Below are 106,834 nucleotides of genomic sequence, written 5' to 3'. Positions count from 1 at the left end.
AATTTTATGTCAACCATGTGCGGTGTGTCCCGTCTTCTCACTAGTGTGAAGAGTGAAAGGTCTTGAGTTCGAATTCTCTCGATTAAGAAAGTTTTTACTAATTCGATAAGTCAAGTCTTTACTGTGTAACTCATCGTGCTATTTCAACCCGCAAACCATTATCTAGTAGAGTCCTTTATTGATTTTTTAGCGGTGTGTTCCATCATGTGTCCTTATTACAATACCATATTACCACTTCAGAAAATTAGATCTCTCTCAGAAAATAATGTTAGGATCATATATAGTAAATAATTTTTGGACCTAATATAAATTATTACAACACAAAATTTGGTACCTTATATTCCAATAATAGTTAGAACCAAACAATAAAGAATGACCACATCAACTATTGTGATAGGAATATTCAAGTTTTGGGTGGGTTGAAATCTATCATATATGGCATATGCACTAAGATAAAAAACAAACAAACCTACGTAAAGGGTACACTACAAATGATATACCCATGTGAGGTAGTTAGAGAGAAAGAGACAATGGCTTTTGCTTGACGAATGTGGAACACTTTAGAAATTGGGAGGAGAAATTAAGTGGCGGCCATGTGATAAAAGATGAAGGTGGAGTGGAGATATAATCTAATCAAATGCAAGTTGAGACTCGGAAACACTATCTCCTTTTTGTTTTTTAGAAATATCTTTACATTGTGATATAATCATGGATATCTTATTTTAATAAATTTAGTTCGTAAAATTATAGTTTTTATTTTAATTTATTAGATATTTTTTTTCACAGAAAATAGTATTCTCATAATTCTCCATTTCACTTTAGCTGGATTATAACCTGAGATCTACTAACAATGATTTCAAATTTTTACATTTTATTTTATTTTTATCAATATATGTTATTTGTTTCTGCTTTTTTGAAATGGAAAATAAACATTAATTTAAAAAAAACTAACAGTGTAAATCCATAGATAAATGACATACTGTCAAGCAAGGATCATTCTCCATGTGATGAATCCACTTAAAAGAAGGAAATGATTGCACTAAGCTAATTTTCAGCTCTCAGCCATTCCAAAAAGGGTTTGAATTCTACTTATTATAAAAAATTAAGGTGCACAATTTTCCTTGAAAAATGTTTTTTTTTTAGGTGTTCAGATTTGGTTAATAGAATTTTTTTTTTTTTCACTTCCACCCTTTTGGGGCTAATGGGGAATGAGATATTTTGAATCCACTTTCATATAATAGATGTGATTGTAGATCATTTTTATTATTATATTTTATTTTATTTCATAAATAGGAGATATATGAAATATAATACGTTCAATTACTAATAATTGTTCTTATGCGTACAATAAAGCATAACCTAGTGGTAAGTGCATATATGAACTGGTAATAAACTCAGATTCAAATCCCTCCTTCAATACTCAAAAAAAAAAAAAAAAAAAATTGTTCCTATGCATTCTCTTATTTTTTAAGAATTTCCAATGAATGGACAAAAAAAAAAAAAAAAAAAATCAATCTTGATGGTTTAAAATATATATAGAGGTATATTTGCTATGACAAACTAAATTGCTATTTTGACTTCTAAATCAAACGTTTTTATGCACAAAAAGATAATTTATAAACAAAAAGATAATAATAAAGAAAATAAAGGCCACCTTTATGTACTAAATAAACAAAATTAAAAATTACTTTGAACAGAGATGGAATGACAAGGAAAATACAATTAAAAATTAAAGTGCTTCGATGAAAATTTGCAAGGTTTGAGAAAATAAAGATAATATTGTAAATTTGGTCCGATTCTGTCTTTCTCTTATATTAGTTAGATCCTCATTTTCTCCATATCTCTCCACTTTGAACGTTCTATACATATATATATATGCTTTATAGGACTTCACTAACTTTCCTACATTTATCCATTTTAGGCATAATTAAATAATTAAGTTATGAGCTTAAATACTTGATGGGTCATTGATTCAAAATAAAGCCTAATGAATTATACAAGTCACTGAAAATAATTGACTAATGCCAATTCCACTAATGCAATGAGAAAAGATTGACAATAGACATTGATCGAATGCATAGCTTATATTTTTAGGAGATTAAGGGTCTGTTCCGCAAAATTAGATATTTTGGTATTTGTCATTAATTTCGACCAATCAAAACCTTTCAAAGCTATTACCTAATACAGCCTACGAGTTCAAACCCTAAGACCATGTTTGATATAATGTAATTAATCTTAGTTGATTATAGTACTTAGTAGACCTTTTTTTTTTTTTTTTTAAATCTGTAATGTAATTAAGACTCTATATGTAATCTTTATTAATTAATTGATATTCAAAAACGTATATATAACTGATTAAATTCCTTAAAGAGTCCATATTCATTTATTCCCAACATAATAGGTCTCCTACTTTCTTGAGGCTTATCTTTTGAAGCTCCTCCTGCATATCAGCAACAGAAAGTTACAATCAAGAGCATAAGAGCATACAATTAAGAATATCCATATCTAAAAACCAAAGAAAAAAGATATTACTTGAACTTCGACAAACATGAACAGCAATAACACAATCTCCAGGTTCAGTAACCTTAACAAGAGTCCAATTTAGTAGTTCTCTACTATGGCTATCCCAACTAAAACACACACACACACATCCTCCTTGTTAAGGAATGTACTTTTCTCTATTGATTAATTTCCTAGTATCTCAATTGTAATAATCTTCTAATTTATAATTTTTCCTTTTCATAGATGTTGACTTGTATATTAGGAAAGTCATCCATTTCCTTTAGGGTTCCCTAGGCTTGGGTTCTCCCAATATATAACTATAGAGGTAGTGACGGAGCCAAGAATTAAAGTTAGAGACGGCAAAAAAAACTTCAAGAGTTTAAGGGGATAAAGTTGAAAAAATTTAGTATTTTAAAGGATAAAATAAAAAATTTAATATATTATAAGTTAATTTTTTTTTGAAAAAATCCTGCCCTCCTCTCCCTCCATCAATAAATATAGGTGTTTGTACAATTCAAATTAATACGAAAGCACAAATTATTCATTCCTTCATCAATTCTAACATAGTAGTATCAGAGTTCTAGTTTTTTTTTTTCTCGTCCACTATTCCTCCTGCTAATGCCATTTCTACTGCCCATGCCTTCAGTATCAAACTGACTAGTCTTTCGAACAGATAAGACCCTCTCCTTTTTACGTACTCTTCCTTATCTCTTTTCTTTTTTATCTACAAAAGAAAAGAAAAAAAAAAAAAAAACTTTTACGTTAATATGTTTGCTGCCCTCCTTATCTTCTTTTCAACTAACAAAAACTTATGTTAGGGTTTATTCTTTTTTGGGGCTAACACCTAGTGTTGGGCTTTAAATAAAATTCTAATCCAAAAATTCAATTCTCCAACATAGCCCAATTTATCTATTGAAAGCCCGGTATTTGCCTTCTATTATATTTTTACCTAGAAAAATTACCAAAGTTAATTAATTAAAAAATCAAATGATTTCACCATCGAACATAAGAAGTAAACATCGAATATTAACATGATTATTAAAGATTTTACAGAGGAAAAAATGATTACTGATATCCTTTTTTTTTTTACTCGTTAGTTATTTGTTAACAAATGCTGAAACTGCAAATCTTTGCAAACAAGTGATGAACCAACGCCAACGAGGTATTTTTTTTATTCTTTATTTGACATGTCATTAGCAAAATGACATCTTTTTTTTATTTTATTTGACACATCAGCTTACATAAGTTTCTGTTCTATCGTGACATTTAAGAAAATAGTGTGTTCTAAAATACTTATCATATTTATAATTTTAAAGCGTAATAAATAATGTCTTTCATATTTAACTTTTGTGTATAACCAATAAAATACTTATTACGTTTGAGAAAATAGTTTGTTTCAAAGTACTTGTCACATTTTGGTTTCAACAAGTAATAAATATTTTTTTTCATGTTTACCTTTTGTATATGATCAATAATTATTACTCAAATTTAATAGTTTTCTTAGAGATTAATATTAAATTAAGAGTAATATAGTCAATTTATTCAATAATTTATTATAATTTAAATAAATTTATTAGTTTTCTTAAGAGATGTGAAATTCTAAATTTGACAAATATTATAGAACAAAGCTAATAATTGATATTGAAATACACAATTTCAAGGACACTATGAGTTTTCAAAAACTTAAAAGTGACATAAAGTTAAAAGTGTTAACTTTTGTGCTTTAAGCGGTCATATAATGACCTCTTAAATGAGACATTTAAGCACCATCCTTCGACCGAGTGAAATCGTGAAAATAAAATGTAAAAAATATGCGATATATAGTTTTTACTTCCTTTATTTTAAAATATAAATTGTTTTTGAGTGATTATTTGGTCTCGGAATATATGTCATTTTAGTATTTTAATAAACAATATTTTTTCAATAGTAGCCTTATTTATATTAAATATAATAAATACTTAACAAATAACTATATATTAATTTTTAGATAAAAGATAATTTATTCAATTTATCTTTTGATTTTATTATAATCTTAAAAAATTAATTGTTTCTTTAATTCTTATGCAAACTTCTAAAAAAAAAATCATCGCGTAAAAAACTTTAACAATTTATATTTTGAAATAGATGTAGTAATTTTTAACTTTTGCCAATATTGTTTTTTCTCCATTTGTCATTTTATTAGTCATAGAAAATTCTGAAGCATTGATATGCGATGCACGTGTTAGTACTTGGACTATTCAGTGGCGTAGAATTGTTGGCAATGACTAATGACTATTCATGCGAAGCACAAAAACGAGAAATCAGCTGCTACCGGTGTTCTTAAGTTGTCTGATATGATGACCGACTACAATAAATCCTCAATTCATTCAATTATTCTGCACTTTAAATTCTTCTCTAAATCAAATTATTCAAATTTTGTCAGCTTTTATCTATAATTTCTTTCATAAAATTAATTTTAAAATTAATTTTATATGGCAGACGCTGCATGAAAATTTTCAAAATTTTACATTTTCTACACACAATGGTGAAACCATTTCATTGAATTGATAAATGAAAATGGTCAAATTGATTAACCAAGAATCAAATTCAACCTTGAAATTGGTTTGAATTCTAATTATATTTTCTAAAAATATTTGAAACCAACCATTCAATTTTTAAGTGATGTTAGAATTAACAAATTTATCATGAGAAGAATAAGAAGAATTTCTTTCTTCAATTTAGATAACTTTTTAATACTAAAACCAACGACTTTATGAGGAAAAAATTTAGAATCTCTATTGATTAATTTTTCCTAGTATCTCAATTGTAATAATCTTCCTTTTGCTGTGTTTGTGTGTGTTTGTGTGCTTCCTCTGCCTCTATTTATAGGCAGGTTAACGTGTAGGAATGCCGTGTACAACTCCATTGCCTTCCATTTTTGACTTCTTTTTTCTTTCTTTTAAATTTGTCGTGGCTTCCATTTTTGACTTTCTTTTCAAATATGTGTGGGTCCCACTTGAGTGGGCACCGACACAATAAATCTTACTCTGCACACTCAAGTGGGGACGTTTGCCATCACCACCCATACACCTAACCGACAGTATTCGAACTTCTCTTTTGAAAGAATCTTCGTCAACATGACTGATTCATTTTCTTCTGTATGGATCTTCTCAAGCTGTAACAGCTTCATCTCCAACACATCCCTAATATCAATGTGTTTTGATTTTGAATGGAAGGAGGAATTCTTTCCAAGGTGAATTGCGCTTTGACTGTCACAAAATATCTGATATCATTCTTGATGAATTTCGAGTTAATTCAATAATTTCTTCATCCACAGCAACTCCTTGCATGCTTCAGTAATCTTGACTGCCACAACATGGCTCCCCCTGCAAATGTGATTAGATATCCTGAAAATCCATTTCACTGCAGTTCAATGTTCCTTTTTAGGATTTGAACGAAACTGACTCACTACTCCAACTGAGTGAGCAATATCTGGTCGTGTACAAACCATGGCATTCATCATGTTTCCAACTGCTAAAGCATATGAAATCTTTTCATTTCTTCCTTCTCTCCATCCGTAGAAGGGCACTGTTTAGAACTCAATTTAAAGTGATTAGTAAGAGGACAACTAATCGTTTTGGTGTTTTACATTCTAAACTTTTGAAGTACTTTCTCAATGTACTTCTCCTGTGACAACCATAATTTCTTAGCTCTTCGATCTTCATGCCAAGAGTTTGTTTTGTTGGTCCCAAGCCTTTCATGGCAAAAGACTTACTTAGGTGTTTCTTCAAGCTAGAATTCTGACCAACAATCAACATATCAACCACATAGAGCAAAAACACTGTAGTCATCATCAGAGAATAGAAACGCAGTGTCTGAAGTAGTCTTTCTGTAGCCTTGCTCCCCCATAACAGACTCAAACTTCTTGTACCACTATCTCAGAGCCTGCTTCAAGCCGTACAAGCTCTTCCTCAATTTGCAAACATAATCCTCTTTTTCTACAAAACCCTCTGACTGCTCCATGTATATTTCTTCTTGCAAATCTCCATGTCGGAAGGTAGTCTTTCCATCCATTTGCTTGATTTCTAGATCAAAACTGGCGGCCATTCCGAGCACTGTCCGAATGGATGTCATTTTCACAACTGGCGAAAAGATCAAAATCAATACACTTTCTTTGATTAAATCCTTTCACAACCAGTCTAGCTTTGAATCGTGGTTGAGAGTTGTGTTCTTCCTGCTTGATCCTGAACACCCACTTGTTCTTCAAAGCTTTCTTGCCTTTAGGCAACTTCACCAACTCAAATGTTTCATCCTCATGCAAGGACTTCATTTCATCTTGCATGGCTTCAATCCAGTTCCTCTTGTGTTCATTTTCCATAGCTTCTTCAAAGCTTTCAGGTTCTCCACCGTCAGTCATCAGTAAATACTTATTGACTGGATATCTAGTAGATGGTTGTCAGACTCTACTAGATCTTCTTAATGTTTGAGAACCTTCCAGTGCTGGCGGTTGAACATGAACACCATAATCTTCATCTGGTTCATTCTGATTAGGAATGTCTGGATTTTCCAACTCTAGCACTTGTTCTTGTGGAACATTTTCTTCATCTCCAATTTGTCTGCGTTCTATTGGAGGGACTCTCTGTATGTCTATTGAGTCTTCATCATATCTATTGGCACTCTGCTTCAATATCTTCAATAGTCTGATCTTCAACAAATACAAAATCACGATTTCTTATAATCGTCTTCTGGATTGGGTCATAAAACCTATAGCCACATTGGTCTTGGCCATAGCCAATGAATACACATCATCTAGTCTTGACATCAGGCTTAGACCGTTCATCCTTCTGGATATGCATGAAGGTTTTGCAACCAAACACTCGCAAATGATCATAGGAAACATCCTTTCCTAACCATACTCTCTCTGGAGTGTCATATTGTAGAGGGAAATAGAGTGAAAGGCAAACTACTGTGAGTCATGCTTCACCCCAAGTCTTTTAGACAACTTTTCATGTGAGAGTAGATATCTGTCTCTCTCCATCAAAGTTCTTTTCATCCTCTCAGCCAAAACTATTTAGTTGCGGCGTCTTAGGAAGTGTCATTTGATGTCGAATGCCATGCTCTTTATAGAAAGCATCAAATGGCCCAGTGTATTCTCCATCATTATCTGTCCTGATACACTTCTGCTTCTTGCTTGTCTGTCTCTCAACTAGATTTAGAAGACTTCAATGTGTTTACCCAGGTCTTACTAGAATGGTCATCGATAAATATCACAAAATATTGATTTCCACCATATGACATTGTCAATGGTCCACACAAATCTGAATGAGTCAGATTTAATACATTCTTTATTCTAGAAGGAGGGGTAATCTTGAAAGCTAAACAGAGTAGCTTTCCCGCCATACAATTCAAATTAATACGAAAGCACAAATTATTCATTCCTTCATCAATTCTAACATAGTAGTATCAGAGTTCTAGTTTTTTTTTTTTTCTCGTCCACTATTCCTCCTGCCAATGCCGTTTCTACTGCCCATGCCTTCAGTATCAAACTGACTAGTCTTTCGAACAGATAAGACCCTCTCCTTTTTACGTACTCTTCCTTATCTCTTTTCTTTTTTATCTACAAAAGAAAAAAAAAAAAAAAAAAAAAACTTTTACGTTAATATGTTTGCTGCCCTCCTTATCTTCTTTTCAACTAACAAAAACTTATGTTAGGGTTTATTCTTTTTTTGGGCTAACACCTAGTGTTGGGCTTTAAATAAAATTCTAATCCAAAAATTCAATTCTCCAACATAGCCCAATTTATCTATTGAAAGCCCGGTATTTGCCTTTTATTATATTTTTACCTAGAAAAATTACCAAAGTTAATTAATTAAAAAATCAAATGATTTCACCATCGAACATAAGAAGTAAACATCGAATATTAACATGATTATTAAAGATTTTACAGAGGAAAAAATGATTACTAATATCCTTTTTTTTTTTTTTACTTGTTAGTTATTTGTTAACAAATGCTGAAACTGCAAATCTTTGCAAACCAGTGATGAACCAACACCAACGGGGTATTTTTTTTATTCTTTATTTGACATGTCATTAGCAAAATGACATCTTTTTTTCTTTTATTTGACACATCAGCTTACATATTTTTACTCTCTTTTTTGTGTTTGGCAAGGTGTATACTACCTCCTTCCTCTCGTGACATTTAAGAAAATAATGTGTTTCAAAATACTTGTTATATTTATAATTTCAAAGAGTAATAAATAATGTTTTTCATATTTACCTTTTGTGTATAACTAATAAAATATTTGTCACATTTGAGAAAATAGTTTGTTTCAAAGTATTTGTCATATTTTGGTTTCTACGAGTAATAAATATTTTTTTCCATGTTTACCCTTTGTATATAATCAATAATTATTACTCAAATTTAATGGTTTTCTTAGAGATTAATATTAAATTAAGGGTAATATAGTCAATTTACTTAATAATTTATTATAATTTAAATAAATTTGATGGTTGTCTTAAGAGATGTGAAATTCCAAATGTGACAAGTATTATGGAACAGAGATAGTAATTGATATTGAAATACACAAGTTCAAGGACACTATGAGTTTTCAAAAACTTAAAAGTGCATAAAGTTAAAAGTGTTAACTTTAATGACAAATTTTATGCTTTAAGCGTTCATATAATGACCTCTTAAATGAGACATTTATGTACCATCCTTCAACCGACTGAAATCGTGAAAATAAAATGTGAAAAATACGCGATATATGATTTTTATTTCCTTTATTTTAAAATAGAAGATGTTTTTTTGTGATTATTTGATCATAGAATATATGTCGTTTTTAGTATTTTAATAAATAATATTTTTTTAATATTAGCCTTATTTACATTAAATATAATAAATATTTAACGAGTAACTATAGATTAATTTTTAGATAAAAGATAATTTACTCAATTTACCTTTGGTTTTATTATAATCTTAAAGAATTAATTGTTTCTTTAATTTTTGTGCAAACTTCTAAAAAAAAATCATCGTGCAAAAAACGTTAACAATTTATATTTTAAAGTAGATGGAGTAATTTTTAACTTTTACCAATATTGTTTTTTCTCCATTTGTCATTTTGTTAGTCATAGAAAATTCTAAAGCATTGATATGCGATGCACGTGTTACTACTTGGACTATTTAGTGGCGTAGAATTGTTGGCAACGACTATTCATCAAAGCCCAAAAAGAGAAATCAGCTGCTATCGGTGTTCTTAAGTTGTCTGATATGATGACCGACTACAATAAATCCTCAATTCATTCAATTATTCTGCACTTTAAATTCTTCTCTAAATCAAATTATTCAAATTTAGTCTGCTTTTATCTATAATTTCTTACATAAAATTAATTTTAAAATTAATTTTATATGGCAGACGCTGCATGGAAATTTTCAAAATTTGACATTTTCTACACACAATGGTGAAACCATTTCATTGAATTGATAAATGAAAATGGTCCAATTGATTAACCAAGAATCAAATTCAACCTTGAAATTGGTTTGAATTCTAATTATATTTTCTAAAAATATTTGAAACCAACCATTCAATTTTTAAGTGATGTTAGAATTAACAAATTTATCATGAGAAGAAAAATAAGAATTTTTTTCTTCAATTTAGATAACTTTTTAATACTAAAACCAACGACTTTATGAGGAAAAAAAATTTTTATAATCAATTTTAGAAATTTTGAATTCCGATAAAAAAATATATTTATTATTTGTCAATAAAGGGTCCTCTATATTCAATGACATCACTTTCAAATACATATGCAGTAGAAAATGATTTTGCAGATGAATAAGTTTCAACAATTATTTTGCAGAATAATGCAATACAATCTATTTATATTAAAAGAAGCTGAAATCATTGCAAGAAAGGTATTAGAGCTGAATCTCTCTCTCTCTCTCTCTATGTAAATGACAATAGTATTTTTGAGTAACAACGGCATTAAATTCTTATTGCCAGATCAAGATATTTTATTAATAATATAATAATTTCCTTTTTTTTCTCTATTTTCATTAATAATTTTTTTGCCTTTTTAATATAGAGCCAAAATTTCATCAAAATTAAAATTAATCAAATTACATAAACATTTTGTTGTCTTTATTTTTTCTATTAATACTTTGCTATCTTCATTCTTAAAAAGGAAACAGAAAATATTTCAAAAAAAAAAAAAAAAAAAAAAGGGAAACAGAAAAGATCCATTAAACTAACACTCTAACAATAATATCACCAATTCAATAAAAATCCGGGTTTTGTTTTTAGATTTTTCATTGAAAATGAAATTCTTTTTAAAACTTTAAAATAAAAAAATTTTTTTTAATGTGTCAAATATTATAAAAAAGATGCAGTAATAACTTTTAGGAAATGGATGAAATAATTCAGCATTTAGGAGAAGCAGAGCAGCTTTACTTGCAATAATGCTGGAGCCAGTCCGTAGTCACACTTTTCGACCTATCAACTTGTCAAGTGGCAATCCAAGTGCCCGGTCCCGTATGGGACCAGTAAAATATACTCCTTTTGAGAAAGATTCAGGGCTTTGAACAACTATTGTTATTGGTTTATTTTGTGATGTTTGCTCTTTTTATTGTAAAGCTTTGAGTTGTTTTAAGTTTGTGAATTCATTTAGAAATTTCACATATTTTGATAGAATTTGATTTAATTATATTTAAATATATAGAATTAAATTTATCAAATTAATTTTTTTTATTTTTTCCATACTAAACATAAAAATTTGAATTTATAAATAAATTTTATAAAATTTTATGGAATTCATTTATTCTAAATAAGGGATGAATGTTTTTATTTTGGACATGGATTTAGGCTATGTTCAGCAATAGCTTTTCAACGAGTCAAAATGCTGAACACTATTCCAAACTCATCGTTTTGGTTTAACCCTAATTTTCCATTCTCTCTTCTCCATCCTACATCGCATTTGGGGGTGTAAAACAAAAAGAAATTAAAAAACAAATAATATTTTTTAAAAAAGAAAATATTTACAATAGAAAGAGCAGAGATAGGGAATCCAGTAAAGAAATAAAAAAGATACAAAAAGAAGAAAAGAATACAGGAAAACAACAAAACCCCATCACCCAACCGAACCTCAAAAATGAAACAGTAAAAAAGAAACCTAAAACACCAAAATTGCTTATGTACAGGAAAAGGATGAAAATTTGACGGAATAATTAAAAGTTAAGCTATTGCTATAAGTATTTCACAAACAAGAAAGCAAAGTTCCAAAGAAATAGAGAAGCGCAGATTAAAATAACAAAAAGTGGGGGCTAGAGGACTCAAATGGTTTGATCATCAAAACGGTGAGTTTGGATGGTTTGGGTTAATTAAAACGGTGAGTTTTGAGACTTGGGTTAAATTAACCCAAGCTGGAGGTGGGACCCACTTTAATAGTAAAAAATTAAAAAGTCCTAACTGATTTTTCAATTAAGGGGACAATATACCTAAGTTAGTGAGTCATGATGCTCAAAGGACAAAGGTGGATTTTAAGTGATATTGCAATAGGTCGTAAAGGTGGGTTATTTTTATCGCTTATGCCTGTCTTATTTTAAGGGAGATTCTCTAGTTTTCCTTTATATATATATATATATATATAGAAAATTTATTGCTATGTCTCTGTATATATTGAAATACAAAAAGTCAGTCCCTACATTTCTAAAAATGATGTTTGGAGTTTTTATATTTTAATTCTGTTTAACATCCAGTCCTTTCGTCTGATTCCATGTGTTTTAACGTTTTAAGTCAAAACAAAAGGTGAATGCCATATGAGAGAGTAAAATTTCATGCCTAAAATATCCTTGAGAGTTGAGACTCACAAGAACTCGTCAACCCAGCAAGAACTTGAATTTGCTAATAAAAAAATCTACGTCCATTAACACGAAACATTAATTACATTTCATTTTCATGAATAATTTATGGGCATCTTTATAGAAAACAACAAAGCAAGGAAACAACAAATGCAAGTGCATTGCTAGTGACAATTCCATCCACACCACGCAAACAAACCCATCAAGACAAGGGTTTTCATCAGTTAAATGATGCACTAACCCAATTCTGCAGATTACTCTCGTGCCAAAAAAAATCTTGATCAACAGCTTGAATCCATAAACAAATTATGGGTAGCTTTTTATCCACATAAAATATTAATTTGATTAAAAATATTTTAAATTTTAAAAATAAAACAATATATATATATATATCCTGAAGAAAAAAAAAATCTATGAAACTGACCTGACATTCTGTTCTTTGAGTTTTCCTTTTTATCTTCTTTTTTATATAAATTTTCTGATTTTTTTAATAACTTTTTGAATATTTTCTTTTTTCTTTAACAAATTTAATCTAATATAATATTTAGTAAGCAAATAAAATCTAAGTTAACTCAATTTTAAAACTTAAGTTAAATTCAATTTTGAAATCTAATCTTATCCCTTATTATCAATCAACTATTTTCCTTTTCATTTTTGTTTCTTCTATATGAAGAGTGACATTTTATTAGAAATTTATAGACTATGTATGTTTTATTCTCTGTATTCAGGTGCTCGTTGTAACACCCCTTCCCGGTCCACCCGTTAACCCGAATGAACCGAGCCGAGACGCTACAATCTGGTTGCACTTATATCTTGTCATGCTGATAGCATACTGTGTGCAAAATATGAATACAAACACTCCCAATTATACTCTAAACTTCCAACATCTCCAAGAATCATCATAACATAATAACCCTTTATATAAATATCTTTACATAATTATATAAATCCTCAAAAGCATTTAATATCTAGCAATTAATTTCATTCAGAATCTATATCAAGTTTTCATGACCTAATCATATCAACTATAGTAAACTATTTCATCTTCAATCATTTCATAAATATTATTCTTATCTCCAACTACTTACACCAAAATAATTACATGTTTCACTTATCTTTACAATCACAAGCTCTAACAATAAAAGAATTATACATGCCATAAATCTTAATACATGCCATAATTCTTAATTATACATCTCTCAATCTATTATGACCAAATTAAGCACTTCTGCTTTGATAGGACTCCTCAAGTCTTCAAGTAGCAATCACGATCTTCAACCTGCGCGTGATGAAAATCGACGCGCTGAGTATAAAACTCAGTGGTTCTTATACGTCACATACTAAACAAAGTGCGATGGCAACTAACTTCAAATACCAATTTCATAAAGCATTGATACTCATAGAATAAGTAAATTTTAACATGAATGTCTCTTTGTAGCAACGAATAAACTTCTAACTCATAAACATAATTAATCTACTTCTCTCATAACTCCTTTACATAAACCTTATATTACACCTTATGATACTATCATGGTCTTACCTGCTGTTCATTGTGTTGTCTGCATGAAATCAATAAATATGTATGAATACATAACATTATATTTCCATTTTCTTACTTGCTGTTCATTCTGTTGTATGACTGATGCACTTTAGTCACAGCATATAAGGTATGATTAACAACATTGCATAACTGTATGGCTCATTAAGAATTAAATAAATAAATTTGTAAGCATATATAACATGATACTTTCATAATCTTACCTGATGTTCTTTATGTTGTATGAACTCTGCAACTTTGATTAAACTCAGTGAATATCACAATGAATGAAGAAACATATAAGCACATACATATGTAGAACTAAACATTTACTTACATATGGAATGTAAGCACACATATCATGATACTTTCATTTTCCCTTAATGATCTTTCTTGCTGTTTAGTATACTGTATGATTATGCAATTTGTAGTCGATATAACTGTATAGCTCCATAAGGTTATAGTGAAACCTAAGTGATAAGATAAACTGTATGAATACTGTAGGCTATAGGCCCCGAACCGGATTCGCCTATGCCACTGTATGATCTAGTGAGATACTGTCCGCTTTGGTGCCCCTAACCGGATTTGCACCGCACGGTTTAATCATATTCACTCAACGGCCTGTAGCTGGAGTTCCAAACTGTATGGGGCGCAGATATGCTATTCTATGTCGCGACATAGCCTTATCTACATGGTTTCTCCCTAACCTCAATGGAGCTTATTATGTACATGTCAATAATATAACATCATAATACATAAATGGTTGCATAACTTCATAGTCCATCATGTTGATTTGATTTCACATCATATGAATGCTTACATGTTGTTTTAATCCATGTTCTTATGTTGTATTTTTGTTGTAAAATGATTGGATGCATGCATGTTGAGCAAAGGAATGTAATTACATAGCAAATGAAAGGCAAAAGAGTGTCACAGCATCAGTCGCGAGCGCGACATTCCAAGTCGCGAGCGCGAGATGCTTCCCAGAGAGAAGTCGCGAACGCGTCTTCAAACCTCGCGAGCGCGAGAAATGCATTTGAGAGTCAGAGGGTTTTCTGGCTCAAGTCGCGACCGCGTATGTGGAAGTCGCGAGCGCGACTTGTGCATCCTGAGAGTCAGTGTGTTTCTGGCTGAAGTCGCGACCGCGCAGCACAAGTCGCGAGCGCGAGATGAAGTCGCGAGCGCGCTTGTGTGATTCGCGAGCGCGAGATGCGCACACTGAGAGTCAGAGAGCTTCTGGCCAAAGTCGCGACCGCGCATGTGAAAGTCGCGAGCGCGACTTGCTTTCCAGACCGCACAAGCGCGCGACGTGTTTCCAGATTGTGCAGTCTGTGTTCTTTTGGCCATAACTCTCAATATACAACTCCAAATTGAATGATTCAAAAGGCCACGTAAAGATAACACATAGAGGAACAAATAACTCTTCTATGCCAATTCCTAGTTCCATCATTAAATGGGGTGAAAATCAAGATAAAGTTGCTGGTAAAATTTCCAGCAAACTCTGGTTCAGCATAAACTCATTCCATCCCCTATTTTCTCACCATTACCAGTCCTCCCACTCAACGTGAAGCAATATTATCTCATTAACAACACACCACACAATTTCTCATGCAAAGATATTGATAAAACTAAAAGAGATAGCACACCTTTACGCCAATAAGCTTAAGCTATTCTTTTAGCTTCCTTCTACCTTTGGCTCACCTCTCCTATACAATAAAGTTCTTATAAATTATCTAACAGGATCACCAAATGAGTCAAGTATGAAATTCAAGAAGATTTACTTACTTGGATAGAATAGAAGTTGAATTAATGCTTAGCTCCCATTAAAATCTTCCCCACCATTAAACGTGATGGAGAAAAGAAAGTATAAGAGGAAAGTAGAGGAAGAAGATGAAGATAAGGATGAAGAAATGAAAATGAAATGGAATCCACGGGTAGTCTCTAGAATGTCATTGATTTATATATGAAAATTACCAAATGGTACCTCAAGTGTCAAAATGATACAACTCAATACCTCAACTTTACACTTTAGTGAAATCAAGTCCTAATCCTTATATTTTGATCTTTTTGTTTCCTTCAAGTAGGTCCACTTCTTTTCCTTATTTCAATTACATCCCATTTTAGTCCACTCTAGAATCTAATGGATCGAACCGGGTTTTGGATCAGCCCGACTCGACTCTAAGCAACGACCCGATTCAATAGAAAAATGGGACGTTACACTCGTGCTCTTCTACTTCTTTCTTACTTCTTTCTGTATTTAGGTGCTCTTTTACTTCTTTCTTGCTCCTTTTTTTTTTTTTTATTGAGGATTCAATTTATCTTATTATTATAACATAAGTCATTCATAAATCAACTAAATCTGCACAAAGTTTCACGAGGAAAATTCAACTTTTGAATGAATGTTTAATCCAAGTGGTGTTTTAAAAATCATTGTATCAAGATCTCATACAAGAAGGGACTCCATATTGATCAACAACCATTGGAGTGTTATTTTTTTTATCTCTTATAATATTTATTTATCCAATTGATAGAATTATTGTTGAATTGTATATTTTATTTTTTAGACACTATTTTTGATTTTTTATTTTTTCTCTTATGATATTTATTTCTACAATTGATAGAATTATTATTGGATTGTATATTTTATTTTTTAGACACAATTTTCTTTTACTGTAGAATAAAATTTAAAATTTTTCCGTTATATGATATATTATCCATATCAATACCTAATACCTAATAGGATAGTTAAATCCTAACATAAATTCTGGCGATAACAATCATATAAAACTAACTAATAAAATATAACATTTGTACATTTAATTCTTAGAATTATCATTGAAATTCAAATAACTACTTTAATTTATTGATATTTTAATATTTAAAGTTAATAAACTTTTTAAACGCGGAATTAAATTGAAATTTTTGTAATTGAAAACATTAATTCTTAAAGTTACGTAGATTATAAAATAATATAAAGTATTAAAAATCATTTATAAATTATAAAATATAATGTATAACAACAAAATAATCCGCATAATGCACGGAATTCGTCTAGTTATAAACTAATTACCAACAAGATGATAAAAAGATGAGCGTCATCGCATGCTTGACAAGCTCGAAACTTCTATGATTATGAAGAAGTCCGAAAGGAGCAACAGAGCCATAAGAGCTCCTTCACCATTGTGCATCCTTTACCTCCCAAGGTGGACTGGGTAAACTGTGAAAATCTGAGAGTCTGGCAAAAAGGTAAGTAAGGCCCACTGGTTGAATCTGATGTGCCACCCCCACCGTCGATTTAGGTGAGAACGTAAGAACAAGAATAGATGAGGTAGAGTTTGTACTTTGTAGGTAGAGATTATGGCCAAAAAGGTTCCAGTGATTAATAGAGGGGACCCATCTTGTAACAGCTGACCAAATAATGAATGATATTCAATTTATTATCATATCTGATTGAAAAGTTGAAATGACGAACTTACTGGAGAATCAATGATTTAGGTGAAGGGATTAGAGGAGAGAGAGCAAAAATAGATGAAAAGTAGGAGACGAATTTGGTAAGGTTATTTACGTTATTTTATATTGATTTCACGGCCAAATTAGCTATAATCGAAATATAAGGACTTTAAAAAATATTTTTAAAACAATATATAGACCGACTTATTATATCTCCATATATATATATATATATATATAAAAAGACGTAATACTAGTAATTTTTTCTTTTTTAATCAAATTCTAAGCATTAAATTTTTTAGGTGTACGGGAGAAAGTTTGCTGATTGGATTTAATTTCACTCAGTTTGATAAGTCTTTTCGCCTTGTTCTTATTGATCTCTAATAAAATTGACTTGATCGCTAATAAAAAAAAAATAGCAGAAAACGAGATATCAAGAGTCAATAAATTGACCAAGGACTAAATCATAATAAAAAAATGGAAAAGGTCAACTACAATATTGATATAATAAAAGCCAATTTGACTTATCAACTTTGTTTAGAAAGATTAACAAGTCAAATTTGAACTTGTGGTCAAATTTAATATCTGAACTTATTCCGAAGGATTAAAAATATCACATTTTAATTTTTAATCGATTTAGCCCTAAACTTGTCTGCATTTTTGTAAATTAATGAATTAATTCAATTTAATAAAATTAAATTATCATTTTTTATTATATACTTCCTCTGCATCATTTTGTTTGTATGGTTTTATCAATAAATATAAGTTATGTTTTATGTATAAAAAAAAATAAACATATCAGATTATTACACATATTAATAATAAATTATCCTCATACGAATTAATTTTTTTTTAGGTAAAATCAAGTGTCCAGTAGTTTTATCCTTTCAATAAAATTTAATTAATTAACAAGCGGTACATGGAAGATCTCAAAGTCATAATATTAGAACCAGTTTTAGTGACGAAGAAGGGCTGACTTCTGTATTGAATTGAAGTTTACCAATCTCCACAAACAATTAAATGATACACAATTTATTCCAATCGTCTTTGTCATCAATATCATATAGTATATAAATATATAATACTAAGATAGTAACAATAATATAATAGCACAAAAGATATAAGGAGTGAAAAATCTCGAGTTCGAGTTTTTTCCACTATAAAAGTTATCATCAATTTAGTAAATATTATTCAAAGAAATGGCTACCTTACTGTGTAATCCAAAATATTATGATGGTCTATTCGACCTCAGTATATAGGAAAAAAAAAAAACATAATAGTTTTTGCCAACTTAATCCTCATGTTTTGTAAAGAAAAAAAAATTTAATTTATAAGTTTCGGGATATTAAGGATAAATTGTAATTCATATCTAATTACAAATTTACCTAAATTATTAAGTATTGATTTATGTTAAAAATTTATTAAGATAAATTTTAGATTAAATAAATTTAATATTTTAATTATGATTTATTTATTTAAATAGTTAAATAAATAAATATAATTGATTAAATTGAAAATCTTATTAGTATATGTATTATGATTTATTTATTTAAATTGTTTACATAAATAAATATACTAATTTAGTTATAATTTATTTATTTAAAAGGTTTAAATAAATAATTATAATTTATTTATTTATTTATAACCTAGGGTTTTCATATATAAGGTTTAAGAGACAGTTTAAAGATGGTTGTTGCTCATAGCCACAAAACTAAATATAGAGTTTAAGATGGCTAGCACCGTCATACTCTTCATTCTCCGAACCCTCTAAAATAGTTTTAGAGTTTTTCGATTATCTATTCATATAGATACTGCTATTTGATTATATATTCATGTAGATACTACTAGAGACCAGACAATTGGATGACTTGAGGTTTGCAACAACCTAACCGAGTTTTTCGATTATCTATTTATGTGTATACTATTAAAGGCCAGACAATTGGATGACTTGTGGTTTGCGATAATCTAGCCGCATAGATCTTAAAATTATCTTCTTTTTTTTTTTTTAAAGAATAATTTGAAATGTTGTTTAATCATTTTAAATCTTTATTATTGAAACGTGTAAACTTCGAATCAAAACAAACATAAAACAGAATTAAATCACAATGTGTCCATAATGGTTCTAAGAAATTAACATCTCCTAGTTCTTAAAATTAAAATTAAAAAAAAAAAAAGAAAAAAAAATGCCAACGGAATAGGTCTAAGTAGAAACCCCTTAGATATTTTATACAAGAATCGAGGGTGCCATCCATGCAAATGGAGAAAGGTTTTTTTAGGAGTGCTTTTATCAACAGCTACTCAAAAAATATCTCCTTTAATAGCCTCCATGCGTAACGTTATCGACTTGAACGGATATTTTATATTAAGATTTTGTTTTTTTATTTTTTGCATAATTAATAGTTATTTTCTGTTAATGAAATATCTAATTTTGATTTCTCCTAAAAAAATAATTTCAAACAAACCTATAAAAATCTACTTGCAAACTTTTTCTTTTATTTTCAATAAAATTTAAGTCAAGTGATAATTTTGTATTTCGTATTTCATCTTAGAGGAAGAGAAATCTCATGTACACTAATAGCAAGCTGAGACTTATTCCAAGTTGCTGTCTTGTTGCTGTCCAACAACCAAGCAATTATTCAAAATTTGCAGCTTCATGCTCTTGCCCGGCGCTTGTCAAGATCAAGACTCAGCAGTTACGGTCTATGATGCACGGGACATTTTAAAAGGTCTAGTGTATCTGTCGTTCGACACTCTTTAAATATTTCACTCTTTAAATATTTCAATCACATGTCAAACATTTTTAAAACGTGTCCGATTATTTTTTTAATTTTATTAATTTTCACACTTCTAGAACACTTTAAGAACACTTTTAGGACACTTTAAGGATACTTGTAAAAATTTTATAAAACTTTTAGATAAAGTTTATTAACAAAAATTTTAAATTGAGGTCATAAATATAAATTAGATAAATATATATACTTAAAATAAAAAATTACAATATATATAAGAAGAAAAAAAACCCCTAAATCATTATCTAGGGTTTATAATTTTATTACCAAATTTAAAAACTAGTTTTTGTTCATAGTAACCTTGGACTTTTATCAAGAAGAAGCTCGTAATATTATATTAAATGAATAAAAATGTGAGACATTGCTGGAGATCAATTTGACTCTTTTGAAGATGTTAACATTCTTGAAATTGCCAATTTATCCTTAGATGAGGCAGAGATGGAAGCGATGATCTTTAATGATAATATTATTATTGAGGATTTAACTAATGATGTTGAAGTAGAAAATTAACTATTTTTTATTTTATAATTATGACATATTATGGATAGTTATTTACATATTTAATTTCGTAATAAATTATATTTTTTAAGTATAACGTGTCCTAAATGTCTTCCGTACTATTTTTTTTTTAAATTGCCGTGTCTTATGTCCATGTCATGCCGTGTTCCGTGCCCGAGTCCATGCAACGTGTAAGTACCTATAAGTTATGGTTGCACGATCACAATTTGATTAAACTACAGACTCTTCAAAATCCAAAGCGAGAAATCGATTTGCCAATTCTTTTGATTTATTGATGTAACTATTGAATTTTTAGCCCAATTTAGCAACATTAACTGTTAGTTATCTTAAAAATTGTTGGTAGTTTTATTATAATGCATTTCGTCAAATGGTAAAGACAATAGATCATTCATTGTCTTAAACTTTAAATATTAATATGAACATTATTACTATAAATAATAAGTATAGCATTTTGATCGAGTCAAAACAATAAATGCTATACGAAAATTATTGCCTAACAGGGCCACTACTATTAATAATTTAATAGAAACATTAAAGTAGCTAATTGGATACTTAATGAGTAATTTTCTGAATTCAAATCCTATGGTTATGCACGTTCACTTAATGAGTTAAATGGGTATGGTCCAAGCCAAAATGTTGGAAAACAAGACAAAATTAGGGAAATCCTGAAAAAACAAAATTATCTGAAATGTGACATGTTCCTACCTATTTGCCCATATAGCCATAAAAGACTTCCATTATTGAAGAAAAGGCAGTAGTTTTTCAAAATGGATCCAGTCTTTCTCCACGATAATCAAATCAAAGAGTTCTATCAATGATGATGAGAGCAATATGCAATTAAAAAATTAATGATAATAAAGGGAAAGAGTTTTGACATGTACTATAGTATTTTAAAAATGAACATGAGAGCTTAATTAAAATTTATTACACCGAATAAATTAATGAATCAACAAATTAAATTGTTGGTCAAAATATTGGTGTAATGCATTCAAAAGTTTTAGGAGAAAAAATGAATTATTATATTCAAACTCTTGGTTTATTGCTTGAAGACATAAACATTTAAATAATGAATTGTTAATCTAATGAATCAATATCTTTTTCAAATGCTTTTTTTTAGTAATTAAATTGATTTAATTATTCGCCTAATGTATAAATCTGATATTATATTTTCAGCGATTATCTTTGTAACTTTCTAAATTTTATAGGGATCCATTATGACTATTCACATTCACATAATAATTATGTCTCTGGTCGACAAAATGAAATATAAAATGCAAGTTTATAATTAAATCACTATAAAATTATTTTATTATGACGAAAAATATAGTTAATAATGAATGTGAAAGTGTATGGTTATGATTCAACCTCTACAAAAATTTATGGGCACAAAAGAATCCATCAAAGTTTAAATATTAAGCCTTTAATTATTATTAGCATAAAAAAAATAAGAAAATCCTAAATAATTGAATTTAATGAAGGGACAGGATATCATTTCATTCAATATCTTTTCCTACTACTTATGTTTAGAGGGTATTCATTAAATTAATCTGTTGGACTTAGATTTGAAAATTTCATATATATATATATAGAGAGAGAGAGAGAGAGAGAGAGAGAGATGATGTCAGGATGACAAGAAATTGAAGTAAGAACTTCCATGCACATGTATATCTAGCCATGTGGATAGCTTTGACCCTATAACACGTAAGCATTATATACTATTTTTTAATTGTTCTTTTTACTAATTCAAAGACTTTATGCTTCCTTTCTTTTCTTTTTTTTTTTTTTTTAATTTCTTTAATAACTTAAATAGGTTTCTTGCACCTGGATCATATATTAAATAATTTATTGCTTATCGTACCCAATCAATAAGATTAGATCGACGCAAGTTGCAATTGCAATATGATTGAGAAAATATTATCAGCTACACTTTCTGTAATTACTAATTGATGTTAATGGACTACCAAACATTAATACCTTCATTACGTACCTCATGAACAAAAATAATTAATATGCAAAGGAAGAATCAACAGTAAAACATTTATATACTCCTATCATTTTTTTTTTTTTTTAAATAGGGGAGAAGCAAGATAGTTGTTTATTTTATTTGTAATATTAATATAATAGTACAATTTAGGACAAATTCCTAATTAGAATATGATTAGATTTATAATATTAATATAATAAAAATAATATCATAATTAGAATGGGACTAAACTCCTAATTAGAATGTGGTTAAATTTATAATATTAATATAATATATTTCTTTTTGTCAATATTTTTGTCAATAATATTAACCAATAATATTATACTACATAAATAAATGTCCCATAGATATATATTGGTATTATAAATTGATAAACGTCCATAGCTAAATTAGTGAAAATTGTTGACGTTTATTAACAATTAAATTGTTGACATTTATTAAAATTTTAAATAATAATAATATATTTTATCTTTTAGCTAAATAATAATAATAATAATACTAATAATTTCCTATTTAGAATTAAGTTAAACTTCCTAATAGAATTTAGATTAAAATAGGAAATTAACATAACCAGTCAAAATTAAACTATCTTTTATTTTCATAGAAAATTAAAAATTTACTAATTAGAATAAGACTAAATTATCTCTAATGATATTTTTAATCAATCATTAAAATTAAAAATCTATAAGGGCGTTTTAGAGAGCCAATATCCCCCCTCATTTATACTTTTATATATTTTTTTTTTTCCAATGTGCGTTGCACGTTATTTGTACTCATTGGAAGAAAATATAACTTAATTTATATATAATTTCTTAATTTTTTCAGTAGAATTTAGATTTAAATAAAAAAATCAATATATATCTTTATTATTATTGGCACATCTTATTAAAGCATCCATATCCATTATTTCTTTTATGGTACAAAGTCTAAAATCTAAATCTCTTTTTTCTTTCCTTATGTTTGAATTTAATTTAGTAGTTGACCTTTTAATTGTTTTTGTTAAGTTATTGTAAATGTATGTTATATATTATTTATATTTTTTAATACTTAATTGATTGAATTTTTAATATATATGCACAACAAAGCATAACTTAGTAGTAAATATACATATGACTTAGATCTAGGTTAAATCTCTCGTTCCCCAATACTCAACATATATATATATATATATAATTTTTTTATATATTTTAAGGTTATCAGAAAAAGTATTCTATAACATTAAGAGTGTTTGAAGGATATATTTTATTAATTTATTTAAAAGTACAAAGTAATAAAATAAATAAACATTGAAAGTAAAAATACTCTAAATAAATATAAAATAAAATATCACGTGAGAAAATTTTCTAGGATTAGTTTGACTTGGCTTATTATTTTGAATATATATTATAGATAGATAATCATTATCGTTTGTAATTTTGGTTTTTTCTTTTTATTTTTTTTTAAAGTCTATGAGTATATAATTAATTTTATGGTTGTTTTTTTTTATAATTTTAATGTGTGATATAGTTTGCTAATGTAATATTTTATATCATAATTTTATATTTTATATTTTATTTATATTTATAGTGAATTTTATTTTCTATTTTATATTAAACAATAAATCTTATAATATATTTCTATAAATAATTTCATCTATTTTGTTGCCTCAAAAATAATATAGAAAATCATATCATATATTAAATATTATAAGAATATACAAATTTAATTTAATTTATTTTTTAATATTTATTTAATTAAATAATCTAAATTTTTGTTCAAACTAAAATAGACTACTTTAAATAACCGAAACCCATTAGGAAAATATATAAAATTACATTAGTTAGCCCGGAAACCAAATTGAAATCTCATAAATTCGATAGTTCATAATTAAGCCAAACACTCGAAAAGATCATAATTTAAACTTGAATTTACAAAACTAAAAAACTATGTAATTTAGTATTATATGTGTTAATTTAATACGTGATTAACAAATTAATTTTTATGCAATGTGATTACACTTACTAAAAGAAGAAGAAATGATTGAAAGATTAACTTGATATAATAATTCTTGATAATAAAAAACAATTAAAACTATATATATACACGGTATAATAGGACAACTTCCTACTAATTTGAATGGGACAAAAGACAATTTTTCTATTTAGAATTAAATTAAACTTCTTAATATAATTTAGATTTAAATAGAAATTACAATAACCAATAAATATATTAATTAATAAATAATTAAAAGAGATATATCAATATGGGAGATTAATTGTTAGTAATAATGATTGCTTATAGTAAAAAATAATGATAACAAAGTAATTATGTAATTATTATAAAGTATAGAATCTATGTCGAGGACAATTAATTGTCAAATAATATTACAACTATCAATTAACTTGAATTTCTTGTTAATTTGTACTTGCATAATTTATAATACAATACATAAAATTTTTATTATTTTTACGAAATAATAAAAATAAATGTGATTAATTCACTGAAATTAGTAATTTATATTTTTAAAATATTTTCATATTATTATAGGCCAACGCATTGATTAAAAATCATACCTTACATCAAATCTTTTGTTGTAATTATAATATCTTAATTGCTATTCAATATGTTATATATATATATAAAATAATAATAAAATAGATCAAATAATAATATATAAAATATATATTGAGAGATCCTAGACTTTTAAATAAACTCTAACTAACAGATAATATAGGATTCTTACAATCCTTATCTAATAAAGTTTATCTTGACTCCAATATATATTCCAAATTTACTTCAAGCAGGAAACAATTCACAATTCAATCAATCATCAATTTCTGATGGTTAACAAAATATATATTTTGGTAATTTTCTATTTAAAATTAGATTAAAGTTTCTAATAAAATTATATTAAAATAGGAAATAAATATAATTAAATCAAAAATCAAGAAAATAATGGAAACAATTAAAAGAAATATGGATGAGAACTTTGACTTTAACATACACTTATGATATATATTAGACTTTAATATATATTATATTAAAGTTAATAATAAAAATAATAAATTAATATCATGATAAAATTAAAAGTTTATTAATTAGAATAGAAATAAATTAGCTTTATTGCCAATAAAATATCAATAAAATTAAAATTTTTCTAGTTATAATAAGACTAAATAATCCTTAATAATATTTTTAATCAATTAGAGTATGTAGGAGTGTTTTAGAAACTAAATGTTCCCTCATTCATACTTTTGTATATACTATTTTTTTTATAACGTGCGAGACACATTGACTATGTTCATTAGATGCTCATTCTTTATACGCGTTTAATTTTTTATTTATATAATATTAAAGTATAAATTCTTGTTTAGATTGAATTGGTTAAATTAATTATACTTTATAAATACAATAAATATTTTTTTATATCAACGTACTGATTCATACAGTTTCTATTATACGTTAGTTGCTTTCATTTTCTTTTTTTAAAGAAAAACTAAATTGATTTATAGAACTCATCGTATAGCTTCTACTATAAGTTTTATAATTAATTTACATGTTTTGTTAATAAATTTCACTATAATCTCTTGTAATAAATAAATATACTTTAACAATAAAATAAGAAACCAATCAAATAAATTAAATTAAATATTTCTAAATAATAATAAATTTTTATTTTTATTTTTATTTTTTTAGTCAAATAAAATCATGAAAGCATTTAAAATTATTAATAAAATTATATTCTTTAATAGATATATGATTTGAATTATATAAGATATCAAAATAACTATTAAAATTTGAGATTTTTAAAAATAATAATTTTTTATCTTAATTATTGACCAACCAAATTAGAATGCAATTTGTAATTAAAAAAAAAAATAATCATACTCTTTTTAAATCAAAATTTGAATCATTTGAATATATTTATTTAAAATAAATTCAAAAAAATGTAAAAGTTTTCAAGTGCCTCACATTTACATATATTATTTAAAATAATAATGTTGAAGCTAAATTATAAATTATAATAATAATAAATTATTAAATAATTATTAATAATTTACATAATAATATAATGAAATAAAATATAATTAGATAATAAGATAATAATAGTAAAATTTAATATTTTGAAATGCTTAATTATCTATATATAGTTATCTATTAAAAAAGGCCAAAAAAAATCCAATCAAATATTATATATTTTTTTATATTAAACTTTTTTTAATTAATTAAGAATAAGGTTATTTTAGGATATCTTAAATTTCACAAGGACAATATCGGCAATTCCATTATCTCACTCATTTCCACTTTTATATATAGTATAGAACATTTAGATTATAGATTGGGCCATGTTCAGCAGCAGCATTCCAAGTAGTCTTTAGTATTTTGATAAGATTAAAACACTATATTAATTAATTATAGCGTTTAGTAATACAATATCTATTATAGCGTTTAGAGTTTGAGATAGTGTTTTATGAAACGTTATCTTCATTAACGTTTAACGTTTTACAATTTTTTTATGATATCTATATTCATAACTTGTCTTTACCTTGTTCCTCTCTTGCATATCGTTTTTTGTTGTTTTATATTAAGCAGTTAATCAAACAGCTATTTATATCGAACTTTTTTATTCTAAACCGTTATATAATCAATTAACAACTAATAGCTAATATTTAGTAACTAAGAACTAGTAAAACAACTGACAGCTTTAAAACAACTAACAGCTACTCGAACAGCTTAAAATTACCGAACAAACCCTTGGATACCGTGAATGTTTAATTTGTTGTTGATTTAGTAAGGTAGGGTCTGAAAGAGAAAGAAGCTTGGTGTTTAAGCGTAAGTAAACATCTTAAATTTTGAGCAAATAAAATTTGGATAAAGAGAAAAAAAAAACCATTAGTAGATCAAAAAACACATATATTCATAAGACTTTATGATATTAATTATTAATTATTTAATTAATTGTTTGGATTTGATTCTCGTAGAATTTGGAATAGGAGAAATAATCCTGAAAGTAGTTTTTAGGGATAATTATTATTTTATTTCCATATTTTGCTATCATTAAATAGATGATTTTTATTTTTATTGTTTGATTCCGTTCAACTGTATTATCCTTCCGTTTATTTTTGGTCCTTACATATTGTTATTTTTTTCTCATATTCACAAGGATAATTATTATTTTATTCTTATATTTATCTCATATTTTTAGGCATAAAATAGTTAATTTCAACAAACTAAAGCGATAAAATAGTAAATACCTAAGGCTTTAAAAAAAAAAAAAAATAAGAAAAAATTAAACGATATAAATGAGCTGAATTGACCTGCGAACTCTTCAAACTTAAAAGTTTGGCTCAAATTAAACTCAATTTCCAAACTTGTCAAGTTTGGACGTTACTAGTTGAAAAATAAATATTATTTAATTTTGATTCTTTGTATTAATTACCTATTCAAATTTAAATTCTCTTCGACTATATCAATTTCTCATTTAAATCTAGATTCTATTGGATAAAAAAATTTACATATATGATAATTTTATAACTTTCTATTTTCAATAAATTATATAACTACCTATAATTTACATATACTATTGTATATAACTTAGAATCATCGTTATTTATAAGAATTTTATTTGAATATCTTTTTTGTCTAAACATAAAATTACAAGGAAAAAAAAAAAAAGAAAGAAAGAGGACGGAGAAGGTTATTAGACAGTTTTTGTTTTTATTTTGTTTGGTTTGAAAAGCATCAACTTTTTTTGCATAAGATAAGGACATGAAGTATTGATTGTAATAAGATAAAGAGAAATCTCAAGTTGTTTTTGTACAATTTATTCTTTCCTTCTCAGGAATGTATATTTTAGGAACAGAGCTATATCTTTTATTTCATGTAACTATGGTCATTTTCAATTTCCAACGCTACTTATTTTGGTGAAGCAAAACTTTTAGTTTACCATATTATTTTTATCAATTTTTAAATATCCAAAATTGCCCCTTCATATTTTTTTCAATTATTCTTTTCTTCTTCCTTCATAGTTTAAGAAAATATAATTTAATAATTATGAATTAATCTTTCATTAAAAATTTTATTCTAATTAATTTATATATTTAAAATAAAACTTTCATGAGAATGATATTTTCATAGGACCTAATGTATTAGAAAATCCCGAACTTCATATGTTTTACAATTTCACTTTATTTTGACCTTTTTATCAATTTTTATACTTTTTTGTAATTTATGATTTTTTTTATCTATTAATAACAAATAAAACTTGTTTTATGCTTTTATTGGTTTGTTGATTTGCTTATTAATGATCATTTATATACTATATTGCCCTTGAATAATAGTTAAAAGAGAGTTGCACTCTGTTTGGTTGGAGGTGAAGGAGGGATACATAAGGGGAATGAGAGGTATCTAAGATACTTATCTTCATTTGGAAAAATGTGAGTTAAGAAAAGACGATAGTAAATAAGAGTAAGTTTTACCCTCGTTTAAATCTCGAGTCTCAAATTTAAGTTTTACCCTCATTTAGCTCTCAAATCTCAAATTTTGCTACACCCCAATATGGGGTGTAAGCAAGGAGAGGAAGAGGCTATTAAGTATTTTTGTACTACTTTTAATTATTTACTCCTTTCTTCTCATCTTTCCAAAAATAAATAATATGCATTATCTTTTTTTACCTTTCCACTAATTCACCCTTTTTCAAATATTAATATTATTTTATTATTGCTCTCCCTGCCCTTCCCCTCCTTATCCTCCCTTACCTTTCCATTAATTACCCTTCTCTCAACCCATCCAAACAGAGTGTTAGAGGTGAATTATTAGAAAGGTGATATATTTTCTTTATGTTTGGGAAGAGGTGAAAGAAGGGATGTGAGACTTATTTTTAAATGTAAATTAATTTAAAATTTTCACCCTTTCTCCTGACACTAGACATGATTACGGTTTCAGAATTGTCAGTTTCGATTTCAAAACTACTGGTTCCAGTTATAAAAAAGGTAGAACCAGAACCGAATCATTTTTAAGCAGTTTCTAAGACGGTTTTGAAATCGCTGATTTCGATTTTATTTCTGTTTTGAATAGAAATTAAATAATGTATTTTAAACTTTTTAAAATGCTTTTTTAAGATTTGTAGCTTGCGTGAATAATAAAAGTAAATACTACTCTTGAAAAAAAACTAAACCAATTTAATAAAAATTCTTAAAAGTTACTTTCAAAAACTGTAATAAAATAAAAAAATATGTTGAGAGTTTCTTTTAAAATATGTTTATAACGATTTCGAACTAAAACCACCGATTTTGATTTCAAAAAATGAATAATTAAAACTGAATCTTAAATTCATAGTTTTAATTGTAGTTTAGAACCAAAATCATTGATTACGGTTTAGTGCTGATTTTGACCGATTCGAACCATGGTCATCCCTCTACTTTACATCCCAATTTAGGATATAAGAAAAATTGAAATTTGAGGGATAAGAAAGGGTAAGGCTTACCCTGATTTACCCTTGCCCCTCTTGAATTCACTTCTTTCCAAACAAGTGTACATAAATTGTTTATCCCTCCTCCACCTTAATCTAAACATATTAGAGTTGGACATCAATAGAGAAAAATAATTACAAGTGCATTTCATATATATATACATGCTTGATCAGTCTATGTGTCAGTAATAAGGCCGGAGCTACCTTATGTTTGGAGTATACATATGCATACCTTCAAATGAAAAATAAAATTATAAGGTTAAATTTATAATTTTAAAAAATATCCATACTAAATTTTTAATATTTTAAAATACATAAACCTTAATTGAATATTTCTTTTTCTTATCTGAACACACTCCCTATTTACCTAAGTACATCTTTATGCTTCCACCCTCCAATAAGGGTCATACCATATTCTTTTTTTTCTCATAATATTTTTCTTCTCAACTTAGCCTTCATCTTTTATCTCTCTTTCATTGTGAGTTTATCAATTGTTCCCTTTCGTTTCAATTCATACATTAAGCATATCAATATAATTTTTTTATTATTTTTTAATGATTATCTTTTAATTAGTCATTATATAGAATGATCAATAATGAAAAATTCATATAGGCATCAATAATGATCAACTTGTCACAAGAAATTAATACGTATGTGCAACTTATTATAAAAATAAAGGCTACTTATGACATGATTTTGGTACCTCCATTGAGAAAATGAAAGTTTCATCATAATAATTCTTGGTTTCAGCTTGGAATAATAAACTGTTGGAACAAACATATTTTTTATTTTTACTCATTTGGAGGCTTAACGTGGTAAAAGAATATTATGGACTACATACAGTGACGTACTGACGGGCTTTTATTAATATCTTAATAAGTTAAAAGTAAAAAATGGCAAAATAACTTTTATTGACTAAATTCTTAATGCGTATTTTGTCAAACAATGCAAATAAAATGAGACGGATGGAGTATCATTTTTTATTAACAAAGAACTACAAAAGATTGATTTTATTTTATGATCTAACATATATTTATTTGAATATATATATTTAATTTTCTTACATAATTAGCAATTTGCATATATGCCCTTTAATTAGTAAAAGATTTTGATAATGAAAGGGAAATAAAATTGAATTTGCTATTATCATATATAGTACCTAATACTCTCACACGTCCAACATAATGTTAAATTAATGTAAAATTCTCACTAATTAGAAAAAAATCTCCTATATTTACAAACTAGATTAATTTCATTACGTATCGTACTTGTATTACGAACACTATCACTCTTATTTCTACGTTTGTAAAATTATTTAGAATTTAATAGTAATAAATAGTTTTGAAATGGATACAATTTAAGAATAATTTGTCATTTTAAGTTTAGGTTGAGTAATATCCAACATTTGCTACCTTATCCCAATGATATAACCCAATGACATAAATTATTAATTAAGTTTAGAAATAAGTATTTTCATCGTATTTATTAATAAGCTTTTATTCTAAAAAATTTTAAAAGTACACTAAAAAAAAAAGCTTTTAAAATTTTTATCTATTAAGTTTATTTATTTAAAAAAATTTATTTTATTAATTATTGTTAAGGTTTTATTAAAAATAAGAGATAGCGTATTTTAATAATTATATATATATATATATATATATGTGTGTGTGTGTGTGCGCGCGGTCACTCCATATATAACCCGATAATATATTACAGTTCAAATATTATTCTTTACTTAAAAAAAAAAAAAAAAAAAACAAACAAAGACTTATATTGGTACGAATGAAAGATTAAGAGTTCTTTGCATTTACTAAAATAAGGAATAAATCAAGTGTTAACAATATATATAAATATAAAAGTAATTTCTGACATGTTTAATAATTTCATAGATGTCTTGAATTAGTAAAAGTTTTTGATACTGAAATGGAAATCATAGATTGCCAAAGCACGTACATGTAAACACATATATATAAAATGTGAATTGTTGACCAAATAATTTCATACTAAATATTGTCTGGTAAATCAAAATTTTTTAAAGAGAAATAAATAGTTAAAAATTTAAAAAATAATGAGAAAAGAATTACTAAATTATTAGCCTAAACATTTTTGTATATTAAAAAATAATGAGAAAAGCCTTTTTCTCTGCATAATTTATTTATCCTTTAATTTCTATTTTCGAAAGGTGCATAATTTTATTTTTAATTTGATTGTTTTTGGAAAGGTTTATGTTTACAATTTTTTGGAATTAATTTTTCTGATATATTTATGTACATTTATCTAAATTTAAAAAATTATATATTAATCCGGAAAAAATTTTTCTACATCCGTCACACGATCTGTGTATTTTGATCGAATGGATTAACATGCTTAATTACATTTGAAAGCAATAAAATGTTCAAAAACCATTTATTGCATAATTGAATATTGAACTCATTTACTATTATTGAGCTTACTGAAAGATTTAATTCAATTTATTTATCAACCGCGATTAATAAGTAAGCTCGATTTTTATTGAATAACTTTGTTTAAAGTCAAATTAGAGCGTTAATAATAGGGATGATCACCGTGCGATTCTAATTGGAAACGAACCAATACTGAACTGGTTACAACCGATACTAAATCGTGGTCAACGGTTCTAGTTTTAAAACCGTAACTGAAATCGTGAATTTAAGATTCAGTTTCGGTTCTTTTTTTTTTTTAAACTAAACCAGCGGTTCCGATTTGAAATCAAGAAAAATATATTTTTAAAAGAACTCTCAACTTATTTTTTTTTTATTTTATTATAGTTTTTTAAAATAATTTTAAAGAATTTTTATTCAATTGATTTAATTTTTCAATATTATTATTATTATTATTATTATTTATTCAAACTACAAATTAAAAAAATATATATTAAAAATTTTAAAATATATTATTCAATTTCAAAACCAGAAAAAATCGAAACTGATAATTTTAAAACTGTCTAAAAATTATTTTTAGCGAAGATTTTAAAATTGAACTGATAATTCTAAAACTGTCGTCGTGCCTACTTAATATCTCACAATGAGATCCATGCGAGTGATAATTCTAAAACTGTCGTCACGCCTACTTAATATCTCACAGTGAGATCCGTGCGAGTTGGACTTAACAGGGCCTACACCTCTTTGTCGAAGGAACAAAACAAATCAAAACGACAACCAATTTGCTTTGACTTCTAATTGTGGTTTGAAAGTTTGAATTCGTCCCTTTTTACAACCGTCAGCCTTTTCGGCCGCCCCAATCCTTTGGAGGTTATATGGTGACGTTAATGTATTATCCCAATTATAAACGCTCCACAATTTTTCTTCTCGCTTTTTGCTATTTTCTTTTAAGTGTCTATTCAACGGTGCTAGTTGTTGTAATAGATGTTATCTAATATAATAATTTTTAATTGTTTTAGTAATTATTTATTGTTAGCTATTTATACAGTGATTTAAAATGAAGTATTTAGTAAAAATAGATGTTTGGTTAGCTCTTAGAATTAAAATGATAAAAAAAGGATATTAGAACGTCGACTTAAAATTTTAAATTATGACCATAAAACTGAAAATGGACTAATTAATAAAAATAAGATGATAATATATATATATATATATATATATATATATATATATATAATGTCAAATTATTATAATTAAATAAAGAAGTAAAATTAGTTATAAAAATATAAACAAATAAAAAATTAAAAAAAAAAACATAGAAGTAAAAGTAGTTATCAACAAAGAAAGGAAAGGGAGATGAAAATTGAGAATTTGGAAGTGAGGAAACAGAGGGACTGAGAGAGAAAGAGGGAAAGGGGTGTTTTTGTCTTTTCAATGGAGAGCTTTTAATTGGTTATCTTAAATAGAGGGAGGAGGTAATTAATTTGACAAAACTAAAGGAACTAAATAGTTTTTTCCCTTAATGATTAACCGTGGAAACGCCGCTTTTTTGGACGGAGGGACTTTTTAGTTGGACGGAACCAAAATATAGGGACCTTTTAATTGGTTCTTTAAAATACAGGGAAGAGGTAGTTAATTTAACAAAACTAAAAGGACTAAATAGTACTTTTTCAATTAAAAATTATGAAATTAAATATTTATATAATCCTATAAGAAAATGGAGGAAAAAAAATGGTAGGGAGCTAATTGTTTTGGAGGCAAAAGATGAAACGATTGGATCTTCCAGTAACCAATTGTTTTAAGTTGCTTTGTCTCCTGATTAATATTCCCTTAATTCTATTTATATAGAAAAAGTTAAAATTTCTCCAGAATTAAGGAGATAGTCTTTTATGAATTTTTTCTAATATACCCTTGAAAAGACAATTAAGTAGTCACAAATTTTAATAAAATGATGATAAATGATGAGAGAGAAAATATGGTAAAGGATGAGAGAGACGATGAGCTACTTAAATGAATAGTTTTATTTGCTTAAACTTCCAACAAAACAAAAAGGTGAGCTCCACTACTCATTATGTTCACTGGTTCTTAATTTATGTTGCACATATTTTTCATATATGTGCATTGTCATGTAAAAATGTCTACATATTTTTACTATAAGTGTGAACTAAAAATTTTATGTATATTTGCAATTTTTTAAGTTGTTTATAGGGTAAAGTTACTTATGGGAATCAAATTGCAAGTGTATACAACTATAAGTGAAATATAAATGAGTACAATAATTTTGATTTAAACATTATCGTTTGGAGGGAAATTTCTTTCATTATGGAGTTATTAAGTTGTGTATAAATCTCACTATACGTGCACACTTAGTTATTAAGCATAGGCATAAATTGTGTTTATCATGCAGAATATGCTTGCAACTCCAAAAATATAATTTTTGTGCACATAATGTGAAGAAGTTCTCATTTTCTTAATGCACAGTTCAATCTATTTTGGAATATGAAATGCCGAATCACAATAATGTCTGTAACTTTCTTGAAATTCTTTTAAAGTCAATGTTTAAACTAAAAACCAAAACAAAGGCATATTAAACTTTTTGCTTTGACATTAGTTCCAAAGTTACCATTTTAAGTGATTTTCTCTGTATAAGTAGAAGGCCATAGAATGAAATTTTCTCTATATAAATAGAACAGAGGGAGTAATTTTTTAGCATCTCTAAGATATTTGTTGTTTATTAGTCATAGTTATTAATTTTTTAAATATATTATATTAATTAAAATGAATGATCATATTATTTTGATTATTTTAGATAAATCATATTAATTAAATTAATTAATTGAAATGCATAGTGATATTAATTTGAACCTTTAGATAATCCAAATTAATAAATTAATAGATTAGCTAATTATTTTAATTTAATATTTAGATAAATCAAATTTCAAATTTTATAATTAATAAAATATTATTTATATTTTAAATTAAAATATTTTAACTGACCATGTCTAAGGATATTGTATGATTTATTATTTCTCTAAGGATAATTTAAGAAATCTCATTGTTCCCCTTTCATTCCCACATTTATACATGATATAAATCATTTATTTTTTAATTTTTGTACCTGGCTTGTTATTTTATTTATCATTATGTTTTTATAATTATCATTACTCCCTCTGTTGTGTTATTTTAGAGAAAACAAAAAAGTACAAGAATTAAGGAAGTGGTTAATCAGAAATTTTTGTCTATTCTTTACAATACCCCTAATTAGTCTTAAATATACAACTAATAATGAGGAAGCCAGTTCCCTAATTGAGATACATTTATTAACCAAAATTTTTGAGGATTGCATGCAAGAGTCTCCTCAACTTCAAATTGAAATATTTCAGTACATTACATCATTTTCAAAAATAGGGCACTGGTAAGAAGAAAATATAGCCTCAAACATCACAAACTCACCTTAGTCCAGAAAAATGGTACTCAATTTGTTCGCTAAAACAAAAATCAGTGCCTATATTAGAAAGATGTACTCTCGATTTAAAGCGATTTTTAAAAAGTATGGTGTAATGATACAAATTTGTGACCGTATTTTGAAAACTTTCCAAGAAAATAAAAATTTGTTTGCATTCTAGTAAGGTTTAGTCTCGACTTAAATGCAAGTTTGAAAAAGTACAGTGCAACAATACAAGTTCGTAATCGTACTATGAAAACTTTTCAAAAAAAATAGTCATATTCGTACTCACATGTGTAAAGTTGAACACATTTCTATGGATATAGTTCACAAAAAAATTTCTATAATAACTTTTCAATTTATGACCAGTTTAATGAGGTATAATATTGACACAAAGACTTTTTTTATAAAGGTACAACAATTGAAAATGTGTGGCATATTACTAAGGGTTAATATTCGAATAAAAGGCAATTCTTTAAAAGTAATACAAACTTGTGACTATTTTATGCTGGCCTCCATTAAAAACAGTCATATGCATATTTTATGCATAAATTAATGCACCTTCTTAGAAACTGATAAAAGTTTAGCCAACAAAGTATTATAATTAAGTTTGTTCGAAAAAATTTAAATTTTTACTCAAATTAAAAGTGTAATATAGATGTAAAGATTTTTTGTTTATGAGTAGGGTGTAAGAATTGAAATGTGTGGTCATATTATTAAATTTGGCCAGTGTATGTATTCTTATTTGTGCTCAAATCCGTAAAGTTGAGCAATCTTTACCAACCCGCTTATAAACATAGTCGTTACTCATACTTTAGAAACAGAAGATCGTTAATAGCCCAACCTACTTTATGCCTGCCATTATACTCGTTAATTAAGAAAAAAAAAATAATAGAGGTTATTCAAAGGTAATTTAGACTTTCTCTTTTGGCATCATTTCTAAAATTTACATTTAGAATAAAATTCTCTTTGTGAAATAAGTACCCTAAATAGAAATTTTCTCTAAAGTATGAGTTTTTTTTATTTTTTATTTTGGTACAAAAAGGTAACAAAACTCGTAAACTACAAATAGCACCACAATAAAACCATGTAACAATTTTAAAGTCTTAGTAGGATGATCCAAAATATGTGTGTCAAATGGGGAAAACTAGCAAGGTTAGTTAAATAATGTGTATTGAAATTTACTTCATGATAAATATACTCTGCCTAAGCATTTCCAACTCAGAGCTAAATTATTAACATTGAAGGCGATATATTTAATCTTTAAGATTAAGATTTATAAAAATATACTTAATCTTTAAGATTAAGATTTATAAAAATATTATAATCCTTGCATTATATTATAATCTATACAATATACCTTAATTTAATATAATTAATTGAGGTATTATGAGTCTATTCGGCAATTTTAGTGGTTCTAGTAGATGTTAGCTGTTGTAGTAGCTGTCAGCTGTTTTACTAGTTGTTAGCGGTTAAATATTAGCTGTTAGTAGTTGGTTGTTGATATAACAGTTTAAAATAGAAGTGTCCAGTAAAAATAAATGTTTGATTAGTTGTTTAATATAAAAAGATAAAAAGGGTAAGGTCATAGAAAATAAGACAAATACAAGTGATGACATTATAAAAAATTTATAAAACGCTAAACGTTAGGATAAATATGACGTTACCGAAAATAATTAATTAAAATAGTGTTTTAACCAATCAAAACACTGAACATTACATCAAACACTCTTGCCGAACAGAGCCTATATGTAATATGTTGTAAAACGTAAATGTTTAAAAGTCAAATTACTCCATATTCTAATTTTCTCCATAAGGTTTGTACATAGATAATTATATGTTAGTTTGACATTATGGTTAGGGTACTTTGCAATATTTTAGATTTAGCAAATCATAGTTTGAAAAAAGTTTTATTTTTAATATTTCTTGTAGAAAATAGTTCAATTTTTTAAACGAGTAAAAAAAATAAAATAAAAAGAAGTTCTTAAAGTACCTCCCTACTCAATCTTAAATAAATAAAGCTTAGGTAAATTCTTTTGGATAGCTTGAAAATTAATGGCTTTTAATTTGAACTTTCAGTTCTTTTGCCCTAACTTGTGACATCCTACTGAGTCGAGTCTTAGCATAGAGTTGAGTAGTCGAGTTGAGTCGAGTTGAACCAAACCCGGTTGGGGTAGAATGGGTTATTAAGTGGAGTTACTTGAGTGAGAGAAAAAGATCAAGCATGTGGGTGAGGACTTATTTGCATTAAAAGATTGAGCTTGGGTATTAAGTTGTAGCCTGTTTACAATTGAGGTACCAGTTAGGAAGTTTTACATAAAATCCCTTGATTTTTGATGGCCTACCCGTAATACTCATTTTCACTTTCCCATTTGTCATCTTTATCTTCATCTTCTTCATTTTCTTCCTTTCCTATTCCACCTTCCTTTCAATTTTCATGGTAGTTAAGCCTTAACTTCAATTTTTCTTCTATCCAAGTAAGTAAACCTTCTTGAAGTTCATAATTGAATCATTTGGTGCTATTATTTTAGAATTCATAAGAATTCTTATTTATAGGTGAAGGGAGTTCAAAGAGTGTAGAGAAAAGAAGCTAAAGAGGAGCTCAAGCTTTTGGAGTAAAGGTTTGATATCTCTTGTTATTTTTCATTTTCTTTGTATGAGATTTGTGTGGTGTGTTGCTAGTGAGACTATATTGCTTCATGTTGAGTGGGAGGACTGGTAATGGTGAGAAACAGGGGAGAACAGGGGAGGTATTGAATAAATGAAGTGAATATTGAGTTTATGTTGAAACAGGTTTTGCTGAAAATTTTACCAGTAACTTCATCTTGATTTTGACCCCATTTAATGATGGAATTAGGAAGTGTCATAGAAGAGTTATTTGTTCCTCTATGTGTTAGCTTTACATGGGTTTTTGAATCATTCAAATTGGAGTTGTATATTGAGAGATATGACCAAAAGAGTACAGACAGTGCAGGTTGGAAGCGCACGCGCGAATTGCATGACGAGTTCGCGTTGCCTTCTCGCGCTCGCGAATTTGAACTACGCGCTCGCGACTTTCACCTGAAACTCTCTAACTCTCATTTGGCACATCTCGCGCTCGCGACTTTGAAGTGCGCGCTCGCATACTTGGCCCTTGGCCTGTAAGCGCTCGCGACCTTCATCGCGCGATCGCGAAATTGGCCTGGGAACTCACTGTCTCTCATTTGGCACTTCTCGCACTCGCGACTTTCAAGTACGCGCTCGCGACTTGTGCCCGATAACTCACTGTCTCTCATCTAGTGCATTACGCGCTCGCGACCTTGCAAGGCACGCTCGCGACTTGTGTTTTCATGCATTTTTGGACTTCTTTTTCAATGCAATTGTATTGCTTTGCTTCACTTATATGCCTCCAATCATTTTAACATCAAATACAACATTAAAACATGTATCAAAACAACATTCAAGCATGCAAATGATGTGAAATCAAATATACATTATGAATTATGAAGTTATGAACTATGAATATGATGTTGTGTTATATTATTGACATACCAACATTATGCTCCATTGAGGTTAGGTAGAAACCATGTAGATAAGGCTATGTCGAGACATAGGATAGCAGATCTGCACCTCATACAGTTTGATACTCCGGCTACAGGCCGTTGAGTGGATATGATTATATATGGGCCATAGCAGCCAAGCATACAGTATTCATCCAGTTTCATACAGTTTTTCTTATCACTTCGGTTTCACTATAACCTTATGGAGCCATACAGATATCTTGACATAACATTTCATGAATTATACAGTATATTATAAACAGTACAAAAGATAATTAAGGTATCATGAATCATGATGTGTGTGCTTATATGCGCCATATGTGTTTACATGGTTCTTTCTATATATGTATGTGCTTAATTGTTTCTTTATATGTTGAGATATCCACTGAGCTTTATTTGCTCAGCGAGTTATCTGTTTAACTCGCAGGTTTTGAGATTGGACCGTAGAGAGTCAGCTTACAACTGCTGCAGTTCATCTGTAGAAGACTCAGTCTTCAGGGTAGCTACTCATTTTAATATGTATCTTTGTCTACCCTTTTTATGGCATGTACAGGGCACTCAGTTGGGCCCATTTCATCTTGTAAACTAGTATCATGTTTTGTAAATAGAAATTACATTATTTTTGTATACAACATCAGCATGCTATTATATTCAATATACATTATGACTTCAGCATGTCAGACCATACAGTCAACCAGTTTATAGCGTCTTGGTCCGGTTCATTCGGGTTTACGGGTGGACCGGGAAGGGGTTTTACATAACTAACGATGTTTGGCATCACCATTTGGAATTAGACATCATAACTTTAACGTTTTTCCTTTATAGATGATAAAATATGGATGATGATTATGGAGATAAAATTGGGACTATCACATAACAATTACGAAAAATAAGAAAAAAAGAAGTTGAATAAGCAGCAGTATTTGAATCTTCTTTTTCATCATTTAAAGTTATGAAAATACCAACTACCAGACCAATCAACAGGCGGTTGGATCAATAGAAATGGACTGTATCTCCAAATTTTACTTATAAGATTAAGGATTTAAAACTTAAAATCACCGTATTAAGAGGGTATGCTAGCCGATAAAGCAAAGTGCATTTTAAAAATAAGAAGATGAAAATTATAATTTTAGTGATATTTTAATATACTTGAATGCAACCGCCGAGTTTCGATTTTTTAAACCTTAAAATTTTTTTTTTCTTCGGTCCTCCTTAATTGTTGAAAAAAATTTTCATTCCCCTTTCCAAAATTTAAACCCTAGTTCTGCCATAGCTTGGATGCACTTTCAATGGAGGTGATATTTATAGTTTGTATAACAAATTTCATGTGCATGAAACGTAGCTAGCCATTAAATATGGTCAAGATACTTAAAGCACACATTTTAAATGGGTCTATTAAATTTTAGTTTGCTTCAACTTCATGTATTTTGTTTTCTAATCTATTTATTTTAAACTTAATGATTTGATAATTTGGTTTTACCAACCCTCTAATTTGTCCTAATTAATATCTAAATGATAAATCAAGAAATTTAAAAGGATTTTGATATGTGAACAAAAAATAGGTTGGTCATTGAATTAGAAAGATTTTTGCACCACATGTATCATGTATTAGACAATTTTCATTGTCCCATTCATCTAGAAGTTGGAATAACTTTGTCCCTTTCTTCTATAATGTCCCATTACCCTTTTATAAGTAATTATTTTTTTTACTTTATATTGCAATATTTTACTATTTGCATTGTCTATGAAATCTCGTGGCCATTATATCTTTACATATTCAAAGTATCACATTATATTGTATATTATTTCTTTACAATTTTTCTTTGTATTATAGTGTTATAATTAGAATTTGGACAATGTTAAAGTCTAATGTTATGTTTAATTAACAATAATAAAATATAATATAATATAATTAAAATTTTCTTTTATAAACGGGAGGCCCAATGGAACGTTGTGTCCTATACAACAGGAGTAGTCCTCCCCTTTGAATAATATTCACCAAAGAGATGATAAAATTTGTGGTGGAGAAGGGTCGAATCCAAGACCTCTCACTCCCTATATTTTCTATAAGAAGTAGAAAAATCAACCATACCAGACCTGATTGATATATAATTAAATTTATTTATAATGTAAAATCAATATCATTGATTACATCACGTAAAAAAAAAAAAAAAATCATTGATTACATATTATATCATGTTTTATTGGAGTTCATCATATGTAACCTAAGTATCAAAGTTTGAGAAATTAATAGATTATAAAAAAGTCTTAGAGTTTTTATCAATAAGTAGTTTAATTAACAAACGTAAATTGTTTGACCATATGAACTTTGTTTAGGAATCCAAATTTAACATGACCGCTATTGAGAGTATTTTTCCTTAATATCATTTTCGGTTTGAACGTAGAAACACCTCTACCAAAAGAAAAAACAGTCTCTTAAATCTTTTCGCTCTCATGTAAAATAAAAAGGCTTTAGGTTCCGTTTATTTTTATAAATAACTTGCAGAAAAATATTTTTCACAATTTTCAGTCATTTGAAGCATTCAGAAAAATAAGTCAACGGAAAATATTTTTTTGTCAAATGAAAATTAAATACTTTTAAGAAAAATGACTTCCTATTTTTAAGAGAATAAAACATTTTTCTTATATTGACAAATTTATTATAACTCTATAAATCAATATTTTTTTCAATTTGCGGTAGTCACTGCCATCCAGTCACCATTTATTACTAGTCACCACCATTGATTATTGGTAACTTTCATAATTTACCTTTTTTTTTTTTTTTGCATTCTTCTCATATTTTTAAAATATTAAATTTCTATTATTTTAATATTTTCATAGTTTTATGAGTTAAAAATTTTAATATTTTTAACTAATTTTTAATATTACAACTAAATAATGACAAATAAATCATTTAAAAAATATTTTATAAAAATATTTTTTTAAAAGTAATTTATTTTTCAGAAACAAAGAAGTTTTTTTTTTTTTTATGAAAAACTATTCATAAAAATGGATTTCACATCAACATTTTAATTAGCAATCAAAAAGGCAAAAATTGTATCATTCAAAAGAAAAAGTAAGATTGACAAAACGCAGTTGAAAAGGAGGAATTTTTTTAGTTGAAAATTTTGACTGCAACCAACCTGATTATTGTGTACTTCACTTAATTATAGACTGTGGACAAATTCTATTTTAGTTCCATTTTTTCTTCTATTTCATACCTCAAATTGAAATTCTCTCACTCTCTTTAACACCGACAATGATTGATCCATTAGAGCCACGATCAGCTTCTGACATGACGTGGCAACTTCTAAGCAGTTCAATAGCTCATGTGGTCCAATAAGTTTTCAGTTCTTATCTTTTTGTTTTTCCTGTTTTTAACAATTGTTTAAGCAACTTCGTTTCCTCATCATGATATTTTGGTTTGTTTTTGCATATTTCATGGAATTTAGTTGTTTATGTAATCAAGTTTAAGTACTTTAATGCAATCAAGTTTGATATCATAACCTTATTTAGAGGTTATAATTATAATTTGTTCCGGGATTTGCATAAATAATATCAATCCAACCGAAAAAAGTGATCCGTAATAACTTATAGAGTTCAATTTTAAATTAACTTAAAAATTACTATAAAATTCGAAATACATCACTTGCAAACCTATTTCATTGAATCCAAATTAAAACCTTCATAATCTAAACTTGAATTGAGTTTATTTAATAAAAGTTCATTTTATGTTTTTTTTTTATTCTTCTTTAGTTGGCGGGTTTTTTTTTTTTTTTTTTTTTTGTCTATGTCTACCGTTTTCTTTATTTTATTTATTTATTTTAATAATTTTTAAACATTTGGAACAAAATTTTATTTTAATTTGTTAAATATATAAAATAGTTGATAGATCTTGAGTGTTTTTGATACTCTTTTAGTAGGGTTATTAATTTCTCTCATTTCATGGTGTTATTCCTCATTATTGAGAAGTTTTTTATATGGATCTTTTATTTCTTTAGCAGTTTGAAATACAAGACGGATTGTTGGTTGTTTGTGGTTACAGACTTTAGATTTTGAATTATTAAGTTTTGAAAAAAAAAATCATTTTATATAGATTTTTTTTTTTTGAAAAAATGAAACCAACAATTTTTAATAGCCCAATGAATCTCCAAAAATTAGAATGAGAAAGCATTTATGGAAGTAATTTTCACAATTTAATTATTGAATGTAACGCTATAAAGGAGACTTCCACAGTGAACTATATGTGTAGGCAAACTTAAGGTAAGTTGTTCGATGTTTAGAATTGTTAGTGAAAGGACTTTACTTAAATATTACCATTACTCAAATGTAGAAATATGTGTATAAATAATAATAATAATAATAATAATAATAATAAGAGATGATCTAACGGGTTGTGGCTTAGTTAGCAACGCAAGCTGAGTATATAAGAAAAGCTCTCGGATTCGATCTCCACTAAATATATCTGAAGGGAGGGGCGAAAGATTTTAACTGTGATTACGAACCGGTTTAGACGGTCTTCAGTCTTTGATAATAAATCTAGATACCAGTGGTCTAGATAAAAAAAGATAAAAAGAGATGAAAATATCAAGAAAAAGCAAGAGACAAAAACATAATAATTATTATATGTAATAAGAAACAGCTTGGAAAACTAGCAATCTAATAATGACGTTATAGTGATGCTAAAGCACGCTATCTTGATAGAGATGGCAAATTGACTCCATTCGCAAACTGTCTTGATTTCATTCATTCATATTTGATTCGTAATTGGCCAGAATTTACAAATACAACTTAACGAGAGTTAGATATTCTTTTTTAATTTAAAAATCAAATCCAACCAAACTGTGTGATTCAATTTGATCTAATCTAGTTTAATACTGCAAATAATACATTTCATATGTTAATTTAATTTCTAAATTTATTAACTTCACGTTATATATTTATGTTGTTCTACCAAGAAAACTATTCATATGAAAACTTTATGTTTAGAACATTTTTTTTTTCTTTGAAATACTTGTCTTTAAACTTATAATCTCTGACACAAACTTAATCCAAAATCATGTTGCAAGATATTGTCTGCTTTTAATCAAGTTCAATTCCACTTCGTCCTTATGCGTACGATTTTATTTTTAAAAGTGATGATTCTTCACCTTCAAAAAACCTTTACAAATTTAAAATGTGTTAACTCACCTCATCCCTTATCCATCTCTTCTCTTGAACTTATCTATTGTGGGATTCACCTAAAAGGAAGCTAACATCTCAAGCTAACAACTCATCTCATGCGGATGTTACAAAAATTATCAGACATAACTCCAGTTGATCCAAACCTTAAATAATTTGAATCTAAAGTGACCAAACATAAATCTATCTAACTTAATTCATATGCAACTTCTAGATCTTGATAATCTTTTATTGTTTACTTTTATCTTTCTAAATTTTAAGAAAATTAAAAAATTTATATCATGAAAATTAAGTATAAATTGAACTTAGTTCAATTTCTTATGTTTAATGACAAATATAACACTACATATAGACATAATCTGATAATAAATATAAACATCATTTGAATATAAATTCAGATTCGATTTCCCGCTTACTTAATAAACAATAATAAATCTAATTATTTGAAGTGCACACAAAATTATTATGCCAGGGAAAGATGATGAAAAATATATTATATTGGATGAATGAAGAATTATGATCTAATTAGGTAAATATTAAAATGGATGAAGGTGGAATGAAACCTTCAATGGTTCCAATGTCTAACCACAGACAGTGACTGGGGATAAGAATAAGGTCACGCATCAAAATCTCTCACTTTTCAATCCTCTTAAACCATTACTAATTTTACACTTTATTCAAAATATAATAAGTGTACTGCCAGATCTAATGCGTTAATTAAAGCAAAATTAATAAAATAGAAAATATAATATTAAATGGTCTAGGGTTAAATTTAAAAAAATTTCAAATTAAAACCACTGAACCAATTGCTTGAAAAAATGGCAAAAACGGAATTAATGGTTATCCTTTCAATTTTTTTTTTTTTATATACATGGAAGGTCCAATAAACCAGAATAATATTGCAAGCTATACAACAGAGAGTATACCTCCATTTTGAATAACATTTGCTAAATGATAATAATTTTTATAATGCAGAAGATTCAAATTCGAGATTTCTCACTATCTACATTTTCTATAAAATATAAGAATATCAACTAAATCACTCATGATTGTCATCTTTTTGAATATTTTAATATTTTTATTGGATAATGTACGGTTCATGCACATTTGTTTCTTAACTTACAAAGAGATCACATGGGGCTAAACAGTGTAACTATAAGCAACATATCGGAGTACTGTACTTTTATATATAATTCTCAGCGTATTGGTATATTAATTAAGCTCCCGGAAGATTGAAATGTTAAGCTCCCGGCAGATTGAAATGTGAAGTAATATATTTTAGACTTAGAGAAGAAGCTTCAAGTTAGGGCATTTAATGCAAATTAATTTATCTCTTGAATCTAGATTATTTAATAATTTAACTCTAATTCCCTTGTCAAGTTGGAATAAATCCAAATTGCAACTTATTGAATCTTAAAATCTCAGCTTCAATCATTAGATTAAAGTGTACTTTACAAATAATTTTATTTTAAAAAAGCATCTTTTTTTGCATTTTTTTTAATATATTGCCAATGAAATACTTCATCTTTGCTTTTTTTTTTTTTTAAAAAAAAAAAAAAAAACAAAAACAGTTTAATTACATGTTTTGTAGAAACAAATGTCTGTTTCAAATTCTTTGGCTTGTTTCTGAATTTAATTATTACAAACTCAACCTTATATTTTAAAACGAGTTCATGAATAATAATTGCACAGTATATTAATAAAAATTTTAAAATATAACTATTAATAATTCTCGTGGTCATTCAACAGTTGAAAATAAATAAAAAATCTCTGAATTACTATCTAAAAAATCAAAGCTATTTTCTTTATTTATTTTTCTTTTTTGTATTACTACTATGAATATCCCTTTTTTTTTTTTTTACAACCCTCCCATGAATATTTTTCTATAAATCGAACTTCTGATCTCGCAGAAATCATCTAGTCCACTAAATTTAAATTTGTTACTCATAAATAAATTCTTTTCTTTATTACTGGAAGGATAAGGAAAAGGAAATTGAGTAAAGAAGCATTCTCATTTTTCATATAAAACGTATAATCCAAGAAGAATACATGCATCTTGACTTTATTATTTTAATAATTATTGTTAATTGAAAAATAGTAAAATTTACCAAATAAATGGGAAACCTAATTGTATAGATGTATTGATAAGTCGCATATATATAGCGTGGACTTCTTGTCATTTTATGAGGATTGAGTGTGAATAGTAACTATTTGAAAACAAACCAATCTTGAACTCCTTATAAAGATCTTTACATTTCCATTTGAAATTAGAGAAACTATAACACATCAAATTAATGCTCACCTTGAAATTTAAGACCAAAATGTGTTTACTATATATATATATATATATATATATATATGGGTGAGCAAACTTTGAGAAAAACCAAAAACCGAACCGAACCTAATTCTCTCGGTTTCTGATTCGGTTATCCGGTTTAAAACCTTTGATAACTTTCATTTTTTGGTTTTTGGATCGATTATTTCAAAATATTTATTTTCTGAGTAAAACTGAACCGTTTGATTGAATTAATATCTATCAAACTGAACCGACCAATTTGGTTCGATTTCAAATAAAATGCATTTTCGATTTTCAATTTCTACGGTTCAATTTGAAACTGAACTGCCCATTTGCACATCCCTAATTGATTTAGTCATAGGCTTCATTTGAAAAAGTCTTATAAGTCTGTTTTAAATTTAGATTACTTCTTAGTTAATATCAATGATCTAATTAGATTATGAATGCTACAATAACTTCGATCCATCAAGTTAGGATTTGAATTAATAGCTAGCTAATAATATGTTTCTTCCCTTTCTTATACGGTGATTATGCGATTTATTTATCTTATAATACAAGTGATTGAAAATCAATTACTTGATAAATTATTTGATTTTGACAATAATTTCATTAGTATTAATATTAAATCAAAACTCGATATCTCATATACTTAAAATTGTTTTCAAAAAATAAATATACTTAAAATTAAATATTGTTTCTGAGGATTGACTTATTCAATATACAATTCAATTGGACATGTCCTCTCTAAAGACTCGTTTATGTTGCAAATTTAGGAAATGGCCCCCGCCCGACAATAATTATATGCGAATGGTCAGGTCAACTTCAAATTGAATGATTTCTATAATTATGAATTTAAAAAAAAAAAAAAATTTCTTTAACCTTTTTATTTTTTAGGCTGGTTCTGTCCTCACAATTGCATGAGCTTATAGCTTAAATTTCAACTCATATTACTAAAAAACAAAAGAAAAAAAGAAAAAAAATGTAATGATAAAACCGTGTATTTTTCTTTAAAATTTTTCTTTAAAAAAAAAAAGGAAAAATAAAACTAAAACTTATAAAATAATTTAGCGTGACCAAATTGAAAAAGGAAGAGAGACATGGTACAGCTGTATCTCTATTTGCCTACAAAATCTTGCATCCAAATAAAGATTTAAATAAAAACAAAAATAAAAACTTTATATAAACCCCCCATAATATCTTCCCCAACCTAGCAACATTTCAAGTTGCAGTCTTTCTACACTTAAACACAGAAGGCAAAAAAAAAAAAAAAAAAAAAAAGAAGAGAAGAGAAACGCCATGGATACTGTTATCCACTCTCTAAAAGACCCATTAGCCTTAGCTCTTCTCTTAGTAATTCCTTCTCTATTACTACTACGTCTAATTTCTCGGCTTCGCCGGCGATTACCATATCCACCGGGCCCAAAAGGGTTACCAATTATAGGCAACATGCTTATGATGGATCAGTTAACCCACCGTGGCTTAGCTAAACTAGCTAAACAATACGGCGGTCTTTTCCACCTTCGCATGGGTAACATACATATGATGGCTGTTTCGTCGCCGGAAATAGCCCGGCAAGTATTACAAGTACAAGACAATATATTTTCAAATAGACCAGCCACCATAGCTATTAGCTATCTTACGTACAACCGCGCTGACATGGCTTTTGCTCACTACGGACCGTTTTGGCGGCAAATGAGAAAGCTTTGTGTAATGAAACTTTTTAGTAGAAAACGAGCAGAGTCCTGGGAATCCGTTAAAGATGAAGTTGATTGTATGATAAAAAAGGTTGTTGAGAATAAAGGGAGAGTACTTAACGTTGGAGAGTTAATATTTACCTTAACTATGAATATCATTTACAGGGCAGCGTTTGGTTCTAAAATTGAAGGGAAAGATGAGTTCATAATGATTTTACAGGAGTTTTCAAAGTTGTTTGGTGCTTTTAATATTGCAGATTTTATACCTTGGTTAGGTTGGATTGATCCACAGGGTCTTACTTCTAGACTTGGCAAGGCTCGTAAAGCACTTGATAGATTTATAGATTTGATAATTGATCAACATATGGTTAAAAGATCTCAAGGCATTGTTCCTGATGAAGATGGGGATATGGTTGATGATTTGCTTGCTTTCTATAGCGATGAAGCTCAAGTTAATGAATCTGATGATTTGCAGAACTCCATTAAACTCGCTCGGGATAACATCAAAGCTATCATCATGGTAAGTTTAAGCTTTCTCTTCTGTTGGTAATTAGGTTTGGTTTTCCAGTTTTAGTGATAACATCGATAAATGGGTTTTGTTCATTGGGGACCACTCGTTGGGTCCTCAACTTTTTAGAAATTTAATTCTTTTTTTAATTTCTTTTATATTTTAAAAGATATTGATATTAGTTTTTCATGTTTAAAATTTGCAAATTTTTTTTGTTAGTTGGATCCTACTTGAATTCCAACTAGTAAGTTATATCTATACTTCAATATCACTAAAGCGTAGTTTATCATTAGTCTTACCAACCATGACTACAATTAGAGTTATTGTCACAACTCTATTTAACTTGAAATGGGTTGTTTTTTTTTTTTTTTTGAAAAGTACTTGAAATGTGTATTTAAATCATTACTAATAAATTTATCTCAAATTGGTATTTGAATCATTATTATATGAGATTACGTATCTAAACTATCTGTAGAGTCTAATTGATTAAAAAGAGGTAAAATTTTGAATAAAAACTCTAAAAAATTACATATTTCTCTTACAAATACCATAATTTTCAACATCAATATGTCATAATTTGACCATCAAACTAGTCACTATCTTCTAATTCGATTTGCAGATTTAAATACCATATTATATTATTTTGAATCAAAGACGTTTGCTACACATTATCTCATTTTACATCTTAAACAAGTAATTGGATTTAATTGCATGAACTTTACTTGCTGAGCTAAAAAGTTTTAATTTAAATTTGAGTACCACGTGTTGGTATGTTCATTGCATGGCAGGATGTGATGTTTGGTGGGACAGAGACGGTGGCGTCGGCCATAGAGTGGGCTTTGACGGAGCTGATGAAAAGCCCAGAAGATATGAAAAAGGTCCAGCAAGAACTTGCAGAGGTGGTCGGTCTAGAGCGGCGCGTGGAGGAGAGTGACTTTGAAAAGTTGACGTTTTTAAAATGTACACTTAAAGAAACTCTTAGAATTCACCCACCAATTCCACTTCTCTTGCACGAAACATCCGCCGACGCAGAAGTCGCCGGATATTATATTCCGGCGAAGTCTCGGGTCATGATTAATGCATGGGCTATCGGAAGGGATAAGAATTCATGGGAGGACCCTGATACGTTTCGGCCTTCGAGGTTTATGAAACCAGGAGTTCCTGATTTTAAAGGGAGCAATTTTGAGTTTATTCCATTCGGGTCGGGTCGGAGATCCTGCCCTGGTATGCAACTCGGACTTTATGCTCTTGATTTGGCTGTGGCTCATCTTCTACATTGTTTTACATGGGAATTGCCAGACGGGATGAAACCTAGTGAAATTGATACCAATGATGTTTTCGGACTCACCGCTCCTCGAGCGACCCGACTCATTGCGGTTCCTAACCCACGTCTATTGTGTTCTATTTAAAAAGAAAAAAAAAATTAAAATTTATACACCTGGAGATAAAGGAAAGGAACAAAATGAAATGAAATTTGGAGTTCATACAAGTATTTAAAAAATTGGTGAAACAAACAATTTTTTTGTTTATATTATATATATATATATATAATATATATTGGAGAAAAGGAAAGAGACGAGAATAATGGTTGAAGAGTTAAGAAAATGTGGAAGGATTTGAATTTCTCTTTCTTCTTCATAAGACTTTCATTATGATATTTTTATGTGAAAAATGTGTCTTCTTATTTCATCTCTCCTTTCTCTTCTTTTTTTCTATTTTCTTTTTTCTATGGCACTCAATAAAGTTTGTATGTTCATGTTCATGAAGCAAAGCAAATTAAACACTTCCCAAGTGAGAAAGTGTCTGTTTTTATGTTTTCTTTCATGTCTTTTTCTTTATTCATTATATTTTTAAATTAGTTACATGCTAACATTAGGATTAATTCAACTACCTAGAAAATGATTTTCCTTTCTATTACCAGAAAGCTATAATTCTACATGGCGATGACAATTTTACTCGACTTGGCAAGTACTTGATCTGATCTGATCCAATTTTAACGGGTTTGGATAGTAATAAATGGATTTCGGATGGATTCGGACAGTATTTTTATTATCTGTTATTGTGTAGCATGTAATTTCGGCTTATTAGACCTCCAATAAATTAAAAAAAAAATATCCATCCTCACAATTAAAAAAATTACAATTATATATATTTTTTTACAAAGAAATTATTTGCCTAACTTGAAAAGGAAAAAGTAAAGGAATTATTGTTGAGATTTGATGTTAAGATAGGTAGCTACTTGCTTGAATCATATGGGGAAAAGCTTCACATCAAAAGTGGTTTTAAAATCGAAATCATCTGAAGCTGCATTTAATCTTAATATAAAAAAAAAATAATTGAGATAAAAAGACAGAATTAAAATCAAAACCAAAATCAATAGATCCTGTACATATCAATTTGTCATATTTAAAATTTTAATACAGTATATGGTCAAATCACTAAATCAATAATGATAAATACAACAAAATATTTTCAAACCCAAATTAAAAAGTGTTTAATGTCGTAAAACCTAAAGATGTCGGATTAGAACTTAACCCATCAATCTTTAACGAATTCTCTTTCAATTGCAATTGTACTTATCATATACAATATTATAAAATATACTTTATAACATAATTTGTATTGTAACAACCCTAACAACACTTGGTAGGTGAAAGCCTTCAACAAAAACAATTTAGAAATACTAATAAACGTGAAAACTAGCAATTGATGTCCTATCAAACTTGGATTCTTTTGGAGTGGGCAGTGAAAGCGAAGTGAGGCCTTTCTTTGATCTTCTTTCCACACGGTATGATAGGAAAGTAATACCAATATTTGTCAAAACATATTGGCTTGTAAATTTTAGATTTCACATTTCATTTCATCATAACGTCCCATTAACTTTATCTTCAATCTTCAACAACATTTGATTTGGACTTGAACACCATCCATTTTGATATATTGTTTCCTCCCCTTCACCCAAAAGGGGTCCCATCAATTTCTATGCTCTCTCTTTCTCAATCTTTCTACATTTATGTCTATCTCCAAAGTCGAGTAAGCTCTCTTAATAACACCACCGACTTGTAAAAATCAGAGTGACTAATAAATATTGGAAGATGGAGTATTGTGTTTATGGATAACATCATCACTGTATTTATACTTTCTCTGTTTTAAAATATAAATCGTTTAAAGTTTTTATATATAGATTAAAGAAGCAATTAATTCTCTTAAATACTAATAAAATCATAAGTAACTTGACCAAATTACTATTTATCTCAAAATTAAGAATAATTTATGAAGATAATTATTGTATCTAACACAAATAAGAGTAATATTAAAAAAAATATCATTTATTATTCTTGAAAATATTCAAAACGATCTATATCTTTAGATAAAATAATCATCCAAAAATAAGTTATATTTTGAAATGGAAATAATATTCACCGATAGGTTTCCATATCCACTGCCGTGCTCATCTCCATTTCTATTATTTGCACCCACTTTTAGCAGCATGTCAATAGATTTTTTTAAAAGAAATGAAGAAGCTGCCGTCCCCTTAGGTCGTTGACTAACTCTGTGAAAACGGATTCTCTTATGTGCAGAAGTTAGTTATGGTTGGGTGCAAAAAATCTGTGGACATATGGTCCCAATGCCTAGCTAGCTAATTAAGAATTGTCGTTTTGATCCAATCAATACCAAATGTAGTGTACACTTAGACATAACTTTTTATAAAATTTGAATCTCTTGCCAATAAATTCATATGGAGATCTCTCTCTTCGATTGTGAAAAGACAAATATTATATTAATTTTACAAATTGTTTCCTAGTTGCTATAAGCATAGAACACCTATTACTAAAATAAGAAAAAAAAAAATCAATTTTAGATAATGCATAAAAAAGTACTCATGAAAATTTCTTGACTATTTTGGAGTATTACTATTATTATTGTAAACTGAATCAAATTGACATTGTCGTATTAAAAAAAAGATGTATAAAGTATTTCCTGTGAGTTGTAGCTCAGTTATCAACGGCAGACTAGGCGTCAAAAGAGCTCTCGGATTCGCTCTCCATTAAATATACCTGCGGGCGAAAAATCTTAACTGTGACTAAGCTTCAAGTCAGATTAAGCGAATCATTGTAATAAGGTTTGGATACCGGTGTAAAGAGATTTATCTAGAACCGATTATTCGAGTACTAAGAATTGCATGAGAAAAAAATGAGCATAAATTTTAATTTTTTTATTCTATTTTCCCATAGAAGAAAGACAGCTAAAGGTTGCGTAAGTTTTACAACTTCAAATGGTTAGTGTTTCTTCTTTTTTTTAAAAAAAACAAAAAATTCCATCACAAATAGTTCCAAGGTGAACTTATAATGTGGAAAGAATGTAATGTTGTTGGTGGAAGCTTATTGTCAAATTTGCCAGCTTCTGCATTTTCCATATGATCAGTTATTTATGCTTAGATCATGCTTTGCTTGTATCCCAACCACATCCCCTACACTATTAAGAATTGGAGTTTAGTTATCTAATTTTATAGTATAATATTAGTTGCTAGCAAGTGAACAAAAAACTATTTAGCGCTGAGCATGTTTCGGTTACATCAATCGAACTGAAGTAGTTTCTTTCTATCTTTAATACATATAATTTTATTTCAATTTTTATAAAAAAAAAAAATAAATCAAAAATTTTTCTGGTAAAGTTGAGATAGAACGGTGAAAAGGAGTGAGAAAATCGCTATTCCAACTCATAAATTCTGTAAATTTTATAAATTATTTCTCGAGATTACATTATCCTTGTGCAAAACAATATCTATGAAATTCTCGTTTTCATATTCAATATAAAAAAAAAATATATAAACTCATTTTTGATATTTACAAATAAATATTATATTCGTCAATCAAGTGGTGGTCTAGTTGGCTTTTTCACTTATGTGAGGATTTAGAGGTCTCAAGTTTGAGTTCTCTCGACTATTATTCCAATGAATTAAAAAAATAAATTTTATATTACAAATCCATATAATATATACATACACACAGTTTTTCATTTATTTTTAAATTAAAAAAAAAAAAGATAAGTATGGAAAGTAAAGAAGTTTGAACTCAATGTTACTAAGACCACCATTGTTTGGTTGCAATCGGATATTACAAGTAAAAGAAAATTAATCCAACCTACCAACAAACCAATCAATTAATTAAATTAAATACACAACCACTTCACTTTAAATCATAGTAGTCCCATCACATCACATACCATATATGTAATGTAGCAAAGCATAATCGGTAGAAATTGGCAACTTACAGCAACAATTCCTGCTAAACCCTAATTAAGACTCGAGCAACCAAGTCAAAACGCTTTCTGAACTCATAAATAACTCCTAATTAGGTAAGATAGTTACGTTTTTGGTGGGACACTTGAAATTTATGTGATTTATTTTGTCACACTCTCCAATTTACAGAAGACCTGTTATGACTCTCCACTCGTCAAAATGAAATAATTTTACAACGATTCAATCATAACTCTGTACTTTTACATTTTATTTTGACGAGAGACATTACTAAAATGTGAAAGTAGGATCATGATATGTCCTCTACAAATTTGAGGGTGCCACAAGACAAATTGTATAAGCTTTAAGGGCAAATTTATGCATTTTACTGTTTTTGATGACATATGTGATTGGGATTGAGGATATCTTGGGAAAACTGATTCAATCCGAAATGAAATTGAATCGACTCAATTTGATTTGATTTCAATTAAAAACCGAAGCCACTGTGATGGACCAAGTCGATTTGATTCTGTACATTTATCAATTCAATTTTTATCTTAAAATTAATTTACTCAGTTTATATTGGTCCAACTTGATTTGAATTAAATCAGTCGAATGCTTTCATCTATATATAACCTTATTCTTAAAATAAATCTTCTCAAATAAACTTTTAACGAAAATTACAAAAAAAATGATCCAATATGGTTAATTTAGTTGGTGATAGAGGAATTCTCCTATCTCATGATGCTCTTCCTCGAATCTGTGCTTCAATTTAGTGGGAAAAAAAAACATTGAGAACAATATATTTATACTTCTATACTACATATAGATTTGAAAATATGGGGAATAATGAAATTATCGATATCACTCTTGATGAGATTTGAAATATTCTAAAATAGTCTTGATTGTAACCAATTCAAAAATTACATTTTATACCAATATGTGTTTGGATGAGTGGTTCGACGCTCTTCTACTTTAACTGATGTCGATGTTTTAATCCTTATGGATGAAGCAAATACTCATTGGGAGCACTTTACTCCTTTTTGGTCCAACCCGGTGCAAACATGTTTTAGTTCTAGACCAGTGGATTCAGGATACTTGTGATTAAGACAAAAAAAAAAGAAAAATTATATTTTATTATTTGATTGGATATAATTTCTATAATAATTTTTAAATAAATACATCTAGATAATAAAAAAGAAAAAGAAAAGTATACTCTTTCTTTTCTATATAGTTGTAGGGAAAATTGAGGGTTTATTTGGCGAGGATAAAACATTTCTTTTATGTAATTTTTTTATTAATTTAACTATTTTAAATTTGCAACTTAGAAAAATAGAGAGATAAAATTAGATCCTAGCATTATTTGCTTTGTAATTTTCATTTATTGACTTGACTATAATCTTTTCTTTTTTTTTTGTCTATCAACATCAAATTTTGTTAAACTATAGCATTTTCGGTTGAGTTCTGAAAAGAGTTCTATTTTTTATAATAATTTTTTATTTTTTATTTTCTTTTCGTTACTGAATTAATTTGTAACAATTATCACAGTAATTTAGTAAGAGATTTATATCTCGGCGTCCGAATGATTAAATGTTTTAAATATTTTTTCTATTATATTCTAAATTTGTTTGACTTGAAAGAAAATATTGTTTATAAAACTAAAAAAAAAACTAGAACTATATATTTCTATTTTAAAAAATGTCAAAAGGTGGTATTTAGGGCATGGGCAATGTCAATGTCAAAGGACATGGACATAATTATTAAAATCTTCTCTGTTTATGGGTAGAATACATAAATTCATCTCTTAATTTTGTTATTTTAATTTTTATAGTATTCTTAACTTTTATTTTGACTCATCAAACACTTCAATTTATAAAACTACATTTATTAAATTCTTCGATTTTCAAATTTATTAAATACTTCAACTTGTAAAATTAGATTAATTAAACACCAATTAAAAAGTTGAAATTTATGAAAATTATTGTTTCAAAAGTCATGCCAACTAAATATCAAGTCGATAATTTACAAATAAAAGCCAAAAACCCTAAAAGTTATTGATATTAATGTCTAAAGATGTATAATATTTTCAAAGTTTACAAATTCAAATACATGATAGGTCATCCGGAAAATATAAAATACCATAAAATTAAAATTATAAAATTTAGAGGTGAATTCATATATTTAAATCAGTTTGAGAGATGCCTAAAAATGGTGAAATTATGTACTCAACTCTGAACGAGGGATGCCTAACAAGGGACCTATAACAGAGTAATGTTTAATATCTTAGACCAACACCTGCCAAGTCCCAACTACCCTTAGAATCATAATTGAAGTATTTCAAATCTTTCACGCAATGAAGAATGAACTAAGCAAAAGAAAACAATATTCTTCGGGGAAAAATTCAAAGAAAAAGAAAACACTACAAGGTCATTTCAATTGTCTTTCTTGAGAAAAATCAATATTAGGATTTTATTAACCAAATTTCGATTAAAAGGACGAAAACCCTTCTCTAAAAGATCATTCATGAAACAAATTTTCACAACAACAACAAAAAAAAAAAAAAATGTGATCTCATGAGCTTGATAAAACACATGGATCTTTAAAGTAATCGGCTAAATTAATTTTCTGAATTTTTTTTATTTGGTTTAATTATCCAAGAATGTATTGTTCATGTTGAATACAAAAATTTTGAACCACTCATTTTAATGATGGAACAAATCACATATAAATGGAGACAAACCTAACTCTATATAAGATGAAGACAGACAAACCTAATTTGGGATTGAGAGCAGAATGATGGAAATTGAGTGATGACTTGATTTTTTTTTTTTTTTTTTTTGGTACTTGTTAAGGTTTTAAGAATCTACGTTTATAAATAAGGGATTGAAGGATTAGGTCTATGGATTGAGTTGAATTTTATTTTGAGATGACTTCATTATAAAAATAAAAAAAAGAATTAAGTACATGAGAAGTAACACTGCAAGTAGCTTATATGATAAAGTGCAATACAAATTAAGCAATTGTATTTATTTTAATATAAATAAAAACTTATACTTTAAAATTATATAGATAAAAAAAAATTAAAAGAGTAGAAATATATGACGAGCATAATCAACATACAAAGCAAGCCATAAAAAAGACTAGCACTATATATAAATGTTAAAATAAGGGGAATAATGGGATTTTCAATAATACCCTTAATGAAATTTTGGATATCCTACAATAATCATAGAATTAGAAAATTACATTTTATTAGTTGCTCAGATATAATTTATAAAATTTTTTTAAAAAATAAATACATATAGATAATTGAGAATTTCAAAATTTTAAATTTTATATTTTCTAAATTTATTTTTTAATAAATACATATGACAATGAGACATTTGAAAATTTTTATATTTTATTTTGATTATAATTTAAAATATTTTATCTAGTAGAGAGATAAAAAAAGAAAAAAAAAATTTTTTTAATATTCTTTTTTCTTTATGTTTGTATGATTTGATTGGATATACTTTTTAAAAAATCAATTTCAAATAGAATATGCATAATATTTTATTTAGAAGAGAGATAAAAAAAGAAAAAATATATTCATTTTTTATGGTTGTCAGAAAATTTATCAAATTGAAGATTTATTTGGAGAGGAAATATTATTTCTTTTATGTAATCTATTTTTATTACTTAATTAACTTATTTATTTATTTTAAATCTGTAACTTAATAGAGAAATAAAATATTTAAATAGACTTATTAACTTACCAATATTGGATCCTAGCATGATTTGCTTTGTAATTTTCATTTATTAACTTGGCTTTAGTCTTTTTTTTTTTTCATCAATATCAAATTTCACTAAATTATGACATTTCCAAATGAAGAAGATGTTATTTATAAAATTCAAATTAGAAATTTTTTAATATAATTTGGTTCTTATTATATATTGACTTCTAAAAAGAGTTTTATTCTTAATAATAATAATTTTTATTTTTAATTTCTTTTTCGTTATTAAATTAATTTATAACTACTATCCTTTTAATTTAGTCAAAGATTTATATTTTCCTTGCGATAAATAGATGACCTCTTAATGATTAAGCATTTCTTTAATTTTCTTGATATTTTTTCTCTTATTTTCTAAATCTATTTGACTTGAAAAAAAATAGTATTATGAAACTGGAAAAAATCGAGAACTATATATTTCTGTTATGAGTCACTTTTTGGGTTTCAAGAATTTATGTGTATGTCTATGTATTCCTTTCTTTAATTCACTAGGTAAGTAATACTACCACTATAACCAAAGTGATTATCATTATCGATTCAAATCATCTTCTCATTTCTTTTCTTTACCTAGCAGTAAAAAATAATTTATTATTATTATTGATTATAGTTGTATATAGATAAGGGCGAGCATTCGGTCAATTTGAGTAACATTTTTAATTAAAATGAATTAGCCGAAATTTTTTTTGACTTAACTGAATTTAGCCGAATTAATTTTTTAACTGAACTTAACCGAACCATTTTCGCCGAATTAATTTTGATTATTGACCGAATCAAAGTTAAAGAAAATGAAAACTTAATAAAACAAAATTTATGATTAATTGACTTAACCGAATTATTAATGACTACTTAATCAAAATAAAAATTAAAATATTTTTTATTTTTAATTTTATTATCTATTTAATCAAAATGACGTAGTTTTGAGGGTCAACTTGCAAAAAGACTAGTATATAAGTATATAACGAGCATGTCAACATGCAAAGCGTGTCATAAAAAGGACTAATATTTTTAAATGTACCAAACTCGTATGGCTTACATCTTTAGAATTGGTTAGGATATAAAAATAACTATTTTAATACTAAGTTTCAGTGAAAATTATTAAAATAAGATAAATAATACTCAATATATATCCCATGATATTATTTCTGTAGATTTGGCTTTTCATGAATAAAGAATAATTAATTAAATAAATCACTGTTGTATAACTAAATATTGTCTTGCTTGCATAAAAATTGCACTTTAAAATGGACGGTTGGATTTAAAATACAATTATTACTCCCACTGTTCCAAAATATTAATAGTTTAAGATTTTTTTATGGGTATTAAGAAAACAATTAATTCTTTTAAGGCCAAATATATAAATTCACCTCTGAAATTTATTACTTTAACCTTGTGGCACCCTCAACTTTTATTTTGGTCCATCAAACACTTCAACTTATAAAATTATACTTATTGAACACTTCAATTTTCAAATTTATTTCATTGAACACTTTGACTTGCAAAATTAGATCCATTAAGCACTCATTAAAAAGTTGGAATTTATGCATATTATTTTGCAAAAGTCATTCTAACTACATATCAAGTTGATATTTTGCAGATAAAATGCAAAACCCTAAAAATGATTGATATTAGTGTCAAACAGTGTGTAATATTACCAAAATTTACAAATTCAGGTGTATGATAGGTCATCCGTAAAGTTCAGAGTGCCACAAGATTAAAGTTGCAAAGTTCAAGGGGGAGTTTATGTGTTCAGCCATCCTCTAAATCCTAATGGAATCAAGAGTAACTTAATCAAATTACCATTCATCTCACATCATTACTTCTTCTCACACTATTAAAATACTCAAAACGACTCATATTTTGGAATAAAATTATCATCCTAAAACAATTTATTTTTTGAGATGGAGAGAGTAGATAGAAGTTATAAAAGTAAAATTACATTGAGATTAAATGAAATTTTGAATTGAATTAGGTGTGATTTGATCGTCTTTTCACTTATATAAGAAATGAAAAATCTCGAATTTTTTACCATAATAGTTTTTATCAATTTAGTGAATTAAGGAGAAAGTTATTCTTATATTGTAGCTCGGAGTGTATTTCAATTCATTTGGCATCTAAATGAATGAAAAAAAATTAAAATTCTGAATAGGGGTCGAATGTTACCATATTAGCATGGTATATTAGTAGGGGTTGAGTGTTACCATATTAGCATGGTATATCCAATCCATTGCTTACAGTACATAGTAAATGGTCTAATGTATAAATTCACCCATAAAATTTACGCGATTTGCCTTGTGATACTAAGTTTGTAGAAAATCTATAATGACCCTACATTTTCACACTTTAATTAGTAATAATTATGTCCCACTAAAATAAAATATAAAAATGCAGGATCATAATTGAACTCTATAAAATTATATTATTTTTACAAAAGACATTATTATTATTTAAATGTGAAAATGTATGATGATGGTAGGCTCTTTGTAAACTTGAAAAACAAATCTATGTACGTGGCCCATAGTACATGCATCAATTAAATTGTATAACAACACGGCTCCTACTTGAGTCGTGATGCATATACCACGCAGTATCTCTTCTTCTTCTTCCTTCCTTCTTTTTTTTTTTTTTTTTTGGTTACATAAGGAGAAGAAAGCTCAAAGAAGACCACTAAATACACATCCTAGAATAGGAAATGCCATGGATATCATGAAATAGCCATTGCAAAATCTCCGGGCGGAGGCTGATCCACAAAAAAGGTACCCAAGGGGATGCTAATCCACAAAATCCCATTGCAAATAGCCATTACATTTAGTATCTCTCTTTTTGATCGTCTTGTCAATTGTCATTCAAGCTCTTGATTATGAAAAATAATTTATTTTTCAAAAATAATAAACATTTTAGTTTATGACACTACAAAATATTTAAATTTATAAATATTTGCTTTTAAAATTTTATTATTATATAAAAATATAGAAACTATAGTTTGATAATAATAGTAGCCAATAATTAAGGGTGATGATCGATAATAACACTTGACTAATCTTAATTATCAATTGTCGGTAATTGATGTGTTGATAACTATGTGTTTATGAATTTGTCAACCCTGAAAAAATGCTTTGCTCCTAAAAAAACAAGTCATTTTTTCAAATGATTTAATTTTTCTTTAGAACAAGACAAAATTTTTCCTACTTTTTTTAAAAAAATGTCAAAAGGTGGTATTTAGGGCATGGGCAATGTCGATGTCAAAGGACACGGACATAATTATTAAGATCTTCTTTGTTTATGGATAGAAAATATAAATTCATCTCTTAATTTTGTTATTTTAATTTTTATAGTATTCTTAACTTTTATTTTGATCCATCAAACACTTCAATTTATAAAACTATATTTATTAAATTCTTCGATTTTCAAATTTATTAAAAACTTCAACTTGTAAAATTAGATTAATTAAACACCAATTAAAAAGTTGAAATTTATGAAAATTATTGTTTCAAAAGTCATGCCAACTAAATATCAAGTCGATAATTTACAGATAAAAGCCAAAAACCCTAAAAGTTATTGATATTAATGTCTAAAAATGTATAATATTTTCAAAATTTACAAATTCAAATACATGATAGGTCATTTGTAACATATAAAATACCATAAAATTAAAATTATAAAATTTAGAGGTGAATTCATATATTTAAATCAGTTTGAGAGATGCCTAAAAATGGTGAAATTATGTACTCAACTCTGAACGAGGGATGCCTAACAAGGGACCTATAACAGAGTAATGTTTAATATCTTAGACCAACACCTGCCAAGTCCCAACTACCCTTAGAATCATAATTGAAGTATTTCAAATCTTTCACGCAATGAAGAATGAACTAAGCAAAAGAAAACAATATTCTTCGGGGAAAAATTCAAAGAAAAAGAAAACACTACAAGGTCATTTCAATTGTCTTTCTTGAGAAAAATCAATATTAGGATTTTATTAACCAAATTTCGATTAAAAGGACGAAAACCCTTCTCTAAAAGATCATTCATGAAACAAATTTTCACAACAACAAAAAAAAAAAAAAAAAAATGTGATCTCATGAGCTTGATAAAACACATGGATCTTTAAAGTAATCGGCTAAATAAATTTTCTGAAATTTTTTTTTATTTGGTTTAATTATCCAAGAATTTATTGTTCATGTTGAATACAAAAATTTTGAACCATTCATTTTAATGATGGAAACCTAACTCTATATAAGATGAAAACAGACCAAATATGAGAAGAAAACACAAAAAAGAAAACTACAAATAAAAATAATAGTGGTAAATCTAAGAACAAACATAAGAAAAAGACAATTAAAGAAAAACAAGATATAGACTGACAAATCTAAAGTTTATTCAGAAACAACCAAAAAAAAATCTAAAAGAAAATAAAGAAAATAAGGAGAAAAGACGAAGAAGAAGAAAAAGTATTCCAAAAAAAAAAAAAAAAATAGAGTATTCCAAAAAGAAAGAAAGAAAGAAAGAAGAAGAAGAAACAAAGAAAAAAACAGAAAGACACAATCGAAAAGATAAGCGAAGGAAGGAGATCTAGCTAAAAGTCCTGATGTCTCCTTCCCAAATCTAACAATAGGTGTTTAGACAAAATAAGTTACATTCTATGAAATTGATAAAATTACATTTATAACCTCAAGTGCATCATTTTAAAAGAGATGTAAATTATTTTTTTTATTTTATTTATTAATAATAAAATTTAAACCAATTAAATAGTGGAACTTCAAATTTAATTTTCATACATTTCTTACATATTCCATCTCTATAAACCACTTTTGTAATATTCCCTCCAAACCACTTCTGTAATACTGCCTCGTACCAAATTGATAGACGCTTTTTATTTTTTATTTATTCCAAATTATAGCCCACTTACTATTTTAATAAGTTAATTAATATATTAAATCTCGATTACACACATATTTAATATTACTTTGTTAAAATTAATTTTGTTATTTTTATCAATTACTCTTTATTTTTCAATGTCATTATTTATTAACGAACACTTTAAAAATTAAAAATGTGGACCGTGGTTCAATTGGCAATACAGACGAGACATTTTATAAGATTTTTGTGCTCAATCCTCAATAAACTCATCGTCGAGGAGGGACAAAGAATCTTAATTATGACAACCTCAAGCCAGATTAGGCAGTCCCTTATAATAATGTCCGAATATCAGCGATTTACACAAAAAAAAAATTTTGAAAATGTGAATATTTACTAAATTAAGTCATTCTCAATGCATATTAACCGGCCTTAGATAATTAATTAATTTTGATTGATGTAAAAAGTCAATAATAGATATATCTCATATAAAAGTAAGACTATAAATAGAAAAATACATGCAAATTTACATTTCTAACTAAAATAACTGTTTTTTTTTTTCTTGTGAAATATAAAATATGCCTCAATGTTTTTTTTTTATTATTATTCTTGTGAAATAGAAAATGTAACTATCGGAAGTAACAAATTAGATGCAATAAAACATACATCGATTCCATTGCACATGGAGTAAGCCGTTGGGATAGTGTAGTATGATAAATGCAATTTAATGCCATACATATCTAATTTCAGAGGATAAAGCCCATGGAAATTAACTCTCAATCGTAGCTAAAAAATTAAGAATTACAAATCACTATATTTTAGCTTCTTGATACAAATACAAATTAAATTAATATTCCCTTTGTCCCTTTTTATTTATTATCTCAAAATGTTTGCGAATTTCCAAATTTATGCATCTAAACAATACTTTTTCGATAATAAATTTTATAGTTATTCATTAAATAAAAGACTTTTATTAATATTTTAATGAATTAAAGTGAAAAGAATAAAATAATTTTTATTGACTAAATCTTTATTATAAATATTTTGTCAAGCCATACAAACAAAATGAGACGGAAAGAGTAATATTTAAAGTAGGTAAAAATTTTCCTGAGATAAACTTTGAAGACCAAAGGAGAGTAACAACCCACCCCACCGATAATACATAATAAAAATAAAAATTCAAAAAAAAAAAAAAAAAAAAAAAAAAAAAAAAAAAAAAGAACTCATTTCTCATCTTATATCCAATACATCCTCTCAATGAAGTAGAATACACCACACCATTACATCATACATCCAAATCAATTTTGTTCTTGTTTGATGATACAAGTAAAAAAATTAACAAAAAGGGGAAAAATCAGAATTTTACTTTTACACTTTCTTTTGCAAGTGAAATAATAGCTTCAAAAAAACGAGCTATTATTTTCCTCGATGGGTCATGCAACCATTGATTGCAAGTAATATAGGTTTACATCAAGATTCGGAGCACAGCAAGACCAACAGCAGATATGGAGACAAGGGTACCTATGCAGTACTTTATCACATCATATTTTGCACCTTCCAATTGGGCTCTTAATGCATGAATTTCCTGAATTATGTTTTAGAAAACCAAAAATGTCAATAATGCAATCACCTATATTTCACAATATCCCAATTTCACTCGCAACTCACCCTGTCAAGTTTGTTCGTAAGGTTAGATGTTTCAGCATTCTGATTTGCCAGCTCATCCCGAATCCTCCTGCATTCGGTAGAAAACCACAGGTCAAAACACCGAGTCAGTGATTAGATTTCAGAAATACCATATTGGTAGTCCGTCGCTTTCCTTACCCTCTTTCAAGATTCAAATCTAATCGTTGTCCAGCAGTCACTTTGTCAATTTCATGCCTGCAGCATAACAATTGGCTTAGCAATGTTAATGTCCTGACATATGAAACTGAAACGCAAATGGTACTAACAAATAGGCATAACTTGAGAGTGGTAACTCTAAATCAAACCTCAATTCACTGCGCATCTTCTCAATATCATTCCGAAGCTTTTCAGTCTCATGTTGCAACAAAGAAAAATGATGTTCCTGTAAATATTTTTCAGATAATTTTAGAGAACCATATATTGGAAATTTAATTAGTCTATTACGCTCTATATCACAAGAATTGTTGAGATCTGATAACAAAACATGCCCATACATAGTGGAAGTATACTGTTTTCTTCCTTATATTTGTTTCGAGGAGAATGTTCAAATCAAAATGAAAAGGCTAAAAGAAGTAGCATGTAGTTTAGTGCACTGACAATTTATGTCTTGCATCAGCATATACCTCATTTTTTCTGCCATTACCACTTCATTGATTTTTGCTGATGTGCTAACATGAATCAAATAATATGTTTTACTTAAAACAGCATCCACATTAGATAAAAAATGTGTTCGTAATTAGAATATAAATAAGTGAACGACAAAAGGAAAATAAAAAATAATATTTTCAAACGGAAAATATTCTTCCTCTCCATAATCCGCATTTGAACCCATTCATTCTCTCATCACAACTAAGAAAACCCCAAAAGATGTGATCTGCCATGGATCACAACTATGAATCATTCAGCCACCTCACCACTTATTTTCCCTTGATCTCTCCTCCTCTCTCGATCCCAACCCAAAAGAAAGCCTGAATTTTATTCTTTACAGCCCCCTCATCCTTTATTAGCCACTAACACAATAGACCTGGTTCTGCTTCTCTTTCTTTAAGTTCAATTTAATCTTTTATTCTACATATTATCCTCCAAAACTTCAATTTTCTCCATTCCTCAATCACTGACATGTGGCCTTATAGATTCTCACCTTCTATTTACTGCTGGACTCATAATATTGACTTTATTGCTACTCTGCATCTACAAGTAATTGCCAAAAGAAGTGTTACACCATGGCTTTTATTTTCTATCAAATATCAGTCAACTCAAACAGGTCCCGACACAAAAGGTGATCAAATTGCTTGACGGACTCATCTGTAGTTAATTTATGATATTCATACATATTTATTTGGTCATGAAACCATATTATTATATGGTTATTTAAAAGAAAAGAGTCATCATCTGCTGGGTGTTTGATCTTTTTGAGTTTTAAGACCTCAATAACCGAGTAAGAAGAGACTGGATGAACAGTTTCTTGTTAGCTTTATAACATTTTTATTTTTCTTTCATCATTAAGTATTAGTTTCCATAAATACTAATTCTTTTTTAAAGAAAATTTGTTGTTTCATCTCATACAGGTGTAACTATTCTAAGTTGCAACTAACATATTTGGAAAAAATTATTATTTAATCCATGTCAGTGCCATATCAACACAATGTACTATAGTTTTGACAATAGAAATAATAAATGCGAAAGAGACGATAAACACACACGTGACTTTATGTGTCAATGAACTATACCACAAGGTCACTTTTTGAACTTTTCCCTTACAAGATAAGCTATGCCAGACTTCTCTTTCATTCTTCATCATGTGGTCTCAAAAGAGAAGCCTTTACCAATAATTCTTCCATTTTTACCCAAACTATTCCTAGAGCCAAAAATTCAGAGCAATTGTCATAGTTTCATAAAGCAGTACATAAGGAAAAAAAAACAATATATAGCAAGTAGAAAAATATGCAATTTTTTTTTTCTTGGCAGTTTTCTCAACCTTCTTTCACTTTTCCTTTTTGTACGAGTGCAATTAAAAGCATATTAACACCACATAATAGCTGCATGGAGGCTGATCTAGCAGAAGTGCTTTTACACACCCATAAACCCCCCAAACTCCCTGCATGGGCAGCTCCTCTCACTCTTGCAGACTAAATATGCAACCAGCTGCTTCCTCTCTTTCCCTCCCCTCAACATTCAGTCTCTCTCCTCAAAAAAAATTCATTCGAAGACCCCATCCCAACTTCTAAGCACCTAAACATACTTTTACCATGATTTCAAGCATCAACTTGTAAATACCGAGCAGTTTACCACAAAAGAGAAGACTCTAAGATCAATAGCTAATAAGACAACCTTTATACAGAAAAAACAAGAACTTAATAACAACTTCAAAATCACTGGCTAATAAGAATACACATGCAGAAATCACTAGCGAATTAATGGGAGACATAGAACGTTTCAATTTAAGAACAAATATTGATGAGAATCCCACATTGGTTAGCTAGGAAGGATCCTCGCTGTTAATAAGTTGAGGGGTAGACCTCACTTTATGAGCTAGCTTGGGAGCTGAGTTAGGCTTCTCATACTTAAGTTGGTATTAGAGCAAGCCCAGTCTGGTCAATTGTGGGCTCATCGACGGTTCTTGTGCAAGTGCGCAGTGAGTTGGGCTTCTCTAAGCAATGCATCCATTGTAATAGTCATAAGGAAACATAACAGAGAAACTTTTTTTTAAAAAAAATGAAGAAGAAGAAGAAAGGATGAGACAGAGAGAGAGGATGGAAGAGAGGAAACAAATATTAGGGAAATAAGGAGGAAGGGATACTACTTCTATTGCAGCAAGAAAGCATTACAAGTTCAAAATTACTAAACTGTTCAAGTGAAATATTGCAAATGGTTCATAGCTAGAGTCTTAAGTTAGGCTGCAATAGTTTAGAGCTTCACACATGATTAGCTATTGCCTATTGGAGCAATATAAAGCAATTCTTTTCACTCGAAAGCTTGTAATTGTAAAGCATGAGATCAAGAGTGAAATAAGTATAATTCATCACCTAAAAAACACCTTGGACTCAAAAGATTTAGAACATGTGGTCATTATCAAGTACATCTGCAAAATGCCATTTTCTTTCCTCCATAATTTGATGAATACTATCCTTCATCTTCCTCCCTTATTTTGTTTTTTCTCCTTCCCAAAGATACACTTAGAGACGCAGTTCTTCATCCCGTATTTTTTTTTTTCTACTTTAGTTTCCCCCAATTCTACCATCTTTACTCTTCCCTTGCTTTAACTCTAAATTCTTTCCTCTTCCATTCACCAATGTCTCCTTTCATTATTATTATTTTTTTTTTCCAATCGAATTCTAAGAAACCTAGAATATTGTGTCCCTCACTCATAAGGACCCTATTCAACAAGGTTCTATGCATGCTTTGGCTTAGAGTAATTCAAGAAGTTTTCAAACGAAAATGCAAATTGAAATCTGAAACAATTTAACTTCAGAAATTTTCAAACTGCAAATTGAAGTTTTCAAGGTCCTTAGCAAATTGTAATCAATAAAATTTTCAAACAGAAGGGACCAATTTAACTAGAGAAAACAATAATAAGACACTATTGATTTGGTGGGTTGTGTGTGTGTGTGTGTGTGTGTGTGTGTGTGTGTGTGTGTGTGTAATCTAAAACAAGCATATCCAATATACTTCAACAATATCAAATACCACCCAAAATATACATATATCTAAAAATTCTAAAAGAATTAGGTTTCTTTATGTCCTAGGTTTTAATGCATTATACATACTTTTACAACTAAATGAGGATAGGTTAGTAAAATAGTTTTATATATAACAATTCACAGCGCAATTTGGTCCCATTTTCTTTTTTCTTCATGAACCAAACCAGGCTGAATTGTTTCAATACCAAATGAGCGAAATTGTCTAATTCAATACAGCACGCATTGGTTTGACAGTTTGAAACTAAATACCAGAAGGGGATTGCATTCTCTCTGTACTTGATCTCTAATTCTTTGATTTTCCAATATTTCTCCTTAAGCCTAGTGCTGTATCAATATTTAAGTAGACATGGTTCTAAGCAATTTGATCAGGTTTATTCTTCTTTAACGCATTTCAGAAGAAGGCCAATGAAGAGAAATGAGCCCCATCATTTCCCACCCTATCCCCACATACATAGCAGCCTTCACAATCAATAAACAGGGCTACAATTCCTGATAAGAATGACAAACATAAAATTGAATGTATATCCCTGGGGCTTAGATTCCCTTCCTTATACCAAGATTGCTTGAGTTGAATTAGTTGAGTTTAGTACTAACAAATATAAGAGAGAAGCTGCTTTTTAGTTTGAAAGACAATAAAGTCGGTTGCCAAGTAGGGTAGGCTTTGGGCTTGCTCACCCTACACCAAAATGAAATAGCATAGCCTCCTAAAGAAAGCCTCCAAAAATAGTATTCAGGAAGCTAAGGTTACAAAGCAAGTTGTACACAGGAGTCTGACTTCAACATGTTGTTAAGCATATTAATTTTCCTCTCTTTGTGAAAAAAGGTTGAGCTTCTTCTCTTTCTTTGTTTCCTAGACATGAGAAATCCTACCCTTCTCATTATCAAGGCCGACTCACTTCTTGAGAAGGTCAGCATAGAAAGGACTTGGATAAAGAGGCAGAAGTGACAACAAAGAAAATATTCTTCACAATAGCAGGTATAACTGACTATATAGGACACCAAAATATTATCTACGATAACTGCTGCATCCATACTTAATCGATGTATATAATACCAAATTAATATTTCTCAGCTCTAATGACAACGGAAGTAACTCATAATTTATGAAGACTAATTACAACAGTTCCATTAACTAATTTTAAGTGAACCTTCACCTTGGACTGCCAACTGATTTTTAGTACTTGGTATGAATGGTCATTCCTTGAACCATAAATTTCAATTTGATATATTTTGCAAAAAACAACATCTTAAATCAATTATATACATGATGAAATCTAGAATAATTTAATTGAGAATCCAAGATATTTCAATTGCAGGCTTGCAGCTAAATACCCAACAGTAATAGTATTAAAATGGAATCCAAAAACCAAAACCAGTCATACCTGCGAATTCTGGACTTCAGATTTGAATTTGGACAAATTGGTATCTTGAATCATTTCATTCTGCCAACAAGCCAGACCCAAAAATTGAAAAATCAGAATAACATATTAAAACTTGCCTATACCCATAGTTTATTGAAAATGTTAAGACTTCAATAAAATTGAGCTAACTTGGAAAATTAAGCAATCAAATAAAGAACCTTACTTTTTGCATCTCTGCCTTTGATACAACCGACTGAGACACATTTTCCAAGCTGTCATTCAAAACTTCAGTTATGGCAGCTGTTATCGCCTCAGCATGCTTTGAGGGCAAGCCCTCTGCCTCCAATCTTCTGACCTAACCAGCAATCCAGTAACTTTAAATCAAATAAACTTCCATACAATCACACTCCAAGAACAAAAGAAACCAAAAATTTGCATTTCTGAAATTAATTGAAACAAAAAAAGGGGCGATAATTACAAGGGCTAACGTGTCAACAAGAAACACTCGCTTTCCGTTGCTTTTGACAAGCTGAGAAATCTGCCTAAATCGAGGAATCGAAGCAAAGGAATTGGAATTACAATCGAACGAAACACCAAATCCTCGATATCTTCCGAAAATGATTCCCGAATTGGTCCCAAATTGACGGACCCGCCTACAAACCGCAAAAGCGGACATTCGATAATTTGAAACAGGAAAATTAGACAAATTTCAAAGGATTCTTCAAATTGTCCTTCAAATCTCAACAATTCTTCAGAAAAACAAATAAAAATCAAATGAAGGAAGACAAAATTTGAAGCTTTCAAAAGGGAAAAAATAGAGTTGAATTGGGAACCCTAAAATAGAATTAAAGGCTATCGCTTGTTCTTGTTGTTAATTATAGTGATTGACTGGCAGCAATTGGAAGCGAGAAAGAGAGATAGAGATTTCGCGGTTGCTTCCTCGGGAATTTGAATGAATGTGAAACGTGCGTGTTCATTTATTTTATAGCTCTGTCTAAAAAAGCACTCTTACGTTCTACTAATTTTTTTCATTTTTGCTAAATCGTTGTCCTAGTTTCACTTTTTTAAGAGAATATTTTTAAAACTTTAGTATATTTTACTCTTATTTAATAAGATAGTAATATCTCCGTGCTATATACATTTAAGAAAAATAAATAGCGATTTATAAATTGAATTAAATTCTATATAAATATTAATATTTTAACCATGATTACTAACTAACTATTACATTCACTTAATATTTTAACTATGATTATTAATTAACTATTACATTCACGTTAATGTCAATATGAAGTCAAGTTTTAATATTACAAAAATTTAGATAATATAAGAAAAAATTTATAATTAATATTTAACATTATATAAAAAAATAAGAAACTAATATTTTTATTTTTATTTACATTGATTTTTGTTTACTCCAGTTTCCTTTACTATTTTTATATTAATTAAATAATTACAAAATATAATTAAGGTATTAAGTTAAATTAAATTGATATTTCGTCCATTTTTTATCAAAAAGAGAAAAAAAATATGATATATTGTTAAAAGGATAAGTGAAATTTTTTTTTTTTTTTAAGAAGAAATCAAACTAAAAATTTTATTAATTGAAACTGTATATAGATATGAGATACAAATTGATGTGTTTCTATATTTTTGTATATGAAATCTAATAATAAACCACTTATATAAGAATAAAAAAAGGCAATCTTGATTTAAAGTATTTGATCGAGTTGATAGAGTATAATATTTATGACATAGGCGATCGCTTGCTTCACTTGGTAGCTATTCATGGCCAATATACTTCATGGTCTTTCTACAAATCCGATTTGATTACCTTCAAAATTCTTCCTTCTATTGGAGATGAGATCTGCATTTCTTTCTCATAATTATCCAAATAATAAAAGACGCTAGACAAAATCATCATAATGGCGATAACTAAATTCTATATAAATATTAATATTTTAACCATGATTACTAACTAACTATTACATTCACTTAATATTTTAACTATGATTATTAATTAACTATTACATTCACGTTAATGTCAATATGAAGTCAAGTTTTAATATTACAAAAATTTAGATAATATAAGAAAAAATTTATAATTAATATTTAACATTATATAAAAAAATAAGAAACTAATATTTTTATTTTTATTTACATTGATTTTTGTTTACTCCAGTTTCCTTTACTATTTTTATATTAATTAAATAATTACAAAATATAATTAAGGTATTAAGTTAAATTAAATTGATATTTCGTCCATTTTTTATCAAAAAGAGAAAAAAAAAATATGATATATTGTTAAAAGGATAAGTGATATTTTTTTTTTTAAAGAAAAAATCAAACTAAAAATTTTATTAATTGAAACTATATATAGATATGAGATACAAATTGATGATATTTGAGCGACAGTAACTCAGATCTATAAACAGATCTGAAGATTATTTGCAAAAAAATAAATAAATAAGGGAAATGGGTGACCACCGGTGAGAGCTCACCAGTGGCCCCCTATGGAAGAAGAAAAGAGAACTTTTAGGTTTTAGGTATTGAGAGAGAGATAGAGAGAGATGGAGAGCACCACAAAATTTCAAAAGGATAATTAAGTGACGTTAAAATGATAAAATATCAATAATAATTTTTTTTCCTCAATAATTTTGCCATTTCAAACAAAGAAAAATAAATTTATTTTCTTTCCTTCATCATTATCCAAATACAAGGTTGTAGAATAATTACGAAAAGAAAATTAATAATTCCACATTATTTCCCTTCATTATTTTCCTCCCTCTCATTTTCCAAACAAAGTGTTCATTTTTATATGTAAAATATTAATTTGATGTGCGTTACTATAATTTTTCAAACAATAATTTTCATACTTTAGAATCGAAGTGTTCGATGTATCAAAATAAAAGTTGAAGGCATTGTAATGTTAAAGTAACAAAGTTCAAGGATGAATTTTGTATTCCACCATTAGCTAATTCATAACTTTGATTGCCTTAATTATTGTATTAAAAATTAAATTAAATTTTGGAGGATTTCAAGGATAACTTAGCACAATAAGTCATTTAATTATAATAGAAAATGATGCATATCTAATTATAATTTTTGCTTAGTCATGATATTTCAAGCATAACATGCTACTTGATCATGTCTTAGCTAGTTCTTTTTTCTTTCTTATTATACTAAAAGTTTTCCCTCCGTCCCATTTTGTTTGCATGGTTTGACAAAACATACATATTATGAATTTAGTCAACAAAAGTTATTTTGTCCTTTTTTACCTTTAACTCATTAAAATATTAATAAAAGTCCTTCGTTTAATGAAAAATTATAAAAGTTATTATGGAAAAAATAATTATTTACATGTCTAAATTTAGAAACCTTACAAATATTTTGGAACATCCAAAAAAGGAATAAAAAGCAAACAAATACGATGAAAGGAGTAGAATAATATAAATTAATTTAATAATTAATATAATGATATAGTAAGAAAAAATTACGTAAAATTATAATTTAACTATATTAATTGCATTTGCATACTAAGGTATTGTCCAATAGTAAGTATATGTTGGCCCAAGGGTTAATTTTATCCTAAGATTTTCATGATTATGCAAAATAAATAAATTTAATATTATTGTATGTTCTAAAGTTATTTTATGCAGAATTTTTATATTGAAGTTATTGAAAAAATCAAGCTCCTATAATTTAAGATTTTTTATTAAAGACCATGAAGATTATTGAAGATCTTTTAGTGGTTAGTATTTTTTTTTTAAATCTTAGAAAATATTGTAGGATTGAGAGAATATTCCTTTATAAGCACAAAAATATTTTTATCTCTCTTAAAAATCATTTTAAGATATTTTCGAAGTTGCCTTAAAAAGAAAAGCTCAAATCATTCTTTTTATTACGCCTGCCTAAATTGAAAAAATTTTGGCAAAAATAATTTTTGGCAACTAATAAATGAGTAGTTGTAAAAGATTCCTCTGCATTATCTTTTTATTTTTTGAATGTTAAAGATACTCATTAAAACAAAAATTCAATGTCTTTTATAACGGGATTAATTTTTCTTATAAAAATAGTTTTTCTCTTTCGAAAGTGAGTGATTTTTGCAAGAGTAAGAGTCTATTGTTCAATGTTTTAAATCTCTTAAACCTCTTTGTTCGACCATCTTTTATTTCTTTTCATCTATATTCTTCAAGAAATATTTTTAAGAAAAAAGAAATCTGATAACTGTGAACCCCTTTCCCCAAAAGCACATAGGCATGTGATGCATATGACAAAAGAAAGAAATGCACGTGAGTGTGTGAGTCGCCACCTTGTTTAATTATTTAAGGGTAAACTAGGAAAAAACCCTAAGTGACTCCATTTTTAATTAACCTAGTTACTAGATTAATTATCCCAATGATTAAGGCACAATCTACGAACCCGAGATGGATCCCGAGACTATGTCATGCCGATAAACTAACCGATGAATGAATGCTTTGCAAGGTAAATAATGGATTAATGAAATGTTTGAGTGATTTTGACTTGCCACCCGGGGTGAAATCCCGAACGTGCCTACGTACTTCCGTTTGAATGGAAGATCAAAGTCAACGTAGTTCGATAGGCCTTCTTTGAAGGGCTTTGAAGGGGTATGCTTAATGCATGAGTGTGTATGCTTTGTGCATGAGTGTGTATATGCTTTGTGCATGAGTGTGTATGCTTTGTGCATGAGTGTATGTATGCTTTGTGCATTTTGTGTGTATGCTTTGTGCATGAGTGTGTGTATGCTTTGTGCATTTTGTGTGTATGCTTTGTGCATGAGTGTGTGTATGCTTTGTGCATTTTGTTTAGGCATTTCGCCAAAGATCGATTGATTCGATTAGGCGTTCGTCGCCAAAAAAGTTGGTTTTAAGGCATTTAGCCAAAAATTGGTTCATTTTAAGGCATTTTGCCAAAAATGTCGATTTTACGGCTTTGAGCCGAAAATGGTTGATTTTAAAGGCATTTTGCCAAAAATGTCGATTTTACGCGATTTGTCGCTAAAATGGTTGATTTTAAGCCTTTGGCCGAAAATTGGTTCATTTTAAGGCATTTTGCCAAAAATGTCGATTTTACGCGATTTGTCGCTAAAATGGTTGATTTTACGGTTTTAAGCCGAAAATGGTTGATTTTAAGACATTTTGCCAAAAGATTGATTTTAAGCGATTTGTCGCTAAAATGGTTGATTTTGGGCCTTTGGCCGAAATGTGTTGTTTTAGGCAATTAGTTTGCCAAAATGTGCGATTTAGGCTTTAATGCCACGATTATCGATTAATCGGGCGTTCGAGCTTAATCACAATTTATTGTCGAAACATGATTGATTAAGGCTTTTAGCCACAATTATTGATTAATTGGACTTAAGCCAGATTTATTCGAAATAAGGCAATTGAACCGTACCTATTAATTAACTAGGCTCTTTTAGCCAATATTGTCGGATTTAAGGCTTTAATACCACGATTATTGATTAACCGGGCATTTAAGCTTAATCAAATTAATTAAGGCAGTTTATTTACCAAAAAAAATAATGACGTGGATGCATTTATGCAATTGTAGAATTATTAAGAGTAGAAGAGAAATATGCATGAAGTGCTAAAATTAAATAGGCAGGGTTTTGTTTACATACCTGATTTAATCGACGACCGCTTCTTAATTCCAGATTAAGCTCCTCACTTAGGAAATATTAATTAATTTTAATTTGTTTAATTTTAATGTCCAAATATCACAATAAAAACGCAATAAAAATTAAATTAAATGCAAAAAGCGGTAAAGAAAATGCAAGGAGCGTGAGAGGGAGAAGGATTCGTCCGTCAACACAGACAGGGGTACCAGAAAATGGCTGAAAATGGTCTATTTATAGGTCATTTTCGGGTCCAGGGCGGTAGGTGCCGCCTGGCTTGGCGGCAGCTGCCGCCCAAGAGGCTGGGCGGCAGGTGCCGCCTGGGAGGGCGGCAGCTGCCGCCCTGTCGGTGGGGCGGCAGGCCCCGCCCACGCTGGGCGGGGGGTGCCGCCTGGGAGCGCGGCAGCTGCCGCCCAGTCGGTGGGGCGGCAGGTGCCGCCCAGGCGGTGGGGCGGCATGTGCCGCCTGTGCTGGGCGGCAGGTGCCGCCTGGGTCCAGCGGGCGATGCCGCCGGAGGCCGGCAGCGGCCTTTCGGGCCTTTCACTCCGAAGGAGCTTTCGGGAGTTTTACTGTAGCAAGGTCAAAATTTGAGTATTCACAGTTGCCCCCCACTGGCTATCATAAAAATGATTTATGAGAGCCAGTGGCCGTCTGAAGGAGCAAATTTTGAAGGCGAAACTCGGACCTTGGGCCAAATTGGGATTGTGGGGCCTTGGGCTGAGTTGTGAATTTTCGGACCCTAGGCCGAGTTTTGAATTTCGGGCCTTAGGCCGAATTGTGAATTTTCAGGCCTCTGCGGCCGAATGTGATTTTTCGGGCCTCTGCGGCCTGAATGTGATTTTTCGTGCCTCTGTGGCCTGAATGTGATTTTTCGGGCCTCTGTGGCCTGAATTGTGATTTTTCGGGCCTCTGGGGCCTGATTGTGATTCTTCGGGCCACTTTGGCCGGATTGTGATTCTTCGGGCCACTTTGGCTCGAATGTGATCCTTCGGGCCTCTGGGGCCTGAATTGTGATTCTTCGGGCCACTTTGGCCTGAATGTGATTCTTCGGGCCACTTTGGCCCGAATGTGATTCTTCGGGCCTCTGTGGCCTGAATGTGATTTTTCGGGCCTCTGGGGCCTGAATGTGATTTTTCGGGCCCCTGGGGCCTGAATTGTGATTTTTCGGGCCTCTGGGGCATGAATGTGATTTTTCGGGCCTCTGGGGCCTGAATGTGATTTTTCGGGCCCCTGGGGCCTGAATGTGATTTTTCGGGCCCCTGGGGCCTGAATGTGATTTTTCGGGCCTCTGGGGCCTGGATGTGATTTTTCGGGCCTCTGGGGCCTGATTGTGATTTTTCGGGCCTCTGGGGCCTGATTGTGATTTTTCGGGCCACTTTGGCCTGAATGTGATTCTTCGGGCCACTTTGGCCTGAATGTGATTCTTCGAGCCTCTGTGGCCTGAATGTGAATTTTCGGGCCTTTGGGGCCTGAATGTGAATCTTCGGGCCACTTTGGCCTGAATGTGATTTTTTGGGCCTCTGCGGCCTGAATGTGATTTTTCGGGCCTCTGTGGCCTGAATTGTGATTTTTCGGGCCTCTGGGGCCTGATTGTGATTTTTCGGGCCACTTTGGCCTGATTGTGATTTTTCGGGCCACTTTGGCCTGAATATGAATCTTCGGGCCACTTTGGCCTGAATGTGATTCTTCGGGCCTCTGCGGCCTGAATGTGATTTTTCGGGCCTCTGTGGCCTGAATTGTGATTTTTCGGGCCTCTGGGGCCTGAATGTGATTTTTCGGGCCTCTGTGGCCTGAATGTGATTTTCGGGCCTCTGGGGCCTAAATGTGATTTTCGGGCCTCTGTGGCCTGAATGGTGATTTTTCGGGCCTCTGTGGCCTGAATTGTGATTTTTCGGGCCTCTTTGGCCTAAATGTGATTTTTCGGGCCACTTTGGGGCCTGAATGTGATTTTTCGGGCCTCTGGGGCCTGATTGTGATTTTTCGGGCCACTTTGGCCTGATTGTGATTTTTCGGGCCACTTTGGCCTGAATGTGATTCTTCGGGCCACTGGGGCCTGATTGTGATTCTTCGGGCCACTGGGGCCTGATTGTGAATTTTGTGGGGGCCGTTGTTGTCATTATTCGGCGGCTGCTGCCGCCGTTATTCGGTGGCAATTCGGCGGCTGCTGCCGCCCTTATTCGGTGCATTTTCTCTATAAAAAACGGCTCTTCGTTTTGGTTTTGCACTCACTCTTTTTCTCTTTTCTCTCTTCTCCTTTTGTTCTTGTTGCTTTTAAAGAATGAATCCTTCTTTCAATCACAGCATGCACAGCTGGACTAGGAGTCTCTCCAAAGTTGAAAAGATTAATTTGGGGAGGTATGGTCTTTCTCCTATCGTTACTCTCAGGGGGGTAGTAATCGACTGGAATTTTTTATGGGCCTGCATCCGGCTTTGGGATCCAGAGGCCCATGTTTTCCGGTTCGGAGCTATGATGGAGGAGATGTGCCCTCTTTTTGAGGAGTTCTGTGCTATTATCGGGTGTGATCCCAATGCCCCTCTAGTCAGGCATGAGGTCAAAGTCGGATATGTTCGGTCATTTGAAAGTTTATTTCAATTCAGCCGGCCACAAGCTAGGGCGATGATTGTTGACGACCAGAAGGCAATTCTGCTGCCCCTGATTGATGAATTTTCAGAGGTCCGTTCAGATGACCCAGACCGGATGAGGCTGAGGATGCGGGCCTTGGTTTTTTGCTTATTAGCTGGTTTCTTGTTTAACAAGGACCCGGGCTTCGGGGACTTGCGACTCTGTCCTATGGTTCGGCAGATGGAGGACATGGGTTGCATTGGTGGCATTGTGCTGGCAGAAACCATCAGGAGCCTTGACAGAGCTGCTCTAGGCTTCGAGGACTGGACAGTTTCCCCGATTATACTCCAGGTATTTTCCTCTCATCTTTTTTTTTTTTTTTTTTTGGTTCATCCCTTTGTAATAGAAAGGATCCATTACCCAGGTTTGGTTGAAGGACCACCTTCAAGTGGTTGCTGCTCCTACCCGTTTGCCTTACAACCCTTCTCAGTATCGTATGCGGAGGATTCTGATCACATACCCGTCTGCTGATGCATGGACTTCATGGCTAATGGAATTGGGTCCAAATGAGGTGCAGTGGTTCGTACCTTGGTATGATATCAACCGGTTTATTCAGGTTAGCTTCCGCCATACTCAGGTTTACCTGTTGGGCCTTACACATTGCACCTGGTATTGTGCTTCGCGCGTTCTGAGACAGATGGGGATAGATCAGACTGTTCCGACCATGGATGATTCCCTAGCTGATTCAGCCATCACTCCGGGAGTTACTCGAGCCGTCCTTAGGGCCTGGGTTAGGGACTATCATATGGTTAGACCTTCACCTAATCCTGCTGGTATTCAGACCTCTCCTGAGTACCGGTCTTGGTTTATGACCATTGTCTGGCCAGTTGAGAAGCTGAGGAGGAACGCATTGCTGAGTGCACTTGAGGGTTGGACTCAGGCTGACGCTGGTGATGGGATTAGGACTGATGAGGAGATTGTGTTGGCTCCTCGGACAGACGAGGCGGGGGAGAGTTTAGCGGCTAGGGATGACTCAGAGGACATTGCCCCACGGAGGCGACGGGCCACTTGAACTCCTATGGGTTTTTTTGGATTTTTTTTTTTTTGTTTTTGACTCTTTTCGGTATTTTGGCTTTGGACTTTGGATGTATGTTTTATTTGGACGTGGACTCTACTTTCTTTAGTTTGCCGCTTGATTTTAGACTGTTTGCCTTTATTGTTTTTATTGGGCATGCCACTTGTCTTTTAAGCTTTCCAAGCACCTTCCAACTTTTATTTATTTAAGCTCTAATTTTTGCCTAAGTCGCCCTTTCGGGTTTTCAACTTAGCGAGCTACCCATTTTTGCCTAAGCCGCCCTTTTCGGGTTTTCAACTTAGCGGGCCCCAATTTTTGCCTAAGCCGCCCTTTTGGGTTTTCGACTTAGCGGTTTTTTTTTTTATATATATATTTTTTTTATTTATTTTTTTTTTATTATTAGCAAAGAAGAAAGAACGATGAAATGATGATTTTTATTAATGTTTAGACCGTGCCCAAACAGGGCTGCCTACATATCTCCGATACATAATTTCTTTTTTTTTTTTTTTGAAGAGAATCAAGCCTAATGTAGTTCATTTTACATTATGCAATGCTTATACAAAATATCTCTTTAACTGATCTAAATTGCATGGATTTGCAAATTCTAAACCATCCAAATCAGTCAAGATGATGGCTCCGCCGGACAATGCTTTCTTCAACACATAGGGGCCAGCCCAATGAGGACGAAACTTTCCACGTGGATCTTGAATTGGCTGTCTAATTTCCTTCAGAACCAACCAACCTTCTTCGAGTTTTCGGTCTTTGACCTTCTTGTTAAAATGTCGTGCCATTCTTCTCTGGTAGACTTGAGTTTGGTGGATTGCTTGCAACCGCTTTTCATCCATACCCAAAAGTTGCAAATGATAATTCTTCGCCCAATCTGCTTCGCTGATCTGGCTCTCCTGGATAATCCTTGCCGACTGAACTTCCAGCTCAATAGGCAATACTGCTTCCATACCGTATACCAACGAATACGGAGTTGCTCCGGTGGGCGTTCTAATCGAAGTCCTATATCCCCATAAGGCATTTGATAGCTGTTCATGCCAAGCTTTATGCTTTTTAACTGTCTTCTGCAAAATGACTTTTATAGCCTTATTTGCAGCTTCTACAGCCCCATTCGTTTGTGGACGATAGGGCGAGGATTTATGGTGCCGAATTTTCGTTTCTTTCAACAAATTAGAAAATTCGCTCTGAAAGTGAGACCCGTTATCCGTAATGATCTCGAATGGTGTTCCGTACCGACAAAGGATGTTAGTACGAACAAACTGTGCTGCCTTCTTGGCATTTAAAGCCGAATAAGAGGCTGCTTCGATCCATTTAGTGAAATAATCTACAGCAACCAGGATGAATTGATGACCGTTAGAAGCCTTCGGGTGGATTTTTCCGATCACATCTATGCCCCAAGTTGCGAAAGGCCATGGTGAGGTGATAGGATTCAAATTGACTGGAGGCTGCTTTTGCAGCTTAGCGAAAATTTGACATTCGTGGCACTTCTGCGCGTGCCTCACGCAATCTGCATTCATGGTTGACCAGTAATAACCCAGGTTCACAATTTTTCGAGCCAAGGCTATCCCGTGCATGTGTGGACCAGATTCCCCATTATGTAAGGAATCCATGATGGTTTGAGCTTCTCCCTCATCAACGCACCTTAGGTGCAGGCCATTCCAACTTCTCTTGTACAGAATTCCCCCAGTAAGGAAATATCCGGATGCTAGTTGTCTCAATGTCCGTTGATCAGTTTTGGTAGATCCCTCCGGGTAGGCTTCATTCTGAAGATAATTCTGTATATCCCAATACCAGGGCTTGTCATCGACCAAATTCATGATATGTGCTGGCTGTTTCTGTAGCCGCACTGTCAGAGGTCGAACGACTCGGTCTCCTTCTACATTGACCATGGAGGCTAAAGTAGCCAGAGCATCTGCGAACTGATTTTGAGGAACCCGAGTCTTCTTTTAGTTGCCCCATTTGAATCTTCGTAGCAGTGGCAATAAGCGACTGGAATGTTGGTAGGTACTGGGTTTGTAGTTGCTGTTGGTAGACTGGTTGTAGGTTCTTTATTATAATGTCCACCTGTTCTTGCTCAGAAGGCCGATTAATCATTTGGGCGACCTTGGCCCTTTTTCTCGTAAGGAACGAGGGAAAGGGTTCATTGTTTTTCTGTTTGGTGGTTTCTATCTTTTCTCTCATTCTCTGAGCTTTCAGCTCAGAAGCAGTTTTGGAGGTCATTTCATCCGAGTTAGGGTTTGAAGACGTAGGCGTAGAGCCAGGTCCTTGGTTGGAGGCAGCAGGACCACTCCCCCCAGCGGAGGCCCCACTTCCATTACCACCACTTAGTTCAGCTAATAGGGCGGTTCTTTGGGCAGCCAATGCCTCATTCATCCTAGCCTGTATTCTGGCTTCCATTTGTTCCATGAGGGTTTAGATGTCAGCTAGTGATGCCATCAGTGTAGTTGAGGTTGGTGATAGCACTGTAGGTGTGTCTGGTATTATTGTGGTCGCTTGCACAGGGGGTACCTGTAAGTATGAGGGTAACTGGATTAAGGGTATAATAGTATCAGGGTAGCTGATATGAGAGAGAATGACTCTTTGTCCAACTGTGCATGACTGACAAACAGAAGGATATTTTGTGTTCCTCTCCCCTTTTTTTTTTTTATTTAATGCTTATGATATGTCGTGAATGCGCACACCAACACGTCATAATTTATTTTAATGAGATGACTCATACCATTGGGTGCATATAGTCCTAAAGGATAAGTTCTATAGGCTATGACACAAATAGAGAATCGGCTTATTAAGGGACCCTTGAACCTTGAGTATGGATATACCTAACCACATGTGAAACAAGGAGTTTCGCGTGGGTCCAACGGTACGCATACCCATGTGCCATTCCCAAAAGGATTAGGGATGGTTTGCGGCAACAGGGAGGACGCTTTGGCTGTCCGTCGACATAATCAAAGAGACCTGCCGATCAGTGCTACTTGCTATCCAGACTCAGAAGTTTGAACAGAAGGAGAAGAAATTCATTTGAAATTCATTTTTTATGCAATAGAGAAAAGGATTCCCAATCGTGCAAATAAATCAACAAGTTTTAATGTCTTAATCACATTTTTCAATTAAGTCCGGATTTATCAAGTATTCTTAAGGAAAGAACACTTGATTCGTATTAGGGTACCCTGCAAAACAAAGCATAATAAAATGATGCCTTAAAGAAAGGCCGGTTAGTTTTCACAACAATTGTAGTCCACTTTATGCAAATTAATTACATAAATCCCCAGTGAAGTCGCCAAACTGTGAACCCCTTTCCCCAAAAGCACATAGGCATGTGATGCATATGACGAATGAGAAGAAATGCACGTGAGTGTGTGAGTCGCCACCTTGTTTAATTATTTAAGGGTAAACTAGGAAAAAACCCTAAGTGACTCCATTTTTAATTAACCTAGTTACTAGATTAATTATCCCAATGATTAAGGCACAATCTACGAACCCGAGATGGATCCCGAGACTATGTCATGCCGATAAACTAACCGATGAATGAATGCTTTGCAAGGTAAATAATGGATTAATGAAATGTTTGAGTGATTTTGACTTGCCACCCGGGGTGAAATCCCGAACGTGCCTATGTACTTCCGTTTGAATGGAAGATCAAAGTCAACGTAGTTCGATAGGCCTTCTTTGAAGGGCTTTGAAGGGGTATGCTTAATGCATGAGTGTGTATGCTTTGTGCATGAGTGTGTATATGCTTTGTGCATGAGTGTGTATGCTTTGTGCATTTTGTGTATATGCTTTGTGCATGAGTGTGTGTATGCTTTGTGCATTTTGTGTGTATGCTTTGTGCATGAGTGTGTGTATGCTTTGTGCATTTTGTTTAGGCATTTCGCCAAAGATCGATTGATTCGATTAGGCGTTCGTCGCCAAAAAAGTTGGTTTTAAGGCATTTAGCCAAAAATTGGTTCATTTTAAGGCATTTTGCCAAAAATGTCGATTTTACGGCTTTGAGCCGAAAATGGTTGATTTTAAAGGCATTTTGCCAAAAATGTCGATTTTACGCGATTTGTCGCTAAAATGGTTGATTTTAAGCCTTTGGCCGAAAATTGGTTCATTTTAAGGCATTTTGCCAAAAATGTCGATTTTACGCGATTTGTCGCTAAAATGGTTGATTTTACGGTTTTAAGCCGAAAATGGTTGATTTTAAGACATTTTGCCAAAAGATTGATTTTAAGCGATTTGTCGCTAAAATGGTTGATTTTGGGCCTTTGGCCGAAATGTGTTGTTTTAGGCAATTAGTTTGCCAAAATGTGCGATTTAGGCTTTAATGCCACGATTATCGATTAATCGGGCGTTCGAGCTTAATCACAATTTATTGTCGAAACGTGATTGATTAAGGCTTTTAGCCACAATTATTGATTAATTGGACTTAAGCCAGATTTATTCGAAATAAGGCAATTGAACCGTAGCTATTAATTAACTAGGCTCTTTTAGCCAATATTGTCGGATTTAAGGCTTTAATACCACGATTATTGATTAACCGGGCATTTAAGCTTAATCAAATTAATTAAGGCAGTTTATTTACCAAAAAAAATAATGACGTGGATGCATTTATGCAATTGTAGAATTATTAAGAGTAGAAGAGAAATATGCATGAAGTGCTAAAATTAAATAGGCAGGGTTTTGTTTACATACCTGATTTAATCGACGACCGCTTCTTAATTCCAGATTAAGCTCCTCGCTTAGGAAATATTAATTAATTTTAATTTGTTTAATTTTAATGTCCAAATATCACAATAAAAACGCAATAAAAATTAAATTAAATGCAAAAAGCGGTAAAGAAAACGCAAGGAGCGTGAGAGGGAGAAGGATTCGTCCGTCAACACAGACAGGGGTACCAGAAAATGGCTGAAAATGGTCTATTTATAGGTCATTTTCGGGTCCAGGGCGGCAGGTGCCGCCTGGGAGGGCGGCAGCTGCCGCCCTGTCGGTGGGGCGGCAGGCCCCGCCCACGCTGGGCGGGGGGTGCCGCCTGGGAGCGCGGCAGCTGCCGCCCAGTCGGTGGGGCGGCAGGTGCCGCCCAGGCGGTGGGGCGGCATGTGCCGCCCGTGCTGGGCGGCAGGTGCCGCCTGGGTCCGGCGGGCGATGCCGCCGGAGGCCGGCGGCGGCCTTTCGGGCCTTTCACTCCAAAGGAGCTTTCGGGAGTTTCGGACCTCCGAAAAACATTCCGGGACCTGTTCCTCGATCCTCGCGATATTCCGGACGTTTTAAGTACCATATTGGCATACTTCCAGTAAATGTCCAAAATGGCCTTCGGTCCGGCCGGACTGTTTGCAGTCCGGCATTGACACTGTAGAATAGTTCTGAAATTTTGAGTATTCACAATAACAATTGACACAGTCCGGCAAGGTCAAAATTTGAGTATTCACAATAACAACTTTTTCAAAGAATAGTTCTGAAATTTATCTTTGTTATCAAAAATCTGTTTTTTGTTCTTCTGTGCTTATAATTGTGTTTCTCTCTATCTATAGATTCTTGTAATATATTGTAGGCTAAAGGCTTTTTAAACGAAAAGCATTTATGTAATAGCTTAGGTGAAAAGTTATGGTGAAAAATGTTATCAAACAACCTTCTTCTTGTGTGAGATTCTAATATCTTGATCTAAGTTTTATGTTCTCTACAAAACATAAAGGTTAGATGTTAACTAGAATCTTCAGAAATTTAGTGGGACAAAGTTTAGATCTAGGTGTTGATCTATTTTCTTGTAAAGTTGGTTTGTCTCTTACCCTTGAAAAGAGATAACATAGCGGAGGATCTCAAGATGAGTCTTGGGGAGTGGATGTAGGTGAGTTAGTGTCGAACCACTATAAATCTCTGTGTTTCTCTTCTTTTATTTTTTAAAGTGTTACTCGATTATATTCTGTTTACACAACTGTTAATCTTTTTAGAAATGCAAGATTGTTAATAAGTTTCTATTTCTAAACGTGAATACATTTAATCTTTGTGGATCATTAGAACTCAATGGATTTTTGTATTGTGATTTTACCAAGTACTAATCTGTCTTTTTATATTTTGTAGAAATCACAATCTGAGTTTTAATCAGTTTTCTAATCTTGCATAAGCTTTGTGGAGTAGTTCTAAATGTAATAACTATTCTTCGCAGAGTCTTTCTAATTTTGCAACAGTTTGTGAGAAAGTTCTAAACTTAATAACTGATTCTCATAAATGCTTTCTAATTCTACTGTAATAGAATTTTGATCTTGAGTTTTGAAAGTCAAATTTTTAGAAAATCCAATTCACCCTCCTCTTGGGTTGTGCCATACATAAATAGGACTCATAATCTAGTATCAGAGCTCGTCCCTTGACTTATCAAAGCTTCACAGCCAAAGAGAAAATATCCCATGGCAGCCCCACTTTCTCTACCATCTTTAGAAGGTCAATCTATGTCTAGACCACCTCTGTTTAATGGTTCTAATTACTCTTTCTGGAAAACTAGAATGGAAAATTTTATAAAATTAGTTGACATAAACTACTGAAGAAACATCATTACTAGTCCTTACATTCCTATGAAAACTGTAGAAAATGTAAGAGTTCGAAAGACAAAAGAAGAGTATACTGATGCTGATTGGAATGGCATTTCTATAAATGCAAAAGCCATCAATATTCTTAACTATGCGTTAGACCTAACATAATACAACAAAGTTTCTAAATGTAAGTCTGCAATGAAAGTATGGGAAAAACTCAGAGTTACTTATGAGGGTACTGACTGAGTTAAGGAATGCAGAATCAATATCCTTTAGAGAGAATATGAAATGTTTAGTATGAAAGGATGAGAGACTATAACTGAACTAAATTCTAGATTCACAAATATAGTTAATCCTTCGAGAACTCTTGGAAAGACTTAGATTAGTTATGGTCACGAAAGGCTTACTACGGGTTTTGGAGGCCTTATGATTACCCAAGCCTTACTGTCAGTTCGGCCCAAGGAGATGTGTCGTGACAATATTAGCTGATAGCTGATAGCAGTTGTTGGTAGCTGGTAGCTGATGGTTGATAGCGGTTAGTTGATTACTATTCATGTTCTGTAAAATGTTGGTAGCATTTGTTTTTAAAATATAAAATGACTATTAAGGACATAATGGTTTTTATATATTATGATGTAATATATATATATATATATATATATATATATATATATTTTATTTTAATGTATTATATTAATAAAATAATTTTTAACAATTCTAAAATAATATTTTAAAGAAATTATTTTTAAATAACTGAAATACCCTGGATTTTTATTTTCAAAACTTTTGAATTTTCATTAAATCAAAAATCCAGATTTATGATAATATGGGCTGTTAAGACCGAGTAATTCTAATTGAGCCCAAAGTTTTACGAATTGGGCCCAAGCCCAAAAACATATTATTTAGAATTTTCGTTTGGGTAATACTTAAAATTTCGATGAAAATAAAATGGAACACTAATTGTTAATCGATTAAAAATGTGTCTATATATATGTAACTACTATATAAATTAATCAGCTTAAAATTAAATATCTTTGGTATTAATATTTTATGAATAAATTGAGAAAATATTACGAAACTGAACAAAATAATCAAATAAATTGAACCGGACCCAAAAATCAAATTAATTTTTCGAAAACCAGATGAAAAATCCATAAATCAATTGAAAAACCAAGCTAAAACCACGATTTAAACCAAATCAGACTCGAATCGACCCAAACCCCATCCACCAATTAGAAAATTCTAGAAAAAAAAAAAAGAAAGAAAAGAGAAACGAGAAGAGAGACTCAGTGGTCTCTCTCTCACTCTTCTCTCTCAACAACCCCCCTCCCCTTTTCTTCTCGTTCTCCGACCATCGGCCACCAAATCCGGCAAATAAATACTCTAAAAATATCTACTCATCGCAAGGAGTCTGATTCAAGCCTTGGTTTGCGCGATTTGAGCCCGGATTGAGAGAAAATTCAATCGAAAGGTACGACGCCATAGTAGCAATTCTTTCGGCCATTCACGCCGTTTCCGGCGACCTGAGGCTTCAAGGTAGGTGCCGATCGACTCCTCTCTTCTCCTTCTTTCATTTGACTGTTACGGTGTTGAGTATGGTGGCCGGAATCGGAAAACCCAAAGTGGGTACCACCGAACATTTCCGGCCAACTGGTTCACACCCACCTTGATTTGAATACATATTAGTGATCCTCTCATCGAAACGAATAAAATGATGTATTGTTTGTCAATTTTGGTGAAGGTTAAATTTTCCGGCCACCGTGCACGCCGGTGGCGCCGGCGGTCCGGTGACCGGCCGGCGAGACTCCGGCGAGACTTCAAGAGATAGAATGCTCTCCTCTTCACGCGAATCACGGAAATGAAATCTGATATTCAATCGGTACACTCTAAAGCTTAATTTGCAATTTTTGAATAAATCCCGAATTAATTAATTAATGAACTTAATTAAGTATTTAAGTAAATTAAATTAAATATTGTTAAATATATTTTATGAATATTAATTATAACTATAAGGTTGGTACAAAAAAATATATTCCTAGCTAATAATAAATTTTAGGAATTTTATTAACAAATAAATAGTTATAGAACAATTAATTATAATGGATTATGTGAATTAAGTGACCGAATAAATGACGGTTATGGCGGACGGGATTAGTGGATATGAATTTGCCCGATGGATGGGCTGTGTGTGTGGATTTGTGAAATTTTGAAAAATTTGGATAGTCCAGTTTATAGAGGAAATGCTGCCGAATTTTAGTTATATTCTTAAGAAGTAGTGACGACGAAAATTTGAGGTATTAAGAAATATTATACAATATTAGCATTATCATTATACAATATTTCTCACCGAATATTTAGAGATTTTATCTAAAGGTTATAAATTAGAATAGTTATTTATATAAATGAGAGAAACTAGATATATATGCATATATAACAAGTGAATTAAATGACCGGTAGCAAAAATAAATAAACGAATGTGAAATATAAGTTTTTGAATTAAAATTCTTATTTAGAATTTTCTTGTTTATTTTAAAGGTTTATAAAATACAAAATGCGAGGACAAAAGCTGGAAGCATGTGGCTAAAAAGGCAGTCCTTGTAAAGGACAATAAAGAACTGTGAGTAGTGTTAGATAACTAGTACCATCCGCCTGCATTCATGCATTCACGGCTAAATGTTATCATGCATTAATTTATTGAGTTGCCATATTATGATGCACTATTTGTTGATATTAAAAATTGTTTGATTACTTGTGCTATGAACATACTATGCCTTGTTTGTGTGGAATTGGGATGAAGTGGACCACCATGGGTTTGTGAGGACGGTCTATGTGATATGGATCCTAAATATGATATGATATGATATTTGATCGTCGGCCGGGAAAATGGGAGATCGGCACCCCCGTGTGCACCTGATGATATGGATTGTAAGGAAAACCATAGGATGGCTTCTTGTTGTTGCGCACCTGATAATCTAGATTTGATTGTAGCCCGCAGGGTGGCCTCCTGTTGTGAGCACTTGATGATCTAGATTGGATGGAGACCACCGGGTTGCCTCCTGTTGGTATGGAAAAGAAAAGAGAGAATGGAAAAACAATGAGAGGACTGGTCAGTGAGGATTAGATCAGTTGGCCGTATGGGGGATCGGCTCCCTAGTGCACATGTATGAGAGGGCGAGCCATGTGTGAGGACGGCTCGTTGGGGTTTCAGGTGGTGCCACTGACTAATTTTCACGTGATGTGATTATATGAAGGTGATAATAACTGTGATTGCTATTGTATTGCCATTTGTGTGACAAATTGCATGATCATATAATTAAATGGTGACTAAATAGAAATATTTTAGCATCTGTGTGATTGTGTGGGGTGAGAGGGTTATCTAACCTTACTCATTGAGTTTGGCGCTCACCCCTACCTACTATTTTTTTTTCCAGGTAATAGAAAGAAAGGAAAGCCCTATGGAGTTGAAATACGTATTATAGAAGACTGTTAATGACAGAAATAAATATGTAAATGTAAAGGTAGAGTTCCGCAATTGTATTCCAGTTGGGTTGTAAGTGCATAATGAAAGTCCAGATTTAATATATGAACTGTATTTTGGATGCATATGTATAATAAGTTAATGGGCCTGAATCCATAATTATGAATAGAATGTGGAACTTAAATAAGTTAGGCTTACTACGGGCTTCGGGGGCCTTAAGCCCACCCAGGTCCTATTGCCAGTCCGGTCCATGGAAATGGATCGTGACAATAACTATAAATAAAATTATTATAAAAATATCAATTTCTAAAAAACAATTTATTAGCAATTATTTTTATGAGATTAATAAAGTCCAAAATAATATAATATGAATCAGCTATCAACTAATATGAAAAAGCTCCAAAGTATAGCTGATGGAAATCATTAACTGATTGAAACTTCTATAAGCTATTAGTTAATGATTAGAAAACTTACCAAACACCTACAACATAGCTATTGGGTATGAAACAACTATCAGCTATATGAAACAGCTGGACCAAATGCCTCTTTAGATGTACATATCATTTAGTATAGATGTAAAAAAAAATTATTTTCTTACTGTCTATAATATTTCATGTATTTATATTTCAATAATTATTAATATAATTATTTTTCAATTTGATTGGCTACTAAAATATTTTTTAAAATTTAATCATATTTATATTTAAAGAGTGATATTGACATCGTATCTTTGTTGAAAATTGAATTTAACAAATTTAATCATATTTTTTTATGTATCTTTTTATTTGAAAGCTTTTGAATTTCTCCCTTTTTTTTTTTTATCTCTTTCTCTCTAACCATATATCCACTAATATATTGTTTGTATTTGTTGTTCTTTTTGCTTCGTTACTATAGGATCAGGTGAACTTTTTATTTTTTTGCTTTTCTTATTGGATTGAGTTTTTATTTTGTTGCTATTTTTCTTGAATTGAGTTTTTTAAATTTTTTTGCTATTTTGTTGCCTTCATACTATTTGATTATAGGCCACTTTGATTATTTTGATTGGAATTTCTAATTATAGATTGTTTAGGCATTAAAAAGATATTACTAGTGGCTCACTAAAATGCATTAAAACGATAATTTAGAACATTTTAAATTTCAGAGTGATCTAGTTAATCTCATTATTCCCCCTCTAATTTCCACTTTTATATGTAGTATGGACTATATAAATATATAAATAAGCGGCATGGAAAATCACTTGCCGTAATAGTGATTTATCCATTAAAAACTTTTACTTTTGTTAATTACATTTTTATCGTACAATGTTTTCTTTTTATTGGTTTTATTATGTTTTAATAAAAATATTAACACAATTGCTTTTTTTTCACCTAATTCCTTTTATTATTATTTAGTTGTATTTTACCTAACATTATTTTCCTGCTTAACTTTTTTATTATTTTTTAATTATACTCTTGCCAGAATTTAAATTTTAGTTATTCATTTAAAATTTGTTAAATTAAAATTTTAAATTTATATAAGTAAAGCTTAAATGAGTTTTCCAATGATTTTTTGAATGCATAATGTAATACTCCGAATTTTTATTTTCAAAACTTTTGAAATTTTAATAAATCAAAAATCTGAAATTGTGACGGTATGGGCTGCAAGTACCGAGTAATTTTGATTTGGGCCTAAATTGCGAATTAGGCTCAAGCCCAAAATGAGTTATCGGAACTTCTAGTCAAAAATAATTTAAACTTCTTGAATTGATATTGGACCACTTAAAATAATAATGATATGTACCACTTAATTCGGTAATCCTAAATTTCATACATAATGCACTATTTGTGAGTAAATTGAGAAAGATATATAAATTTGACTAAATCAATTAACTAAATCAAACTACTTGAAAATCATAGGAAAAATAAATCAAATTAGAAAGACTAAAATATGGTTGTACAGCAAATATTTAATTATTGATAAACAGGAACCGTAATCGAGTTAAATTTTTTAGAAACCAAGAGAAAAACTAGATAACCAAACAAAAATCGAGCTAAATCGTTGAGTTGGACCAAACCGGTTTGGATCAAACCGGAATGGCCTACAAGCCTCTAGACCCCGCCTCTCTTCTTTTTCTTTCTTCCTCTCTTCTTCTTCACGCACACAAGGAGCAGCGACGCCGCCTCCCTCTCCTCGTTTCCAGCCACCACTCGACCAGACCAAGGTGGCGATCAGTTCGTCTGGCGCCTGTGGTCCATTTTTCGGCCTCCCTTTAAGCAGATCGGACCTACAGTGGTGCATATTGAGCTGTCTCCCTCGACAGCCTCTCCTCCATCAAGTTCCGGCGATTTCTCACCGTTTCCGACAGTCTCAACGCGAATGGTGGGTACAACTCGACTCGCCTCCTTTGTGCGATCGTTTCTCCGCCTTGAACTCCAGCGATGGCGCAAGAAGGATGAAGCAGCCATGAGAGGAGGAAGCACAGCAGCTGTCAACGCCATTTTCGGCCAAACGAGGCTCAACAAATAAATGAGGGATTCGGACTCCTCATGAATTAATTAATTAATGAATTTAATTAATTATTTAAATAAATTAAATTAGATATTGTTAGATATATTTCATGAATATTAATTATGATTATAAGGTTGTTACTAAAATATAAATTCCTAGCTAATAATAAATTTTAGGAATTTTATTAACAAATAAATAGTTATAGAACAATTGCTTCTAATGGACTGTGTGAATTGAATGAACGGATGAGTGATAGTTATGTCGGACGGGATATGTGTTGACATGTGGATTATATAAAATTTGGATAGTCCAGTTTATAGAGGAAATGTTGCTGAATTTTCAGTAAAGCACTTAATGAAAAATTAAATTAGTTATCTTCTTAATAAGCAGTGACGACTAAAACTTTAAGTATTATAAACGATTATAAATTATTATAATATCATCATCATTATTATTATTATAAAATATTCCTCACTGAATAGCTAAAAAATTTATCTAAAGGTTATAAAATTGGAATAAATAAATAAATAAGAAAGTAACTAGTAACCAAAACTAATAAATGAATATGTTTTCTTATTTAGCATTTTCTTATTATTTTAGATGCTTATAAGGTTCCGGAATATGAAGACAAAAGCTGGAAGCGAGCAGTAGTAGAGATAGTCCTTTTAAAGGACAATAAAGAATTGTGAGTAGTGTTAGATAACTAATATCATCCGCCTGCATTCATGCATTCACGGCTAAATGTTATCATGCATTATTTTGTTAAATTGCCATATTGTGCTGCATTATTGTTTCGATTAAAGATTGCTTGATTACCTGTGTTGTGTATATATTGTGTTTTGTTTGTGTGGAATTGGGATGAAGTGGGTCACCATGGTTTTGTGAGAATGGTATATGTGATATGGATCCTGAAAATGATGAAATTATGATATGATATGGAATTTGGCCGGGTAAATGGGAGATCGGCGCCTCCGTATGCACCTGATGATATGGATTATATGGAAAACCACAGGATGACTTTCTGTTGTTGCGCACATGATAATCTAGATTTGATTGTAGCCCGCAGGGTGGCCTCCTGTTGTGAGCACTTGATGATTTAGATTGGATGGAGCCCACCGGGTTGCCTCCTGTTGGTATAAAAAGAAAAGGATTATACTGAAATCACAGGTTGGCTTCTTGTTGTTGCGCACCTGATAATCTAGATTTGATTGTAGCCAGCAGGGTGACCTCCTGTTGTGAGCACCTGATGATCTAGATTGGATGGAGACCACCGGGTTGCCTCCTGTTGATAGATAAAAATAAAAAATAAAAAAAAGAGAGAGAGAGAGAGTGGCAAAATAATGAGAGGACTGGTCGTGTGAGGATTATACCGGTCAGCCAGAATGGGGGATTGGCTCCCTGGTGCACATGTGAGTGGATGGGCCATGTCGGAGGACGGCTCATCGGGTTTCGGTGACTCCACTGACTAATTTCCATGTGATATGATTATATGAAGGTGATAATACTTGTGATTGCTGTTGTATTGTCATTTGTGTGACAAACTGCATGATCATATAATTAAACGGTGACCAGATAAAAATATTTTAGCATCTGTGTGACTGTGTGGGGTGAGAGGGTTATCTAACCCTACTCCTTGAGTATGGCGCTCACACTTGCCTACTATTTTTTTTCCAGGTAATAGAAAGAAAGGAAAGCCCTATGGAGTTGAAACACTTATTATAGGAGACTGTTAATGATGGAAATAACGATGTGAATGTAAAGGTAGAGTTCCGCAATTGTATTTCAGTTGGGTTATAAATAAATAATAAAGTCCATATTAAATATACGAACTGTATTTTTGATGCATATGTATAATAAGTTAATGGGCCTGAATCCATAATTATGAATAGAATGTGAGATTTAAATAAATTAGGTTTACTACGGGCTTCGGGAGCCTTAAGCCCACCCAGATCCTAGTGCCGGTCCGGCCCACGAAAATGAGTCGTGACACATAATTATAAATAATTTGAATAGTTAATTTTGTAATATTTATAATTGATTTACTATTATATATAAAAAATGATCAATGGTTAAGTTTCTTCGTTAATTTTTCTTCGTTAATTTGATTTATTTCAATACTTTTTATTTTTTTTGACCCAATTAATCAATAAATATCATGTATGTTCTCTTATAATATGAAAATCATTATAATTTGAAAATTTTGGTAGTTTACGTACGTACATATTACTATTAACCATTGTTCTTAAAACTGAATTGGACCGGCCTCCGAGTGGTTTAGCCATAAACTGGACTATGGTCCGGTCTGGGTTAGATAATCAAAATGAGAGAGAAAAAATCGCTAAGATCGATGAAAATTGGGTAAGAATCGGCCAACTGGTTTGAGTAATTACTACAATTCAAATCAAACCAACAAATAAAAAGAAAAAAGAACAAACGAATTTTGGAGCATGTGGATTGTTCCGAAAGCCAATGGTGGTTGAACCACTTTCGTCTGAAGCGGATTGCCGAGCTGTTAAGCCTGATGTTGGCGGTGAGGCTTACATCGCTATGGTCGGACTTCAACGATAGATTTAAAGTTTATCTCTCCATAGTATTTTGTTTGTATGAAATAAACAGCTAAGACTTTCGTTTTGCCTTCCATCTCATGTTTCAATGCTTGAGAAACACTTTTTTAATAGGCACGTGGTTTCTACAGATTCATTTATACCATGTTATTGTTTTAATATACTGTTTAGTTTGCGTTTTAGTTGGCAATAATAATAGTGGTAAAGTAATAAATAAATAATATACTAATAATGGCAAAATAATAATAGTAATAATTGTAAAACAATAATAATAATAATAATAATAATAATAATAATAATATTTTATTTTATTTTATTATTATATTTTTCAAATTACATAAATTTTTTTAATATTTAATTAAAAGTTTTTATTAAATTAGGTTATATATATATATATGTTAGGCTTATGTAAGTTAAAGGATATAACATATATAATTTTTATCCGTTTTATAAAATTATTTTAGATTTAAAAATCCTATAATTTTAATTGTATTTAAAATATTTAAATATTAAATATAAAAATTTAGTTGAAATGTATTGAACTCGGTCTCCCTCCTGTTCAGTGACCCTTACCTTTACGATTCAATGACCGGTCTGATTTTAGAATATTATTATTAACAATTATCCATCAAAATATTAAATATTAAATGTCGATAATGATTTTTTTCAAGCAAATTAAAGATGAATATTTTAAGCTTATATAAAACTCTATTAATACTATTTTCAGAATAATAATTTTTTATTGTTTTACTAGTTCGACCAATAAAATAATAATATTTTATATTTATATCCAATAATAATATCTAATATAAATTTATATTTTTATGATTTTTTTTTCTAAATTGACTCAAATTAAAATTTTAAAGATAAAATATTAATAAAAATTAATGTCAATTTTATTTATGTAAATGCCCATTTTCATTTGAGAAATGTTATATATATATATATATATATATATATATATATATATATATATATACATACACACACAGACGATAGATTCACATTTATTCCTTTTCATACATTCATATTAAAAAGCCTTACTTGAGATATTAAATTGATAAAATATTAATTTTTATTCAAAATAATGAGTTATAACATTATAATGAGTAAATTACTTAAAAATAATAGATACAATACTAATTTTGATTTTTACTAAATGATTTAACTGTTCATATGTGAAATGACCTGAATTATTAATTTTAAAACTAAATAAATTTAATTAAATTCTAAATTCCACGTAAATGCCAACCCTTCAAATGGAAGTTATATCATATAATCATAATTCCACGTAAATACCAATTCAACACCTTTTAACCTAAACCAACTTCCTAAAGAAGTTGTTGACTAAAATATCTAAATAATAATAATAATAATAATAATAAAACTCCCCAAAGGCCCACTTTTCCCTCTATCTTTTTACCTTTGCTTTTTTTTTTTTTTTTTATCCTTTTTTTTTTCTTGATCTTTCTCCTCTCCTTCGTTTCGCAGCCCCTTCCCCACACCTTATTTTCGATTTCCAGTTATGATACATCATCTACGGCGAAGGGACACACTAGAAGGACCTACTCGACAAGTGAATCATGGTTTTAACCTCCATTGATGTCTTGGATGTGCGATTGTTGGGAACCGAAGCTTGGAACTTTGAGTTCCTCTTGTAGATTTTTTTTTTTGGCGATCCCTTGCCATTTTTGGCGATCTGGAGTGTTAGGGTGAGCACGAATTAGTTCTTTGTGGCCTTCTTAGTATTTCCCCTAAATCAATGTATGGGTTTGTTGGAAAATCGCATAACCACCATGAATGGTGTTGGCTTTGGCAGCTGCCGGTGCAAATCAGATATATCTACTCACCTTCTCCTAAAAGTAATCTCATTTTTGGCTCCTTGTGAAATTTGGAGCGAGTTGTTGTAAAGATTGCACGTTCCCGGTGAAGATTGATGTTCTGGCCACTGTGTATGGCGGCAAAGGAGGCGGCCGGCGGTGGAGCTCTGGCGATACTCCGGGGACTCGCTAGGGACAGAATGCTCTCCTCGATTAACTGAACACGATGATATAATTGGTTTCCCAATCGGTGAGCTGCAAACCATGATTCTAGATTTAATTGAACTTTTCAGTTAACATTGTTAATTAATTTTTCGCTAGAACCTAAAGTACTAAATTATTTTCTCTATTAAATTATGTTAATTGAGTTAGATGTAAATCTAAAGAAAATGAAACCTTAGTTGCTGTTGCTAACGTAGTGAAACTGGTTAAATATGATTATTTAAATTAGTACTTGGATATTGTATTGATAATTGAATATAGTTAAATTGGTGTGAACTATGATTGGCGGAAGGGGACTTATTAATGATTGTGATTGTGCCCGATGGATGGGCTGTGACTAGATTATATGTATATTGAAAATGTGATATTTGGCATGTGGTTAGTCTGAGTTTCAAAGGATATGCTGCCGAATTTTAGTACGACGATTGAAACCATTCGCAGTACGAATACAATAAAAGTGACTGATAAATAACTCCTCGGTCCATATATGGGGACTGGACTCCTCATGCCTCTGTAGTGGGATGGGCTCCTCTATCGTGAAACTGTGGATAACATTTCTACGAATTGATAAAGATGTGATGTGTAATCTGTTTATTGTGAAATGTGGAATGATGTGATCTTGGCTTTGCGATTTTTGAATAATATTTATTTGAAGTGATATCTTGCATTACAGGCCACACAGGCACGATCGTTTCTACCTCGTGTATAAATTTCATGATGAGTTGGCGTATGACATTGTGTGATTGAAGTGTGTGACATTTTAGATATTAAGGCAAAGCATCTGCATGACTGTGTGTGGTATTTAAAATACTTATTACCATTCACTTGAGCCGAGGCATTCACCCCCGCCTCATTTATTTTTCCCAGGTTATTAGCTTCTTCTTTCAACTACCATAGGCGCCTCTGGAGCAGCTAGATCTATTCTTATAAAAAGGACCTTGCTTGCCTATATGTAGTTAAAGTATTCTTATAAAAAGGACCTTGCTTGCCTATATGTAGTTAAAGTTTTGCAATTACTGTAATCTTTTGGAATTGTAAATAAACTTAACAATCTGAATAAAGGATATTAGGAATGTTGCTTGTCCTTGCTCATAATTGTAAATACTTTTATTCATGTAAATATGTATGTATAGAATCAATAAGACTCTTAGGTTTGCGAATCAAGTATTGGGCGCTAAATAATAATGGGCTTAGATCAGTTATGGTCACGAAAGGCTTGTTATGGGTTTTGGAGGCTTTATGCTTACCCAAGCCGTAATGTCGTCAGGTCCAAGGAGATGGATCGTGATAGCAGTTGTTGGTAGCTAATGGCTGATAACGGTTAGTTGATTACTATTTGTGTTTGGTAAAATGTTGGTAGCGGTTGTTTTTGAAATATAAAATGATTACTAAGGGCATAATGATTTTTATATATTATGATGTATATATATATATATATATATATATATATATATATTATTTTTTATTTTAATGTATTATATTAATAAAATAATTTTTAACAATTTTAAAATAATATTTTAAAGAAATTATTTTTAAATAACTATAAACGAAATTATTATAAAAAAATATCAATTTGAAAAAAAATTTATTGGCAATTATTTTTATGAGGTTAATAAAGTCTAAAATAATATAATATGAATCAGCTATCAATTGATGTGAAAAAGCTCCAAAGGGTAGCTGATGGAAATCAGTAGCTGATTGAGACTTTTATAAGCTATCAGGTGATGATTAGAAAATTTACCAAATACCTACAACATAGCTGTTGGGTATGAAACAAGTATCAGCTGTATGAAATAGTTGTGCTGGACCAAATGCCCCTTTAGATGTACATATCATTTAGTATAGATGTAAAAAAAAAAAAAAATATTTTCTTACTGACTATAATATTTCATGTATTTATTTTTCAATAATTATTAATATAATTATTTTTCAATTTGATTGGCCACTAAAATATTTTTTAAAATTTAATCATATTTATATTTAAAGAATTGTATTGATATTGTATCTTTGTTTGAAATTTGAATCTAACAAATTTAATCATATTTTGCTATGTATTTTTTGATTTGAAAGCTTTTGAATTTTCTCCTTTTTTTTTATCTCTCTCTCTATAACCTTATACTCACTAATATATTGTTTGTATTTGTTGTTCTTTTTGTTTCGTTATTGTAGGATCAGGTGAACTTTTTATTTTTTTGCTATTTGTTGCTTTCATACTCTTTGATTATAGACCTCTTTGATTATTTTATTTGCAATATCCAATTACAGGTTGTTTAGGCATTAAAAACATATTTCTGGTGGCTCGCTAAAATACAGATGAAAGGTGAGTTTGATTCTCATTAAATACAAAATTTTGCCTTTTTTTTTTTTTAACCTTTCTTGCCTTTCTATTTATCTCTCTAAATAATAACTATGAATTTAGAAAAGAGTTAAGGAGTTACAAAATATTAGCTTAAAAAATGTAAAACCATGGCTTTGACTTGTGAAATTACAACATTTTGTTATTTATGCTATTTAAAAGTTTACTCTACCATTTGCTTGTTTTCTAGATTGTAGAGACAAAAGATTGGGCAGCAAAGGGATAGAAAGTTAATTTTATACATCTATTTATTCTTGTTTGAATTTGGATTTACAGTTAAAAACCATGGATACATATAGTGGTATAAATACCAAGATTATTAGATAACAAAATGAAAACGGTTCGGATACAAGAGAATAATTTGTTTGTAGATATGAATTCTCCAAGTATTCAAAATAATTTTCTTAAAAATTACAGGCTTTCACCTAGAGGATAATTTGATGTTGATAAACATAAGTCAGTTGGACTTGCTATTATTTTATCTACTTGAAATTATTTCTGTCTATATATATAGATAATTTGACTTTTTAGTAATTGGTGTATATATATATGTTTCTTTTTTTCCTTTATTTTAATATTGTATCATTAAATAATTAAATTATACAAAATTTATTCACATCCCATTATTTGAATTGTAGAACTTTATTTATATAGAATTATCTATAATAAGAAAGTGTCTAAAATTGTTTGAATTATAGTAAGAAATAGTGTCTACAATTGTTTGATAGGATTAATTGATGTTTACAATTATTTAAGTAAATTAACAAAATTATACAGAACAAAATAATTTAATTGATTAATTGATGTTTGATAGGATTAATCGATGCATAACATAATAATTTAATTACTGCAAGTCTTTTAATAAAATCGAAGCAAAAATGGATATTTTCTCATTTATTGCAAAGACTGATTAATTAGAAAAAGGACGCTAAGGAAATAAAAGACAGAAAATAGAGCTTACTTAGCAAATCCCATAACAAATCCATACATTTATATTATATACAGAACCTGGAAATAAAAAAAAAAAAAATTACCAAACATAATCAAGTTAAGAAAACAATATCTTCCTTTTGACTGAGATCCTTTTAACCGAAGGCACGCCTCCCTTAGAACTGCAGCTGCTCCCACTGCGGCTCCAGCAGCGGCTACGGCGGCGGCGGCTGCTGTGGCGGCGGCGGCTGCTGCTGCGGCGGCCGCCGCGGTGGCTGCTGCGGCATCAGCTGCTGCATCAGCATTATGAACTGCACCGGCGTCAGCGGAGGCGGCGGCGGCGGAGGCAAAGCACAATCGACGTGAAGATCAAAATTACACTCGAAACATTTGTAGCTAATAGAATTTCCGATTCTATCACATTTCGAGCATTTGAATTGGAAATTGACCCATGGTGGCATTATAATAACATTAAGAGCATGTACATGACCTTCATATTTAATAATAGTTGGTAAAAACGTACTTTGAATATGGGTTTGAAGTAGGCAATCAGAACAAAATTTTGAAAATTTTTGGCAATGACTACATTTATATTGATTAGGAAAATCATAATGAAATGGAACTTTTTTTAAAAAAGGAGGACAATTTTCGCTCAAACCAATTAATTTGTCGTTTAATTCTGCACAAGCTTTGTGGAGGATGAATTCATCACATTCAGCGCACTTATACATTTTACCAGAAATGAGTTGTTGGCAACCGTTGCATTTGAGCTTCTCAAAACTAGAAATGGAATGGTCTTCAATGAGTGAAAATTCATGTGCATGTCTCCTGTGAAAGTGGTCTCAATAAGATCAACATTACCTTTAGAAGCATTATCAACAGCTTGACGATGATGTGATTCTATAGCCTTAAATATTTCTGAGACAAAGTCCTCTGCGACAAAGTCCTCTACGACAAAAGTTTTTGTAATCTCGATACTAATTTTTGGTACTTCCATAGTATCATATTGACAAACGGTTTGAACATTGTCGTTTTCAGTTTTACACTCAATGATAATTAGAGAGACATCTTTAGAAGTTGCAAGGTGCACTAAATCATTGAATTGGGTATTATTAGATAGTGGAGTATTGAGAATAACTCCGAGTTTTGAATCGAGTTGGGTTGAACAGATTTGAGAGGCAATTTTGAAAGGCAATAGGTAAGATTCAATGGAGGAGCTTGGAATGAAATTTTGAAGGTAAGGGGTGATATCTTGTTCATCAATTAGAGGATATTGAAGAAATGCAGCTATTTTACGAGATATTTCTCTCTTTTTTATACTTGAAGGACCTGTCATTGCTATGATGATTGGAAATTTTGATTGTTCTTGATTATCCTTCTCAAGTGATATTTCCATCTCTCTATTTTGAATTTTCGAGCTTGACAATATGTTCTGTTTTCTTGCTGAGATCTCATTCGAAATTTAACTATCATTATAGCCATTATAATATCTTTTAGCATCTTATGTTCCTTTGTAGTTAAGTTGATTGATTTGATATTAGATTATTATATCCACAAAGACGAATGCTTTTTTTTCTGTTCCTCAATCTTGCTGGTGTTGATCATCAAGTTAAGAAAAGAATCAATGAATATTTATGCTAAAACTTGTACTTCTCTCATTCGTGACAAAGGAAAGAATATATATATATATATATTTGTGTGTGTGTGAAAACGAAAAATAAAAAATAATTGAAGATATCTAACCTCAAAATCCAAACTCTAAATTCCCAATCACTGGTTATAACAATTCATACAAAAACAAGTTAAAAATAAAAGGAGAAACATTTACTTCCATTGCATTACTTTAAACCAAGTCTCTATCAACCAAGTAAAAAAATATCTAAACCCAGATCTAATATTTGGAACGTTATAACATTTACTAGTAAATTAATTTTTGAAGTTACAGATCCTGACAATTAAATTTCACTATACAAACGGACTAAATTCATAAGATAGAATAAGTACATAGTTCATTGACCTGGCAGAGAGAAAGATGTCTATATATCACCCATTAGTAGAGTTGTAACAAAGATAGAACCGTGAGAAACCCGAGTTAGGTCAATCAGAAACATGACTTCCCCCACAATTTGATGCAAACTTCTAAAGCAAAATCATAAATCTTGAGTTCATCAAGAATTGGAAGTCTAATTTCAATTTGGAGTGAGAACAATTTGCCAGAAATTCTCTATTTGCGGTGGTGGACTGTGTTTCTGAAAACAGGATAATAAGCATCCAATTCAAGTTGTTCAAAATTTGTTGTGTAGCCCATAGATATGAAGAGTCGCCTTCAATAATAACAGTAACATCGACCTGTAGAGCATGAAAAAGTACAATCATATTTTTAAACTCTCTTTGATAGAATAAAAAAAATCGACGCTGATGCTGGGTAAGAACAAAAGAGAGAGAGAGAGAGAGAGAGAGAGAATGAGACAACCCTTACATTCTCGATTCCTGGAACATCAATTGGTTGAATTCCAACTAATCCTTGAGTAAAAAGACTGTTAAGAAAACAAACTATTAGTTCTTAAAATTATTCTCAAGTTGATAGTAGGTTTTTAAATAACAACTAAAATTTCTATGGTTCGTAAAAGATTTGACAAATATATACTTTTGCTCTCTACCCAAAAAAAAAAAAAAAAAAAAAAAAAGGAATGTCTACTGCAGTTGAGAAAACATTCAAATTGTACCTGGCAAATGAATTACCCAAGAGGATTTGGACTTTCATTATTGACCAGTGACAGCATATAATGGTCTCAATCAGTCCCATTAGATTTTTTGATAGTCCATGTCATTAGGAGATACCAAAATATATAAGTTTGGATACTCAATTGTCACAATTTTCTGTTCGGACACTAAAATGGAAAAAGTTGACAAATACATGCACCAAAATTAACATTATCCCAAAAGCTTATGACAAAGTGTTGAGGAAAGTACTTTGGTGGATGTTAGAAAAAAAAGAGTTTATAATAAGTATATGCACCATTACAGATGCGTATGAAATTAGTGTGAGAATAATTGGAAACGAGACAAAGGAGTTTTCCGTAATAGTTGGACTACATCAAAAATCTATTTTGAGCTCATACTTATTTACTTAATGGATGAGCTAACCATTAATATACAAGTGGATGTTCCATGGTGCACATTATTCGTAGATGATATTATCCTTATCGATGAAACTAATGAAGTATTAAATCAAAAGTTGGAACTATGGAGAACTCTTGAGGATAAGAGTAAATTTAGCTAAGCACAAATAAGATAGATACATGAATTGTAAGTTTGGGTTAAGAAAAAAAAGTAGAAAAGTGAGGTTAGATTAGATTATACAGTGGTACCCATGTGCAATCAATTCAAATACTTAGGCTATGTGCTTCAAAAGGAAGGTCCCACATATGAAGATATTTCTCACAGAATTCAAGTTGGATGGATGAAATTAAGGTACTAAAGATACAGTATGTAATAAAAAGATATTTAACAAGGCGAAAGGTAAGTTCTATACGTCGGTGGTAAGACCAATAATGCTATATGGGGTGAATGCTAGGCACCCAATGCCCAACATGTTCACGAGATGAATGTTGTGGAAATGTAAATATTGAAATGGATGTGTGGTCCTCACAAGGTTGGACAAGATTAGGAATAATCACATTAGAAAAATGTGCAAGTAGCAAAAGTTGTAGTTAAAATGAGAGAAGGACACCTTAGATAGTACAGTTATGTATTACATAGACTCCCACATGGTCCAATTCTTAAATGTGATACTTTGGTGGAGGATGCTAAAAAGGGCAGAGGTCAATCTAGAACTTCTTAAAGGGAAATTGTCACAAAGGATCTAAGGTCTTTGGATGTTAGGGAGGATATGACTATGAACAGAACAGAATGGAAAAAAAAAAAAAAAAATCATGAACATATCCTAGTTAGTTGTTGCATATTTTATGCTTTGTTGTGTTGATTAATATGTCAAAAGATTTTAAAATTCCTTACAAACTTATTTCTTTTACAAAAGGTATTTTAAAATTTTTTCAATTTATATTTTATTTTGCATGATATTAATTTGGTCAGAATAGATATTGGAAATAAAAGATTCATAGAGCCGACTTCAACTAATTTGGTCTAAGATTTAGTTATTATTGTTGTAATTATTCAAAACACATATACCAAAAATACATATAAATTATCACTGTCATAAAAAAAATATGAAATTGCACATCAAAAACTTTCAAATTGATATATAAAGATCAATAACAAATTATTATTATATATTATTATATTTGTTGCATCATTATTTATGAGATAGCATCATGAAATCTTATTAATTTTTCTGATTATTTTCTAATTTAACTTTCTTTTAATTTTGAATATTGATGAAGGTAGAATTAGTATCATTAGTGATAATAGTGGTAAGTTATTCAATTTTTCCAATAATTAATCAAATTAATTAACCATTAAGATTCTTTAATAAAATATTTAATTTTCTATTTTTTAATAATTAATAAAACTATTAATATTATTAATATTTTTTAAATAATAAGAACTAATAATAAATTGCGCATCCATGCAGCCTTGAAGTATATTAGCTGACATGGCGCAATACTAAGATATTGATTTATTGCTCTGGAATTTCTTTTTCAGTTTAATATAATTATTTTATTGCTTTGGAAATTCTTTTTTAGTTTAAGGGATAAAATAATAAAATTTTTCGATTTTTTTTTATAATTAAGGAAAATTAATATTATCATTAATATCATTTCAAATAAATAAATAATGTAATATAATATAATTAACATCTATATAAATTATAGTGAAATTAATAATATCATTAATAATTTTCAATTTTCCATTTTAAAGGAAATTAATTTTTTCATTTATATATCGATATAAATCTATTTATATATATCTATATCTACTTCGTATTTTTATTTTATTTTATGTTTTTTAATTTCGGTTATTTTATAATTTAATTTTCCTTTAGTTTAGACACGGGTTGAGTAGGAATTGATATTATTAATTATATCAATGATATTTTTAAATTTTTTTTTAATAAATTAATACTCTGTCCCATAATTTTTGTTCTTCTTTCCTTATTCATCCATGCTAAATTGTTATTCTATTTTCTTTTTAAGAAGTGAATAATATTTGAATTTTACTATATTACCTTTATTTAATACATCTATTTGTCCACAAATATAATAGTCAAACTATTATATTATCATTAATTAAATATTGATATAAATAAAATTAACATATCAACTTTAATCTTCTAATAAAATTCTATTTACTCAAATTTTGATTAATTTCAAGAACAATTTAATATTAGATGATTTAATTTTTGAGATATTAACATAAGGGTGTATTTGGAAAAAATGAAGCAAATATTATATTTAACTATATTAAATAAATTTTTTACTCTATGTGCAAGTCAAATTAGGACACAAATTATAGGATAAAAAGAGTAATATTAATAACATTCTCTCAAAGTTATAAAACATTCTAATTTTTTTTAATAATTAATGAAATTAATAACATCATTAATGTATTTCAAAGGAATAAATAAAATAATATTAATATTAATATTTTTAATATATTTTTTAGTAAATATTAGCATTAATATTTTTTAAATAATAAATGTAAGAAATATTTTATCAATAATAAATTTCTTTTAGATATTACTAGTCTTTTTATGACGTGTGTTGCACATTGACTATACTCGTTATTCATACTCGTTCAATTCTTTATGTGATTGTTTACTTTTACTCATTATTTATACTCATTTTTATTTTTTATATTAGATATTGATTATAATTTTATTTTATATTATTTAGATTTTATTATATTGACATTTATCTAAAATTTATTATAACTTGTATATGTATAATTCTACAATATCACCTGATAAGTACGTTTATATATATATATATATATATATATATATATATATATATATATATAAAACATTATATATATTTTTAACATTAAAATTTTCAAACTATTTGTCATCTTCCACACACATATGTTCAATTTATTTAAAATAAATTTTAAAAAGTAAAAATTTTAAAATTTAAAAGGTTTAATTATCTATATTCTATTTGAAAATTCATTTTTTAAAAAATATATCCAATCAAATTATATAAACATAAAAAAAATAATATTATAAAAGAATTTACTTTTTATTTTTTAATTCTCTCCTTAATAGAGTGTTTTAAATTGTAATAAAAAACATAATCAAATATTTAAAAATATATTCTAATTTTTTTATGACGTGCATTTAACTTTTCTGTTGCATATATGTATTGCACATGTAATACTCGTAGTTTATACTTGTTTATTTTCATATACAATATTAACTATTTATTATTATTTCTCTCTTATATTATTTATCTTTTTAATATTAGAACTTTATCTTTTTATTATGGATGCATAAGTAGTTAAAAATAAGTTAAATATTTTAATCAAATTAAATCTACCTATGAGTTTAAGTAATGTATATTTAAAATCATTGATTTTAATAATTTGTATACCTTTTAAGTTTAAAAATTATTTATAAAGTTTGTTAATTTTAAAAAAATTAATTCAAATATAATATATTTAATAAATAAAAATCTAAAATCTAGTGAACTTTTGCTTATATTAAATATAAAAAATAAATAAAATTATATATAAATTATATAGACTTCATTTAAACCAAATAAGATTCAAATAAAATCGTTAATATTCCATAGAACTTATGAATAATTACAAGAATATTAATTTTTTGCATGTTTGACCAAATAAGAAAATCATTATATATGATATTGTGAAAAAGTTTTGTTTCATAATCTTTAATCAACTGGTTTTACTAAATAAAAAAGAGGAATAACTTTTGAAACTACTTTTAAGTAGGTAAGCATATACGATCTCCTTAATTTAAAATCACATTAAATTAAATTAAAATTCAAGTGAATTTTTAAAATGAAAAAAGCCTCAAAATTAAATATATTTCAAAATCTAATTAGTTCAATCAGTTTTACATGCACTTTTAGGTCGGTTAATTTAAGCGTTTTACTAAAAACAAAGACCAAAAAAAAAAAAAAAATTATCTATGCAAACTAAAAACTAACATAAATATCCTTAACATTAAAAAATATCCCTAAAATTGCAAAGGGATATAATTTCTCTTTTTTTAAGGAAATCTTACACGATTCAATATAATATTTAATTAATTAATCTAATAATAATATTTTTTGAACATATTGAATAACTCCAACTAAGTGCAAAATAGGTAAAATCTATTGTACAATTTCTTTCTACTTACTATTTATTATTTTCTTTCTCTCTCTATTCTTGGGATAAATAGTTTAAAAGTGTGTATATATTTCACATAAATATATTCAAGGGAAGATTAAAAGAAATATCAAATTTTACATAAACTATCATATCAATTAAATATTTA

The 106,834-nt window shown here is 29.8% G+C and overlaps 2 protein-coding genes and 3 long non-coding RNA genes across 9 annotated transcripts; 3 read left to right on the top strand and 2 right to left on the bottom strand.

Moving 5' to 3' along the window:
- Positions 1-13,370: 13,370 nt before the first annotated feature.
- On the bottom strand, positions 13,371-15,774 carry LOC149496677 (uncharacterized). The gene is made up of 3 exons (XR_016320335.1): positions 15,657-15,774; positions 15,518-15,577; positions 13,371-13,613 (listed from the first exon to the last, which is right to left on the bottom strand). It is a non-coding gene; the product is annotated as an uncharacterized LOC149496677 (long non-coding RNA).
- A 32,371-nt stretch (positions 15,775-48,145) lies between these two features.
- Positions 48,146-50,916, top strand: LOC105628450 (cytochrome P450 84A1). Its single transcript, XM_012209864.4, has 2 exons — positions 48,146-49,137; positions 49,914-50,916. The coding sequence occupies exons 1-2, from the start codon at positions 48,220-48,222 to the stop codon at positions 50,532-50,534; spliced, it is 1,539 nt and encodes a 512-aa protein (XP_012065254.1). The 5' UTR covers positions 48,146-48,219; the 3' UTR covers positions 50,535-50,916.
- Positions 50,917-64,194: 13,278 nt separating this feature from the next.
- Positions 64,195-70,733, bottom strand: LOC105628459 (coiled-coil 90B-like protein (DUF1640)). Its single transcript, XM_012209872.4, has 7 exons — positions 70,212-70,733; positions 69,957-70,088; positions 69,755-69,814; positions 64,977-65,053; positions 64,810-64,866; positions 64,654-64,720; positions 64,195-64,570 (listed from the first exon to the last, which is right to left on the bottom strand). The coding sequence occupies exons 1-7, from the start codon at positions 70,407-70,409 to the stop codon at positions 64,451-64,453; spliced, it is 711 nt and encodes a 236-aa protein (XP_012065262.1). The 5' UTR covers positions 70,410-70,733; the 3' UTR covers positions 64,195-64,450.
- A 17,253-nt stretch (positions 70,734-87,986) lies between these two features.
- Positions 87,987-89,118, top strand: LOC149496676 (uncharacterized). Its single transcript, XR_016320581.1, has 2 exons — positions 87,987-88,132; positions 88,947-89,118. It is a non-coding gene; the product is annotated as an uncharacterized LOC149496676 (long non-coding RNA).
- A 6,334-nt stretch (positions 89,119-95,452) lies between these two features.
- LOC149496675 (uncharacterized) lies at positions 95,453-100,853 on the top strand. Of its 5 annotated transcripts, XR_016320597.1 has the most exons (4): positions 95,465-96,114; positions 97,354-97,406; positions 98,352-98,406; positions 98,633-100,853. It is a non-coding gene; the product is annotated as an uncharacterized LOC149496675 (long non-coding RNA). The 5 variants fall into 5 exon arrangements; XR_016320596.1 differs by lacking the exon at positions 97,354-97,406 and having other exon boundaries at positions 95,467-96,114; XR_016320595.1 differs by lacking the exon at positions 98,633-100,853 and having other exon boundaries at positions 95,467-96,114; positions 98,352-98,613.
- Positions 100,854-106,834: the final 5,981 nt, after the last annotated feature.

This window comes from Jatropha curcas, chromosome 4 (genome assembly GCF_041381405.1).
Source record: "Jatropha curcas cultivar XTBG-Jc1 chromosome 4, XTBG_Jcur_1.0, whole genome shotgun sequence".
Lineage (NCBI taxonomy): Eukaryota > Viridiplantae > Streptophyta > Magnoliopsida > Malpighiales > Euphorbiaceae > Jatropha > Jatropha curcas.
Note: the sequence above shows the minus strand (reverse complement) of the source record. Positions and strands in the feature narration are given on the sequence as shown.

Coding starts and splice junctions, on each gene's coding strand:
- LOC105628450 (XM_012209864.4), top strand. CDS start 48,220: ATGGATACTGTTATCCACTCTCTAAAAGACCCATTAGCCTTAGCTCTT. Junction 49,138..49,913: donor ACATCAAAGCTATCATCATG/GTAAGTTTAAGC, acceptor ATTGCATGGCAG/GATGTGATGTTTGGTGGGAC.
- LOC105628459 (XM_012209872.4), bottom strand. CDS start 70,409: ATGTCCGCTTTTGCGGTTTGTAGGCGGGTCCGTCAATTTGGGACCAAT. Junction 65,054..69,754: donor CTGAAGTCCAGAATTCGCAG/GTATGACTGGTT, acceptor AAATATTTACAG/GAACATCATTTTTCTTTGTT. Junction 64,571..64,653: donor TTACGAACAAACTTGACAGG/GTGAGTTGCGAG, acceptor AACATAATTCAG/GAAATTCATGCATTAAGAGC.